The sequence below is a fragment of the Trachurus japonicus genome, chromosome 8 (genome assembly GCF_045865225.1).
Source record: "Trachurus japonicus isolate A0001 chromosome 8, Traja_1.0".
NCBI classification, from domain to species: Eukaryota; Metazoa; Chordata; class Actinopteri; order Carangiformes; family Carangidae; genus Trachurus; species Trachurus japonicus.
This window is the reverse complement of record NC_140914.1, coordinates 28,133,140-28,277,318: the sequence shown is the minus strand read 5'-3', so window position 1 is coordinate 28,277,318 and position 144,179 is coordinate 28,133,140. Positions and strand designations below refer to the sequence as shown.

Sequence of the window (144,179 nt, the reverse complement as noted above, 5' to 3'; positions counted from 1 at the left end):
CCGGTGGACAAGCTGCGACCTGCACATTCACCACGCCATGAGACAACAACGGAACGTTACGAGACAGAGCTGCCTTCAAGGCAAATTCATGCAAAACCGCTGATGTGCTTTCCTGTCGGGAGCAGTTTTTCGGCAAGCGGTCTCTGCATTTACCTCAAAAACAACTCTGTCTCATAACGTTCCGCCACCATTTCACAGCGTGGCGAATGTGCAGGCTACAACCTATCCACCAGAGCGCCCCGGAGCTGCCGGTCCGTGCATCCGATGAGCTCGATGAGCGAAACCAAGAAATCCCATCAGCCTCCACAGCGCAGCTCCGAGCACTCCACGGCCCCGCTCCACCGCTCCAAAAACAGCCTGCACCGACAACCAAAGGCAACGGACCTACTGCTAATGCTACGTTCACATGGAGTCCGGCAGACGGCAAGCCGGATGTCATGTTGTCATGTTAGTGGACGAGAGGACGACGGTAAAACTTGGGGGAGCATGGTAAAAAATACCGTGGACAGCAACGGAAAACGGCAATGCCGTCCCGAGTTCAAATTTTTTTTCTTTTTTTGTCTGCATTGTCTGAGTGGATTACCTCCACAAGGGTGGAAACCATATCCAGAGCTTAATGCATTTTTTGTTTATATATTTTAGTGACTGTCACCTGCCCTCCCTGGAACGTAGCTTCCGATAGTTATACTTCTATAGGTCAGGGAGGGATGTGCTACACTGTAGTGAAATAAAAAGGGGGAGGTGAAGGACTGTGAAAACAAAAAAAAGAAGTGAGGAGTGGGGGAAGATAGATGTTGAACTATACAGTAGATATAGTGCATAAAAAAAGGTGCAGGGAGGGTGTGCCTGTGCTTGTGGACACTGTTGACAGTCCATCAGGGGCCTGGGGCCAGTGTGGTATCCATCAGGGCAGCAGGGGCGCCCCGAACCCCCAGCCAGCGGCCCATGGAAGCAGAAGGGGGCCAGACGGGATCCCATGCCCGGACCGGCAATGCACGGCACCGCCACAGAGCCAGGGCCAACCCCAGGTGCACCGGACAGGGAGGCCTAACCGCCACCCTCCAAACCCCCATCCGCAGTCCCTACTGCTGGGGTTCCAGATTTTGACCTTTCCAGCCTTCTGTGTGGGTTGTGTAGTGCGTTAAAAAAGGTGAACTTGGATAGTGGACGAGAGACTTCCCGGACACCACTGATCCATGCTCAACCTGTAGGTGTGTGTAGTGCTTTAAAATTAAGGGACAGATGGGGAATAGGTGGGGTGTAGGATGGGAGGCCCTGGCACACTACTGCCCCACGGCCTACTCCATCGTGGGTCCCCTTGATCCACAACAATTCTGCCCCTTAGAGAGTGAATGTTTTGTGTAAAATGTAAATGAAAGATGTGTGGAAGTTTTAAGGAAGGTTTAACTTTAAATGGGCTGGTGTGGGTCTGATTCACGGGTTGGAGGTGTGAGACTGTGGTGTCATCCGGACCCCACTGGCAAGAGCGGAGGAGGGAGGGGGAGGGGCGGGGGCAGCCAGCCCACGGCACCAGAGGTCGGCACCGCACACCGGACGAACCAGCAGGCCGGCCACAGGACCAGGGACCAGACAGGGACCTCAACACTTCCGGGGACACCGGCTGAGCGGTCCGGACGAAGCCACAGCCGAGGGTGATCCCACCGACCACAGGATCCCGCTGAGAGGTTGGAAGCCAGCCAGGTTTCACAGGATGGGTTTCATTAAGGGGAGAGAAGTAGAGAAAGAGATAACTTTATTAGAGACATTAATAACAGGTAAGCAGGTAACAAATTGCGTTTTACGCTTACTCATGGCGTTCGCCGACAGGCTGAGTATAATTAAACCATATAACTAAATATTTAGATTAAGTGAGTCGAGGAATGGAGACCATTTTTGTGTGAAATGTGTTAATTGGTTTTTATGACCGTCAGATATTTTTTCTAATGAGATATGTTCTGCTAGAAGGTTCAGCCAGTGGTTGATGCTCAGTGATTGTTTATTTTTCCAATTTACTAAGATTGTTTTCTTGGCCATGGTGAGGGCTACCAGAAGAGATTTGGAATAGCTATTTGGGAGATCTATTGTTGACAGGTCGCCAATTAAACACAGGATTGGGGATAATGGGATCTGGTGATCAAAGATGTCAGACAGCTTTTGTGTGATTATTGACCAGAAGTGTTGGACAGGTGAACATTGCCATAAGGCATGGAAGTAGGTGTCTGTTGTGTTCTGAGTGCACTGAGTGCATAAGTCTGACTGGGTGAAGCCCATTCTACACATCTTTTGTTGGGTAATGTGTGTTCTGTGAAGTATCTTAAATTGGATAAGCTGTATGTTGGTGTTTTTTGTCATTGTAAATGTGTTTTTGGAAATCTGTATCCAAAAGTCGGGATCCGGGGACACTCCCAGATCGTTTCTCCATTTTAAGATTGGAAGGTGTGTAGAGCCCGTCTCTGACAGTAACATGTATATTTTGGAGATGTTCTTCTTGCTTTTGGGGGAGATTTTTGTTATAAGTTGAACAACATCTGGTGGCTGTAGTGTAGTTTGGGGAGTTGGGATTCTGTTCTTAATTGTTTTTGTTAGTTGTAAATACTGGAGGAAGTTTCCCTGTCTTATTTCAAAGGCACGGAAAAGATTTGTGTATGTCAATAGTTCGTTATCTTTGAAGAGGTGGTAGAGGTGGGTTATTCCTTTTTGCTCCCAGGTGTTGAAGTGAAGAGTTTTTTTATTGCTCTCGAAATCTGGATTGTGCCAAATTGGGGATAGTAGACTGGGTTGTAATTGAGATTTTGTAATCTCTAGAGTTTTCCACCAGGCAGACAATGTTGAGGCGACCATTGGGTTTCTGAAGCAGCTATGGTGTCTTAGTGTAGTAGTGATGAATGGAAGATCAGAAAGTTTTATGCTGTTGCAGTCTATCTGTTCTAGTTCGAGCCAGGAGTTGTGGTCTATACTTGGGTGTAACCATTTAAGCAGGTATTGTAATTGATTTGATAAATAGTAATGCATGAAGTTAGGGGCATCTAAACCGCCTTCTACTTTATTTTTTTGAAGAGTGCATAGACTGATTTTAGCGGTTTTGTTTTTTGAGTAGAATTTTATGATTGCAGAGTCTAATGAGTTGAACCATTTTACTTTTGGTTTGAACGGGATCATAGTAAATAAGTAATTTATTTGTGGGAGAATCTTCATCTTAACTGTAGATATTCGTCCCATGAGAGAAATAGGAACGTTGTTCCTGCGTTTCAGGTCGCTACATATCTTATCAAGTAGTGGTGTAAAGTTCAGGTGGACCAAATCTGATCGTTTGGATGAGATATTTATGCCTAGATATCTTATGCTGCCCACCGGGAATGCAAATTTTGAATTTTGGACCGCAGGATTCCATGAGTTTTCCGTTATTGGGAGTATTGTTGATTTAGACCAGTTAATCGAATAGTCGGAGAGTTGGGAAAAGTTTGTTATGAGATCGCAGATTTCTCGTACTGATGATTCTGGTTCTTGTAAATACAGTAAAATGTCGTCAGCATACAAATTTATTTTATGCTCTGATTTTGTAGACCGAATACCTACAATATTGTTGTTCTGTCGGACTGCTGTGGCCAGTGGTTCGATGAATATTGCGAATAGTAACGGTGAGAGTGGGCAGCCTTGTCTTGTTCCTCTCTGCAGGGTGAAGGTTTGTGATGTTATCCCGTTGGTGGTAACTGTGGCCTTGGGAGAATTATACAGAGTTGATACCCAGTGAATAAATGACTCTCCAAAGCCAAATTTACGAAGGGTGGCAAAGAGGAAGGACCTGTTTACTTTGTTGAAAGCTTTCTCAGCATCCAGTGACATAATAACTGCTTTTGTATTACTACGTTGTACTTTGCTTATTAGGTTGAGAGCTCTTCTAACATTGTTGTTTGACTGGCGGCCTTTGATGAATCCTGTTTGATCATTATGTATTATGGATGGGATTATTGTTTCCAGTCTTTCAGCAAGAGCCTTTGAGATGATTTTGATGTCAGTGTTGATAAGTGATAAAGGACGGTAGCTGGAGGGAAGTGTGGGGTCTTTGTCTGGTTTAAGAAGTAGTTTGATTGCAGCTGTATTCATGTGAGAACTTATGTAGCCCCTGTTTTTTATCTCTGATACTGTCCTGAGAAATAGTGGTGCTAGTATTGACCAAAAATGTTTTAAAAATTCAGCGGGAAAACCATCTGGGCCTGGGGCCTTACCTGTTGGTATTTTATCTAATGCGGTCTCTAAGTCTTCAAAAGTGAGGGGGGCGTCTAGGATGTTTTTGTGTTCTGTACGTAGTTTAGGTAGGTTTAGGTTATTTAGAAAGGTCTGGATATCTTGTGAGTCTGGGTTATTATCTGCTGAGTATAAGTTCTGGTAGAATGTATAAAATATCTGGTTAATTTCTCGGGGAGATTGTGTGTGGTTGCCGGTCGGATTTTGGATTGTTGGTATGAGAGTTTTTTCTTTATTGCGTTGGAGTAGGTTTGCTAAGAATTTACCTGATTTATTACTGTGTTCAAAATTAAGTTGTTTAATTTTTTCTACAATGTTCTTTTCTGCTTGTAATTCTTGTTTCTTCTTGAAGGAGGAGTATGATATAATTTTGCCTCTGATTACAGCCTTCCCGGTTTCCCATATCAAGGATGGAGATATATTTGGAGTGTCATTATATTCTAAAAAGTTTGCCCATTCTTGTCTTATCATATTGTCAAAATCTGGATCCTTTAATAGAGAAATGTTAAAGCGCCATATTGAGGGTGGTTTATAGGGAGTTTTTAATTGCAGATTAAGAGATATTGGGGCATGATCGCTGCTAATGATCGGTTGTATCTCTGTGGTAGTTTTCTGTAGGATCGAGTTACTTGAGAGAAAAAAGTCGATTCTTGAGAAAGAGCGATGTACAGGAGAGTAGAAGGTGTATTCCCTTTTAGACGGGTTTTTGAGTCTAAAGTCATTTATATAGCCTTGTATTACCTTAGCTGATTGTGATTGCTTTATGTGCCCTGATGTATTAGATCAATCTATCAATGGATTTAACACTATATTAAAATCACCTCCAATTATGGTTGTTGAACTGTCTGATAAGTTAGATAGTAAGGAAAAGACTGCGTGGAAAAAGGCTGGATCATCATTATTAGGGGCATACAGATTGAAAATAGTGTATACTATATTAAAGATTGTTGCCTGAATAATGATATAACGGCCTTCCGGATCTGTTATCGTGTTAGTTATGGTTAGAGGTAGTCTCTTATGGATCAGGATGGAGACTCCCCTTTGTCTGGTATTATAGGAGGATGAGAAGACTTGATTGAAACTTGGATCTTTGAGAGATTTTTCCTCTGATTTCAGCAAGTGGGTTTCTTGTAAGAGGAAGATGTCTGCCTTCAGCGTATTAGTGACGTAATTTAGAATTTTCAATTTTTTCGCCTGTGAACGAATGCCATGTACATTCCAAGAGACAAAGGTTAACTGTGACATTGGAGTAAGGATTTAAAGCAGATATCAGTGGCACGGCCGTTTCGGCTAATGCTGTGTTCAAGGCAGGCTTTTGAAACCGTAAGTTACAGCTTCAAGTCACAACTACGACTTGGTAGCGTTCCAGGTAACCCGTAGCTCGTGTTTTTACCGTCCTGTTGTCTGTGAAAGTTCCCTATAACGGCCACTCGTAACTTCCGACCCGTGAACTCGTACCAGATCGAACTGGTATGACTTCACAGGAAGGAAAAACACAAAGTACGAGTTTCCTTGAACGCACCATGAGTTAGCAGCCCCCGCCCTTGTCAGGCATCAATTGGTCCTCGTGCTACGTCACCACATTCACGCGCATCCCTTGGCTGCACACACAGCCCTTCATGCCGTTCTCTCCCCTCATTGGATAACACTTGTATCCCACAAGGAAAATTTTCTCCTCGGGTTACAGCAGAGCAGAGTGACGGAGAGACTCGTGTTTAGGCTGAAATACTTCATGTAAGTGATTGCTGACGGAAAATAGGACTATTTAGGACTTATATTAACAAAAACATTCCACTGATATCTGCTTTAATCAATCTATGTATGAGTATAATAAATGTGTGTGTTTGTATGTATGTGCACAGGGCAAACCATATTTCTTGTCCCCTGCAGATTCATCCAGCCAAACGCTGTCTTACTTGTTTCCTTGATAAGCAACCAGAAGCACAAAAGCATTAGTACATTCACAAATCTCACACACAGAGGGGTTACATGGGAGGGGGGGTGCATGAAGTCAGAGGGGGGAGTGAGCGAGAGGGATGAAGGGAGGGAGGGAGGAAGGAAGACATAAAGGAGGGAGAAAAGACAGGGGAATAGAAGGGGGAGAGGTCTAGAGGGAGCACAGTATGGTACATTTAGGCCTAGATCTTGTGAGATTCTCTTTTTCTTTTTTTTCTTCTCTTTTGTTCAGTGTTACATGTATTAATCTTCATATGTATATAAATATATATACACATAAACAATAAAAATGTTTACACTAATTTAGCACATGATTAAATTATGATCAAATGTGTGGTGTAATTTTTGTAGTAGTACTTATCATATTCAGAAGAGCCAGGGGGTGATGTTAGAGTCCCGGAGCAGCTGCCCATCAATATATAACTTATCAGCCACGAGCGAGGTCCGTTTCCCTCTCTGCCTGTGTTCTTTCAGGATAGGGTATAAAACTTTGCGCCTCTCGTTGATTTCTTTGGGAAATTGGTCATTCATCCCGAATGATGTGCCTTTCAGCTCACGTCCTTTACCCTTCACCTGCACTTTCTGTTGGTAGTGTTCGAACTTTACGATGATTGGACGTGGACGTTGACCATAGACTGTAAAAAGAATGGACGTAGCACCCGTGACGTCACACATTGGTTTGGGGGAGTCTGTTTTGTGCCGCTACTACGGGGGTTTGAGCTGCGCCATGTTGGATTCTACTTGCCATATTTGGAGCGGTGCGGCTGTTAGCCGGCCGAGGGCCCGCCCAGTGGCCTCGAAGCAGCGGTCTCCGGACCTGTCACTCAACGTTTCCGCGCCCTGATTGGCCAGAACTTTAAACCTAATAATAGTAAAACGGTAGAGTTTTTAAAAAATTCACCCCCCTCAGAGTGTGTGCGGGGGTAGAAACTATCGGTTGAGACCAAAAAAATAAAATGTACCAGGCTGTAAATATGTTTTTTTAAGCTGTAAAATTGGCTATTTTAACATGGGGCTCAATTGGAGTTGCTCCCTTCTGGAGCCAGCCCCCAGCGACAGCCGAGGGGATTGCAGTTTTTTGAATGCGGAAGTGAGCTTCACTTCTCAGACTGACAACTGCCCCCTTGACGTTGACCAGCCCTGGGTCCGAGCCTGTGGATGCGGTGGAAAGTGATGTTGTTGACCGTCTCTTGCGGGAGCTTGAGGGAAGTAACCATGAATTTCTTTACCAGGTCTTCTGGGTTGTCTGGAGTGTTTTCCGGGATACCGGAAAATATTAAATTGTCCCTCATCCTGGACTGAATGTCGAGGACCGTTTCTTTTAGGTGTTTGTTTTCCTTTTTGAGGAGATCCATTTGCGAGGCGACCGTCGATAAGGTGGAGCGGAGCTCAGCGTTGTCCCTCTGTATGTCGTTGATCTGTTGGTAAGAGAGCTCGAGGCTAGCCTTAAGATCTTTAATCTCCTGGTGGAGCATGCCGAGCACCTCCAGCTTCTTGTTTATGGATTCCAGGATGGTGAAGTCGGAGCACATGAGGTCTTGTGTGTCAGTTTTCTTCCTCTTAGCCAGGTTGTCTGCTGGGTCCGACATGGCGCACTCGAAGAAGTAGTGGTCGATAAATGCCTCGAGGTTCTCCACTCTTGCTGGTGGTACGGGCTAGAGCTGTCCCTTGTCGGATGTTTTTGTTAGTTTTTACTGATCATATGCAGTTATCTAAGAGATTTGTTGTTATCTAGCGGCAGGGAGCCACCATGTTGGATTCCGAAAATCTCGCCGAGTCTCGCGATGTCACAGCATCACGCGTGAATCTCACAGCTTACGCGTGAATCAAAGCTGGACCCTTGACTTAAGTTTTTATTGAGCAGCTGTGTTGTTTCACTGCAATGTCCAAATTGTCTAGAGTTGACTGAGAGTTGAGAATTGCCATTTAGGTTGAGGCTGAGCTGTGTGTTACAGTCATGAGGAGTGAGAAGACAATAGTTCAAGTGAAGAAGAGAATAATGGGGCTCAAAACAAAGCAACAATATGACAGATATACAAAATAAAACAGATTTATCAAAGGTAGTTCATTTGAAAAATCAAGAATTATTTTTTAAAAATGTTTACCTAAACTAGACAGCAAGACACAGCAAGTCATACTATCCAGGCACATGTTTCAACGATTAGCCTACTTATTGGTCGTAACCTCAGATTCACAGGATGCAAACACATGATAATCTTCAAAGACAGAAATAAGATGATTTAGTTCACAGAAACATTAAGTCCAGTGGACCGATAAGAACAAATAATCGTACTTGGAAACACATGGGGCAGTTGATGCTTGGCGATCAACTGCCCCCCCCCCCCCCCCCCCCCCCCCCCATCCCTTATTTTCACTTCAGAGAGTTGGCAACCCTAGCCATAGCCCTCTGGCTCAGCTTTCCAAACCAGCATTCAGTTTAGCTATAGTCATGGTGGCATAATCCTCTATTATCATCAAACTGGCTTCAGCAAGTAGAACTACACTTGAACAAGCAACAGTCCTTATAAAACGGAACTATGTAAGATTTCTTTTAATTTAACATCTGATTGTGATGGTAAAATGACTTGTTACAGGGAGAATGGAGGCTCTCTGCCTTCCACTGAGTGTCTCTTGGCTGAAAACCAACCGTGCAAGACCAGCGCCTTCAACCCAGTGTTCCAGCTCTTGTGTCGGAGGCACCGCAACACAAACATGCCTAATCTCTTGTCAGATTGGCTAGAGGATGTTGGAAAACTGCCCACTGGCCATTACTGTTGTGTTCAGTGCTGACATCATAAGGATGATTCTAAATATGCAGCCAAAGCAGCTAGAGACCTTTCCACAGTGAAGAGGAGGAGTGTGATTGACTGGATCATGAATCATCTGAAACGATTCAGCAAGAGCTGAAGGTGGCTGCAGTGAAGGCAAGTGAAAGGGTATCTCCTGGTGTGTGTTTGTGTGTTTACAGATGCGTTATCTCCCTCCATGTTCAGTGAAACCCTCACAAATTCAGGATCAGCCTTTTTTTTTCTTCCCCTGATTATTATTATTACCATTTCTATTTTACTTTTTTTTTTTCTCCCCCCCCCTCCCTTTCCTTCCCTTCGAATCAACTAATAACTACTCACCATTACCTGAAGATATGACCTGGACTTTGCATTGTTGCAAACTCACACTCCATCTAGCTACATACCCAAACTTCAAACTTCAAACTTTGGCACTTTAACTCCCACTACCCATACATCCACAACTACTCCCAACCACTCTGAAATACACCCACTACAAGAACTATGCACTGGACTGTATTGCTACAGGCCCCCACACCATCCATACACCCCAAACAGCCCCCCCCCCCCTCTCTCATTTACCATCTTAGTGTTATAAACTTGAGGCCTGTTGGCATGTGCAATCTCTCCCACTGTTATTATGATCAGTATTGTTGTTATTATTATTATTACATGTATTACAATTTAAAAACACTAATGTCTGTACGGTTTTATTTTCTTCTAGGTGCTTTCAAATTCTATTTTTTATACTTGTCTGATTTCCTATGCTTTGCACTACACTGTGTATGATGGCAGATTGCTGCCCGCACACCTGTATTTACTTGAATGTACTTTTGTTACTATTGTTTTTGATTTTCTTTTAAGGGACTGTGCCTAATAACACCCAGCAGGGGGACTGGCAATGTAAATCAGCCCAAGGCTGCAACTGGGTACAGCCGCGCCCCCTTGGAGGGAGTGCTGACTATTGTACATTGTCCTCCGTAAACAAATAAATAAATTGAAATTGAAATTGAGGACACATTTTGCTTGCCTACAGAAAAACCTCTGGGTCAGCACAGTCTGCAAACAAATATCGTCTGACATTGCCATCCTTACATACCAGGCAATCGAGACTGTTCTACACTACGGTTCCTCAATGGTGGAACAAATGCTGTCAGAGCAGAGGTGCCACTCAGTATCTTCAAGAACATCTAGAAAACTCCTTTCTCCTCCCTGTAGCTCAATGTAATATATCCAACCCACACACAATGTTTTCTTCCTTACTTCATCACTTTGCAGATTGATTTTTTTCTCTTTAACAGATTTACTACTTCACATTTACTCCAAGGTGTCGTACTGCCAGGGGTGATCGAAGAATATTAGGGGCCTAGGAAAAAGCAACTCATCAAAGACTTGGCATCCTGAATGTGCTGAAGCACATAGCCTCAAGAACAATTGGTGTCCTCATACTTTAATTCTGGGCTGTATGAGACTTGCCAAGATCTTGTAATTGAGTGTGTGAACATGCAGTTGTACTTCTGGCAAAGGGATTACAAGCCTGAGGATCTTCATCTCACAACAGGGCCTTTGTACTAAGGAATGAATTGTTCTGTTGTAACGCTTACAGTATGTGCCAGTATGTGTATTTTCATTGTAGATGATGTATTTAATCAGACATAGGGCCTATCATTAATTATTTGTACTCAAGATTCAGTTCAGTTTGTGGATTTCCAAGTCCAGATTTCCAGGTTCTGCACAGCATTAAAAACTTTGCACTTCGACATATCATCATCCCTCCAGACTACTTGGTCCAGAACGAATCAAAGAATGAAGTTGTCCCCATCAACCCAAATGAACACAACACACAGCAGTGGTGCACCACCCGCGCACCCATCAGAGTACTATCAATGCTAGTCTGGCCTGACGGATGTGCGTTGCTGCGATTAGCCTCTGATTGGTCGGAAGGAGCCACCCGGCGGAAGTCCCGCCTCCGTGTTGCAGCTTTCACAGTCCGCCCGGTAAAGGGAAACATCAACAAACAACAACAGGAACCGAACCATGGATCTATAATACATCCGTGTCATGAACTGAACAGAAGAAGACATATCCGTCAGCGGTTGCCAACCGCCGTTAAACCGAATAAAAGAATAAATATCCGTCAACGGTTGCCGACAGTCGTTACACCGCGGACCCAAATCCAGTTTCCAACCGGCAATATTTTGCGAGCGCACCGTTGCTACCGACCACAACGATTGTGACTGATTCAAAAAATTCCAAACGGCCGGAGCGTTTTTTTTCTCTGATCGCGGAATCATAGGAGGACCAGCCAGACCCTTCTTCTCCGGAGGAGGGTCTGGCTAGCGAGACTATATCAATGCTAACTGAACTCAAGCTACTGAGAATGACAGATCGTTCTCAGTCAAAGAGTCCAAGGGCATCTGGACTTGGTTATATAGCTGATGATGACTTCTCGCCTGAGGGGTATTCCAGAAAGCGGGTTATGTGAAAACTCAGAGTTAAGTGAACCCTGAGATGAGGGAAACTCTGGGGTTTCTGCTCCAGAATGAGAGGTAACTTCTGTGTCAGTCACCATGGTAACTGACTCTGTGAACCTAACCTGCTCGCTGTCAGGTTTACTTGAAGAAACCCTGAGTCTGACGGAGCTGCCTATCAGTCCTTTCTCAGTCCGATCATGTTGAAGCAGAAATAATTTACATAGTTGTACACCAGGAGGAAAATTTTGATTCATTTAGACGAGCTCTCACTCCCTGATGAGGACCAAACTGAATGGTACCACTTCTCATACAGTCCATCATTTATCTGAATATTCTCTGGCCGCACATCGAACATCAGGCTACATGTCACCGCTGACATGCTCTCGGATCTGAACAATTAGTTTTTTTTAATCACTTTGTAGGTTAAAGCAGAAGTAAGTGATATATTTGTGTTAATATAAGTCTTAAATAGTTATATCTTCCGACAGCAATCACTTACATAGAGTGTTTGGACGGAAACACGGGTCTCTCAGTCCCCCTGCTCTGCTCTGAGCCGAAGAGAAAACATTTATCGTATCCTACAGTTTTTATCCAATGAGGAGAGAGAACGGCATGCAGGGCTGTGTGTGCAGCCAAGGAACACCGTGAATGTGGCGACGTAGGGACGAGGGCTGTTATGGTGCGTTCAAGGAAACTCGTATTTTTCCGACCGTAAAGTCGTACCAGTTCGATCTGGTACGAGTTCACCGGTCGGAAGTTACGAGTGGCCGTTATAGTGACTTTCACCTGTAAAACAGGTCAGAAAAACACGAGTGGGTTGCCTGAAACGCTACAAAGTCGTAAGTTGTGACTTGAAGCTGTAATTTACGATTTCAAAAGCCTGCCTGGAACGCAGCATTAGCGAAAATGACCGGACCACTTACTTCTGCTTTAATCAATCCCCTTCCAGCTGTCAGAAAAAGAGAAATAACTCACATTTCATTTGGCTTTCTTTATTTCCTACAGATAGCTACAAAAGTAACAATTAGTAGGCACATTTCTTCCAACAAAGCAATTTCAAGTCCATGTTTCTAATTTGCCGCCACATTGAGGATAACATTTAATTACTTCTAGTTCGATCTGTAGAAAGTAAGTGCGTGTCTGCCTCTAAAGGGATAGTTCAACATTTTGGCAAATTGGCCCATTGCCATAATCCCTATAGTCATAGCAGTAGGTTTGTTACCTTTAATTGTCGGTGCAAGCTATTTTTAGAGCGGCAGAGCAGAGCCGCGAGCTGCTCAGAGCTACGCTACGGAAGCTAATGGGATTTCTCGGTTTCCCTCATCAAACTCATCAAATACACAATCAAACAACTCCAAAACGCTCTGGTGGACAAGTTGCGACCCGCACATTGACCAATCTGTGAGATAATAACTGAATGTTACACATTACAGTAATCAGTAATCAGAAGAGAACACAGCACACGGGCTAGTGGGTGTCAAGAGGTTGATGAAAGGTCACATTCCACGCTGTTGGAAATGTTTGAAAAGCCTTTAGTCATATGCCAAGAATGCATCAATCTTTGTTTTGCCTGAAACACACAAAGAATATTTTTTTTAAATGTATTTTACATCTCTTTCTCATTTCAGGCAAGTACAAGAGGTGCTCTGCTGCCTTCTGTCAATTAAAAACAACACATTTGATCAAACAGAAATGAAGTGCGTGTTCAAACAAATTCCTTATTTGCATCACTTGGACATATAAAGGTTTTTAACAGAGAATTAAACTACTGTCATTAACAGCAGGGCGTTAGTGATGTTTAGTACAATCTAGATACGCTGCTTTTTTCTGATGGTGTTGTGTAAGATGACAGACTACATCTGCCTTTCCACACCCATTTTTCTCCCCCAGGGTGATCTCTACTATGCTTTGACGTAGTCATGTGCGTGGAATGCAGTGTGCTGGTCACTGCCAGTCTCATTCTTAATAGTCTTTTTCTCACTCTCGTCACGCCGGTTGTCATGGATGACAGGGTGATTGAATGAAAGAGAGGTCTTCTGTTTAGACTTGCTCTTTGAAAAGTTAAAGACTTTGCGACTTACGCAAGCACCACTAACCTATGAACATAATTTCTCTTAAGTGGCTCATACAGTACAAGGCCTTTGACTATAAAATCACAGAAGATTCACTGAATATTCCATGGAATAAAAATCATGGAGTTAGAGTTGAGGCATCTCAGCTGTCTTTAATCATTCTCGTTCCCCTACTGACCTGTGTGTCATCATCAGCTCAACATGTTCAACAAAACATTTTAGTTTTGGCACATGCAGACAGTGACTTTCAACAACAAACAGCGAAGTAACAAGAATGGGAGAGTATGGCAGAACGTGAATCGCGTGGTTTAAGTAGACCCATATTGATTGCATAAGGCAGACATGGATGGACGAAACGAAGAACAAAACAAAAGAGTTGATAAACGGTATGTAGCCGGATCATATAACCAAACTCTGATGACTATGAAAAGACATTTCCCCCCAGTGTGTCAGTAAAGTATCTCTTCCTGTGAGGATTCCAGTGAAAGTGGCCCACAGTCCTTTTGGTCCTTTTGGTCCTTTTGGTCCGGCGCCAGAACAGCTGTGCTGACACTAACAAAATGATCTGAGGGAAATATTTTTACAATTCCGTATGTGCTTCATGGAAAATTCCAATAGGAGCATGTTGGGAAATAATCTTTTTTTTTAAATTCAATTTTACCAGATAGATAGATAGATTGATTAGGCTACTTTATTTAATCCCCAAGGAGAAATTTACCAAAAGTGATTCTTAAAATCCATGAGGCCTCATTTACAAAACTGTGTGTACCATAGGATCCTTACTAGAAGTGGAGTATGCCAAAAAGCCTTTTTGCATTTTATAAATATTTGTTGACGCACGCAAACTTTGCCTTTTTGAAAAAGATTTAAAACGCAAGAAGGCTTTTTGGCATGCTACACTTCTAGTAAGAATCCTACAGTACACAGTACACAGTTTACTTTTGTTGGCGCACGCAAACTTTGCCTTTTTGAAAAAGGCAAAATTTGCGTGCCCCAACAAATATTCAGATTTGTAAAAACCTGCATGCACACTAGTAAGCAAACTTCCCTTTATAAATCACAGAGTGCCGACAAGTGTGCGCAGCTGAATCGGCTTTACGTCCCGCCCTACACGCCCTTTTATAACCATAGCTGGTCAATGAAAACCACCTCATGAATGAAGTCTGTATAACAAATGAGCCTGGCGTACTGTTTCAACAATTAGCGGAATCAGTTAGTGGTATCCTCCATCCGGAAATAGATTCTGAAGGATGAACGGACATGACCCCTGTCTTTATGCCGGATTTTGTGATGAACAGCATTAAAGGAGAATTCCGGTCATTTTTGACCCCCTAAATCGTTGTCCTGATGGTCACCGAGTGTAGGGGGGAGCAAAAAACGTGACTAAAATTGATGCAGGCAAACCGGAGTTGCACCATGGCTACCCGGCGCTAGGGATAGCGACAACACTAACCTATGGGGGCAATTTTTTCAACCACAGTATAGTACAAACACACAAAAAACAATCAAATATCTATAGTACATGACTGGAATCCTTACGAGACACCACTGAACTCATATAGTGTACAGTATAAACAGTATAAACTTTGTGTTTTTGCATGTAGTCACTCACCTCAGACAGCCGAACTCTGAAACATCCTGGAAAGACATTACTGGACATTACTGGACCTGGTTGTGGGCGTTCTCGGACTGGTGCAACAACTTGTTGCTTAATACATCAAAGACCAAAGAAATGATTATTGACTTTGGGTGGACATGTCAGTTTATTATGCAAATTGCTTTGTCTCAGATTGATCACGAATTTGGTGAGTAAGACCTGTGATTCATGTCTTCGACTTTTTCACTCAGCTATAGATGTTTTTTTTTTTTTCAATTCTGTATTTATGGTTTCATAATGACTTAGTCACCGTTAATACAAATGAGTTCCAGCTCTAATGCTGCTACTGTCTGTATTATGTTTCTATTTAGATTATTTGTCAGGATATTGTGTTATTATTGTCCCTGTTTGTCCTTATCTCCCTGTCTGTCTCTTTCGTTGTCTCTCCCCCCTCCACCCAACTGGTAGAGGTAGCGCCCACCCCGAGTCTGGTTTTGGGTTCTTTCTGTTAGTCTCGTCCTACACCTCGTCATGACATTAACTTCTGTTGTGATTTGACACTATAATGAAGATTATAAAGATTGATTGATTGTTATAGCTGTCAATTTTAGTCCTTCATAGCTACTTGCTTTATTTGTTAACTGCTATCAAGGAATATGACTCTCCTTTGTAGTATGCTGAAGAGAAGACGCTGCAAGATTTGTGGAATTCTGTGTTGTGTCCGCTGATAATGTAGTGAGCTGGTCTGGACAGAAAATGCCAGGGTTGAATTTTTGTCCCAGTCCCAGGTCCTTTGACATCTGTTATGTACTGTAATGCCGCATATTGTTTGTTCATTGCAAGTGTTACATTCTCCTTATCAAGAAATGTAGCTCTGTGGTGGGAGGGAGATCTTAAAATCAACTCTGAAATTAACTAGAAGCCAGTGCAACTGGTGGTTAAAGAGCACCGATGGGTTCAGATGTAACTTTTTTTAATTCGCAGATTATGGCAGCCCAGGTGGGAAGAGAGGCACGGTTCACATGAAATAGGTGTTCAGAGACAGATGAGGCAATACCAAATGCTCTTGCATAATAAGGTGGTGGTGGTGGGGAAACGGTCAGGGGATTGGAACAGCAACTAAAGTTTCTTCCTGTTTGGGGTGTTTGTCTTCAGTGTCCTTTTCCCCACAAAAAAACTGTGTTTTAAGTGTGGAGCAGAGAGAGAGAGAGAGCAGTGAGGCTTAGCTAACTACTTGCCATGGGGACCCAGTGCTTCCCCAGCAGCCCAAGTTCCCTATGGTGAAGAGGAGTGAGAGATCAGGTGAGTCGCCACCTTGTCCAAGGTGGGAGATAACATCAGAGGGATAAGCAGATAGTTTCAGTTTGGTGACAATGTGTTTGAGACAGCAGAGGGAAACTGGAGCAAACTGGTTAACAGTTGGGTCGGATGAGAGGGTCAAAAATTGGCTCGTATTGTGCCAATGTTATCCACAAAGCTTTTTACAGGTCCCTGGGGGTCTTCATTAAATGTGGATTGGGGAGGATGAAGAACTAAGTTAAAGGGATAGTTCAACATTTTTGGAAAATTGGCCCATTGCCACAATCCCTACCGTTTTAGGAGTAGGTTCATTACCTTTAATTGTCGGTGCAAGCTATTCTTAGAACGGCGGAGCAGAGCCACGAGCTGCTCAGAGCTACGCTACGGAAGCTAATGGGATTTCTTGGTTTCCCTCATCAAACTCATCAATACACAATCCAACAACTTCAAAACGCTCTTGTGGACAAGTTGTGATCTGCACATTCACCACGCTATGAGATAATAACAGAATGTTGCGAGACAGAGTTGTTTTCGAGGAAAATGCAGAGATTGCTTGCTGAAAAACTTCTCCTGACAGGAACGCGCATCAGCGGTTTTGCATGAATTTACCTCTAAAACAACTCTGTCTCATAACATTCTGTTATTATCTCATAGCGTGGTGAATGTGCAGGTCACAACTTGTCCACCAGAGCGTTTTGGAGTTGTTGGATTGTGTATTTGATGAGTTTGATGAGGGAAACCAAGAAATCCCATTAGCTCATATGCACGGCGGATGCGTGTGCAACCTGACTGCAGAAAGAACCGGTTGTCATGGTTACCTCCATTGATCTAGTGTATTCAAAGCGGTGTTAGCTAGCGATGTTGTCAGCGCACTACAACCTTTTATCACCTACTGATAAAAGAGTGTGTTTTATACATAGACTGTAGGTTTTATAACGGCAGAAAAAAAAAACGTCAGGATGGAGGATCAAGTTTGTACCGCGGCAACAGCAACTTGGCCACGGGACAAGCCACGGACACTCACAGTCACAGCAGTAACTGGACATGATCTCAGACAGAAAATTAATTGATCATGTCCTTTAGAAACCCGTCACAACTCAAAGATACACAGTTCAGATGATGAGGTGGAAAGCGATGAGGGCTGCCTGCAGCTGTATTTGTCCTTAAAAAGTAACCACAAGAACAACCCCTGTAATCTTCTATGACTTATTAGAGTCCCTAGGGCGTGACTGTTAATAGTAGGCTACCTTACTTACAAGGGTCATGCTAACATGCTGATGTAAGCATGTTTTGCAGATAGAGCAAAATATTGGTTTGGTGACTGATTGAACTGGGTGTTTGGCATCACCTGAATCTTCTTCAGCATGGGGACAACTTCTTCAGGATTAACTGCACTTTTGCTGTCCATTTGAGAACAAAAACAGAAGCCACCATTACAAAAAGTACTCAGTAATCGGAATCAGAATATCTTTATTGTCACAAGTCTGAGACCACTTTGTCTGTACCACGCTGTCTCTTTGTACCCCCAACATCTGGCTAATATGGGCTGTTAGGAACCTCTGCTAAGCCCTCTTGCTCTAGGACATGCACCATTAGTAACAATCAGTAGTAATAAAAATCACTTCATTAGAAATTACAGTATAGTGCTGTAATTGATACTGATAAGAATGATTAAAAAAACAAACCAAATTTGTATGGTACTTTCCAAAAACACAGTTATAGAGTAAAATAAACAGTTAAGTAAACTATTAAATAAACAAGTAGCTCAGGTGAAATTAGGATATGCTCTTTGGTAGGAGCTTGTTTTAAGAAAAGACTTGATATATGGCTCTGACTCACACAGGTTTATTTCCTCGGGCAGGCATTCATCAAAAAAGAACAGAGTGGTTTAAGGGAGGAGAGGGGGGGGGGGTTGTAAATTACTGCAACTAAAGCTGGAGGAAGACCAAAAGGTTTAGAGAAGAGCACCTGGGAGGAAGAAATATCCACACAATCCAAACTGTTGTACAAAACAATTATTGTCTGGAGGACGTGATTCAGCAAGATGACTGTAAGTGGAATGTAACTGTAGATTCTCTCCAACACATGCAATCAAAATCAGCAGAGTAAAAATACATTTTATTAGTGAGAGATCTCATGGTGAGAAGAGCCAGTGTACCTGCTAGTGATCCTGACGTTACAAATGTCCACTGTGCCCGTGCATGAAGTGGAACCATGGCAGTAGGAAGTGGTGGATAGAGATGTTGAGGAGACATGCAAGCTTTGTTCAAGTGACTGAAAAAGATGCCCACATGACCAGATGAAATCAACCCCTTGCAAGTCCGCTAGCTTTTCCGCTGTTTTCGTTACACTCCTCTCGCCCATGTGCATTTGTTTACAACGAAGCTGACGAAAAATCAATAAATGGAGTGGTGGATAAAGTTATATAACATATACGGCATGTGTGTTTGTGTAGTCTTAACCATCACAAACAAAAGATTACAGGTTCCGGAGCGCGTTTGTGTTGGGGTGTGCAAAGACGAGAGCTGGGACATCGGGGGATGCACTGATGTTGCAAGGTTGGTTTTCAGCCGTGAGACGCCAGGTGAAGGTAGAGAGCCTCCGTTCTCACTGTTACAAGTCACAAGTCATGTCACAAGTCATGTAGTTAACCATCACAATTACTCATGGCAGCCATGGGAAAATCCTGTTTAGTTCCTCTTTAACACCCACTGGCCCGTTTGCAGTGGTCATTGTATCGGTCTGTCGTGGTGAAGAAGGAGCTTGGCCTGAAAGACGAAGCTCTTGATTTACCGGCCACTCCACCATTCTACCCTCACCTCTGGCCATGAACTTTGGGACATGACCGGAAGAACAAGATCCCGGATACAAAGGGCCAAAATGAGTTTCCTCTGCAGGGTGGTGGCCGGGGCGCTCCCTTAGAGATAAGGTGAGGACCTCTGCCGGATTAAAATTGTCAATATAATGAAGACATCAGGGTCACACAGTGTCAGGTAGTGTCTTTTCAGAGAGACAACAGCAAAAAACAATGTAGAGCATTCGTGCAATTGGCAACCTCAGGGGCTGAAGAAAGACACCAGCACAAAAGTGCCAAGAAGTCCCTCTAAAGGGGCCCTTGTTAGAACATAAATAACCATGTCTCCTTAGGCTATTTCCTCCTTCATGAGGTCTGGACCGGGGCTCAGACCTCATGAATCAGAATTTTTATTATTTTGCACAAAGGTCTTGGCTCTAGACATCCCCAACCAGTTTGCCCATTCCAATTAGAAGCAACACAGTGGTGTTGGTAGGGATCAACACAGCCAGGGAAAGCAGCCAACTCTGAGCTTTAGAAATCAGAGGGGGATCACTGATGCTCCGGCCATCTTCATATCAGGTTTCAGATCATTTGGTTGTTTCATTTTAAATTCAGCCAGCAGTTTTCAGCTGGAGGGAAATTCCATGCATCTGAGAAAAAGAAATCAGAGAAAACAGAGGCTCCTGCTCCTCAGGTACTGATCCAGTGGCTGTTGTCATTTCATGCATTGGGCTTGATCAGGAGTTTATAACAGCTAATTCAGATGTCTAGAGATAAAAGAAAGCTATGAAAAGCAGTTACTAAATGACCACTGAACAAGAAATGTCACTACTGTCAACTTTATTTGTTACACAATGCATGCTGTACACACATTTAAAAGTTGCTATGTGACAAATTTTATAATCTGGACTTTCCAGCAGTGACGGAATAACAAAACACACAGTTCAATGAAAGTGCCCTGACGACAGTGAGGTGAACTTGGACGGGAGCAAAACACCAATCTGTCTTACTAGCTACCTAGAATGTATTAATCCTCTCCAAAATCACCACCATCCTAACAGTCTGACAGAAGCCATGATCACATTAAGTATGACAGACAAATATACAGTAGTAAATGTACAATGAAAATATTTCTTCACATTTAAAAAACAAAACAAAAAAAAACACCTAGAAAAAAATATACAAGATAAATACTATAAACACAGGAACCAGCCATAGCTTGTTAATAGTAACCTTTAGTTACTAGTTCACAACATGGTGAGACACAAATCTATTTTATCTACCAACCAACCTACCAACCAACCAACCAACCAACCAACCAACCAACCAATCAATCAATCCATTCAGCCTTTCCCACAGTTTACTTTGGTACAAATTCAAGTGTGTAGGGGCACACTGGAATTTGTATATGACTATGTGATTATTTGTGGTGATCTGACTAATTCACACTGAATTGTTTGTTTGTTTGTTTGTTTGTCTTTGTTGACATCACAGAGATTAATCTCAACCAGTGAGATTATGAGTGCCTCCATGGTCGCCTTTCCTAGGACTTCAGTCTGTACATGATGATTCAGCCATGACAAGAGCACAACCTTTACCTACAGGTGCAAAAACTCACAACTTCGCGCACACACACACGCGCGCACACGCACACACACACACACACACACACACACACACACACACACACACAAAGGCGCACAGACAGTAGCAGATAAAACCACCATAAATATTCTGTTTCACTCACAATATATAAAAGCGAAGTATCACTTTGTTCAGTTGTTCAAAATGAATTCAACCATCATTTCACTCAATGCAAACATTGCACAAAGCCTTTAACAACAGAAGAATGTGTCTGAGAATATATTAATTTTAAGATTCATATTTACGGTAGTCATGATGTGACAACAGGCTAGTAATACTGAAGCTGAACAGGTACAGTAGCTGCATATACAATTAGCGTCCGGTTGCATGTGTTTAAAAGCCCTTTGCAACTTTTCTGGAACATTATGTACACACACACACACACACACACACAAGAGCACTGTTGTTGGATGTACTAACAGCGCTTGTCAGGGGAGAACTTGTCCTATGGTCTGTCGTTGTTCCTATGATGGATGTCTATTCACAGCTTATGAGATATCTGGTTACACTGTGGAAAGTGGTTCCTGTAAGGTGGAGTGTATACGGTAAAAAACTTTAAGAGGATGTGTGCACAGCACCACAACTAACACCAGTGTTTGGAGTTTGCTTTTGTGTTGCATTCACTGATGCACACAAAAAGTACCAGTAACATCTGTGGTAATGACGTAGTGCCCCACCAAAAGCACAACCTCTCTGGTAAGAGATCTGAGATCTGATTATGTTTTTGTTTTGACATTTAACAATTCATTAATTAATTCTGGTGCTGAACACTGGTGCCCTTTCTGTCAACATTTGTATACAGTCGCTTATGTGTCTTTCTGTTTCTGATTCTGTCAGCTTCCTGGTCAGTAAAAGCTACACACATTTCCTTCCCAGGTGACCTCGTGGCTTTGGTGCCCTTCATTTTTCTGACCCGGGGGGAATACACTGATTCATCTCTGTGACACACAGCTACAAAGATGAGGAAGATGGCATGCTGTATTATGTTCACTCTCTTCACACTTGGAAGTTTATGCTCATGTTTAGAGTGTTTCCCCTCTGGAAAAGGCACCACCTGTTGCCAAGCAGTGTGGGAGCTGATCCTCCTGGCAATGCACAGAGCCACAGCTATAAGTGCAGTCCTTAACTGGGCAAACTATTTCCCTCTGTGTATTCATCCCGAGCCGGATCAGCTGCAGATGTGATGTCGGAGGCGGTTTCTGCGATCTTTACAACAGAGAGAGAGAGGTACAAGAGGGGTGAGTGTCGGTCCATCAGACACAGCTAAGCCAGCAGCTCTGTGAAGCTGCTGCATTAAGCTGAAAACACCAGCTCTTATTAACATGCAGAAAGCAATGCCTCCCATTGAATTATTTCAGCTTGCTATCATTTGATAACTCAACTGCTAAATTGCATCTGCATGTTGCTGATGGTGCTGCATCAAAGCTGCACTGTTTAGGAGCCATCAGCGTTTTGCACGGATCATTGTGCTAGCCCATTTAGATGTGGAGATATTTAGCGGGAACAAGTTCAAACAAGTCCACTATCTGCAGCCTCTTATAAATGCCCTGCACTCTGTAGGAAAAGTATTATAATAATTACCTGCATTAACTGCACTGTTTCTGCTCCAGTTCCACTGTGCATGTTCTGGAACTGAAAAAGAGATACAGTGTTGAATTCACAAAACTCTTGTCCAATAAACACATTTCACTAAAGGTTGGCACTGGGTGAAGGCAAGCAGCAGCAGCAGCAGCAGCAGCAGCAGCAGCAGCAGCAGCAGCAGCAGCAGCAGCAGCAGCAGCAGCTTAATGAGCTGAAACAGGAGCAGGGGATGTGGGTTCAGATCCCTGAGGGAAAGACCGGCTTGGTTTATAGTGCACACTCCATTATTGCTCTTACACAAAGTTTTTGACTGAATTCGTTTCTCTGTTTCTATAACCACAATGCACTCACTCATTGTTTTCAGCCCTGTTCACACTCCATTCAGCTTTGAAATGCTTTACTGGGTTGCAGACTTCATTGCAAACTACAGTGGCCCTGAAAGCTCAACACATGCACAGCAAATTCAGCCAAAGTGTGTGGTGCATTCAATTATTTTAGGGCTGCCCCCGACCAAAGCTTGTCTTGGTCGACCAATAGTCATCATCTATGGCGAATAGTCGACTAACTTAAAGGAATAGTTCACCAAAAAATGAAATTCAGTCATTATTGACTCACCATCATGCTGATGTCCGCTGCAATCCAAGTGTCCTGAAGGGATATAGTCCAGAGTTTACTCGAAACAACGTAATTTAGGACATTTTTACAGCCTAAACAGTCCTGCATTGAATTTGCCTGGGGCGCGCTCTCACGTTCATGCGCGCGAACGTCCTAAATGACGTCGTTTCGAGTAAACTCTGGACTATATCCCTTCCCTGGATTGCAGTGGACGAGCAGTGTGGAGGAATATTACAAGGTTTTTTGTGTAGTTTTATGGACGTTTGTGTGTCGGGCCCTACAGTATTACTCTCATATAAAGTTTTCGTAGTAGGAACCAACCTCCGGGGTCTCCAGATGCACTTTGAGGAATAAAAAACTACTCCAGAGTATTCATCAGCACGAGGGTGAGTCACTAATGACTGAATTTCATTTTTTGGTGAACTATTCCTTTAATTGACTTGATTCTGACAAAACAAGGCTGCAAATGTTTGGTTTTTTTTCCTGACAGCTAATGATTTTTTGGTTGACCAGTGCTTGGTCGACTATTTGGGGGCAGCCCTAATTTATTCTAATATGGTTTTTTTTTTGCCTTCATTTGATAGAACAGTAGAGGTACAAAAGGAAATAGGGAGAGAGAGTAGGGGAACAGACATGCAGTAAGATTGTCTCCATTGGGAGTCAAACCAGTGACCTCTTGCACAGGGGCCAGAGTCCATGTGGGACATGCTCTCTAACCACTCTCCCACCTCTCGGCACAGTCTTAATGATCTTTGAAATATGTCTGGAACTTAACCTGAGTCAGCCCACAGCAACCATAATTAATTCCACATAATTTTGAATGGTTAGACTGGTTATGTAAGGTCTCACTATTTCTTTTGGCAGCCTCAATAACTGAAAAACTGAAAAATGGAAGAAGTGAGGGACCAACAGGACTCAAGAACCCAACAGTCATTCTAGCCAGGCCACAGACTCCTCTGCAGACATTAGAAAACCATCTCTGCAGAGCCCCATCAACCATGATTTTACTTGCTCAGCTTCTAGATGTAGATGACTTTGAATGAATCACATGGGAGAGCTAGCTTGGAGTATGCCAAAGAGAATTCACAAGCCTGAGAGCAACTCAATTTGTCTGCACATCGTGACCAAAAGCATGCAGCCAAGACAAAACATGGGTGGCGTTAGGGCCTTCAGGAAATCTCTTGACTCTTCAGAGGCAACAGTATAAACCCCACTGAATCTCTATGGAGGTCTGGGAGGTCTTATCTAATCTGACCGAGCTTGAAAACAAACTGCCAGGAAGAACAGGATCGTGCCCTAATCTATACTCACAATGAAGCGTTCAGATGAGGAAGACTCTGTGGAGGATTAGTAGGTAAGTGCTGTGCTCTTAATGCCAGATACAGGTTTTTAACCATGACTGCAAAATATCTGTAATAGTACCTGCAAGTGTGTCCCTGTGTGATCCTCCTCCCATTGTCCATCCTGAAAAAAAAAAAAAAATGCATTGTCATGATCAACATCACTGCCGGTGCATTTCCATGCACCTCAGAGATGTATTTTGCAATCTGGCTTTTGTGCTGATAACACTCATAGTACAGCCGTGTATGCACATCTGTCCTCATCTGAATGGAGCATTCAATTTAAACAACAAACATATTTTTGCTCACATGTACTACTGGTGTCTGGTTCTTTGCCCTCCGTCGCATAAAAAGGTAAACGAGCAGGGGCCCGACAACGTTGAAGGTCATTGACAACCACAATAAATTCATTAGGTTTGATTCACCTGGTTATGGAGAGATCAGAGACAGAGACAACTAACATTAATGTTAGCAAAAACAGGCTACAACAACAGAAGCATATACCAATTATTTGGGAAAACCCTAAACCTGTATAACACATATACTTTGTTCATTATTATTTATTTAGAAATCATTATTTATTTATGGATTCTATTTCATGATTTACATTCAGATAGTTTAAATATATTAGACAGACAATATTAAAATACAGAGTAAAAGTAAAGTTATTTCCATACATGATTTCATGTATTACTGGTATGTGATGTTACACATTTAGACCACAAGGGGGCATTTTGTTTGTTTACATGTCAATTAAGAGGAGGTCAAAGAAGAAAGTGTTGGCTGGAAACGTTGGTAAATGTAAGAGAGATTGTTTATGTTCTGTTAGTCGTCGTTTTAATGTACTTTGATAGTCTTTTTTATCAGTAAAAAGTTAGCTAACCTTTAAAAAAGGTCATGATTAAGATGTGTTCCAGTTGTACTTGGAAGTCAGATTTTCACACTGCCGAGTTATAATTTTAGTCTTAAAGACCCGCTGAAGTCGGACAAGCCCCGACATAACAATTCAAGATGGCCGCCACTCGTGTCAACAGTAGTGAACACTCTGCAATTTTACTGTTGATTTTATTTCTTTGGTAATTTTTTCACATTAAATTCAGTCATGTACATAGTATTGTGAAGTTCTTATCCGTGGATGCATTAAAAAAATAAAAATTAAAAAATAGAAGGTCTTACCCATTTTATTGGCTGCGACTATGGAAAGAAAAAACAAACAAACCATACATTAGTACAACTTCCTTACTTAAAACGCTACAAACAGAACCCATTGCATGTTTAGTGAATGGTTAGATTTCATTTGCTGCATGCAGCTGCCACTACAAGAGACACAGCAGACATATGCAGCTAGAGAAGATGTTAATGACTAATAGCAACAATGAAAAAATGCTGAATCAGCCTCAAATGCAGCAGCACGCAACATGCACTGACAACATGTTAGAAAGCAAGACCCCATTCTCTGCACAACCACCACAACAATCTACATTGTTTTCTGCAGCCTGTGAATCACACTTCCTTAAAGGGAGTCAGCCCACCAGCCTTTGGCTTTAGGCATTGTCATATGAAAATACAGTGGCCTTGAGGACTCATGTTCATTTTTGTGTCTCCTGGAGACACTTCCTTTGACCTCTGGGCTACACACAATTCACTCCTGTATTTGGTTGTTGGGAATATTTGCAGTTTACAATGATGTTTGAGGATAAGGGTTAGGGGGTTGCGGAATTATATTGAGTTCTCAGGTCCACCAAACTAATATCATTTAGGGTCATATATCATTCAATTTTTTTCGGAATAGGTCAGTTTTCCCACTATCTTAGGTAATGTAGAATTAACCATATTCCTGTTTCGCTCTGCTAAATGCCAAAAAGTTAAAGGGGTGAAGCAGCTGTGCACTGCAAAACACATAGGAAAGCTGTTTAGATTTCCTATGTGTTTTGTTTTCCAGCTTGGGGACAAGCACTTTGATTGACAAGATGCTTAAAGGTGGTTTGTTTGGTTAAAGCCCCCCTCCGATGGGGAGCGGTGCACACAGCAGGGTCTCAACGGAAAGATTCAGGAGCATCACACGGACAGTGGCAGGTGTTATGATGATGATGGTGTTATATTGTGATCATGGGCAACACAACAAGCTCCAGACACCAAGACCGTTTTAGGTTTAGTGATCAGACATACATGTATCCATCTTACCATTGCTCTGTAAGTTTGTTGTTGTTGCTTTTTGCTCTTGTGCTGTTGGTGTCGCTTTCGGTGACAGTGTACGTGGTGCTGTTGGTGTCGCTTTCGGCAGCTGTGTAGATGATGCTGACGGTAGCGTTTGCGGCAGCGGTGTGCGTGGTGCTGTGGTTCTGGTATTTTGCGTCAGTGTACCTGTTGTTTCTGCCAACAGTGTACTTGGCGCTGTGGATGTTCTTTCTGATGCTGTTGATGATGGTGGCCATGTTGTTGTTGTTTGAGCTAAAATGGCAGGCATTCGCAGTCAGAGATAAAATCTTACAATATGGTCTTTGCCAACAAGAAATTTGCCAAAACTAATTTATGTTGTTTTTCCACAGCAAGCTTTCAGAAGGAGAAAGTTCTTCTAGCTAATGCAGCCCCGCTGGTCTATTTCCAAGTTCAAACTGAACTTCAACACAACATTACTGACTGAGTGGCTGTGTGATGTCTCCTGCGATAAACATAGTGTATGGTCTATAAAACTTCCCAAAATAAAGGAAAATCATTTAACTGACTAGAGGCTGTGGTTCAAAGAAATGATTACATAATAGAAATGTAGTGGATACTTGAAAGATACAGTCAGGGCCGTTGCTAGGAATTCTGGGCCCCCTTAAAGAATACTAAAGTGGGCCCCTCCCCCTAACTTTTCCTTTTTTTTTCTTAGACTACGTATGTATTATCGTTTTTTATTTAGCCTTCTTTGTTTTGATGCTAATGCAGCATTACACTGCAAAAACTCAAGTATCTTAGCAAGAATATTTGTCTTATTTCTAGTCAAAATGTAATTTCTAGTCAAAACAAATCTTATTATACTTAAAATAAGACACATCATATTAAAAGTAGCTTGTTTTTAGACACTTTTTTACTTCTTTCAAGCAGATTTTCACTTGGAATAAGTAGAAAAAATCTGATAGTGAAGCAAGTTTTTCTTCCTTATTACAAGCACAAAAAACTTACTTTCACTGGCAGATTTTTCTATTTATTGTGAATTTAAGTGAAAATTATCTAAAAACAAGTTAATTTTTAGGTAATGAGTCTTATTTTAAGTGGAAAGAGATTAGTTTTGACTAGAAATTAGACATTTGGACAAGAAATAAGACAAATAGTCTTGGAAAGATGTTGAGTTTTTACAGTGTACTATGAGTATTAGTCAGGGTCTTGTGCAGAATACATCAGTCATACAAAGATTAGACTACTGGGGTTTTTTATGGGCCCCACTGGGCGCTGGGCCCCTAGAATTATCATCACCTTTCTCCCCTATACAATGGCCCTGGATACAGTGTTCACATAAGTGTGCTTTGTCATGGTTTATCCCTGGTTTTGAAAGAATTAAGATTCTTGTGGGATAAATGGGGTAAAATATTTGATTAGTAGTAGTTGTCTGTACATTTGAAACGTGTAACTGTGTGGGGAGCCGGGGGAACTGCAGCATGCTGGATTGCAATTTCAAATGTACCTCTTAAGCATGTCTTACCTTGAGATGCTATACTCGAATACAGGTTGCATACACCTTCTAGAAAGATTAGAATAACATGGTATCAGTTAAGGTAATAAACTTCATAAACTCACACTGTTAAAAAAAAAAGTTTCATTGCCAGCTGTCACAATTCTGCAACAACAACAACAACACATCATGTGGACTCACCGTAATGGCAGCCTGTGATGCAAGAAAAAGACAAAAAAAAGAAGGAAATTAGGAATTTGACAGTTTAACAGCAGCTTTTGAGTGATGATGATTCCATGATTTCACCGTAGAATTGTTTTATATTTCGTCCCCATCATGATATACAAGCGAGACATTCATATGCTTTAATAACATGAGGTATTTAGTCTCTGCTGATTTCACTTAAGTGACGGAGCATCTCAGGTATTTGTTTCAGGAATATTTAAGTGATGGCTCCTTCACCCGGACGGGTCTATTTTTATTCAAAAACGTTAGCAAGCTCAGTTACCATGCATTGATCCAGTGAGGTGTATGTATGTGATGTCTGTATAGCTAGTAAGACCAGTAGACTCGTCCAGGTCAATCAGCCACCACTGACTGGTTAGTGAGGATCAGTGTGATGCATACCTTCATATATGTCTTTTCTGTCAATGCGAGGAGGTAATATTTGGACCATTAAGCACACGAGATGATACAGAGAGATGTTGAAATCACTCTTATTTTCGCATTCTTCCCTCCATTTCTCACCCTTGTATTTTTCAGGCATTATTTCCTGAGGTGGAAAAGAAATTAACAAGATAATCAGATACAATAACTGCTTAGCTTTCTCTGAAGCGTGGAACGATAGAATCATTCAAGACAGTCATGACCAAGCAAGCAAATTGAACATTACAAAAGCAAACATGACATAATTTGAGTAGTAGCCTTGTGTCATTTACTCACTTCAAGACAGTCGCTTGGCAGATGGCATGTCATGCTATCCTTTTTGTTCTTGCACTCAGACATTAGAGTGCATATTATTCCCTCCTGTATTGGAAAAAGTACAGTACACATGATTAAATGCAGTTACACAGTTACATTGAATTAGATATTGGAAAAGTGTTTGGGTAACTTACATTGGAGTTATTATTATTGGCTTTTACAAAGGGGACCATATCCAACATGGGGTGTTTCTCCTTTAAGTGGATCAGAGAAAGAGACAAACAGAGGATAAGCTTCATTGTTTAGGACACTGCAGAATCCTTCTAAAGCTCATACACAAAAAAACAATTAAATTGCCCTGGTGTAGGAACTGTGCTGTATAAATAAAGCTTCCCAGCCTTACCGTCTTAACATTAACATTCGTCTACGATACCTCAAACTTGGAGGTAAGGCTACCAGTAGGCTACATTCATAACAAGATATAAAAGCTGGCTGCCCGCTAGTTGTGTTTGAAAAAAATGTGAGATGTCCATACTGCATGATTCAGATATTATTTCAAATGTGTACTGTTAGCTTAGCCTGGAAACATGAAAGTGATGAAGCAGTTCTCTGAAGTCGCACTGTATTGAACTCTCAGGGCTTATGTAACCATTTCACTGCTATTTCATTTTAGACATGACTTACAAAAACAACAAAAAACACTTAATAAATCATTTAGCTACAGAGGTAAATAAACACGTACCAAGCTGTCTTTCTTCAGGTAATCCAGACAGGCCTGCTCTGACAGGTCATTGTTGAGGAGCATCTAGCAGACGTATTGAAGAGACATTAAACACACACTTTATGGCGGGTCGACTGAATGATAAATGCTGACCTTTGAACCTATCTATCTATCTATCTATCTATCTATCTATCTATCTATCTATCTATCTATCTATCTATCTATCTATCTATCTATCGTCAGATCATTATTTCTGCTTAGAGACACTTACCAAGAGCAACAGGGAGGTCAAGTCCCATGATGTCATGCTGCCAGACCCAGGCTACAGAGAAAAAGAAGCAGAAAGCCAGAGACAGAAAAAGAAAGTATTTGAGTTTGTTGCTCACCACTTACATCAGATCATGACTAACAGATGGGAAAAATAGGCATTGAATGTGTCAGCATTTTTCTCAGGAAGTATATTTCTGTGGCTTCACAGCCGCTGTTTAAACGCTGATATTGAAATTATCACCAGTCATCATTAACAACCCAAGTAATCCACGCATGCAAGGAAATTAAAACATATACAGTATGTCCATAAATTACATTATGTGTATTAAAGTGAAATGACACAGGGAACAAGTAAGCAAGAAGCCTCTCATGAGTCACCATTTCACTATACACACATGTGTATGAACAGAGACCATTAAAAAAACAAACCCTGCTGCCTGATAAACAGAGTCTCCTGTTGCCCAATGTTTTCAGCTGCCCTCACCCTTCGAACTACTTAGCCAACAACAACAGCACATCCAGATAACACAAAGACAAATTGAAACACACTTTCCTCGGCAGGAAGTGTTCAGTCACGTTCCACTCCCATTACCCTGCGACCAGGCCGGGTTGATCTGAGGCCGCTGGCACTGGGCCAGTGTGGCCTTTACAGGCCTTTGACATGAAGCAGCTCTTTACTCCATCTGTGCTCAGCCGTCAAGTTACAACATGACAGCAGCAGGTCAGGACAAGGCAGACCTCACCGGGCTGAGCCGAGCTGTGGTGCACAGGAGCAACAGTGTGTTTTTTTTTTTATATATAAAATAACGTCAGCAAAGTGTGTGCAAAATGCAACGGCGATATTATCCATTCATTGTTTGGACTACGCGCCGCCAGCAGCAGTCAGTGATCACATGATGATGGCATCAACATCTAGCAATTGAAAGATTATCAGAAGGCAAGGCAAGGCAAGGGGCTTTATTGGGCTTTTTATTTTGCTGTCCATCCAAAAAAGCTCTGTGAAACCAAAGCAAAGTGCAGTATCTGCAAAGAATACTGTACTCCCTACATTCTGGAATTTACTCTATAATTCCGTTGGAGTAAAACCAAGGCAAAGTGCCAAAGTGCATCTGCACCAAAACCAAGGCAAAGTGCCAAAGTGCATCTGCACCAAAACCATTTTATGGTGCAAAACTGGTCAGAAAGACAAACTAAAATACATTTAATTCAGTCCACCTTTATCTAATCAATTATAGACTTGGTAGTTGTTCATAATTTGATGCTTAAACCTGACAATGAAAAACACAAAAAGCTGTTTTTCTCAGTTTGGCATTTTTACAGATACTGCACTTTGCCTTTGTAGGGCAGAACTATTCAATCCATTCATGGTTGTGGCTTTTACCTGTTCCCAGTAGCAGACACAGAGAGAGGGTAGGGGGGATGGGGATGTTGCAGTTGGTAACATCCATGAGTGGCAGGATGAAGGAGGGCCCTGGCGGGGTTAGAACCCCCAGTGACAGGAGTTGTATTGTTTCACCATGCAGTATGATGATAATAAAGGTATCTTCAATCTTGAATCTTGAGGTCCCCGCTGTCCTCTGTTATGTTCACTTTGACTGATGCAATTTACAATAATTTACTATTACTATAAAATTATTGTTACTATTATTATGGTAATTTTGCCACTCGGGGGCAGCAAAAACTGTACAATAGGGAAAAGCCGAGTTAATGAGTAACTGGATAGGCTTCATTTTTCCAAACAATGACAGTGTAAAACTGTCATATGTTGTTACTGTACAAAAGTATCACCCTGCATCTTTAGTTAGCCTATTCATAATTCAACTTCAAAGATGAAATCAATCATGAATGACTCTTCTTGTCAGATTTAATTTACTCTAAATCTATAATCTACTACTCGCCCCCTCCGCGCTCCAGGGTCACGTTGCATTTAAACCGCGGCTGTGAAGACACGCAGTGATTTCCAGCGCTGACAATTTGTCAGTCCCAATGGAGGACTTGCAGGAGACCCGTGCTGTGTGTTTTAATCCTGAGAAGACTTGCACAAGAAGAGAAAAAGTCCATGCAGTGACAGCGTGCAGGCTGGAGCGCAGCAGCACCCACGCCGCCTTTTACTCCTGCGCCGCCGACGAGGCACACACACGAACACACACACACACACACACACACACACACACACACACACACACACACACACACACACACACACACACACACACACACACAGGCTCCACACATGCGGCTCCAGTCCTGAACTCTCTCCCGGGTGCAGGAGCTCCTCGGGCCGGACTTATCTCCTCTCCAAGTCCTGCGTCGCATGCGCAGTAATGAAGGTACCACGTTTGAAGGTTTAAACAGGTCCCAGCTCAGTTAACATATACACACAGACAGACATACAGACACACACAGACTGGACTCACCCAGACGTGCTGTGTTCTCCGCGACGTCTCTGTTCTGATCTGGCGCACTAAGACTCTCTCTTTTTGACAGCTTTACTTTCACTTTCTGTCTTTCCCCCCACCCCCCCCTATCTTGTTCAACGCGCATGAGATCATCTTGGAATTTCCAACCCAGTGTCAGTTCACAGACAGTTATCAATGCTGATCCACCCCGCACAAACGGTGGAAATTTAAAAGTTGGGACCAGACAAAGATCTACTCTAAAAACAATCTCACCTGTAGTAGATCAGTAAGTAAATCAATCGATAAATGAATGTGCATATATAAATTCATTCATTTATTTTCATTTAGCCTACTTGTAGCCTTTTCACGTTTATTTCCTCATTTGATTGATTTCTCTCTCTCTCACTCATGCTTTAACCAAGGCAGCGGCCACAATCCGCCCGGCGGCTCGCCTTTCACTTCAGCAGCAACTTTTTTTTTTTTTCTTGGAACAAGACATGCTGTCATCACTTCTCCTTTCTCTTTCTCTCTCGGACGCACTGGCAGCGCAGGGTAAACAAACGATTTGATAGGCTCAATTGAGTGAAGTGAAAAATTTCTGAAAGTTCCAGTGAGCACCATTGGGGCCATCATCTGGCCATGGCCTCCATGCACGCACACCACGCAGGACTCCATTTCTGAAGAAAAAGCATGTTGAAGCTCGTTTGAAGTTTGCGACACAACATTTGGACAAACCCATAACATTCTGGGAGAACATAGTCTGGTCAGATGAGACCAAAATTTAATTCTTCGGATGTCGTAAGACACAACATGTTTGGAGGAGAAATGGCACCGCACATCACCCCAAAAACACCATAGCAACAGTCAAGTTTGGAGGTGGGAACGTCATGGTGTGGGGCTGTTTTTCAGCATGTGGTACTGGCAGACTTCATATCATTGAAGGAAAAATGAATGGAGAAAAGTATCGAGACATTCTTGATCAGAATCTGCTGCCATCTGCCAGGCAGCTGAAGATGAAAAGAGGGTGGATCTTTCAGCAAAACGACGATCCCAAGCACACAGCCAAGGAAAGCTCAGCTGGTTTAAGAAAATAAAGCTGCTAGAATGGCCCAGTCAATCGCCCGTCTTGAATCCAATTGAAAATCTTTGGAAAGAACTGAAGATCCGAGTTTACAGAAGAGACCCCCGGAACCTTGAAGATTTGAAGGCAGTTTGTGTGGAAGAATGGGCCAAAATCACACCTGAGCAATGTATTCGACTGGTTTCTCCATACAGGAGGCGTCTTGAGGCTGTAATCACCAACAAAGGTTTAAATAAATTTCAGTAAGCGTGTTCAATACTTCTTCCCTGTGTCATTTCACTTTATTACACATAACTTAATTTATGTAGATAAATGTTTGGATTTCTTTGTATGTGTGCATTACTTGGGTTGATGCCAACATCTGGCGAAAATGTCATGTCAATAGCTCTACTAGAAATATATTTTCAGAGAAAAATGTATATATATTATAAAGGAAAAACTGAAGGAAGTTGACGTGAAGCACCTCTGGCAGTGACTCCAGTCCTCTTAGGTATACTGTATTGCACATCTGTATTTGGGAATTTTTTGATGCTGAGGCTGGGTGGAGACAGAAATGTTTGTATCTCTGGCTCATTCTCACAGTCGGACAGCCCCACAGGTTCTTCTTCTTTATCCACCCACTCAGTTTTTACATACAGAAATAACAAATGATGTTACTCTTTTGTTTGGCACTTCCCCATCTGTGCTTGAGACACTTAAAGCACACATCAATCAGTTTTTCAGTTGCATCATTCAACGATCTGCGTCAGGCACAGACGCAGAAGGAACTTCATGTGACAACATCAACCTGATTTGAGCCTGTATCTCAGCCTGGTCAGCCAACTACTCCACTTGCTGAAAATACTATGTCAGAACATTTGCTTCCAGATTGCTTGCTCTTTTGGTAAGCAACCGGATCCAGGGGGAGAGAGACAGGCCTTTCCGTCAAAATAAAAGCACCAAGCTAATACCCCTTTCCCACTGGCCAAAAAACCCGTTTAAACCCGCTAACAAGACTCGGCAAGCGACGCGGGTTAAAATCGCCTTTAATCGGCTCGACTCTGCTCGGCTTGCAGTGGGAACGCCAGACCCGCGTCAACCCGCTAATTTACGTGATGACACTGAACGTTACGTGAGGCTACGTCATCGCGCCGGTCGCGTCTCATATCACGTACCAAAACAAAGCTCTGCTCCGCTCTGCTCTCATCCGAGACTGGGATCAAAAGATCAGAGAACACTGACCAAAAACGATAGAAAAAAAGAAAAGAAAAGAAGCGACAGTCTGTTTAACTGACGTGTTGTGCCGCGGACGTCCGTCATCCGGCCGCAGCAGACTCTCTGTCCTCCGTGGTCCTGGTGCTCCAGGTCAGCCAGCCAGAGAGTCTGCCTCGGCGGACGGACACTCCGCGGCGGGCGGCTGTGGCATGACTGTGTGTGTCTCTTGCACCGCGGATGAGAGCGGGGCGACTGGTTTATGCTCTGTCTGATCCCTCAGCGGGGGTCAGACTCGGCTCATTTTGGTCAATGGGAAAGGGGCCAAATGCCGATTGTTAGCGGGTCGACCCGCGTTTAAAAAACCCGCGTCGACCCGCTAATTTTAGTGGGAAAACGGCTTAAGAGAGGGTGAAGGGGGAGGGGGTGAGTAGGGGGGGGTATGAGAGGGTGAGGGGGCAGCAACTGCAGGAGGAGAAGTAGGAGAGCAGGCATCACTGCAGAGTAGGACTCCTACTTGTTGTATTTTTTTTTTATTGTACAATGAAAAAACATGTGAAATGAAATTTTCAGACGTCTTACATGTTGTTGAAGCCAAAATTAAAATGGATAAATCACTGTTTTTCCTTGGGAGCCTCTCTTTCACAAAAATTCATTTTTCTCAGCTTTCTAGAAAAAAAGTGGTCTTTTTGGTGCAACCAGGCTCTATTCAACTTAAGATAAATCAAGAATGGAACAAGGTACAAACAAATGGTTTTTCCCTAGTTAAATAGAGAGTCTCCTCTTTCCTTTGAGCTATTTGGTGTTTTCAGAGTCATAGTACAAAATATTCTGTGGGTCTTGAAATATTACTCAAAATGCCCCCAAAACGCCGGCACAAGTCACTGACCATTTTATAAAAGGGCTGGCACTCAATGAGTTAATGGACAGGAGAGTTCACAGAGAGACAGGAAATTGGAGGCAGAAAGGGGGGAGGGGGGTAACTCTGTTAATACTCTCTGCTACAATTCATATTTAGTTTGACTTGGATTTAACAGATTAACAAGTGAAGAAAAGAGTCAAAAAACAAAGTTAGCACAGCCATAGGTGATGTCTGTCTTTTAGGCATACAGTCGTAGACAGGAAGCGGGAGCAAGCTAGGGGAGACGAACAGGCACGGAAGAGGGGGAGCACAGAGACTAAATACACTGGGGAGGGGAAGGCGGAGAGACTGGCAGATGAAGACAGGCAGGGCGGGATACATAATCACAACTGCAGGAAGCAGACAAGGTCAGAATGCTGGAGATCTGGAGCAAGAGGACACGTGAGTGAAAGGAAGGAAAAAATCTTAAGAAAAACGTGACTTGCCGACATTTGATTTTGATGCAAACTCAAGTAAAACTCATTAGCACAATGCTGCTTTTTTGATTTAATGTGTTTTACCCTTGAATTTATGAATAAAAATAATGGTTAGTAAATTAAATACCAGGAAGAAAAAAAAGGTTTCTGGGACATGCTCAATAAACTGTGTGAAATGTATAATTTCCTTGTTTAGATCGCCTACAATCCATCAGCCGTGCACAAAGACAATTAAAATTATAACATGCCTAAGAACCATTTTGATATATCCAAAATGGTTCAGTATCATGCTGCGCAAAAGCAGAGTCAGCTTGCTGTTGCATGTGAAGTGATGGTGAAAACAGGTACTTTTACCATGCATGAGTATACCAAAAGTGAGCATTGAAATCTACTGTATGAGGATGAGAATTTCAGATTGAACTATAAAGCACAATGAGTAGTGGTATAAAGTTATTTGTATGCTACTTTATAATGCATGTTTGAGGTAATGTTAGGCTGTTAATGTACAGTATGACGACTGTTAAGGTGCTCTGATGAGCCATGGTCCATGGCTCTAATTGAACTTTATTATCGTTACTCTTACTTTGTTTACAAGTGTTGGGTTCGATTAATGTGCAGTGAGGTGTGTGACACTTTGTTTTCTTCCTCCTACAAACCCTAAAACATTTTATATGATAAAATATAGTTTTTCTGTCAATCTATAAAGAAATATTAAAATGTATCCTCCTGTTTTTTGGGGGGGATTTCCCAGGAGGGCGGCTCTTTTGTCCCAGGAATTGAAAAGAGGCAAATTCAGGAAATTTTTCACACTAATTGTAACTAAAGGGTGGGCTTTACCCAAACAGTGAGGGGCTTTGGTGGCTCTAGTATACTGTGGAGGAATGAGACCGATTGGGGCAGTTGAAAAATCTGACCACACAGAGTCTGGGTATATTGGGGGATTCTTCATTATAGAAGGGGGTTTCTGTTCTCCTCTTTATCTCATTGTTGTGAGCTGTTTGGTCCCTTTGTTCTGTAAAGCGCAATGCAATAGGCTACTGGATGTCTTGATGGCCTATCATCTCACTCATAAATGATGCTGGTTTATTCTTTATAACCTGATGTCCAAGAGTAGGTCAAGAGTGAAAGTAGTCTTAATTTGCATGTTATGTGTCTGACAGCTTCTCTCCATGCTACCCGTTGGTACTGTTCTCTGTACAAAACAGCCACTGGCAATGAAAACAAACTCATGGCACTAACACAACATTCTGTCACAACATCTTCTGGGCTTTTATGAAATTTTGTACTGTTTACAGTGGCCACTATACTGGTAGAGCAGGTTATGATCGAATGTATCTTGGAATGTATCTTGTTTGTCATCAAGCAGTTGTGTGGTTTGCAAATTATCTTACAAGCAGAACCAGGCTGTTCAAATAGAGCAGGGGTATTCAATTAAAGGTCCCATATTATGCTGTTTTTCAACCATTTCACATGGTTCTAAGTTGTCCAACCATATAGTATTCCTAGTGTATTGTCCCCAAATCAATCTGCAGCTCTATATCTCAGTAATCTAAAAGTGGCTCTCCAGAGCTCTCCTGAGAACGAGCCATTTCTGTGTCTGCACCTTGAAATGCAAATAAGATGTGTAAACCACATCCACTCCACATCTGTCACGGGGAGAGGGTGTGTTTTTCACTACAGGTACATGTGCCAGTGTTGACATTGGGACAGGGGTCGGGCATTGATTTCCGAAAAAAAAAAAAAAAAATTCTGAGACTGGCATCTTGTCTGAAAAAATGTAGCCTAAATGTTCCTTCTTTCTTTCTTTTTCTTTTTTTTTACTGTGGCAGAAGGAGAAACATGGAGAGACTCCTACTACCATCAGAAAGTTCTGTGTGAAACTGTCAAATAAAAAAAACCAAGTGAAACTGAGGAGCGCAGCACAAACTGTGCACTGTTGTATGGACTGATGAGAATATTGAGGTGGTTTTGCGCCGGGAGAGGAGACTTCCTCGTTCAGATGTCTCTCATTCCGTGATGAGGACCGCTGCGCTGATGAGAAGCGGTATCATTCCAATATTCTCTGATCCGCGATTTCATTTTTAATGACAGGCGGCTGTTTTTCAGTCAATGATTCAAATCGATCATCTGGTGGCCGCGGTACCGACCGCTCCTCCCGTATCTACCGCATCTTCATGTCAAATGACGGACGGGGGGAGAGAGAGAGAGCGTGTGTGTGGATGGGGGGGGGGTCTCTGTACCGGAAAAGTGTCAGCGGGTGGAGCTCAGGGTTTTCCAGACTGGTCCAGGGGGAGTATAAGGAAGTACCGGGAGGTGGAGTCACTTGAGTTCAGCGCATCCTGACGTCAAGTCTGCCAGCACTTCCAATTCGCCCGTTTGGAGACACGGTCTCAAAAAAGTGTAGAAATCAATTAAGGGAGTGAACAGACTTTTTCACCTCCAGGCGTCATAGAAAGGCCACGGGAACACATAGGACCACTACAAAACCTATAGAAAGTGGATTTTGCATAATATGGGCCCTTTAAAATTCATTGAGGTCCAGTTACTAAACTTTCATCTGGTCCGAACCTTATAAAGCCCAAATGGTGTCTTATAGCCTACCCCTATGTCAATTAAATAAAATCAACAAAGTGCATTTTCATATCTATTGTCAATTTTCAACGCAGGAAACATTTAATATAGTGCACTTGTATAGTAAACAACCAGCTATTTTACCATGAATAAAAGTAGCCCCCAGGCAAATGAATTTAAGGCCTGTATTTCAATTAAAGAGAACAAGACAGAATAAATAAGGGGTTTTCCCTTTCCCTTTCCCGTTTGTTTATTTTTTGTGGCCAAGGTGTCAAAGGCATCTTGATAGCTGCACTGTCAGGCATTGTCCCCCTCTATTAAGGAGGCTAAAAATCACAGGACATATCTATTCTGGTGATACAAGTCAGTAGTCCTGGAATGTGTGTGTCTCTTCTATAACACACATTCTACATCGCAGAGGCGATGTCTTTCCACATACGGCCTTCCTTCTCTTTTCAAACAGGGCAGAGCTCCGTGTGAAAAAGTTAGGAGAGATACAGGCCGAGGGAGAACCGGGGTCTGAAACAACACTGGCGGGAGAAGCAGGAATCAACTATGTCGCACCGAATACGCACCACTACGGCGGCGCTTTCAGTTGTGAGCGCATGTAGCCGATGTCAATCTGGAAACTCTGCGTTGTGTTTCTCGATACGGACTGCCCCAGGTGGGGTTCAAAGCATGGTCTCCTGCACAGCAGGCAATGATGCAAACCGTTGTGCCAAGAGCTCAATGAGCGCTTGGCAGCCGGTTTGCACGTCCTTTATGGGTGAGTGAGTGCACCTCCGTTACACGCACATGAAAGTAATGGGTTTGTGCGCGCAAGAGAGACTACATCTGAACGCCCCCCATGCACAAATTATCTATTGTGTTTAATTTTTTAGAGATTGGTCACGGGGAGTCAGAATATTCAGAACTCAACTTTTCAATTCTGATGACACTGTCATATGCTGTGCAGCACCTACTTCTGCTGAGGCCTTTCAGTATACAACTTGTGTTTGATAGAGTACGAGAACAACTTTGTCATTTGCAACTTGTTTTAAATGCAGATAAAGCATAATGTTTGTTCTTTACCACACAAAAAACATGAAAATCTTATTAGGATTTTAATAGAAACAAGTCTTACTTTTCACGTGAAACAAATTGATGATAACAACCTTTTTGCCTGTTATTGATGATGGAGATGTACTGTATATGAATGCTTCTGCTTATTGTCTGTGGATCCTGGATAGTGTGTACCATGGGGCATTGAGATTCATTACCATCTTTAGTCCCCTTACTCACTGTTGTTAACATTGTTGGATGTCCTCATGTGCAATTTGTGGTTCCCAATGTACTACATGCTTGGAATAAACCACAATCCGAACTTCAGCTTCAAGCCTTGTTACATTAAAGTTCTGGTGAAATCCCAGCAGTCTTCTAATATAATCTTTTCTAATATTTATTGTTTTTAATTATGTTAGTCCTATTGAGATATTTGATCTCAATAGGACTAATCAATCAAATAAGTAAAATGTATACTGATGCAAATCTGTTGGGGCTCTGTCACACCAATAGTATTACACTGTCATAACATATCACTGTCAAGCAGCCACGATCTTGGTGTTAAAGAGAGATTACATTGCTCAAGAGAAGCCACAATACACAACACCACAAGTCTGCTCCTGTCCAGTGTATTTAGTTAGTAAGTCAGTATGTGTAACAAAGAACTCAATCAGGCTATCATTTCTCCTTTCCAAATCTCTCTCTCTCTCTCTCTCTCTCTCACACACACACACACACGTGTCAATATCTTGGCTCAGAAAAACCACGAGATTCAAAGTAAAAGGTTAAAGTGGATGAAAGAACTATGAACTCATCAAGTCAAAAGATTAGATAGTGATTAAGTGATTAAAACATATGAGACAGTATCTCAACTCTAAGCGAGTTTCCCTGGCTAAAATGGGCTTCTAGACAGCTGGGACAAAATAAATAACAGAAACTTAATAAACATGTTTGAGCCTCAAATAAAATATTATGTAACCTAATGAAACCCTCAACTACTGGAGCTGAGTGAAGTCTACAGTGGTAAGGTTTTGAATTGCAATGATGATCAGTAACAGGAGACAAAAACAACAATTTAACAGGCTAGCAGTGTTTAGGCCTAAAGTCCATGGAGGATACAGCTGTGAACACATTCAAACTGTTAGCCTATAGGCCCTACATTATAATATACAGACGAACTTGATGTAGACCAAGGGGCTAATGCACAAAAGTGAAATTAAGATATCTAGGATAACTGAAAAGGCGAATCTTGACTAAGCCTCATCAGTGAATCCTGGTTTAGTCCGTTGCATGCTTGCTAATCCAGGATGACGGAACTTTCTTAAGCCGCGGTATCAATGAATGATTGACTGATGAAGCGGTGAAAAGTCTTTATCTGAACATAGACACTGGAAGGATTTTCTGTTGATAAAAACTCCTCCATGTGCTTCTGATGGATGTTAAATATAGACCTGTGCTTAGTCATCAGTTAATCATCAGTGACGCTACAATATAAGGAAAACCCATAAACTTAAGGTGCAATTCCCAGGCGGCTGGACTTCCGATTTCTGTTTGAATTCCACAGCTGATAAGCACCCGCCCCCTCCGTCCGTTTAGGAATCACCAAAACCACGCCCCCGCTGTTCTGCTTGTGCGTGTCAACCATTAAAATCGCCATAACTCACAGAATATTCAACCGATTTTCAAGCCGTTTGGTTTATTATAAATGTCAGACATATATTTATGATACAACAACACATTTTTTTTAATTATTTTTTTTATGTTTTAAACATACCAGGTCTGGCTGCTTGTCAGACTATATTATGTCTATGGTCAGAAACCCCGGACCAAGATGGCGGCGCTATTGACGTACGCTGAGAAGCAGAAGGCGGCATCTAGTCAGTATATATACTATATCTATGGGCTGGTCCAGCCTGTCTTCAACTCATCAATTCCGACAGGCTGGACCAGCCCATGGCCGGCTGCGGCTTATTCCGCTGATTGCAGTAAGAACCTACAAGGGGCAGTGGTTGTGTCTGAGCCACAAGCCTGATGAAGCCCACATGGGTGAAACGCGTTGCTGCTTGACTTTTTATAATAAATCAGTGTGAAAACAACCCCTTTGTGTGCGGTGGAACTTCTTCCCTTTTTTATGGACTCAATCCCTGACACCACCGGGAGTGTGGGCAGTGTGAGCAGTGGCGGACTGGGACAGAAAATAGGCCCTGGCATTTTTGACAGAGAAAGGCCACATATACGTGTGTGTGTGTGTGTGTGTGTGTGTGTGTATATATATATATATATATATATATATATATATATATATATATATATTGCTTGAAATAACAGCAATATGAATGGAAAGCATAATGAACATCCAGATCTGGACGTTTCTTATGCTTTCCATTCATGGTATTTAAAAACCAGCTGACAGAGGGAGAGCAGCCTCGTTTGGTGATAAGAAGAACAGGTTCTTTAGTGTAGGAACATGAGAAAAAACATGCAGGTTTTCTGTAACATTATAAGACTGCGCCACCCCCCCTCCCCCTCTCATCTCCCTCCCCAGGCTGAATGAACGGGCGATTGGGGAAAAAAACAAACAAAAACAATTGCTAGTCGAAGCGGTAAAAGCGTTAAAAGCATTTCGCGTTAACTTTGACAGAGTGATCATAATGATCAAAACAAAACTGTGACGGCCGCACAGCGGCCGTTCTGGTATTCTCCAGAACGTCCAGGGGCCTCATTTATCAAAGAGCGTGTAAAAGTCCTCTTAAATTTTCAGTACGACGGAAAGGCAAAATGTGCGTACGACCAAAAAATATACACTCTTTTCAGATCTATCAAACTCCGCGTACACACGGCTGCACGGTATTTCCCTTGATAGATCACACCGGACCTGAGAAAAGCGTGGATGAGAACACGCCTCATGCCCAGCCCCCTAAACGGCCCCACGCAACCATATGTGGTCAATGCAAATCAGTTACGTGCATATTAAGTAGCCATGTGCACTCTGGAAACGTGTGGAATGACGTCAGTGGAAGACGGTGAAGACAACAGACAGACGGAGAGCGGAGAAAGAAGCGGAATTTCTCTGAAAGCGAGATACAGGTAACACGGCAATATCAGTCAGAAACACCATCTTGCATTGAAAGGCTTCAATAAAAACAAAAAAACCTCCCAAATCTAAATGAAACAGAACAGAAAGAAGAAGAATCATATTTATTCTGCCCCTTATTTTAGATTATGTCATAATAATTTAAAGCAAGGTTTCCACTGCCAGTCAGTACTACTTTGCACCCCTTTCCACTAACCCCCAACTTCCGTTCACTGGAAGACTTTGATTTTCATTTGTGCATAGCTATATATTTAAAAAAAAAAACAAAAAAAACATTGAAGTCCACCAGTCTGTGACTTTTCCTAAAATGATGTTGGGCAGCACCCATTTTTGTTAAATACAATAAATATTATTCACACAAAAAATATCGATCATGTTTTCTCATTTGCTTTGATTTGCGCCGACATTATTGGGCTTGCTGCTTGCTTGTGTGTGTCCAGTCTGGCTACGTAACACACGCACGTCGCAGAAATTATTTTCCAGACTGGACAGACGGGTTGTGGAAGAGGTGTAGCCTACATGCAAGGGAAAAATATCAATATGATATCAAAAGAAAACGAAATTCGTTTTATAAAGCCAGTATTTAGGAGCAAACTAGTGTAAATGCACAGGGGAAAAATCAGAGTCGCTGTGCTTTTCATGTAAAGTGCCGACGTCAACACGTGTGCGGTGGTGGTGGTGGTGGTGGTGGTGGTAGTGGGGGGGGGGTCATCATCACCACCACTACTTCAAACAGTGTCCGCGCTCCTCTCTCCCTCTCATACTGCAGTTCTCTGACTCTGCAGCGGTGTCGCCAATTCCTCCTGTTCTTCAAAAAGCGTGTAAATGCCGGTACGCCATGGTCGGACTGGTCGTAAATTTTTGCTCTTACTCCCGACAAGTTTTGGTTTGATAGATCCCAAATTAGGCGGAGAAAAGTGCGTACGCACAAAATGGGGGAAAGAGCGTGTAAAAAAACGTGTATCCACAATGATAAATGAGGCCCCAGATGGCCAGTCCGCCCCTGATTGTGAGGTTCCTATCTGTGCTGTGCAAGGCAATCTCCCCCTTCTCAACTAATGAGTATGTAAAGAGACAAAGAGACTGGTATTCTCCAGAACGTCCAGATCAATTACATTGATTACTCAAACAATTAATTGAGAGTGTGTATTCTCAGTTTCAGCTGTGCAGACTGCATCTACAGTTAAAGCAGAAGTAAGCGGAATATTTGTGTTAATATAAGTCTTAAATAGTTATATCTTCCGACAGCAATCACTTATATAGAGTGTTTGGTCTGAAACATGGGTCTGTCAGTCACTCTGCTCTGCTGTAAGCCGAGGAGAAAACTTTCCTTGTATCTTACAACCTTTATCCAATGAGGAGAGAGAACGGCATAAAGGGGCGCGTGAATGTGGTGACGTAGGGACGAGGGCGGGGACTGCTAACTCCATCGGCTGACAGGAAGTTAGCCAAAACGACCTGATCGCTTACTTCTGCTTTAACGGGATGTAGCCAACACAAAGACCAATAGATAAATACTTGAATAAAGGAAATGGCCTCACTGTTCCACTAGTATTGGAGGGGACGGTTTCTGTTGTTTTTCACACTGATAAAGACCAGATGAAGAGGCACTGTAGGGTCAGTAAGTTTTTATTTTACATAACATCACCATCTATAAAAAGGTCTTCTTCACAAAGTCCACAATTTACATTTAAATAGCTTTTTTGCAATGAAAAACAAGTGAAAAACATATCAATATATAACTTTTGGAGTGTAAAGTCAGTAAACATGGGAAATCAAAGAAGTTAACTACAAAACCAAAAAATAGAAATTCATCTACAACACCCAAAACAAGCATCATCCAAGCGTTCAAGCATCACCACTATTAACCAAAAGTAAAAACATTAGTTGTACCAAGCTACACAAATAGAGACAATACAAATGTATCCCAAAAAAGTAAGAAAACAGAGTGCTAATAGTAATGTTAACCTTTAGTCCTTTAAGTAAATTGTAACTCTGCTACAACCTTCACTGTCATTTATGCGAAAAGGCTCATTGTCCAAACTATTGAAAACCAGAGGACGCTGATTACAATGCATGATTATATTTGCGGCACAGAGGAACGACTGAGGCACAGGTCTGGTTTCACTGGCTTTGTTTTCAGCCAGGCTGAGGCATGACGTGAACAATAGATTGAAAATAAAAAGAAAGGATGCAGAGACTATTTAAGTAATTTCACATGTAGGAGCATCATTAGAGAGCCAGATTAAAGAGGCTGAGGGAGTTTCCTATTTTCCTACATTAAGTGTACAAAAATACTCTTGTCAAGTGAATATAAAAGACAGGACATTGGTAATTAATTAATTAATTGTGACCATGTTTGTTTTGGGTTGTTTTCATTACTTAAGAAGTTGAGTCTTCTACGTGGAGAAACCAATATAAACAGTCATGAATGTGGAGAGGTAGAGAGGTTGTTGAGTGAATTGCTGACCGTATTCACAAATGTACAATTCAACTGAGAGAAGTAGTAAGCGTCGTAAAACGTGAATAGCTGCTCTGGCATTCAACAGTTTGGGAAATGAGGCACTAGAGTGAGAAGCAGAGGCCACGGTGGTTATGACAAAAATGCAGCCAACAATCTGTTGAGTAAGACAAGTCATATCATTACAGCGTTAGAAAACATGAGCAGAGATGTAGTGAAAGGTTAACGTACCTTGACTAAAGTGGCAAGACTCTAATTGTCTTAATATATGGATATTCAGGTAAGTGGTGGAATACAGTAACTCTGTTACACATGTTCATACACAATTGGATTCATACCATGTCTAACAGTTAGCTATTAGCTGGCCTGCACTCTCTGTTTCACTGCACATGAGAACATAACAGTCATCCAACCAGCTGTAGTACATTCTTATTAACACACACACACATACACACATTAAGACAGTTCAACAATATAATGTCAGAAGGTTTCCCTTAGGAATTGCATTGATTTAAAAATTGCATTGAAACTGTTTTAGTGGGTGAATACTTGAATTGAGGCACACACGTTTCTTAAAAGGCTATAAAACAGGGATGGATCATCGTACCAGTATTAGACGGTGAGGAGGGGAAACTTTTTAATGAACCCCTCCCCTGGCAAAAAAAAAAAAAAAAAATTACCAGCGGGCTGCATTATTAAACCTGTGTTTAACCTAAATCCTGATGATGACCTCTGATCCTTCAAATCGTGTTCTCACTGCTGCTTCTTTGCCCCAGTAAGTGTGTTTACTTTAGGAGGACAGATGGAATTGGCAGGAAGCTTTCACTCCACCGAACCCACATTGTAACAGCAGCTCGGCAGATTTCACTTCAAGGGACAGTGGGAGTGCTGGGTCTTTTCATGTGGTCAGCGTGAGATTCAGGAAGGACTGTTTGTAAATGATTATCAGAGGAATAAAAACAACCCGACACACTGGGAAAACTTTAACATGTCACTCAAGTTTTATTTTGTTTGCTTTTTTTTTTTACTTTTAACAGCACCTTCCTCTTCACTTTCCTTCCTTCCTTTGCATCGTGTTAAATTAAATGTCATTGCAACATAAAAACCACTGAATGTAAACATCGTTTTTGAGTGACTAAAATTAGACTCAACTTGACACCCCCTCACCCGCCCTCTCCGGTGAAGCATTGCACTGCTGCACAATGGCAGCCTGCCAACTGACTCACTGTACAGTGTGAAGTGGTGACCTGTGAACTTCTGCCATTATCTTCTCACAGGTCACCAATAACTCTCAGAAGGCATTCAAACCCACTCCACTGCCACTCAGTGTCTGACCGATATTTACACGTCAATTTGCAACAGGTTCTGGTGCTTTTACTGATAAGATTGCTTTGTTAGACGCAGAGTCTTTTATCTAGAGTCGAGTGTTTTCGTACTGTGGTGCCGCTGCTGCCTGATCTGGGTAAAGAATCTGTGGGTTTGAGGCATCCCAGCACAGAGTTTTCAGTGTGAATATTGTAAAATCCCAGTGTCTTGAGGTCATCCTAGGGGGTTTCACCTTTGCTTTCAAGAAAAAAAAAAGTTTGGCGACTAGCAGCGTAGCAGTGGCTCCCTCTCATCTTGGTATCATGCAGGTGCAGATGTGCGTGCGCCGGCATGATACGGAGATCAGGCAGGTGATAAGATAAACATTCCTGCAGCTAGGGAAGCCGATAAAAGCTATTATGGGCTTTTGAGGATTTTGGGGAAAGTCAAGGACATTTAAAATGTTTACCCTTAAAATGTCGCCACAGAAACGTACACATATATTGGTGTTTCGCCTTCTGGGTTCATTTTACTGCACACACACTTACTTGTACTTTTTACAGCGACGGCAAAATTCCCCTTAAGGCTTCACTACAAACACATTAGGTCGTTAACTGCCGATAATGGCTGTTGTAAATCTCCAGTTATCAGGTGATGGGTAAGAGTGACAGTGCACATCAACCAGAGTTTTGCAACAGCCATTCCCAGGGATCAGGCTTTTAATTGTCTACCTTGGAAATCTCAAGTCGCATCGCATATATTAAAGTAAATGACGGAAAGAGAAGTTGGTGAGGGTGGGGTTTGGAGGGGAGTGGAGGTCATGAACTCTGTGGGTGGGATGAGCTGCATCACTTTACACTAAAGGAACTTTGGTTTGCTCAGAAAAAAAAACAAAAAAACCCCATTTCCCCTTCACTTTTATTGAGATTTAAGAACTCTTGACTCCTGTTAACAGAGAGATTTGTCTCTTTGGCCTGATGACTTCCTTTTGGAAGCGGTGGCCTTCACTTCCTCTCTCTTAAAAATCGCCAATCATGTTTGAAAGTGAGGATTATTGTTGAGCTTTACTGTTGTCATATGGGTGTCAAAGCAGGATTTGTAACAGACACAGCTCTTAAAATAAATAACATAAATACAAGTCAATGTTTTAGTGCTCAACAGTGGTCAATGGTTGCTTCAATGCATCTTGTTTTTCTCAGTTTGACCGAATTCTGCTGGGACGTCCCTTTAAATAAAATCCACTTTTACCTGTTTATTGAATGGTTCTACGTCCTAAGTTAAGTCATGACAGGGTTTGTGAGAACATTGAGGTTCTACATGATGGGTTCCTCGTGGGTTGGTCATGGTTTCTACCTTCAGAATAGACGTCTTCAGGGAAATATTCAGCCACACAGTCCGCTGCTTTCAGCTGCACTCAGAGGAGCTTCTTGGACTGAGGCTGGGCCGAGCCTTTGGGGGCCGAGGAGGTTTTGGAGTCAGAACTCATGACAGCCATCATGTCTTGCAGAGCTCTGCTTATCTGAGCTCCGAACCTGTGAGAGTCCTGGAATAAAGAAGAGCAAGAAAAAGAATTAGGTGTGATACCATACAAAATACTGGAAAAATTAAGGAAGAATAGGAATTGGAATTAAATTTTATAATTAGAGATACTGTGGAAGAGCTGCGAACAAAATGTCATAAAGGAATTAATGGTCAAATATGGAAGGAATTTGACTGGAATAAAAACCTTTAAAGGGGAATTTCTGTTTTTTAGAATCTGGACCTTATTTCTAGCATAAAATATGATCATTTACTCACCCAGATAACTTTGGTGTCATTACAAGGCGTTCCGACGAAATCAGATCCAGCTGAGAGCCGCGTATATACATATGTGAGTCTACAGGGCAGCGGAATGCAGCCTCTAAATAACACATTATCTGCAGCGAAACTCGTTCATTTCACCAATATTTTGTTATAATACGCTAGTGCTATTCCCCTCTGAGTCCGGGGTTAGCTGTTATCAACATCCGGAGTCTGTAGGTTGACCTACTAACCCTCTGACCTGGATGATGTCATCTGCATTTCGCTGCCCTGTAGACTCACATTATATGGCTATACGAGGCTCTCAGCTGGATCTAATTTCATCAGAATAACTTGTAATGACACCAAGTTATCTGGGTGAGTAAATGATCGTATTGTATGCTAGAAATAAGGTCCAGATTGTAAAAATCAGCAATTCCTCTAATACACATCTTGTCATTTCTTCATATGTGAAAGAACTTTCCGTGGAACTGTGTTGGGAAAAATGTGGGAAAATAGGAGACCATTCACAAATGTTTGAGGATTGGCCAGTAATTCAAGGAATCTGGAAAAGCGTCCAAGAAGAAACTGACAGAATCTTACACGTGAATGTCCCATTAGAACCACTGATATTTCTGCAGCATGTAGGAGCTACAGACCGAAATATTCTTTGTATACTTTCACAGATTGCATTGGTGGAAAGACCAAAAAGACAAAAAAGGAACTGAAGCGTCTATAACATTAGAAAAGACTACTGTTTAAAGGAAAATGCTGTGGGACAGAGAGGCAACAGGATGTGGAGAGAGAAGTGAGCAAAGTTATTGTAGCGTTTTAAAGACCGGGTAAACCAAATTCAGTAATTTTCTTCTTATCATATTAATTTATAGTTCGTCCAAATTTGACGAACCGGGAAGAGGAGCTTCGAGAAGCTTCCACTACAAACAAGCTTGAAATATAGACTTATTTAATTTTTTTCGGGACAATTTCGCATTTCGGGGCTTCAATACAAGACAGACATTGCATATGAGCAGCATGGAGGTATTTGGATGTTTTTTGGTGTGTCTTTTTGTTACGAAGACAGTTGGTATCCATTTGCAACCGTTATATGGACATGCACTGCTACGCCGAGACCCCCTGTAACTCAGAGAAGCCACGGATAACTCTGAAACTTCTCCCAGCCCTTAGTCGGCATGAGGGTGAGTAGATAATGAGTGAAATTTCAATTTTGGGTGAACTATCCCTTTAACACTAATACTCACACTCTGCTTGGACAGTCATCACCATGCTTTTTCTCCCACTCGCACATAGACCAGATTATATAAGTTATATAACAAGTATTGGAAGCCAATACTGGTATTTCAGAGTTTTGTGTTTTATCTTCATATCACATTTGGGATTTCTATTCCACAGTGTCTTGTTGTTTACTGCTTGGCATGCACATCAATAAGCTAATGCTGGATGATTTATCACTCTCACTTCCTAGAGTCCATTCATGAAAGCAGGGATAATGTGAAAATGACAAAAGGAAGTGAAAACTGACAGTGTGCAGTTTGTGCTGCTCTGTCATGTGTTCTGTGGTTGGACAATGCGTGGAAGTTGACACAACTCTGCCTGATGCGTGGAAAGCCAGACTGCTCCGAACTGGAACAAATATCCAAATGACTAATAATTCAGAGAAATTTGTGAATAATCAAGTGATTGATTAAACGGCATGAATCAGCAACAGCGTACAGTACATTTTTTTCTGCAAACAGATTGAGGTTGTCTGCCCTGCATCATTTATGTTGCCACTGTGTCATAAGCAACATGCTGTGTGCAAGTGGTTGCTGCATGTATACTGCACAATCAGAATGTGTTGAGAGACTTTGGGCCAGTCTGATTTCTCCACACTTGGCTCAGTGCGCTTGGTTACGCACACACTTTGGTGACGTTTTGCTGGCGGAACGTACAGCATGTATTAAGTGGCCAAGCGCGTGGGGAGGTATTTAAAAGCAATCGAGACACACTTGACAAGTATAGCCTGTTCCTGTGCACACTAGCACAACTATGACACACACACACAGCACAGCAACAGTTTAAATAAACAGTGCTGCTGGATCACACATCATCTACTCCAAAAGTGTCTCTATAAGCAAGGTTCAAATCATAAACGTGTAAGCCCAACTCCGTAAGTAAATAAAATAAACAAGAAAAATAAAAAAAAATAATAAAATAAAAACATGAACAGAGCATGATGAATATAAAATATGACATTAAAAAGTTATAATTATGAGATAGAAAGTTCATTTCATTTTATTGAAATTAATTCAATCGCATTTCCTAAACATGGCTTATGGCTCCCGGTGACGGCGGACTTCACCGTGGTGCATTGTGGGATTTATACTTGGCCAAATACTGCTCGGATGTGGCCTTACCTTAAGTGTGGGTAAAGTGCAAATCAAGCGCGCTGCACTTTCGGTCGTTGGAGAAATGGGACACACTTGCGCACTGACACTAAGCCCATGAACGCGCACGCCAAGTGCCCAAGTGTCTAAGTGCGATCGAGTGTGCATATTGGGACAGGCCCTTTGTCTTGGTGAACTTCAGTGGAAACAAGACAGGAAGGTACATTAAGCAAGTAGTGGTGACGGTGGAGGAAAGAGATCTAAACAGTTTTTCTCGGAATAAATAAAGTTGAAACAATTGAGTTTATTGTAAAAAGCAGAAGTGAAAACCGATGTGTTTGCCACATCTAAATTGCAGCACCGCAACACTTTATCTGTTTATGTTCTCGGCCTTTTCTCCAGAAGATTGAATCAAGGATCTACTATTTAACAAACACCATATCCCTGTGTATTTCAAACCCAGCAACACACTGGTACATCCCAAGGACAAAACACCACACACCCACAAAAGCAATCTGGTGTATGCTGTCCAATGCAACGAGGAATGCAAAGACCTCTACATTGGAGAAACAAAACAACCCCTGCATAAACGCATGGCCCAACACAGGAGAGCTAACTCCTCAGGCCTGGAGTCTGCTGTCCATTTACATCTCAATGAGAAAGCCCACTCCTTTGAGGACAGCAATGTCCAAATCCTAGACAGAGAGGACAGATGGTTTGAAAGAGGAGTCAAAGAAGCCATCTATGTAAAAGTAGAGAAACCATCCCTCAACAGGGGAGGTGGTCTCAGACACCACCTATCTCCAATTTACAATGCTGCCCTTTCATCCCTTCCCAGGAGATTCAACAATCTAGCCTCAAAGAACAACAACTGTTCACAAGTGGCGAGTGCCTCCAACGACTGTCGTTATAACAACATAAGGCACTAACGAAGTCGAAACCAACTTTCCATCAAAGACAGTCATTTAAACGACTGTCGTTGGCACTTGGAGCACAAAAGAGAACCAGTGACATCATCACCCTTGTGAACGCCCACACAAGAGGTTAAATAGTGAGTCTCCACACCAGATAGTTGGACCAGTCCCAGCCTGGTCAGATGCGTACATGAACTGATGAAGCCTCTTGGATGAGAGGTGAAACGTCTTCCTAGACAAATAACTAAGTCCAGTTGCTTTCGATTTAACCTCCTTTGAAAAAAAAATGGAAGTTGTTGTATCCATGACAATGGACTGTTGCAGTCCGTAGCAAAAGACAGTCTGTGTTTTTACAACGTTAAAAAATGGACTAAAGTAGTTGAATTCACATGTTTAAGGTTAAACGGTTAGGGTTAACAATGGTAGAGGGGATTGAGCAGTGACTTTCACCTGAAAAAAAAAGGCGAGGAAAAGACAAGATGCCGAGCTAACTTGGAGCTAATGTCCGGAGAGGTGGGACTATTTTTTTCACAGTGAGGCTATTTTATTGGATAATATGTATTTCTAGTTGAATAAAACTACATGGAATTGATTGCGTATTCCTCTTTCATATTGTCGTTATTGGTAACCGTTTTATATCACTCCAGTCCGTGGTATATGCTCATTATACCACTCTAAGGGGGTTGTTGCTTAATATAGTATATTATATATTGTATAGGAAATAAGGAATAAGGAAAAGAGAAGTGGAACATCAAAATATTTGTAAAAACTTGTTTACAATGATTACAGAAATGATAATCTATTAAAAGAGCAGGATCTCAGTTATCTACTATTCCATTTATAGTAACACTCTGTTATCTCAGTACTGTCATTCCAGTATTTTTCAATTGATGATAAAAGAGAAAGGTTTTACTCACAGTCTCGCCGCAGGAGTATTTGGATGACACGTGGAAGTTGATCATATCTTCACCCACGATGATATATGATACCCCGTAACCATCATCGGCAACCTGACATGACCAAAGAGATGATGGGAGATTAGCGCTGGAGCCTCACACACACACACACACAATACTAATATGCCGTGTGTGTCTGTGTTTGAGGAAACAATCATTGATGGCTTGGCCTCATTCGCAATGATGCCGGCTGACAGTTGAAAATGGATATCCATTGATACCCAGGAACAAGTACTTTAATTAATACTATATAATGCCACAAAGCAACGGAATGATCAACTGTGTCAAACTGCTTGGAGAGAACCATTAAGATGGCAGCACTGTGTTTTTATTTCTAGTCCTAACCAGAGGATTCGGGTCAGTCTCAACCAAAGCCATGTCAGAAACTCTAGACTCTATATTTTCAGTTCAACCAGACACTTTGGCGTATAATAATCTGGTTCTCTCTTTCTCCTCCCTTGTGTAAAGGGCTGACCTGGGAGCAGCACTTGTAAGAATAGAAAGGGTAAAATGGGTAAAATGTGTTATTTGCTCAGCAAGTGGAGTAGGGAGGTCACCAGTAGATTCTTCTTAATCTATTGCTTTTGGAGCTTTCCAATTTACGCTTAAAGCGACAGGTGTAAACTGACTAACTGACGGACGTGATTTGAAGTAACTACATAAAAAGAGTAAGAAGTAGGTGACCAGTTATTCTCATCCTCAAATAGGTGACAAAGGTGTCAATTAAAAACAGAGAAGATCTCTCTATCATACACTAAGCAATCATCAAACTTGACATGAGCAGATAAGGGAGCTCTTATTAGATTTGACCAGCCTCTAGACCAGGCAATATGACAATGTACGTTTAGTAACTGGACCTCATTGAATTTTAATTGAATATTCCTGCTCTAGAATTTCTTATTTCATAAATTAGTGCAGGTCTTAAAAGGTTCTTAAGATCAGGACTGGCAGGCAGGTTGAGGGTAGAGGACACCGTCCTAAAATCATCATCATCAAGCATTAGTTAGTTAGTGGTTGGTTGGTAGCTAGGTAGGGTTAGGATGACCTACCTGGCTAGGTGGCTAGGTAATAAATACTTTATAAAGTCATGAAGGACATTCACTTTTCAGCTACTCCATACCACACATAGAATCCCAAGAAAAACACTAAAAATGCTTATGAAATGCAAGATCAAATAAAGAATCAGACAAGTATAGACATAGAACAGATAAAACGTATTGCAGAAATAAATATATAATGAAAAGTGTTAGAAGCGACTTAGTCTATTGGGATATCGGGATAAAATGTTAGGGCAGGTGTTTTTCCACAGTCTGACTGCTCTGAGGGCAGGGGGATTTCTAAGTCCATTAAAGTCCAGTAAAGCACGAAGTACCATCTGCTTTGCCCTTTCCTGTAGAGGTGCTCTTTGTCAACAGACATTAGGAGTTATTAGTCATCACATCTATCTTTGATTCTTCTTTTGGAAAGTTAGTGGTAGTTTTCAATAATGTGACTGTAAAGCTGGACATGTGAACGGATTGGTTTTCATGTTTGATGTGAGGAGATTTAATGTACCGACAACCTCTGTAGGGCTTTTAGTGACGTGTTAAGTTAAGCACAACTTGTGCTCATCAAGGCACTTTTTTTTTTAAGCTATGTTTATTTTTGTTTGGTCAGTAGTACTGGAGCATTCAGTTGTATCGTCATTTTGAAGGTTTATGTAATCATAGTTCCCAAAATGGCAAGTTTGACCATAGTCAGCAGGGACAAAATTAACTGTGATGCTAACTTTATGACGTTATTACACCGTTGTAATGGGTGGAGGAGGTTGTTATTATTAGGTTGGTTGGTTGGTTTACTTTATTAATCCCTCTGAAGGGAAATTGATTGTCACTCTGTACGTACAACATCCAACACACAATACTACAACATGACAAGCATTGACAACTCAGGCAGTACAATAAGTGCAATGCAATGCATTACTTAGCATAGCACACAACAGAAAACAACAATAATCAACAACAATGTTCATTAAAAAACTTCACTGCACCAGGTACAAAAGACCTCCTGAATCTTTCTAAGGAACATCTTGGCATCACCAGTCTGTTGCTAAAAGAACTCTTCAGTTCATGGAAGAAAACATAGAGTGGGTGGTCCTTATTGTGCAGAATGCACCAGAGTTTCCTCCCCAGTCTAGTTTAGAAGTCACCCAGGGATGGGCATGTTACTCACTGGTCCAAACCCTCCGCCCAGTGATATATAGTCAGGGTGATTCTTCAGGTCAAACAGTTCCATCTGCTGAACTGGAGTCTGACTGGTGGAGAGACGCCAAGGCTCCGACAAAACCTAGAGTGTGAACGAGAAAGAGAAAAAAGAGGTGACGCAGAGCATTCAGTCGACTCAAAGAACCTGGAATCTGTCAGGCCAATGTGCGTAACGATCATGAATGAGTTGATTTACAGTGTGCGCCCCTGAATTTTCTGCTTGAGCCCCTACAATTTTAAGTTAGGGGCTACTGTGCTCCTAGTAGGGCATTGATGAATACTGAATTTTGGAGCGACAGCACGATTCAGGTGGAAGGGGAGGGTATAGATGCCATTCCACCGCTTTATTACAGCACCGGTCTTTTGAAAAAAGAAAAACAAGGAAAAGACGAATATAGGGGTGTAACGGTACACAAAAGTCACGGTTCGGTACGTACCTCGGTTTGGGGGTCACGGTTCGGTACGGTTTCGGTACAACAGACACTAATTGAATGTAAAACTAAAATCTGTCTTGTATTATAAAAGTAAAAAAAAAAAAAAAGAATATAAAATAAAACAAGTGCATTAGGAGTGTTATAATGCCATTCATTAATTCTAGAGGGAAAAAAACTTGCACCTGACAACTAGGCAACTATTATTCGAATTATTAAATTATTATTATTAAAAAATGCCAGTTACTTTGGTGATGTTTCTGGTCCTGTCTGTGTTCATAAAACAGAGGAAGCTACACGCACATCCCAAAAAAACTGAAGACAGGTGCTGGATCACCAAGAAAGACACAGGTAAGGAAAAAAGGAGACCGCACACTAGTTAAAAGCTCCAGTGACAGTTTAATGTCACTCACACGTTTCAGGCGTCAGCCCTTCATCAGACAATGTGTACATAGTGTGCGGTCTCCCTTTTTCCTTGCACCAGTGATTGACATATCGGGGTGAACATGCGCTAACGTGTTTGATGCGTTCCTAGCGACGCAGCGCGCATCCGTGAAATAGCGCCGACGGACTTTGTCCGGTGGACCAGTCGCGAGCTGCTTTACACAGTCTATGGTCACGAGCCGCCGCCGTTGTGTTTCATTGCCACACGGAGACATAAATGAAGCAGCAGCTCCTCTAACTTCACACTCTCATCACTTCTCTTCTTCGTCTGTTATGACGGTTGCTGGCAGCTTCGAGGCTCATTACCGCCACCTGGGTTGGAGTGAGGACTCGACTTTTTTTTTTTTTTTTAAATATTCATTCAGACGTATTCGTCGTGTGACTGTGTGCACCGAACCGTGACCCCCGTACCGTGACGGCACGAGACGAATACATATACCGTTACACCCCTAGACGAATACTCGACTGTGATGCACAGCGTCGATTAGTGGTTTTGATATTTGAACATTCGAATAGTTGGCTATTTGGTGAAACCCCTAGTTCCTAGTAAAAACAGTTATTCCGGAGCCCCGCTGTGGTACTGTTAATACACACACAAGTTGTGTTTTGACACTTGCTATTGTCTCCATACAGTATTTACATGCATTCTTTGTGCAGTGTATTTTTTTAAAAATCAGAGAAGAGCAGAAGCCAACCTCTTTCAGGAATGGTGATTCCACCCCCAGGTACTTGGACACCACGTACAGACAGAAGAGGTGTCTGTCGATTCCAGCTCCAGTCATTGCCATTCGATAAAGGTTCTGGTGCCTCTCGGACGCCAGGCGGAAGAGACGCTTGCACTGCTCCTCTGCCTGTCAAACCAAATCACAGGTTACTAAATCCCGATAAGATAAAATCATCTAGAAATCATCCACACAAACACGGGACAGAATAAACAGGTAGCGATAAGGTCTGAGGCAATATGAGATCAGCAGGAGTTTAAATTTGTGTCTGAGCTTTCACTCTTTGAACTTTAAAAGAGCAGAATCAAGAACTTGGCCGGCACCTCTCCACTCTCAAGGGCTTTGACAAAGGCGCAGCTTTCGTTGGAACAGGATCGCACAGTCTCCGTTCTGCCCTCTCTGAACAGACGGGTCATCGATGCCTCGTAGGTCAGACAGAAACCGCCTCGGTCCTAGGGAGAGGAGAAAACATGCCAGCAAATGAAAGTCATGCAACTTGGTCAAAACATCTGAAGCTCAGAGATACCAGCCTAATATGGAGGGACAGACAGAGATAAACAGACTCGTTCAGGAAGGGAGGTCTAAAAAGATTGCTCTAAAAGTAAACCATGAGCAGCACAAAAAGCCCAGTGAAGTTACTGGCACGTGTCAGAGAGCCAGGACAGTAAATGAGATATTTATACATATATACAGTATATTCAGTGGTGACCAAAATGATTAGAACACTCGCCATATTTAAGAGCTTTCAGTTGTTTTTGTTGAATTGGCCATTAATCTTCATTTTGCTCTATAAACCATACAATAGAGCCATTATGAGAAGATTTTGGTAATTATTCTTACGTCAGTGTCACACAGTCATGACTCATGTTTCTTCACAGAAGAAACACACTTATTTACAAAATATGGAATGCTACCCCAGCAAGCAAATTTGGGGAAGGTGGATAATAAGCAGCAGATGCTTTCTGCTGCTTATTATCCACCCCGCCTCACCCCACAAATCTTTCCTGCCACATGCCATCACACTGTATAATAACAGCTGAAAAACTCTGGTCATAATTTACAGTCACTGCACACTTTATTTTCTACACACAATTACACACATCGCACATTTTTTTTTACTTTGCACTAAAATCAACACTGCCAATTCTGTTGTATATACTTTTGTACATTACATTTTATTAGGGCCCGAGCGGCGACTGCAAGTCGCCCAGCGAAAGCCCTATTGTAATTGCTCTGTTTATTATTATTAGGGCCCGAGCGGCGACTGCAAGTCGCCCAGCGAAAGCCCTATTGTAATTGCTCAGTTTATGTCGCCCAGCGAAAGCCCTATTGTAATTGCTATGTTTATTATTATTATTATATTCTCCCTAAAATCGCATTTTTGGGGGCCTTAACATGCCCCAAAACGCGTGAATTTTGGCATGCACATCAGGCCTCGCGAAAAATTTGATATTTTAAAGTCGTTGGAAATGGGCGTGGCCAAATACAAAAGCATTGCAGCCCTCAGGCCCCGCGGTGGCATGGGCGAGCGAGGGCCCGTCATCGCCGCTTGCGGCTTTAATTATTATTCTTTCTTTCTTTCTTTCTTTCATTCTTTTTCTCTCAAAAGGATCGCATTTTTGGAGGCTTCAACATGCCCCAAAACACGTGAAATTTGGCATGCACATCAGGACTGGCGAAAAATTTGATATTTTAAAGTATTTGGGAATGGGCGTGGTCAAATGGCTGAATAGCGCCCCCTAGAAAATTTCAAAACATCAGCCCCGCCTTTGTGTTTCACCGAGACGCATGAAATTTGGTGGGCTTACAGAACATGGCAAGACGCACAAAAAAGCCTCTTAATGTCATGGTGAAATCACAACAGGAAGTCGGCCATTTTGATTTGAACTTTTGACCTGTTTGATCTAACTCCTCATAGGGATTTCGTCCGATTGACTTCAAATTGGCTAGAGACCATTGAAATGCCACTCTGATCAAAAGTTGTGCTCCGCAGGTCTCTAGGTCAAAGGGCGTGGCTTCTGGGGCCTTGAGGATTTTGGCGACTTTTCGTTTCCTCGCCATTTCACCTTCGAACAGGTCTAACACCCACATACTTTATCCGATCAGCTTCAAACTTGCTGGACATGATGATGGCTCCGCCCTGAACGTCCCCATATATTAATTTCCTACGTTACTCATAGCGCCCCCCGGTGGTAACAGGAAGTGGCCAGGTTTTACATTAACGTGTACTGATGGCACATAGTTGATCCCATCAACTTCATTCCACTTCTAAAACATGCAGACTAAGGTGGTGAAGCTACATCATGAACGCTGTGAAGCTACGAGTAATGGCGACCGTGTGGCGATGCGGCGACCATTCCTCGCCATGAAAATACGTTTGGCTTTTTCATGGCTTTATTGATCTCGTATCATCATGAAAATTGATACACAGGTCCAGGGTCACGACCTCAACGTCTCCATATGCTCGTAGACGATCTCACTCATGTCGCCCCCTAGTGGAAACAGGAAGTGCCATATTTTACATCAACATTGTCCGATTTCCACGAAACTTCACATGTGTGATGAGGGGCTGACCCTGAACACATCTGTACGCATCCCATTACTGCCCCCTGGTGGATGAACCATTAACTGCTCATAACTCCCTCATGCTTCGTCCGATTCACTCCAAACTTCACATGAGTGATGAGGGGCCGCCCCTGAACGCACCACACCACATGCAGTGACTGCCCCCTGGTGGATGGATGGAAAATTGCATTTTTTGCCTCCTTTCAGGTTTTTTCTCCCTTTCACCTTCACGCCACAGCCCCGGCGTGCCTCAGGCCCCGCGGTGGCATGGGTGAGCGAGGGCCCGATCATCGCCGCTTGCGGCTTTAGTGTGAATGCTGGAAGCATTCACACTATTGTTATTCGGTTCGGCCATTTTCTGCCTTTCTTCGTCATGTAACTAGTCCTTCATACTTTGTGCTATTTCAACAATTCAAACATCAAAATCAGGGTATATACACAAATCTTTGAGTCAATTTACTACCATTTAATACCTTTTTTCACTACCTTCAGATTTTTTTTAATACCACCACGACATCGAGTTGCACCAACAGACCTGCAAACTCCAGAGAGTAAAAAAGGTGACAAGGTCCGAAAAACCAAACCAACCCCCCCCCCCCCCGGGAGAACATTTTTGTGATTTTAATATGCAAGTTATGCTTTTTGGAGCGTTCCCAGTTAAACAGAGAGCAAATCTCTCATTAAAAAGACAGCTTTGAGAGAATAAGTACACCTCAATCAGGTGGGGTCAGCTGCAGAAAATGTTCACATTATTTGACTAAAAATGATGCATCAGTTTGGATGACCACATGACCTGTGGCTTTCAGCTTTCTATGATTATATTTAGCCTACTGTTTACAGCTGAGAATATCAGGTATTGTATTGTCCCCCCTCCATTAAATACAGTGCTGTGAAAAAGTATTTGCCCCCTTCCTGATTTCTTACTTTTTTGCAGATTTGTCACACAATGTTTTTATTTATTTGTATAATATTTTGATGGGGCAGCCATCTTGGGAAGGTTTTCACCACTGTTCCAAGCTTTCTCCATTAGTGGATAAAGGCTCTCACCATGGATCACTGGAGCCTGGATGTGAAGAGTGAAATTGAACCAGCTTTCCAAAAAAAATAAAAAGGTTCATCAAAGTTAGTTCATGATTTAACAAGAGGGGGCAATTACTTTTTCACATAGGATCAGGTAGGTTTGCATAGCTTTTTTCCCCTTAATAAATGAAATCATAATTTAAAAAGTGCATTTTATATTTACCGTACTTCGGTCATCTTTGTCTAGGCTATTAAAAGTTGTTTGATGACTAATAACAAGTTTGAGTAAGAAATCAGGAAGGGGAAAATACTTTTTCACAGCATTGTATGTAGCCTGGGGGTTGAAAATCACAGCACATAAAATGAGTGTGTATCACGTCTTTCCACATACGTTCTTCCTTCGCCTTTCAAACGGAGCAGAACCGGTCTGACAGAACACCAGCGGTAGAAGCAGGTCCATGGAGCTGTGTGCCGCGAACGTGCATGAAAAAACAAGCACGGCGAATGTGCGGCGCGGCGCGCCGCGTGCATAACTCGCGCCCACATTGAAAGTATGTGAGCAAAAGACGCTACAGCTGAATGGCCCCGATGCACACACACACGCTTATCCAAGGCGCCTGTCATCATAGTTTTCTGCGTTCCACCGATACATCAGATAACTTCCCGCGTGTCGTTTCAAAATAAAAGCTGTCCGATATGTTTATCAAGACTCTATCACCATCAACATCAGTGTGAAAAGTTTCAACAATGTCCGCACATCTGCACCGTCGGTCTGTGTCTCACGTGCGTTCCATCTGACCTCAGCTCTCAGTAGAAGCTGCAGCTGCTGCAGGTGTCTGTATCTGTAGCGCTTCGGGGCTTCCAAACGGAGCAGACCCGGACCCGGTCCGACTAAACACCGGGCTGGCGGTAGAAGGTTCATGGAGCTGTGAGCCGCGAGTGCATGAAAAAAGAGCACATCGGATGTGCGGCGCGTGACGTGCATCTACATTGACACACACATAGGCTACATCAAGGCGCCTGTCATCTCAATTTAAGTCTTCTGCAAACTTGCATTTTCCCATATTCGAAACGTTTTGCCACACGTTAAAATCCGAAGAGATTCACTAGCACTTCTGTCCGCCTGACAACTATGCGCGCGAAGATGATTTTAGATTTCTAGCGGCCAATGAATACAATGAATTGATATGACGTAAATATCATTCCTTTTTTTTTTGAAGTAGTGGCGCAAGCAAGTAATGCTTTATTTATTTTATTACGCCTATTTCATCAAAATAAAACCAGTCATTGTCCAAAAGAAAAAAAAATAATACCTATTCTTTAAAATTAATACCTTTGGACCAAATTTATCACTTTTTAAGGCCATTAAATTTTGCTTTTTTGATTTATCACTTTTTAATACTTTTTAAAACCCCGCGGACACCCTGAAAATGTTCAGCCTTTTCGGGACAGGTGTGCTATGTCTTTTCTCTTTTCAACTATTCATACTTTTTGCAATATTCAACTATTTCTGATTTTTTTTTCCCCATAGAGAATGCATTGGAACAGTCTTGAAACTCTTCAAATCTTCTTACTTCTTTCAGCCTTTAAAGCGTCCACATACTTTCAGCTAGAGACTTCATTCAAATTCTGAGCTGTAGACAAACTTCTAATGTATTCATCCTGTATGTACAACTTTTTCATAGCTTGTACCGTTTTTGAGATAAATCCTTTAAAAGCACATGAGAATTTCTGACAAATTTCACACTTTTCAATGAGTGTGTATGGGGTTGGGTCAGAGTGAGTGACATCATCGTTAGAGTGAGAGGGATCGAAAAAACATTCAGGATTTTTTCTGGATAAATTGCCAGCACGGCCACAAATTAAACTCTAGACCAGAGGTCTTCAACAGGGGGTCCGCGACCCCTAGGGGGTCCGCGGAGGTACTGCAGGGGGGTCGCGAAAGTTTTGGTTGATGGAAAAAAAAATATGAAAAAACATATGGAAGTTATGAAAAAAAGATCCATTGTGAATATAGGGGTGTTCCCTGCTGCTGAACATCGGATTTTTACATAGAAATCCTCTGTTTTCCTATAATATAGGTGTCAGGCGAGACTTTGTATTGTATCTGTTGAAGACCTCTGGTCTAGAGTTTAATTTGTGGCCGTGCTGGCAATTTATCCAGAAAAAATCCTGAATGTTTTTTCGATCCCTCTCACTCTAACGATGATGTCACTCACTCTGACCCAACCGTATGGTTAGTGTGTTAGGTTACCACTCATGAAGTTGTGGGTTCAATTCCTTCCATGGACATGTTTCTTGTATGCCATTCCGCATGTCTTTGTCAATTTATTCTGCTAATTCAGCATGGTTCAGCATTGGGTTTCAGCATTCACACGCATGTTCCGTTAGGAAATGCTGTTTCTAGTTTTATTTGCTATTGCTATTTTATTATGTATAGTTTGTTCTTTATATTCTTATACTATATGTTGTTATCGTCACTGTGAATCTGTGCAATGCTGCTGCTGAACTGTAATTTCCCAGCTTGGGAATCTAAATTTGCTCGCTCGGGGAAATGTTGTTGTTGGAAATGTTGGGGAGTTCTCAGGGAATACATTCCCTATTACTATTCATCTCCAGACAAATGTGCTGCTGTAGTTGCTGCAAAATGTGGACAATACCAGATATTAAAGTTAGCGGTGGATGGACACAGTAGGACTCACGTCATCTGATTGTGCTCAGAGGAACCATCTACATATTTCATTGACATTATGAAATAGAATCATGTTTTTGAGGGAAAAAGGGTCAGGTGTTTTCAGATCTGTCAGCTGTTCTAATAATTTTGGCCACCACTGTATATATGCCCATCGAGAATATCTCATGTTACCCAGACTGGTATTGCACAAAAGTAGAATAAAGAAATCCAGGATAACTGAGCAAGCGCGAGCTTGACCTAGTCTGATCGGCGCATCCTGGCTTAATTGGTTGCACCAACGCCGAGCCAGGCTGAGGAGCAGAGGCTAAGCCAGGTGTAACTAATTCTCTCGTCAGTAGACCACAGAGATTGACCACAGATTCACCGATGAGAGGACAGGTGTGGCTACTTTCCTCCAATCAACAGGAACTTAGTGCTGACGTCAGGTGACTCCTCTTGAAAAAAAAAAAAAAGCACCACTGTCTTAAAGCTCAGAGAGAGCGCAGCAGACAACTGCGGACTGATTGAATAATCCAAAACTATAATCACAACTCAAGTTCCTTTCACAAACCAACAGTTGTGCACTTTGCCTAATAAATGATGAGCAGTGGAAGTTGATTCATTGCCCAAATTCCTTATAATCTTAAGTACATAACAAGTAATACAAGTTCATACAGCAAAAGTGGCCAAAAGTTCAACAGGTGAAAATGAATTACCGGTAAATATAAAAACATTATGCAGTCTGCTGCTTCAATAAATTGCTGATAACAATGTTCACATGAGGTGTATAAATTATTTGGAAGGTGGTTGCTCACAGTCACTCAATTTTATTCTCATTTTCTTACCTCAACCAATATTTAGGCCAATATATTAATCTATATGCCATTAATCTATATGCCATTTTTGCTACATTGCTTTTTATGAGAAGCCAGTGATATATAGCTACTAGTGGTCATAAAATATCATAGATGGACACAGATTTGTAAATGTATTTAGTTTGTTTAGAAATCAGGCCAATATGTACATAAGAACATGGAATAACTCCATGAAACACATTGATTTCTGATCAGAGTGCCTGCTGACTTCACAGATAAAGACAACAGAATCAACTAACGCCAGGAATACACTGGGAACGGCCGCGAAGCGATACGTAAGCGGGGCGGAGCGGAGTTTTTTAACTGCTACACCAGGCACGGACGCGACGCGTCACGGCTTCACTGTTTGTTGTTGCAGCTGTCAGCTTCACCTTGTCAATCCTGCAGTAAATGAGTGCACTTTATGCATCTCAACACATTTTCACATCTCTCCTATTAAAATGGATTGACAGTACCTTTTTCACAGGTAATTTGCTGACTATGTAGGGTTTGCAAGTGCAGACTATATTAAATGGTATCAATTAACTGTTTAACTACACGATCATGGATCCACAATGTAAAAAAACAAACCCCATAATGTTGCACTGCTACTGGCTTTGCCTCTGGTACATGAGACATTTATTTTAATCACTTTTAAACGTAATATATTCGTTTTATACACAGTTCTCTGTAGTTTTCTACCTGTTGGAGGGCCGCGTAGCCACGCGACGAGGAAATAAAATAGACTCGGCGCGAAAAAGAATTGAAACGCCGCGCGACGGCCGCTGCAGTGCGCGTCGCTCACATGGCCGGTGGAGGAGCTTCCATTGACTGAATGGGCGCGAGCTGCTGCGGCTGTCGCGCGACGTACGTTTCGCGTCGCGGCCGTTCCCAGTGTATTTCAGCCGTAGGCCTGGCTGTTAGCCTGGTCTGGAGCAGGCTAGCTGCAGAGAATAAATCACCATAGTAACTTGACCAGGATAGTGTAGTGTATTATATACCTTAACTTTCTTGCTTAAATATCTTGTATTGTCTTATGTTCTTCTTTGTGTGTGTGCTTTCTCTGAACTGAAGGAATGTGTGAACTGATGCTCTGCTTCATGGGTTCCATATCCTGCCTAGAAGCAATTTGGTTTGTTGGAAAGTTGATGATTGTTTTGTTTAGCCTAAAGGCTGAAACCTAAGGTCAAGGGCATCTTCTTCCGTTGACCTATGGTAGCCCAAAGGTTATCGATTTGGTCAAGAGGTTAAATGCCAGAAAGTAAATGATCCAGATCAAGGTAGTCTTTGTTGATTAGTTGCATTCCTTTGTTTGGAGTTAGAAACATATATAAGGTCAGAGCTTTGGGCCAGTAGAGAGAGATCTCATTTTGGACCAGAGATGCTCCAGGATTCGGCATTTTTGTACACTGATCTTCTTCTTGTTAATAAACTTCTTTTTTGAATACAAGCGAAGACGTGTCAGCGGTGATCCCTTCTTTTCATCAACACATCAATACCACAATAGATTTAGCCTGCTTTTGAACAACCGACTTGAGGCTAAATTCAGCCAGGATAACCAACATATCCCGGCTTAATCCCTTATCTAGGTTTTGTGCAATACCCCTCTGGGGGCAAAGTAAAAAAAACAGACATGGAATGTTATAAAAGGTTTTGCACCGGAAATGATATCTAGGACCTTCAAGGACAATAGCCAATAGGCACTCTTTTTGGGACATGCTCCTGGCAAAATTATGTAAATGCAAATATTTAGGTACTACATTGGCATAAACAGTCATGCAACTATGAACTTTGGCAGAGAGTATCCTGACACATAGGGGGAAGCAGGAAAAAAAGATTCTGGGGCTTGTTGCAACTCTATTTTAAGATATCACCCTCAACATCCCCAAAAAGACAAAAAAAAAAAAAAAGATGAAGGATGTCTTAGGGCGTATTCACACCAGGCTCGTTTGGTCCGCTTAAAACGGACTTTTCCTCTGGTGCGGACTTTTTAGGGAGGTGTGAATACAAACCAGCGGACTCTGTGCAGATCAAACAAGTGGACCGAGACCACCTCTGCAGCTGGGACTCGGTCCACTTGTCTGGTCCGCACCAGAGTCCCAAACGAACCCTGGTGCGGTTCGCGTACGGTGTGAATGCAAACCGAACCTTCCCCGAACCAAATGCAAAATCCAAGCGCCTTTTTGGATTCAACAGGCTTCCGTTGTTGTCAGAAAATGTGGAAATTATCAACAATGAGCCGTGGGTCAACATGGAGCACAGATAGACACGCTGCCTCCTTGATATTTGGTCAGTGGAAAACATCAGATGCTGGAGAGGACGCACCCACAGCCGTTAAGGATGCACATTCTCATTAGGGGGGGAGTCGGTTTTGTAAAGAAGTCGACCTGCAATGGACCGGCCACCTCCTACGGGCCTGGTGGCGGCCCAAAGCAAGCAACAGCTAGAGGCAGAGGGAGAGAGGAGAGGGAAACATAAAGAAATAAAATGGATAAATAAATAAATAAATAAAATTAAAGGGAAAAAAAAAAAGAGGAAACAAGGAATCATACCAAATGAAACTACTGAATTTATTTCAATTGAATTATATCGCAAAAAATAACAGGAAAACCACAGAAAACAAATTTACGATTACATTAAACTCTGTTCTCCCTCTGCTGTCCTGACTAGTCTCGCCCTAGGCCCACCCCGGGAAGTCCCGGTCCGCGGGGGCCGGCAGGAGGCGCCTCCCCAAAGCCCTCTTCTTGTGTTTTTTTTTTTTTTTTCCTCTCTTCTCTCTCTCACTATTATTATTTACTACCTATTTAATTATTTATTTACTATTGTTCTGCTATCTCTCCCCCCTTTCTTTTTGCCATATCTACATCAGAAGTCCAACATACTATGCTCATCACACACACGCACGCGCACACACACACACACACACACACACACACACACACACACACACTTACACACACAACGCGTATCCTAAACAAAAACATTGTCTTTGTTATTTCAATTGTGTTATTTTATTTTTTATTTTTCATTTATTGTTTTGTTTTTTGTTTTTTTGTTATTTCATTTGATTGGTTATAATAGTTATCACTGTCTATTGTCTTGTCCTGTGTTGCTATATATGTTTGTTTTTCACCCGTCTTACACACTTTTACACTTGTATTGTTTATCACCTGCATTGCACTATAAATAATAATTAAAAAAAAAAAAAAAAGGATGCGCATTCTTAATATATATTTTTTTAACTGATAGCCTAACAGAAAGTCATTATCCGATTAATAACCGTTAATATAAATAAATGTGACTAGGCTTAAATGACGATCGGCAACGCGGCATCCTGAGAGAATGATTATGTTTTTTTTGTTTGTTTGTTTTTTGCTGTGCCGTCCTTTTTTTCTTTTCTTTTTTAGCTCACCATCCTTCAGACTAGGGGTGTCAACATCTACACGTGTAAACGGGTAGGAATCATAACCGTTTAGAAAAATCAATAGCACGTCTTTTTTCCCCCTCCTCCTCGTTCATTTCTCACCAATATATAGGCTAGCCTATAGTACTTTTAGGGGTGATAATGTTGCCTGAAAGCTTCAGATAATAAACTGCCTGTCAATCCCCCCTCACTTTATCTCCGTGTAGCCTGCCCGTCTCTCTCCAGCTGTCCTTTCAAAATAAAGGCCGGGGGGGAAAAAAACACCGACTCCTCCGTCCTGTACTGCGAAGGAGGCTCAACATCGCCAGGCTTTGTGTTCATGTTCCAGCTTAACAAAACCTCAAGCCCCGGTCCGAGTTAACACGGTACTACGAGCTGGTTATCAACTTGCTCCTGACACGAGCAGCGTATTCCCTCAGCTGAACATCTACAGGCGGAGACGCTCAGAGAAAAAGTAAACAGCAGCGGATCAGCTGATCTCTCCGTACAAACGCAGACAGGCGGCCGCCTCAAAATTTATAATGCAGAAAAAACCCTGGTCTGAGTACGCTGATCATTTTTATCCAATGATTGAGCGACTGTGGGACACACGTGCTTTTGTTTACAAAGTTGATCCGCTTGTGAAAAAATGCAATGTGAATACAAACCGCACCAAGTAAAAAAAAATTTTGTCCGCACCAAAGCAAGTGAACTATCGGACTTTCCTGGTGTGAATACGCCCTTAGTCTTTATTTCTCCATAACAAAAGACTAACTCTACATTATCCCGCTTATTACACGGCTTATGAGTGAAACTATTAATTTCAGATGTAATGTTGATCAAAATACGCCTTTATCGATTTATAAATTGCATAATTTAGCATATCTGCAAGTCCAGTCATCCAGCGCGTGTATTGTGTGACGTCATATAATTGCGACAGCGACAACAACAACAACAACAACAACAACAACAATGGAGCCCTCCATGTGCCATCTCCACACAGATGAATGAGGCATTTCGTTTCGTCCTCTGTCCACTCCAGTCATAAACAAGAGATTGCGGTTTATGGTTTATTGTACTGCAAAGTAAAACGCATAAAACGTGGTTTATGCGTTTGTGTCGCGGACTCTCGGCCCCACAGAGACGACAGGAGAGCTGTGTTTTCAGCCTCAACGTGGAAGGAGCCTCCACTCTCCCTGTAACAAGTTACAAGTCATTTATCTAACATCACAATTAGCCCCAAGCTGTTGAATGAAGGTAAACATTAAACATAAGGTAGATATCCTGCATAGTTTCTCTTTTTTGTGCTCCGCTGATCACAGTGGCGTCCCCAGCAACAGTCTGAGTGAATGATAAGAGTGTGCTTAATCGGATTTATTCTTACCTGGATGAACCTGGGCGATATGTGAGACTGCTGTTTCTAGACTTTTCCAGTGCCTTTGACACAATTCAACCTAGTATTCTGAGAGGAAAGCTGGAGAAGATGGGTGTAGATCCAACCATCATCTTGTGGGTCTATAACTATCTTACAGAGCGGCCACAGTATGTGAGGCTGGGGAATTGCATGTCAGACACAGTGGTGAGCAGTGTAGGAGTACCACAAGGTACTGTGCTCTCACCTTACCTCTTCACACTTTTCACTGCAGATTTCACATCTACATCTGAATCTTGCCATGTTCAGAAGTACTCTGACGACACGGCCATAGTGGCATGTGTGAAGAAGGGACAGGAAGATGAATACAGGGACCTGGTGGGGGCGTTCACAGACTGGTGCAACAAGAACAACTTGTTGCTTAATACATCAAAGACCAAAGTAATGATTATTGACTTTGGCAGGTCCAAAAGATCCTTACGGCCTGTGACTGTGGATGGGGTGGACATCGAGAGGGTTCAGTCATACAAGTACCTTGGAGTACACCTTGATGACAGGCTGGACTGGTCCGTACACACAAATGATGTGTACAAAAAGACACAAAGCAGGCTCTTCTTTTTAAGAAGACTCAGGTCTTTTGATGTCTGTAATGTAATGCTGCGTATGTTTTATCAGTCTGTCATTGCAAGTGTTACATTCTTTGCTATTGTCTGCTGGGGTAACAACATCAAGGTCAGGGACAGGAACAGACTAGACAGGCTCATCAAAAAATGTAGCTCTGTGATGGGGGAGGGAGCGGAGCTAGTAGAGGCTGTGGTTAAGTGGAGGATGGGGTGTAAGTTGAAGACCATCCTGGGTGACCCCCAACACCCTCTACACAAAACCCTCTCAGGTCAGAGGAGCAGCCGCAGTAAAAGGCTCATCTCCCTGACCTGCAGAACTGAAAGATTTAAGAGATCATTTGTTCCTGCTGCAATCGTTTTATATAACACTTGTTAAAATGTTTTTTGTGTTCAGCTTTTTTGTGTCATTGTTGTGTGAGCTACTGGACTAACTTGAATTTCCCTTTCCCTTTCGCCTGTAAGTCAATCCGCTGGGACACGGAGACACGCTCAAAGTGTTTGTATGTGCCTGTGAGCCCCTGCACTGGGATAAAGAAACGCCGCGGTACCCAAAGCACCATGCATGAAAGTTTAGGGAGCTGGCTGGACTGCAGGGTCTTCCCTGCCTGTCTGCAGAGGCGAGCTGCCTGGGTGAGTTTGGCCGCCGCCTTGGTTAAACCGGGTGTGCATGTTCAGATGTAGCGTCTTTTGCGCACTCAAACCCATTCAGTGTAGATGCGTGTCATGCGCGCTCACAACCCAAAAACGATGCCGTAGCGGCGCGTGTTTAATGCCACGCGGTTGTTTTTTTGTGCATGTCCGTGGCGCACAGCTGCACGGACCTGCTTCTCCCTCCGGTGTTGTGTCCCGGTTCCCCCTCGGCCTGTGTCTCTCCTACTGTTTCCCACTGAGCTCTGCCCGTGTGTGTAGAATAGAATATAAACAAATAAATTATTAGGCAAAAAGGTGAATTTAATTTCAATCTCGGCCTATTTGAATGTCCGGCCCCCAAGGTGTCTGGTGAGAAAGATTCTGGCCCTTGAACAAATATAGTTGATGACCCCTGGTGTAGTGGAATGGTAGCTGCTTTTCCTGGCCGCCATGTTGCATGTAAGCAAAAGCTGCTCCTCTGTTGTCATCGTGAATAAGCCTAGCCTGCTTTGTGATTGGTTCCCCGGTTTTCGGGGAAGTGGAAGTCGGCCTCAGAGGATTGCAAAACAAAATGAAATTGTGCCACAATCTTTCGTGTGTGAGAGTATTACCCTGTAGTACGCCAGCTGTAAGCCGATCTGTATGAACGCGTCCGGGCTGATGCGGAGCTTCTTGATTCGCCCTTTTCCAAATTCGCTGAAGGGGAACACATGGCAGTCCACATCATCAGCCAGTGCTTGGGCCACAGTCAGGGAAGTTTGTGCTTGAGCTTGAACCTGACGGAAAGAGAAAAACAAGATTTCAAGGCTGGAACAGGGATGGAAATCTGGACATCTGTCTAATGCTACACAAAAAGCTTTATCGGCAGAAGAAAAAAGAAAAGAAAAGAAAACAACTGCTGGTTAATTTTGTTTCAAGATCCATTCTGCTCAATTACAACCAGAGACCATGTTTTGATTAAACAACAAATCTAATTTTAACAAGAGTCAGGCGCCGAGTGTGTGTGCCAAGATGATAACAACAGAGCAGCCCACTCCTCTCTGTCTTTACTCTGTCAGTACGTTTACATGCAGAGCTTAATCGAGCTATGCTCAAAATTCGATTTTGGCGTCAAGACGGACTTCTGTCCTTGTCTCAATATACACGCAACTGAGAAAATCGAATAACTGACGGGGCCCGCCCCCTCATGCGCCGTCACCTGTTGTTTCAGCGGGTTAATACGCCCCCTGTCCTGTTGACTTTTCTGTCACCTCGTAAAAAACTGAATATAAACAACTTAGTAAGCTTATTAATAAATTTTCAACTGCAGTTCCCGACCAGACGCACCAGTCTGGGCCGGATTCGCGCTGAGAATAGGATACGGGCTTCCTTTTTTCCTCTCTCTCTCTCTCTCTCTCTCTCTCTCTAATAAAACAATCTGGCTGGTTGCGCTGTGTATGTGTGAAATGCAGTGAATCTGCGCTGACGTTGGTTTTTTTTTCTTTACTTTGCGGGGTTCGGGCGGCTTCTCTGCTCCACTTGGTGCCGTCTCTACGGTTGTGGAGCATGCGCACATGCGTTGTCCAGTTATACTCCGACTAAGGTGTATACATGACGGAGAAAATCGAATTCCAATCGCATTATCTGGGTGTCTTAATCGGAGTTCTCAACTCCGATTTCAGTCGGACTAAGGTGTTTTCATGCACTTCAGTTATCCAGTTATAGTCGGATTAAGGCAATAATTCGTTTTTTTCAAGTGTCATGTAAACGTACTGAGTGTTAATGACAATTGAGACAATGACAATTGACAATGACAATATCAATTCATGTAAGAATCGCCATTCTCATTCTTTATGATAATCTTCAAAAATCGATTTTTTATTCACATTTCCTCCGTCTCTCTATTTTTTTTTTTTTGCTGTGATAAAACACATCCGCTACAGCTGAACAGCCACACCCACTGTGCTCCAGATGTGGGTGTGTACTGTGATTAACGGCAGACAAATTACATTTTGAAAATGAACAGGCAGGGCAGACTTTGTCAGAAACAAAAGAAATCTTAATCGGTTATTGTTTTCCAATGTATGTGACGACACATAAGCATGATCTTGGCGAGATGCCGACACATTTTAATTACAAAACTGGCCAGTAAAGTCATACACAGGATAGGACTTTGTATCTTCCTTACCATACTGTGTGTTTAGGATGGAGCCTCCAGTTTTCATGACATGCTTTGATAAGACTGAGTCAGGAAATAGTGAATTAAACAGGAAATGCAGCCTGTTCTCTAGAGAGGACCACATTAAACACACTGGAAATGAGCCAGAAAATATGAGCCGAAAAATAGAAGATGATCTGATTTCTGGAAATGTAATTATGGGAGTTGTTTTTTTTGTTTTTTTTAAAGGTTTTAAAAGCAGGACTTGACCTAGTCTTGTTTGTTCTAACATTACCTATGTCTAAAAGGTGGACACAATACAGGAGCAAGGACAGCATATTTAATGACTCATTACATCCATCAACAAAAGCTCTGAGGTAAAACAATATAATCAGTCCAAGCCAAGTTCACGCCTTCCATTCTATCAGTGAACATTGGCCGCATTCAGACTGCAGGCGAATCTGAATCAAATCAGATTTCTTCTCAAATCAGATTTTTAGGCCTGACTGTCCACACTTTTTTTTAGCAAGTGTCCAAATCGGATTTGGCTCTGTTCAGACACATTATTGACCGATCTGACAGGTTGCTGTAGCAATGACATCGGAGCGGAGGCGTCATCCAGCTTGGTACCGTGTAACGTCATATAATTGCGACAGTGACAGGAACAACAACAACGGAGCCATCCATGAGCCATGTCCCCACAGATTAACGAGGCATTTCGCCGGTGCATATTCTCATTTTTCCAGGTCATAGTATTTCAAAGGAGGTTGAATCGAAAGCAACTGGACTTAGTTATTTGTCTAGGGTCATTCATTAGTTTAGATCAGTGGTTCTCAATCATTTTTCAGTGAAGTACCCCCTGTGAAGTATTTTTTCAGCCAAGTACCCCCTAACCCAGCGCAAAGCATTTTTGGACCAAAAGACATAAAACACATGCAAACCGGATTGAAACCACCTTTGGGAGGTTGTTTCCAATTGCATTTGGACAGATCCTTGGACAGAGGATGAAACGAAATGCCTCATTTCAAAGGAGGTTGAATCGAAAGCAACTGGACTTAGTTATTTGTCTAGGAAGATGTTTCACCTCTCATCCAAGAGGCTTCATCAGTTCATGTACGCAACTGACCAGGCTGGGACTGGTCCAACTATCTGGTGTGGAGACACCTGAGAGGCGCCCTCACAACTTGTGGTTACCCTAGCTCAGCGGTACTTTCTGGCCCGCCGAACCTTCCAATCAGGCCCGCGACTGAGTTCTACTAGTTTACATAGTATTACTGTATATGCTACTGTATTTCTCGGGCTCCGTGCGCCTGTAAGTCAAAGCGCTGGGACATGGAAACATGTGTGCAGCGTTTGTGTGTGCCTGTGAGGCCCTGCACTGGGATACAGAAACACTGACGAACCCAAATCACCATGCGCAAGTGTTTGGGGGCGGGCTGGACTGCAGAGTTTTCCCTGCCTGTCTGCAGAGACCGTGGGTGATTTTCACCGCCGTCTTGGTTCAACTGTGTGTGCATCATGCATGGGGGGCCGTTCAGATGAAGCGTCTTTTGCGCGCGCTCAAACCCATTCAATGTAGCCGCTCGTCATGCATGCTCACAACTCAAAAGCCGTACCCGCACGCATTTGATGAGACGCGATTGTTTTTCCGTGCACATCTGCGGCGCAAAGCTGCACGACCTGCTTCTCCCCCGGTGTTGTGTCCGGTGCCCTCGGCCTGTGTCTCCTACTGTTTCCCACTGAGCTCTGCCTCGTTTGAAAGGTGAAGGAAGCCCTGTGTTGTGGCTGTCTTTCAATAAACTTCAGCCGCTGAGGAACTTAAAGCTCTTTTGTGACGCGTCCAAAAACTCCATGGGTCCACGATCAGTTTAAAGTGTTTATTGTGACAAAAATCAAAAAGAGCCAACAAGCAGTTATATCAAAAAGGGAAATTAATACGTGCCCTTTCAATAAATAATAATAATGATACTGGTGAGATGATAAGGTGAAAATGATGGTAAATTGACGGTCAACAAAAAATATATGAGCTTAGTTCTCTCTCTCTCTTTGTGTTCAAAACTCCCGCCACCACACACACACTAAGTAAAGAAAATAACCACACCCCCTCAATGTGTGAATGCAAATGACATCATCAACGCAATGACGTCAAACCTACAGCAAAATGGCAGGCAAAAATATATTTTAGCTTCTACAATACTGGCCCCTAATTATTATAACTCAAACAATAATAATTACCCAATAAATGATAATCACACACACAAGTACGTTTCAATAGAGAGTCCATTATGAAGATCTTCTTTCTTCATGAGAATGCTATAAGTGCATACAGTATTGGAAAGAGTGATCTACTGTCACTCTGGATCAGTCCATAGTCCATAGTGTATGTACTGTTATGTGTAAGGGGCAAAGGTCAAAGTCCAAAACAAAAAAGAAAGTCAGTCTGAGCTTTCACAGTTCTTCTGACTCCAATAGAAGGCAGATTTTGTTGATTGGTCTGTTCAGAAATCCAGTCTTGGTCTTGATCCGGACATGACGAACGAGTCCTCTCTTATCCAGAATAGTCTCTGCGATTTTTCCAGTCAGCCAGGTGTTTCGAGGTGCTGAATCATCCATGATGATCACGACGTCTCCTGGTGTGAAGTTGCGTCTGATTTTAGACCATTTCTGTCTCTCCTGAAGTTGTGGAAGATATTCTTTAACCCACCTTTTCCAGAACAGATCTGACATATACTGGATTTGTCTCCACCTGCGTCGAGCATATATGTCGTCCTGTGTAAACTGTCCTGGTGGCAATAAAGGCATGGTTTTAAGGAGAAGAAGGTGGTTTCCTAGCAAGACAGCGTTTAGCACGCCACAATGAAGCGGAGTTATCCCTCGGGGAACAAAGGGGGAAGAAACAGCTGACAATGACCTGCGGGAACAGCAGTCAGGTAACTCTCCTCTCCGGGTGGGAGAGTGGGAGGGACTAGTCCGTGTTTGACCTGCATTAACAGAGCGCTGAGCCCTGGGTGAACCCCGGTCTCTGTGTGCGTCTTGCTGGCTTCTATGATTTTAGTGTAATTACAACTGCACTTATACAAAATGGAAAGTAATGGATAAATATTGACTAAGATTGAATTTGGTTGCTTGGATACAGGCAAATATAGATGCAGATATCTAAGTGAATTAAATCAAACTTGTGAAATATTGTGACAATGGTGCTAAAAAAATATATAATAAATAATAATATACATATACATTTGAAGTATATGAAAGTGTCAAGTGCAGCCAATTTGATGGAGCTGAATTAATAGTAGCCTTATCTATGTTTTAGTTCTATTTAATGGTGAGTTATTTCAAACATTAACATGCATGCCCAACATGTAAGACTGTATGATTGTTTGTTTACACATTTAGTTTGATTTGTTCTGAATTTATTCTTAGTTAGACCAACAGTGCAATATGTTTAAAGGGGGGATGAGTGGAAACACTGGGTGTCAGGTGTGAAAGTTTTTGGGGTTCAGTTAGGAGGGCCCCTTAGCAGAATTTTGCCTAGGGCCCCATGGAGGTCTGAACCGGCTCTGATTGAGAGGCTGATGAATGTGAGCTGAAAACCTGTGTGTGTGTCTGGGTGTGTGAGTCTGACGGTCTCTCTGTCTGCGTGTACATGTGCAGAAAGTAAAACTGTTGATAAGCGCCACAGAACTCCTCCCTCCCTAATGATCTGATTGATTACACCTGCGTGGCAGCATGCCCTCAGAAGTTACCATGGTGACTACCATGCTTACATTTTACTGTGTGGAACAGTGTCGTGTTTGTGTGTTTATCTGTTTGTGTATGTGTGCATGTGTGACTGTGTGTGAGTGTCTGTGTGTGTCTGTCTGTGTGAGTGTGATGCCTGTGTTTGTGCGTGGACATCCTCTGTCAGTCTGGTTTATCATGTGTGTGTGTGGGGCTGTGTTTAAAAACATCTTAACGAGCGGCCAGGCTGCTGTTCTATTTATAGACTTTGATAACGAGCTGGCCCCAACAGCTGGCCAACTGCACACAGAGCAGAGCAGAGCAGAGAGATTTGAGCTCTGTGCAGCTTCCGAAAACAGCCCAGAAAAAGAGAACCGTACCTCTTATCAGAATGTGGCCATGACTACTGGGGCAAGGAGACCTTCCTGAGCACATTGATGTGCATTAAATGTTTGTAGGGCAAAAACTTTTCTCAGGGTCGCAAGGTAGAAAAGGGGGGCATTTCTGCTTTTCTAAAAAAATCAGCTCCTACTTTTATATTGAAGTGGATGAGCCACTGGAGCGGGTCTAGCTGCACAATTAGGCTCATTGAGACAATTCTGTAAGTCTGTCTGCTGTTTTGAGCACATCAAATGAGACACGACAAGTGTGGCTACAAACCAGTGAGGAAATCATGTGTCTAGAGTTTAATTTGTGGCCGTGCTGGCAATATATCCAGAAAAAATCCTGAATGTTTTTTCGATCCCTCTCACTCTAACGATGATGTCACAAGCCCTGCTCGTTAAACGCAATACACAACCATTATAAAGTTGGATTTTGTCGAAAATTTTAATGATTTTAAAACAGCCAAATACCTAAAAACTGTTGAAGATATCAATAAGCCGAGTAATATGTGAATAGATTAAAAGTTTGTCTACAGTTTAAAAGTGAAATGGAGTCTGTGGGAGAAAGTATGCTGAAGTTTTAGAGGTTCAAAGTAGTAAGAAGATTTTAAAAGTTTGAAGATGTTTTCAATGCATTCCAGGGCTTGACGCTAAGCTTTTTTCCAAGTAGCACTGTGCTACCATGCTGAAAAATTTAGTAGCACACAACATTTTTTAGTAGCACAATAAAAATTTTGTAGTTTTGGTGAAAATATCATTTTCAAACAAATAAAGTAGATTTAGCCTATAATCCTAACCCTGTAGACTAATTTTTAATGTTTTAACTGGCTCTTTGCCTTAACAAAAATCAGGAAAGACAAACAAGGCAAATATGTGTGAGAAAATAGAATATTTACAACCAATATTAGTTTTTAGTTTTATGCTGTATGTGTGTGCATGTGGCCCAGGGGTGGGGGTATTGATGAGCAGTGAACCTATATTTCCCTCAGTATAAAAAGCTGAACATTACATACAGGGCTCTACACTAAGATTTTTTAGGAGCACAATGAAAAATGGTTGTAGCAGGCTGTTTAAGCCTTAAATAATGCTGAGGGTCCAACATGGCCCATTTTTACATTTGAGAACAGTAAAAACACCAAACATGTTTCCTCAACAACCTGTCACACAAGCAGCTCCATGTTGCCCCTGTGTGATGTTCAGGGACAGGTCAGACAGGGAGCTTTGAGGTTGAAGTTTATATGAATGTTGCACTGTGAGACTGTGACCACATGTCAGCTGTTCTCACCGCGACAAGCGTTTTTTTTTTTTTTGATAGCTCCGCGGTAGCCTCGGAGGCCACGTACCACCTAAGGGCTTCCTTCACCTGGGGCAGAGCTCCGTGTGAAACAGTAGGAGAGACACAGCCCGAGACCGTGTACCGGAGGAAGAAGCAGGTCGAACGTGCACGGAAAAAAAGCGCATCGCACCGAATGTGCGCTGCTACGGTGTCGCCTTGGCGTGCATGACGCGCGTCTACCTTGAAAGTAATGTGCGGAAAAGACGTTACATCTGAACGGCCCCGATGTACACAAGCTTTAATCAATGCGGCGGCCAAAATCACCAAACAGGCAGGGGGGGCGGGGCGGGGGAGATACTGCTCACGTTAAACAGCATGCAAAGCGGTGCATGCAGTTTCTGTCCGAGTCGCACTGATGCGACTGAATGCAATTTTTTATTCGCACGGGCTATTATCAACTCGCAAATGCGAGCAAAACTGTCGCACTGTCGAGCCCTGCATTCCTATGGGAAAAAAATTGCAGAAAAAGTTAAATATTTTAAAAAGTATAAATAGTTAAAAAGAGAAAAGTAATGCCGATAAAGTTGAAAAAAAGCTGCACGTTTTGATATATGAATTGTTGAAGTCGCACAAAATATGAAGGACTAGTTAAAGACCGTAAAAATTTCCCCATGGAAATGCGTGTGACTGCTGAAAGCAGCTGAACGCTGTTGCAGAATTAGCAAATAGTGCAAGCAGTGATCACCATACAAATGGTTGACCAAGGTAGGTATCGAACCCACAACCACATGGTCAGCAGACTTTCACTCTTGTGCCTCTAGGCCACAGTGTACACACAGTTACAGAGACTGTTGTCTGTTGATGAACTGCACTCTGTCTCACTCTGAAGTTAACGAGCCCAAAGCTGTAGTTCCAGTGCAAATCAATCTTAGTGCAGTGGTATAAACAAGAAACATGTTAACACAAACCAAGATTGAAAGAGGTAAAGAGAATAGGTGGGGGCGCATATGCATTATCAAGTTTGATTATGTGACCAGACCAAGTGGTATTGGTTAAAGTTCAAAGTGGCTGACACACTAACAAGACTGCTCAGGCAGGATTTGAACCTGTGACCTTGTGGTTGGATGGCAGGAACCTTATCCACTAGGCCATTCCAACACTTACGATGAAGTAGAGGTTGAGACTTTGATGAATGTGAGATTTTTCAATGATGCTTAAAATCCCGCTCCCGCGACCCTTTTCGGCCATTTTAAAACCAGCTCATTAGCCATGAACATTAGCAATTCACCTCTGGGGGGTGGGCGGAGACTGCGCTGTTTTGCACCCGCCCAGCCACCTCCTCGCACCCCACCCCCCGGTTTCTGACAGCTGGACATTGTACAATTGACCCTTCGCGTAAGCCCCGCCCCCTCGGTTACTGTTGCTACGGCGGGCAAGCTTTCACTCCCAGCCATGCTCCTGGCAGTATGTGGTATCGATTTCAAAGGAAATATCAGCAAATTTCTGGATAAACTGTTCTGAGATAATAGAGAGAAGAAGTCACAAAGATCATTCATAGTTTTCAGTGAAGTGACTCGCGCAGGAGGATAAAACATCTGTTCAACGACACGACTGGACAATGTACAGAGCAGCAGTAAGGACTGGTAATTTTACCGTCTATCAACCCACGAAGACTTACGTCATCTCACTGGTCATGAAACGTTGTCAAACGGCAAGTTTTTGGGCGATTGTGAACCACATACAGCTTTGGCTGCTGTTTTGTTTTCTCCCACCGCTGTATCAGTCAGTGAAAGCAGTCCCTGCCTGGACGATCCCTCGCCTAAAAGCCCAGGTAAACGCGGTAAAAGTACAGCTGTCATTTCGGAGGTGAACATATGGTTATCCCCATATTTACACTTGCTCAAGTCGAAAAAAAAGTCCGCTCGTATCTGAACATCTCTATATTGCTGCTGCCGCCGCCGCTGCCGCCGTAGTAGCAGCAGCAACAACAACATCCTTCTCTACAAACAAAAGTTTTTCGTCCTAGTCTCAAAATGTGTCCACAAAAGCAAAAGTAATGACTCGCTGCGGAAAGCTTGCCAGGCCTATAGTTACGGTTGCTAACGTAGGATTGGACAATAGCCGTTTGTGGGAGGAGTTGGCGAAGGGTCAATTACAGATTCAGCGCATTTAGTGTAAAACTCCACACTGGGATTCGATCCCAGACCGGAAAATAGGCCTTAATTACAGTGCAAGCTGCTCTACCAGGTGAGCTATACCTGTTATACCTTGACAGCTACACCGAGCTGCCAAGGCTTTCACCTCTGAGCCAGATGAAGAACGGGGTGGGAGCTTGTAGCATTAGTGCCCTCCCCTGGAGCTGTGACACGTCAGCTCCAGTCTCCCTGAAACTGCCAGTTTGCGTCTGCCATTGGTTCACAGCAATTTGAAGGCAGAAAAACTCAGAAATGCAATTTTGCACTTCCTTTTCTGCTGATATGTGCTCTAACACAAGAAAAATGCCACAGGAACTTGTGAAAAGCACGAAAAACATGATTTTCATGGGAGCGGGTCTTTAAAGTTCAAAGTTGCTGACACACTAACAAGACTGCTGAGGTGGGATTTGAACCAGTGACCTTGTGGTTGGATGGCAAGAACCTTATCCACTGGGCTATTCCAACACTAATAGTGAAGTAGAGGTTTGATGAATATGAGATTTTTCAATGATGCTTTAAAAAAAAAAAGAAATGAGCCACAACAAGTAAGTAGAGGACTTTTTTGTGAAAATAGTGCAAGCAGTGATCACCATACAAATGGTTGACCAAGGTAGGAATCGAACCTACAATCTCATGGTCACTAGACTTTGACTTTGCCTCTAGGCCACAGTGTACACACAGTTGTAAAGACTGTTGTCTTACTCTGCCACTTCGCCACAGAGAGCACAGACATAAGCATGTTGCCATTGTAATGTGATGATGTGCTGCAAACGGTGGCAGAAGCAATTAATGCGTATCTTAACGAACACCTGTAACTAGGGGTGTAACGGTACACAAAAGTCACGGTTCGGTACGTACCTCGGTTCAGGGGTCACGGTTCGGTACGGTTTCGGTACAACAGACACTACTGAATGTAAAACTAAAATCTGTCTTGTGTTATAAAAGTTAAAAAAAATAAATAAATAGAATATAAAATTAAACAAGTGCATTAGGATCATGCCATTCATTAATTCTAGAGGAAAAAAAACTTGCACTTGACAACTGACAATTATTATTAAAAAAAAAAAAAAAACAATAAACTAACATCAATGTTGGTTTACACAGTTCATTTAGACTAGATGTCAGTTGCTTTGGTGATGTTTCTGTTCCTGTCTGTGTTCATCTCAAGAGGCTTAGAAGCAGCGGGATAAATTGTTACACACAAGTCTTTCCTTGCACCAGTGATTGACATGTGGGAGGGGAGGCGGGTGAACATGCGCTACGTGTTTGATGCGTTTCTAGCGACGCAGCGCGCATCCGTGAAACATCGCCGACGGACTTTGTCCGGTGGACCGGTCGCGAGCCGCCGCCGATGCCGTTGTGTTTCGTTGAGAAGCCACGGTGACATAAATGAAGCAGACAGCTCTCCTCCTCTAACTTCACTCTCTCATCACTTCTCTTCTTTGTCTGTTATGACGGTTGTGGCAGCTTCGAGGCTCATTACCGCCACCTAGATTGGAGTGAGGACTCGACTTTTTTTTTTTTTTTTTAATATTCATTCAGACGTATTCGTCGTGTGACTGTGTGCACCGAACCGTGACCCCCGTACCGTGACGGCACGGGACGAATACATATACCGTTACACCCCTACCTGTAACCAATTGAGGGTGGGGGAGGGGAGCAGAATTCAACATCACATAAGAAGATTGCTCAGCCTGGATTCGAACTAGTGACCTTGGGGTTGGCAAGCGGCCACCTTACCAACTGGACTACAGACAGAGTTGTGGCAAAGAGAGGTTGAGACTTTGATGAATGTGAGATTTTTCAATGATGCTTAAAATAAAAAGAAATGAGTATAAATTAGCCACAACAAGTAAGTAGAGGACTTTTTTGTGACCTGTGACTATTTTTTGGTGAATTAAAATGAATTAAAAAGCACTTAACAGCAAGTTACAAAGTTGAGCTCCTTCTCCTGCTGCTGTGGAAAAAAATGCATTGGGCTGAATGAGAGCAGAGAGCTCCCTGGACCTCCCTTGAGGGGCAAAGAAAACCTTTGATAAGAGGATCACTGGCTTCTGCTTAAAAAAAAAGTAAGGAAAGTGCAGAAATTAGCCACAACAAGTAAGTAGAGGACTCTTTTGTGAAAATAGTGCAAGCAGTGATGACCATACAAATGGTTGACCAAGGTAGGAAACGAACCCACAATCTCATGGTCAGAAGACTTTGACTTTGCCTCTAGGCCACGGTGTACACACTGTTGCAAAGACTGTTGTCTGTTGATGAGCTGCACTCTGTCTCACTCTGAAGTTAACGAGCCCAAAGCTGCACCTGTTGGAAACACACTGTGTCAACACCAAGAAAGCTTGAGAGTCAAGCTTGAATGACTTAGAATGAAAATTTCAGTGAATTTCAGGCTGAGAGCAGCAGTTTCAACATGAAGCAAGTTATCAGAAGTCAACAGAGGACGACTGGGAAAATAATTCACTATAATTGTTGTTGAGGCAAGATTTGAACCAGAAACCTTCAGGTCTTCAGACCAGCAAGCTAACCACTAGGCTACAGACAGAGACAGTATGTGAGGGGCAAAGAAAACCTTTGATAATAGGATCACTGGCTCCTGCTTAAAAAAAAGGTAAGGAAAGTGCAGAAATTAGCCACACCAAGAAAGAAGAGGACTTTTTTGTGACCTGTGACTATTTTTTGGTGAATTAAAATGATTTAAAAAGCACTTAACAGCAGGTTACAAAGTTGAGCTCCTTCTCCTGCTGCTGTGGAAAAAAATGCATTGGGCTGAATGAGAGCAGAGAGCTCCCTGGCTGCATTTAAAAAATATTTTAAATTATTATCTAAGTCTCTTTGCATTTTTGACCAGAATTTTAGCCAGAAGACAAGTGTGGCTACAAAATTGGAGAAAATAATTTGTCTAGAGTTTAATTTGTGGCCATGCTGACAGTTTAGCCAGAAAAACTCTAGAATGTTTTTTTGCCTCTCTCCACTCTAGCACCACTCGTTAGACGCAACACACACACATTATAAAGCTGAAAAAAATCAGAAAAAGTTAAATATTTGAAAAAGTATAAATAGTTAAAAATAGAAAAGTAATGCCGATAAAGTTCAAAAAAAGCTGCACGTTTTGATATATGAATTGTTGAAATAGCACAAAGTATGAAGGACTAGAAGAAGACCGTAAAAAGGCGGAAGAAAATGGCCGAACAGAAGAACAATAGTGCTTCCAGCATTCACACTAATAATAAAAAAAGAGAATAAAAATTGAGTGAATAACAATAGTGTGAATGCCTTCAGCATTCACACTAATGATTGAGAACCACTGATCTAAACTAATGAATGACCCTACTGTTTCGAGTTGGATCCAGATGTGCTTTTACACAAACACTCTTGTCCAATATATTACCTACTTGCTTCTTTTTGTCCATGAGAACTCAAGCAACATTTATTTTCACTGTAACTCTCTCCAGAGTTCAATGTCAAACGAATGCAGAGAAGGCTCAAGTTTACATATTGTGATGCCAGTGACGACAATGAGATGTTGAAAGTACACAGCACTGCATGGAGTGGCCTGGCCATCCAGCTGTATGCATCAGAGTCGAAACAAAGATGAGAAGGAGAACAAAGAGCATTTATTTTCCATTCCCTCTATTTATGCTTCCTAGTTCTGCACTGACCATTGTGATCCATGGAGTGATTAAATTAGCTGTGGTTTTAGCAAGAAAGTGAAACTGTTAGCGAACTTGGATGGATGGATGGATGAAACCTGACCTTATTTAACTATTTTGTGCTTAAATGACTTGCTATACCACTTCTATACACTGCAACATGATCGGGGTGTCATTGTTCTATTTAGAGGTCATGTTTGCCCCTCCCCAATCGGACATTCCCCCCTGACCCCCTGCCAAAGTCTCCTTGCAAACCTGTGGGAAGCACTGCAGGCTCATTTCCCTTTTCTGTTTGGTTTCAAATTCGAAATTCCTTCTGTTGAAAAACAATGTGCTTATGCAAACTGTGATCTCAGTGAAAGGGGAAAGGGAAAATACCTGCCTTTCCCCTTAGCGGAGAGCTGGTTTAACTTGCTCTTGTGCTTTATCGGGGAGCTGTGGGACTTTCTCTTTAGGAAACTACCTTACAGTATAGTTCACATATTATCAGGAGTGCTGTCTCTGCCCCTGATTAATGTTCAAACCAACCAACACACACTCTCTCTTAAACACACAGCCGCCCATGGAGTGGCGTGCCAAGAAATTAACCCACAAGGTAATCAGAATAAGATGAGGGAGGAAGTGGTGCGGTTTCAGGTTTATTATTAACCGAACTGCATTCCACACCAACACATAATCCCCACTGCCACTCTGACTCCCCTTGTCATCCAGCCCTGTCCCTGAACTCTCAGTATATTAACCCGTTTTACACATTGTGATTTGCCTTCCCTTCTGATGTAATCTTTCCCTTTCCTCTTTTGGCTGAGAGAGTGTTGACTTTCTGTTTACATTGTGATGGGGTGCAACAGGAGGAATTTATGGGTTATATACATTGTGTGCAGCGTTAGTCTGCTGGATGAAGGCTGTAGGAATTCCTTGATGCCAAAACTAGATGCAGTGGCATGTAAAGCATTCAGAGTCAAGTGAGGCTGCAGTCCTATCGGGCCAGTCTGTGTCATGTGGCTTTAAAAGACCTCTTTCCATAAATGTAATGGTGGACTTATTCTATAACATGTCATATCATTCAAAGGTTGCTTCAAAATGATGAGCATGTCCAACACGTAGGGATGTATATCGTTAGGATTTTATCGATACCCATACCCATACCGATACTCCTTATCGGTACTGATACTTATCGATACTCTTATCGATACTACAACATGTAATTTAGTGTAAAAAATAATGATGTTAAAAGATTCAACCTTTTTTTTTTTTTTTATTAGGGGGGCAGCAACCAGCATAAAAAATTGACAGCAGAGAGGAACACCTCCTTTAAACCCTGAGCAAGTCAACAGTTAACCTGCAGAAGCTGCAGTTAATCTATCATCATGATAAAATAGGATCTCCTTCTATGGATCTTAATGAATATTTAGCTTTTTTACTCTTAAAGTTGTATTGCTCTGACTCACAGCTCATGTCAGCTCAGGTGATCTGCAGGTTGTTTTCACTTCATTGCTACGACGCTGCGCCCCGTGTGTGCGTGTGTGTCTGTGTACAGCGCTGACACACACACATACACGCTGCATCCACAGCAGCCGGTCCATGTTCTTCACGCCGTAGACCAGTCAATGTATGAGACGTGTTACCGCATTATAAACGACACAAGCAGCTCAGTGTTTCCACAGTCGGAGTTTTCTCCTCCTTTCTTAGCGGAGTGACATCAGGTGGCTCTGACACTCTGCTCCTCAGCAGCAGACATGAAGCTGCTGGAGCCTCCTCTGTCTCCTCACTGACCTGCTGCTGTAGCTACTGGACACTCAACCCTCCGCCTCCGACATGAATTAAAGTACTTTGCTGGGTCTCGGTGCGAGGCTTCAAACACATGCCGACCCGACACAGGCGAACGGACCGGGCCGGACTCGTCTCGCTCCACGCGCACCGTCAGGCCGCGTGTCGGATTTGATAGCGCGGCGCGGAGAGACGCCGCTGAGACTCGCCGCGGCTCACCCGGTCCAAGTGCTGATTAGAGCTGCAGGGATCAGCTGCGGTGACCGCCTGTAGCGGTTCCGTGGCGCTGACGGACCCGGTGGAAATTGGGGGGTGACAAGCTGCTGTGGCGGCAGTGTTATTATTACGTGACGCTTAGGGAGACGTTCAAAAAGTACCGATAAGAGTACCGTTAGTCCAGAATCTTAACGGTACTCTGGTACCGATGCAATTATGGACCGGTACCAAAAAGTACCGGTCCACGGTATACATCCCTACCAACACGTTACCCCTGTTTCAAGTCCCTGCATTGGCTCCCTTCCAGCTTCTCTATTCATTTTAAAATTCTTCTACTGTTTTTTTTAATTTTTTTTTTTTTTAAGCACTTCATGGTCTTGTGTCTGGTATATGTGTCACACTTTTCAGTCTATGAGCCTGTGTGGCTCCTTTAGGTCTACAGGCACAATATTAATTGTTCTGAAGTGCAGCACTATGACCTTTCTTCAGGCAGCTTTTAAGTGGCTCCCGACAGACCAGACAGGAGCCATTAGTGTAGCAATTAGTAAATGTGAACTCAAACCGAACCTCTTCAGCCTGGCTTTGAATTAAAGATGGTTTACTTGATGAATGGACTGTCAAAAACCCAATCATGACCAGGTATCAGGGGTTCTAATATGGGCCTTGTGCTCCTCCTCTTCCTCTGTGACTGAGATGACTTTGACCTAACCCGAACCACTTACATCACCATTTGTTATCTCTTTATCTGAATGTCAAGGGCCCTATATTCATGGCAGCATAGCAACCAGACCAAGAAGCCGTCTGACTGTGGTGTGGTTTGTTTCCTGGTGTATGCTGCTAAGATTGGTGTTCAAACATAAGAGAGGTTTGTGCAAATAAGGCCGGACAAAGTGAGACAAAATAATTCAATTAAATTGAGAAGTGCTATATCAGGGGAAAGTTGTTTTACTCAAGGCTGTCTACTACCTTGATTGAATTATGGCCAAATGCAACCAGGCACACAAAACTGCACACGCCAAACCGGTCCATTATGACTCTGATTCTGTTTGGAATATGTAATCTGAGCTGCTGCTGTGAGCAATTATAAATGTGATAATATCTTCTATATTATCACATTACAGTAAATAAATACGGGCCTCATCTGCCACTGGCTTCAGACCTGGGGTGTGGTGTGTTCACGCTGTGCACTCTGGACCATCCACACCAGAGCTGGGTACTGTCATGGACAGTGTTGGGGAGACTTAAACTACATGTAGTTGAACTACATAGCTTAAATACAATTTGCTGTAACTTGCTGTTAGTTAAACTACATTCATATTTTGTGCTGCGTCAAGTATTTCAACTACTTTTTGTAGTTTAACTACTCAATTTACAAACTACTATTTTGGCCAATTACTGTACATGAAAAAAAAAGCCCTACCCAGTATAATATATATTTTATTTTACCATCATTGTGTTCCAGAAGTCTCTTTGAGTGAGACTGCTCATGTGTCATGTTAACAAGCAATTCTGCCCTGGCATCTAGTGCTAGTAATGTGTTAGTGCCTATGAAGTTCCTGTCATGGTTTTAAACATTGTTGTTCATGACACACTGATCTAGAATATAGTGTTGTCACGATACCAACATTTTGGTACCGGTATCGGTACCAACATGTTTTTCGATACTTTTCGATACTTTTCGGTACTTTTCCAAATAAAAAGAGAACACAAAAAATGTCATTATTGACTTTATTTTAATAGAAAATCTTAGAACTATAACATATGCATCAGTACTGAACTCTTCCTAAATTAAATCATTAGTGGTCTGTTTAAAAATTTTTATCAACTGCGTTATTTGAGGTCTGAAAACACTGCATCATTTTTTGTTATTTTGACCAGTTGTAATTTTCGGGAGAAATTGTTCTCAGTAGTTTATAGAATGAAACACAAACGTTCATTTTACACAAACACACACCTATTGTTTCCCATATGCAGCGCCACAGAATCAAGACCAAGCCCCCCCCCCCCCCCACCCCCCCCCCATCAACGCAATATCGCTCCGTTAATTCATCTCCGCGTAGCGCTGTTCACTCACTCACTCACAGAGAGAGGGAGAGAGAGAGAGAGAGAGAGAGAGAGAGAGAGAGACAGAGACAGAGAGCATGCCAGTGGTGATCCGCAGTAAAAACGAACTTATCAACCAGCTGTTTGCATTAATTAACGAGTCTGTGGCGGCCCGTCTCTCTCGCGCGCGGCGCGCACACACACACACAGACACACACAAACACAGGCACATGGACAGGTGGCGCTGTAACGGTAATAAAAAAAAAAGCACCTTGCTTCGTTTGTGACTCGCTCACTCACTCACCTCGGCTCAAATTACAATGCGGCGACTTCACGCGGCGACGTCACCGCTGCCGGCGGCGCAAAATGAAAGTACCGGTCCCATCTAAGCGCAGTATGGTACCGTTTTAAATGCGTCAGTACCCCGGTACCACTCTAGTACCGGTATACCGAACAACCCTACTAGAATATGTTGACCTCTTTGTATTTTTTATTACATTTTTTGTTGACTGATTTGCATTATATTTTGTTTCATATACACCACATGTTGATTTATTTAATGCTGAGTTAAATGAGTATAATGAGTATAAGTAGTTACTAAAGCTACTTTTTTTTAGCTGTAGCTTTACAAACTACTGCCAGGCTGAATGCTACGCTTGCAAAGTAGCTTCTCCAACACTGGTCATGGATTTGTTGAATTGATTAAGTTTCATGTCACAGGGTCTAGATTCAATTTTAAAGATATTTAACTCACAATAACTATTTGCTAAGAACTGAATGAGAATGACAAATTATTGCATTTTCTATTCTACGTGACCAACAGTTCAGCTCAAGAAGCAACAGATGCAACAGCAGTGCACATACAACCTGCACAGATCTGCGTTAATTCAGTATCACACGTTGTTTCAATTCACTTTAAAGTTTAATTCAAAACTAGAAAAAGCATTTCCAAGAATGGAAATGGTGTGACTGCTGATAGCAACTGAACGCTGTTGCAGAATTAGCAAATAGTGCAAGCAGTGATCACCATACAAATGTTTGACCAAGGTCGGAATCGAACCCACAACCTCATGGTCATTAGACTTCCACTCTGCCTCTAGGCCACAGTGCACACACAGTTGCAGAGACTCTTGTCTGTTAATGATCTGCACACTGTCAACATCAAGAAAGCTTGAGAGTCAAGCTTGAATGACTTGGAATGAAAATTTCTGTGAATTTCAGGTTGAGAGCAGCAGTTTCAACATGAAGCAAGTTATCAGAAGTCAACAGAGGACAACTGGGAAAATAATTCACTATAATTGTTATTGAGGCAAGATTTGAACCAGCAATCTTCAGGTCTCCAGACCAGCAAGCTAACCACTAGGCTACAGACAGAGACAGTATGTGAGGGGTAAAGAAAACCTTTGATAAGAGGATCACTGGCTTCTGCTTAAAAAAAAAAGTAAGGAATCGAACCCATGACCTCATGATCAATAAACCTTTACTCTGCCACTTCGCCACAGAGAGCACAGACATAAGCATGTTGCCATTGTAATGTGATGATGTGCTGCAAACGGTGGCAGAAGCAATTAATGCGTCTCTTAACGAACACCTGTAACCAATTGAGGGTGGGGGAGGGGAGCAGAATTCAACATCACATAACAAGATTGCTCAGCCTGGATTCGAACTAGTGACCTTGGGGTTGGCAAGCGGCCCACCTTACCAACTGGACTACAGACAGAGTTGTGGAGAACTCTCAGCATTGGGCTGAATGAGAAAGAATTTTGTTCTTAATTTGCTTGCCTGGTTAAATAAAGGTTAAATAAAATAAAAAATAATGAGAGCAGAGAGCTCCCTGGCTGCATTTAAAAAATATTTTAAATTATTATCTAAGTCTCTTTGCATTTTTGACCAGAATTTTAGCCAGAAGACAAAGTGTGGCTACAAAACTGGAGAAAATAATTTGTCTAGAGTTTAATTTGCAGAAAAAGTTAAATATTTTAAAAAGTATAAATAGTTAAAAAGAGAAAAGTAATGCCGATAAAGTTCAAAAAAAGCTGCACGTTTTGATATATGAATTGTTGAAATAGCACAACACCTAACACACTAACCATATGGCCACAGAGAACCTGAGTTACAATGAGCTTTATACTATGAGGAATCAAAGACTGTCCAATGACAGCTGAATAATTGGAATCAAAAGTCAAGCAATGATGTGAAATGACTGAGGCAGGAATCGAACCCATGACCATATGATCACTAAGCCTTTACTCTGCCACTCGGCTACAGAGAGCACACTGCTTACAAGACTGTTGTCATTCATTGTAATGTGATGATGTGCTGCAAACTGGTATGAGTAATCAAGGAGATAACAAACACCTGTAACCAATTGAAGGCGGGGGAGGAGAGCAGAATTCAACATAACATAACAAGAGTTCTTCCCTTGGATTCGAACCAGTGACCTTGGGGTTGGTAAGCAGCCACCCTAACCCCTACACTACAGTGGAGTTGAGGAGGAGAGAGGTTGAGACTTTGATGAATGTGAGATTTTTCAATGATGCTTAAAATAAAGAGAAATTTGTATAAATTAGCCACACCAAGTAAGAAGAGGACTTTTTTGTGACCTGTGACTATTTTTTGGTGAATTAAAATTAATTAAAAAGCACTTAACGGCAAGTTACAAAGTTGAGCTCCTTCTCCTGCTGTTGTGAAAAAAATGCATTGGGCTGAATGAGAGCAGAGAGCTCCCTGGCTGCATTTAAAAAATATTTTAAATTATTATCTAAGTCTCTTTGCATTTTTGACCAGAATTTTAGCCAGAAGACAAGTGTGGCTACAAAACTGGAGAAAATAATTTGTCTAGAGTTTAATTTGTGGCCATGCTGACAGTTTAGCCAGAAAAACTCTAGAATGTTTTTTTGCCTCTATCCACTCTGACACCACTCTAGCTCTGCTCGTTAGACGCAATACACACACATTATAAAGCTGAAAAAAATCAGAAAAAGTTAAATATTTGAAAAAGTATAAATAGTTAAAAAGAGAAAAGTAATGCCGATAAAGTTCAAAAAAAGCTGCACGTTTTGATATATGAATTGTTGAAATAGCACAAAGTATGAAGGACTAGAAGAAGACCGTAAAAAGGCGGAAGAAAATGGCCAAACAGAAGAACAATAGTGTGACTGCTTCCAGCAGTCACACTAATTAAGACACCAGCCTTAAGACTGGTGGTGTGTGGTGTTTGTTGACGAATGGGAACGCTTCTATGATGCACACCCACGGTTAAGTTGTAGTTTGTTACAAAACGGATGCAGCACGGCCGACTAATTGTGTCAGATAAGGAGACTGAAGGATTGATGAATGGAGTTTTTTCTGTCGTTTTCCTAATTAACAATCTCAATCACTTTGCAACAGGCAGTTGTCAGACACTATTAACTCATTGAGTGCCGCGCTCCTTTCCAAAGTTTTAGTCAAGTGTACCGGCAAATTAGACCATATTTGACTTTTTATTTTAGAGCCATAGTGTATTCTATATTATTGCCACCAACACATACTGTAGCTCATTTGAAAGGTTTAACTTTATGCTTCAAATGGCCACAAACCGTTTGTTTCTACGTGCCTCCGTTCCTGAGAAAAGTCAAGCCAAACATGGCTGGGTTTCACCAAAATCCCTCCTTTTTTTCTAGAAAAGGAGATAGAGCGTCTTTTATGAAAGGTGCGCTGTTTGTGTCTGTCGCTCTTCAGACACTCGCATTTCTGGATCAAAGGGCTCGTATAAGATAAATATACACAACAATTGTTGTTCTATTCACAAAACCACCATCGGGGGCGGGGGGGGCGCCACTAAACAACAATAACACAGACGCACCGTGCCGTGTCACAGCCTCTCGCCGCGGAACGTGAGGCTCTGCCGGCCACAGCGGCTCGCGAACACCGGTCCCGCCGGTGGTCGGGGTCCTTCTGGGGTACGGGTCGGTGGTGCCGGTCTGCTTTGACCCAGAGACCATCAGATTTTACCGCGGGAGGACTTTGGGGAGGACACAGTGTTGCTCCAGATGAAGACCAGGCGGGACAGTGGGCTGAGAGCTTCCTGGTTCAGCTCCCAGCTGCTGCAGCCTCGCGGGTGAGAGCAGAGCAGCAGCGGAGCAGCTGCGCTGCATCTGCATGCAGAACTCCGTTTGCAGAAGCTGAGTTATGATAAAAACTTCCAGATCATGAGCTGTCATGTGACTTTGATCGTCATCTATTTCAGTTCTCCTCGTCGTAGAGTCCCCAAATTTACATATAATGTGTATTAAAGTGTCTATTTTCATAATTTAAAAAAAAAGCAAAAAACGAGAAATTTCGTTTTTGGCACTCAACGCATGGGAACGAAAAACGAGAAATTACGTGGTTGGCACTCAATGAGTTAACTGGGATTACATGAAAAGACAGAAGACAAGTCTGAGACAGCCCAAATCCACAGAAGAACTATGGCAGGTTCTCCAAGATGCTTCAACAACCTGCCACCGGAGGAGGACTGGTGCTGTTTTAAAGACAAAACGTGGTCACACCAAATTATGATCCAATTTAGGTTTCGTCTGTTGACTGAACTTTGTATGAAGTTAATCAAAAGACTATTCATGGGATGGATATATGAAGAGAAATCTGACAAGTGTTATGGAAACATCTCAAAGGTCTGGGGGGCTCTGTGGCGTGCGACCCACTACAGCTGCACCGTTGTAGAGCAGAAAGTAACAGAATTGCCCTATTGGATAAATAAAGTAATCTCAACTCAGGCTCCAAGTGCGGGAAAGTAAAAATTCCTCAAAGAACGTCTGGACAACTGATCCCCAAGGACTACTCTAAACTTAATGTTTTGTGAGATTTCAAAGGAGGTTAAATCGAAAGCAACTGGACTTAGTTATTTGTCTAGGAAGACGTTTCACCTCTCATCCAAGAGGCTTCATCAGTTCATGTACGCAACTGACCAGGCTGGGACTGGTCCAACTATCTGGTGTGGAGACTCACTATTTAACCTCTTGTGTGGGCGTTCACAAGGGTGATGATGTCACTGGTTCCCTTTTGTGCTCCAAGTGCCAACGACAGTCGTTTAAATGACTGTCTTTGATGGAAAGTTGGTTTCGACCTCGTTAGTGCCCTATGTTGTTATAACGACAGTCGTTGGAGGCACTTGCCACTTGTGAACAGTAGTTGTTCTTTGAGGCTAGATTTCTCCTGGGAAGGGATGAAAGGGCAGCATTGTAAATTGGAGATAGGTGGTGTCTGAGACCACCTCCCCTGTTGAGGGATGGTTTTCTCTACTTTTACATAGATGGCTTCTTTAACTCCTCTTTCAAACCATCTGTCCTCTCTGTCTAGGATTTGGACATTGCTGTCCTCAAAGGAGTGGGCTTTCTCCTTGAGATGTAAATGGACAGCAGAGTCCAGGCCTGAGGAGTTAGCTCTCCTGTGTTGGGCCATGCGTTTATGCAGTGGTTGTTTTGTTTCTCCAATGTAGAGGTCTTTGCATTCCTCGTTGCACCGGCGTTTTGTGAGATGTTTTACTCGACTTATCCAAACATCTGAAGCTCAATTTCAACACACAAACAGAATGTATAAGCTCCCTCAAAGTTAAGTCTCCCTGAGCAGATTTACATCCAGACATTTTTATCTCTGGTGAGAGGCTACAAATTGGAGTATACATTGACTCAAATCTCAGCTTCAAAACACACATAAAGAAAGTCAGCAGTGTTTTCCCACACATTCATATTATTAAAGAATTACGTCCGCCACAAATGAAAAAAACTAAATAAAAAAACCGCAGTGCCACAATCAATCAGAGAATCTCTATCACATCACTCATTCCAAGCAAATGTTAAGAACTGGCTTGTAGACACCCAAAGATGTGAGCACTGATGTTATCGTTGTACAAATGTGTATTAACGTGGACACGCATCACGTTATCGTCGTCCAAATGTGTATTTATTATGTATGTATTTATGTACAGCTACTGTGTGTATAGGATGTGTTCTACCCCATGTGATAGTGTATTTTATTCCATTGTTGCTCTTTTTAAGGTTGCCTTGTACAATCTGGCAGAGGGACAAACGATCAAAACTAGCTTTGTAAGCTAACTCAGGTGCATTTACATGTGTTTATTTTTTTATTTTTTACAAATGTTTATTAATGTGCATTGTCCCTTTTCATATAAACAAAACTAAACTAATATCTGTTTTTGTTAGTTTATTATTTTTTCTTGCTGCATGAGACATTAACTCTCTGACAACCTCTGCTCTAGCACTAAACAAAATACATGGATTAAAGCAAAAAAAAAATGTTTTGACAGAAAAAAACTTTTCAGGCTAAATCATATCCCCTTGTTCATCTTTACGCTATGCCGCCCTTATGCCACACAGTTGCTCCCCAAATATTTTCATATAAAAAGGACTATAGTGTGTATGCCTTAGCCCAGGAACAAACTCAGAAGTGGTGTAAAAGGTGAGTCACCAAACCCCTGTAGTGGGGTCTGGGGGCATTCACCCCAGAAAAAAATTGTGATTTTAACACATAAATGAAGCATTCTGGTGTACTCTGAGAAGAACATGAAGGGAACATTTGTTTCAGATAAAAAAGCACATTGGAGTAGCTACTGACTGAGGTTCCTATCATGGTAAGGCAACAAGGCAAGAATGGCTGGAGTGTAAAAAAAAAAAAACTTAAACTGAACTCAGACTGGTCTACTAGGGAGCAAAAACAAGTCTCATATTTTAAATCTAGGGGTCTGGACCTGCCATTCAAGGGTCCGTTTCCTCTGCTATGGGGAGGCATGTCCATGCAGCGGTGCACCTGCACGGGAAGGAAAAAAAAACGAAACCGAATGCGCGCTGCCACGTCCGTGGACCGCGGCCACTCGGACCAACAGGTCCGCTCAAGCCGACGTCAACAGCAGCAGGAGGCCCGACGCTACTTGGCGTATCACTGCCTCCAGCAAGTGACTGAGTCACGTCACCGTGCTCATACGAACCGATCGATGACAAACAGGCAGGCCAGGGTTGCCAGATTACAATCTTACTTTTTTTCCTTCAGTGATTAGCAGGAGAAATTACTGACCGGGAGCTGACCTGCACCCTCCCGTCCCGGGTGAGAACCACTGGGCTAATACAATGGTCCTGGCTAGTTTTATGAGAGCAACATTAGTAAACCACAACAAAAAACATTTTTCCCATTGACGGAAATCCGTCATGGCGACGGAGAACTTTAATCCATGAAAATATCACTGAGATCTCTCTCCCTCTCTCTCATCATGGCCTACATAACAATAGTCTTTGTCCGTCATTTGCCCATTTATCTCCTGTGTCACACCTCAGTGTCTCATACTAACTCATACTAGCTCTGACACAATGAAAACATGCGCTGCCATGTATCGTGATGCACGCAACCAAAACCCCATACAATCCATTGTGTATTGTTGAGGTTTGGCTGACACCAACAGTGATTGACGGTCACTGACTTTCACTTTGAGTGTACAATTCTGCACCACTGCCAATCAGGAAACCTGTAGCCAATTTACTGTTAGAAAGGTCTCGTCAAGTCAACAAGGAAGTGAAAAGGAAGCAGACAGCTGTGGAAGAGAGATAAAAGGTTTTGAAGTAGTTCATATACAAGTTGAGAAATGTCTCCAGTTGATGCTGGAGTGACTCTGCAGTGCAGAGTTGATGCATGGTTAGTTTACTGTGTTATTGAATCTGGTACATGCACATTTCCTTGTATTTGTTTGATTTGCATCTTTTTGTTATATTATGATTTGGACAGCACTTTGCTCAGATAGCAAATGTGTACAAATGTGTTCTTGAAACAGAGCTGGCTTGACATTTTGAGCCACAGTGGTCATTCAATAAAGAAATCAGATACTAATGTCAGAAAACATTTGTCAGGTCTCCTTCACAATGTGATCCTTTTTATCCCAATTCAACCCAACAAAGAGGAAACAAAATCCTTTCATTTAAATCATCATGAAGATAAACATCTGAAATGTTTTTTTAATATCTGCCGACCCTGTTGTTTTGATCAAACTTAGCCATAATTTTGTCATCACGCAGTGTTTTGGTATGAGGTGAACTTCTGGTGTGGCGCCACAGTAGGAAGGTGGCATGAAGCCCAGCACACACACACACACAACATAAAACAATTAGACAGACACGGAAAAAAATCACACGGTGGGGGGGGGTGGGGGGGGTACCTCCAAGGGAATGTCCCAGAGAAGCCTCTGAGGGTGGGGTAATGAGCGGTCCACCTCGCCTTTGCAGTGTCCATCCTCGGTGTAGCCGAGCTGGAAGGCGTCTGTGGCCAGGGTGAACTGGAGAAAAGGGAGAGACAGGTTAACATCAGAGTACATACACAGGACACACACTATATGTTCAAACTAAAAATGCTCCTGCAACTCATTTTAAATATTTTATTTCTTTACACATAGAACCAGAATCTTTTTTTTTTAAATAATAAACTAATATTTTGAGCTAATTCACAATATGGTTCGCATTCGCTCAGACAATAGAATGGCTACGTGATGAAATATATTTTCTTATTTAGTGTTGTGTTAACTGATCCTTTGCTGTGCTTGGCAGCTCCATGTTAAGGAAGGAGCTCAGGGTTGAACCTTTGCTCAGGAAGTTTCTTTGATGACTTCCGTGGCTTCCCACAGGTCTGAAATATACTTGTGGTGGTTAAATGTGTTGTAAAGTTGTGACCTGCACATTCATCACGCTATGAGATAATAATGGAACGTTATGAGAGTTGTTTTTGAGGCAAATGCAGAGACTGCTTGCCGAAAAACTGCCCCCGATGGGAACGCACATCAGCGGTTTTGCATGAATTTACCTCGAAAACAACTCTGTCTCATAATACTTCATTATTATCTCATAGCGTGGTGAATGTGCAGGTCACAACTTGTCCACCAGAGCGTTTTGGAGTTGTTGGATTGTGTATTTGATGAGTTTGATGAGGAAACCAAGAAATCCCATGAGCCTCTGTAGCGTAGCTCTGAGCAGCTCGCGGCTCTGCTCCACCGTTCTAAAAATAGCTTGCACCAATAATTAAAGGTAACAAACCTACTGCTATGACTATAGCGATTATGGCAATGGGACAATTTGCCAAAATGTTTAACCATCCCTTCTATCAGTGATGATACAGTCCTTGAAACTCAAGATCAACATAAGCAAGTTCAAACTTGAATCAGAGTCATAATGGACCAGTTTGGCATGTGTAGGTTTGTGTGCCTGGTTGCATCTGGCCATAATTCAATCAAGGTGGACAGCCTTTTTACTACTCAGAACTAAAGGGTGCATTTGGAAAGACAAAAGCCCCTACACTGTGTGTCTGATAGTCTCTGAATGAATCAACACAGTGGGCTTACTGTAGGATGGGCTCAGTAAAAGTTTCCAGAGCAGTTCTTTTATGATAACCCACTGAAAGCAAAATAAATGACTAAGATATTAAGTAGTCATTGCTTGTCTCATTACCTTGTGGAAAAGTCTGCGTCCACCTAAAAAGAAACTCCCACACCCAAGTTGGTGTAATAATCATAAAGGCATCACCTATCAGCAGGTTCATTCAGCACAGCCTCATCATGTTTGTTTTAGCAGGACGAGAATGAGTCATTGGGCCTCAAGCCTTCATTCTACTGCTCAGTCGACACATATTAACTCATGCACCCACAACACACACTGAGATATTTTTCATGTTGAGTGATGTTGTTTCATAGTTTATCAAGTGGTCCTAAAATAATCAAAGCAATCAGTTCAGTACTTGCATCCGTGATCCCTTATTTGATCATATGTAAATGTGCAGTAGCTGCATGAGGCTTGATGTTGAGGCACAGCTGTGGCATCATCGTTGCGTGAGCTACTTTTTCCTTCCTTTTTCTCACAGTCGCAGTACTTGAACTCTGAATGACTGATCTGAGTGATGGCTGCGACAGACAGACACACACACAAACATACCTCCCAAAGGTGTGCCACAGTGGGTGCATCAGCCCAGGAGTGCTCTGCATTCAGCCCGCTCTTCCCATTCTTGTAGATCACGATGGAGAATGACTTGTCAAACCACCTGTGGAACGAAGGAGAAAGATGCGGCAAAAGCACAGGTTAGATGAGAAAGAATGCATTATTAAATGCATTACTAAATGCATATTTATATGCATGTTGACACTGTTTCGTTTCACTTTTTTGCACTCTGTAGTAGTACTTTGATTATAGTTTTACACATATGGTTTGCATAAAAAAAAAATAGAGAAAGAAATATTTTATTTTATTTTATTTATTGCCACTTTAATATTTCATATATTTTTAGTTTCAGTTTCAATTTGTGGAAAGAAATTCAACAGTTAAAAGCTCATGCTTAGGTCATGCATGCAAATCTATAAAACATTTCAAAATGCACCTGCATTGTTTGTCCTGTCATATATTTTGACATTGTAGTAGAAGAAGTAGAAATAATGTCAAAATATCGTCTCGTTCCGTGAACCCAATATCGTCTATCGTCTCGTGAGCTGAGTGTATCATCAAATCCCTAGTCCATATTAACTCATTGAGTGCCGCGCTCCTTTCCAAAGTTTTAGTCAAGTGTACCGGCAAATTAGACCATATTTGACTTTTTATTTTAGAGCCATAGTGTATTCTATATTATTGCCACCAACACATACTGTAGCTCATTTGAAAGGTTTAATTTTATCCTTCAAATGGCCACAAACCGTTTGTTTCTACGTGCCTCCGTTCCTGAGAAAAGTCAAGCTAAACATGGCTGGGTTTCACCAAAATCCCTCCTTTTTTTCTAGAAAAGGAGATAGAGCGTCTTTTATGAAAGGTGCGCTGTTTGTGCCTGTCGCTCTTCAGACACTCGCATTTCTGGATCAAAGGGCTCGTATAAGATAAATATACACAACAATTGTTGTTCTATTCACAAAACCACCATCGGGGGCGGGGGGGGCGCCACTAAACAACAATAACACAGACGCACCGCGCCGTGTCACAGCCTCTCGCCGCGGAACGTGAGGCTCTGCCGGCCACAGCGGCTCGCGAACACCGGTCCCGCCGGTGGTCGCGGTCCGTCTGTGGTACGGGTCGGTGGTGCCGGTCTGCTTTGACCCAGAGACCATCAGATTTTACCGCGGGAGGACTTTGGGGAGGACACGGTGTTGCTCCAGATGAAGACCGGGCGGGACAATGGGCTGAGAGCTTCCTGGTTCAGCTCCCAGCTGCTGCAGCCTCGCGGGTGAGAGCGGAGCAGCAGCGGAGCAGCTGCGCTGCATCTGCATGCAGAACTCCGTTTGCAGAAGCTGAGTTATGATAAAAACTTCCAGATCATGAGCTGTCATGTGACTTTGATCGTCATCTATTTCAGTTCTCCTCGTCGTGGAGTCCCCATATTTACATATAATGTGTATTAAAGTGTCTATTTTCATAATTTAAAAAAAAAGCAAAAAACGAAAAATTTCGTTTTTGGCACTCAACGCATGGGAACGAAAAACGAGAAATTACGTGGTTGGCACTCAATGAGTTAATGCAAACTTTTTTTTCCAGCTGTTCTGAGGTGTTTGGGAGCAGACAGATGTGGCCTTTACAGTTACCGCATTCAGAGAAAGTAACAATTCACACCAGGAAGGAGGAAAATGAAAGGTCACTGTTTTACGACCTTTGATGAAACAGTTTATATAACAGTCTAATACTGTTACATCAACTAAATATTTTATTCCCCTTGTGTCTTTTTGCCCTGCAACTGAACCAGCAGAGTCACTTAACACTTAATTTTGGGAAAGAGTAAAAAGATAGAACTTCAGTGGTGTTGAAACAGCAGTCCACATCAGGCTCACTAGCTGGGTGCGGTCTCCTGTTCATGTGACTCAGTGACCCTACTGTAGCACACTAGGTTTGGAACAAAGGGCAACCAGCTTTTGCCAGAACAACTCCACAGGATATTTGTGTTTGACATCAAGATACATTTATTTTTGGTAACCCAATTCAAACAATAAATAAGTAAATTCGTGAGAATGTATCATTGGCAGTTTATTTTGAGATCAGATGCACTAAACTGGAAAATGTCTGTCTTCATGAATGCCTTGATAGTAGTCTTTTTTTTAAAAATTTTTTACACCCTCTCGTCATTTTTTGTACATTAACAAAGTGACTGCAGATAGCTCTTGGAGTTAATTTGGAGTTTGCACGCTCACGCAGGCTGTTTGTTCTTACTGTCAAGCTCTTAAGAGATTCACTCAAGTTTGTGAGAGAAGTACAAGGATGACAGACTGAGAGTGTGTGAGGGAGTTCAGGTCAAACCGAGAAAGATAATGTGTAAAAACACTGTTTCGAAAGAGCAAACCGTTCATTCTAACAAATATGCAGGAGTCTGAGCAGCAGTCATATCAAACTGCTGACTGTGGGAATGGAAAAATAAAATGTGTCTACTAGTAGTGCGATAACGCTGCTCTGTTTAGGCCGGTGAATGTGGATTTTTTTTAGTGCGACTGTGATGAGGAACCCGTTGAAGAGGAAATAAGCTGGTGAACCTTTTTAAAAGATGGGAGATTTATTAGTTCATGTTATAATTCAATAATGATTATAAACCAAGGTGAGTCTGGTGCTCAGAGTTTATATCCTACGCATCACTGTTTAAAAATTGAACATCTAGTCTCTCTTTACAAAATAAAATTAGGCTGTGTGGAGCCGACCTGTTGTGGGATGTGCAGTGACAGTGACAGTTTTGCCACCGTCCAATCCTCTGTTGCTTACGTGAGGACGGGACAAAGCCTCTTGGACACATGTATGTACATGTTTGTTTTTCCTCTCTTGATTTCTAATCGGCTCCTTTCAGTTTTTGCCGGTAGGAAAACATGAAATCTGGTGTTTCTCTTGCGCGCTCTCTCTTTTCACACTCCCTTGCTTGCCTCCGGTCCGCATATAAATGAATGTTAGGCTATATGAAAACAAGCAAACCAAAAAAACAGACGTGCAGACACCACGAAAATGAAACACTGTAATAATTCCTGTGAGTTATTGATACTGTCAGTTACTGACACACATTGCCAGGAAGGATCCGATCTGTCTGTTTAGACTGCAGACGTATTAGCAGATATCCAATTTGTATCTGATTTATTTCAACGATTGTAAGAGTATACGCACATCCCTTGCTTGGTGTGCTGGGCTAAGGGGGGAAGCTTCAAAAGAAAAAAGAAACAGCCCACACAACCTTGTTATGCTCCAAATATTTTTACTTTATTTTTACTTTTATATTTTATTTTTCAGTAAAAAATATTTGGAGCATAACGAGGTTGTGCGGGCTGTTTCTTTTTTCTGTCTGATTTATTTCCACATTTAACAGGGGCCTGAATCTGATCGGACAATATCCGATTCCATGTGTATTTGTCCCGTTTACACGTTCATGTTACAGATCCGATCTGTGCCACTTGAGAGGAAAAGAATCGGAATTGGGCCACTTGAACCATGCAGTGTAAAGACAGACTAATAGTCACAATATCTGCCTTCCAGCACCTGAGTGTGGGTCAAACAATTCAGACCAAACACATTCATTTGTGAGCTATTACACATGTGCGGAGGAAGCTTTTGCCATGTCTGTGCAGAGCCAGGTCGTCTCGCCGATTTTGCTCAAATAGAGCAGCTATGATTGCATCAGGATGAGAGTCAGAGAGACACATGACCATGACACACACACACACACACAGACTGGTTCCAGTGAAATGATGAAATTAAATGAATCCAGCAGACAGGAGGAATCCTGCCACTGGAGGTGTGAGAGTGAGTCACTCTATTTCATAGGGAACATTCAGAAATTTTGTGTGTACTTTCTTTTTTTTTTTTTTGGATGGGATGTTGATAATAAACATTTTTTTCAAACATAGAATGGCACGGACGACAGCTTTGCTCCACTTACGCAACATTCTGTACAAACTTCCAACATCCAACTCAAAAGGAAGCTGAAAAACAAGTCCAGCCAATTCCAATTCTCATCTTACCCCTCAATCTTAAAGCAGATAACAGCGGCACGGCCGTTTCGGCTAATGCTGTGTTCAAGGCAGGCTTTTGAAACCGTAAGTTACAGCTTCAAGTCACAACTACGACTTGGTAGCGTTCCAGGTAACCCGTAGCTCGTGTTTTTACCGTCCTGTTGTCTGTGAAAGTTCCCTATAACGGCCACTCGTAACTTCCGACCCGTGAACTCGTACCAGATCGAACTGGTATGACTTCACAGGAAGGAAAAACACAAAGTACGAGTTTCCTTGAACGCACCATGAGTTAGCAGCCCCCGCCCTTGTCAGGCATCAATTGGTCCTCGTGCTACGTCACCACATTCACGCGCATCCCTTGGCTGCACACACAGCCCTTCATGCCGTTCTCTCCCCTCATTGGATAACACTTGTATCCCACAAGGAAAATTTTCTCCGATTACAGCAGAGCAGACTGACGGAGAGACTCGTGTTTAGGCTGAAATACTTCATGTAAGTGATTGCTGACGGAAAATAGGACTATTTAGGACTTATATTAACAAAAACATTCCACTGATATCTGCTTTAACTGTCAAGCTCAACCCTTAATTTTAGTAGCCCTCAAAACCGTGTTAAGGGCTATTTTGTGACTTAGAAATGGGACACCCCTTAAATGCAGATACGTCTGAATCAGGGCCCACGTTGTCTCTGTTGTCCCTGAAATAAAACATTTTTTTTTTTTTTTTATAGCCTATTTGCACTGTTAACCCGTCCACTTTTAAAAGGAGTAATGTCATTTAAAACAGGATGGCGGTGTGAGCCGAGCTGACACTCTGTAGTCTGTGCTGGTGAGACTGGGCTGGAGCACCAGCCGCTCTGCTTCATCCCCGGGGGTTTTTGCAGCTTGGAGCCGATGAGGACGGGACCGACAGACTGGCCCAGTCTGCCACGGTCTAATGTCTCGAGAAATACGGTGTCAAGCCACAGCCGCCTGTCGCTACAAAATGGGGCTTCTCCACAGCGGAGGTCCGTTATAAGACGCCAAGGCAGACTGGCATCTCGTCTCGGTGCTCTCCGTGGTCCGGATGCGGCACAGGTGAGACCGACATGCCCTGTCTGCATCGGCCGACGGGCCATCACACTCCGCCGCGGACGGCTGTGGCACGACACGGTGTTTCTCGAGACAGGACGGCCGACTGACCGACCGACCAATCCCTTCCTGACCGGCTCCAAGCGGCAAAAACCCCACGGGTGAAAGCAGATGTAACGTAGCAACATGGCTTGTCCGCACCGGCCGGTGTCAAAAGATCGTAAAATAAAAAAATAAATGTTATGCAACAATGACATAAATAATCCATAAAATGGGCCTAAACTAAGATAATACAATGGTTTTCGTAATATTTATATCTCTATTAACAAAGAAAATACTTAAATTTGTAGCTCGCTTTCTTTGCAGCTTTTGGTTTGGTTAAACTATGCAATGCATTCTGGGTAGCCCTTGCTCTCAAGGGTGGTGTCGGAAAGTCTCAATATTGAAGGCGATACAGCCCTTAAACTTGCCCCTCAACTTAAAGCAGATATCAGTGGAATGTTTTTGTTAATATAAGTCCTAAATAGTCCTATTTTCCGTCAGCAATCACTTACATGAAGTATTTCAGCCTAAACACGAGTCTCTCCGTCACTCTGCTCTGCTGTAACCCGAGGAGAAAATTTTCCTTGTGGGATACAAGTGTTATCCAATGAGGGGAGAGAACGGCATGAAGGGCTGTGTGTGCAGCCAAGGGATGCGCGTGAATGTGGTGACGTAGCACGAGGACCAATTGATGCCTGACAAGGGCGGGGGCTGCTAACTCATGGTGCGTTCAAGGAAACTCGTACTTTGTGTTTTTCCTTCCTGTGAAGTCATACCAGTTCGATCTGGTACGAGTTCACGGGTCGGAAGTTACGAGTGGCCGTTATAGGGAACTTTCACAGACAACAGGACGGTAAAAACACGAGCTACGGGTTACCTGGAACGCTACCAAGTCGTAGTTGTGACTTGAAGCTGTAACTTACGGTTTCAAAAGCCTGCCTTGAACACAGCATTAGCCGAAACGGCCGTGCCACTGATATCTGCTTTAATTTTTCTGAGATTTGCGACAGCACTTGTACTAGCGGGAGCACGCATTTTTGAGATTGACGTTTTTGTTGGCCAAGTCTAGAGTTAACCCTCAGGATTTGTTATGTACTCACTTTGAGTAACAATACCTACATAAACAATACATTACAGATTTACCTGATGATAGAGTTCATTTATTAGTTTTTGTCTTATTAAACCTGTTATTTTTATGTATTTTTTAAATGCTGAGGCAGTTGAGCCCACCCACCCTGAGTTCAGTGCTGCTGGATGTTTCTTGCTGTTAAAAGAGAGACCCCACCCTTCTGTATTCCCTCTCATTGTTTTATATTTAAGAAATCACAAGAAGCCATAAACAACCCGTCATAATGTAGGTGTGGTGTTTTCTCAGACCTGTCATAACATTTTCCATGGAGCAGGGACTTGGCGTAGCGGTCCAGGTTTCCTGCTGGGTCGTCTCCCCTCATGCCTTGCTCTTCATCATCCAACGTGACAAAGAAGGCGGCCCTCTCGATGGCATCCAGAGATCGCTTGTTGACGCCAGAGCTGAAGTACTGCTTCCTCATTTGAGACCAAGGAATCCTAGGAACAGGAGTGAAATATGGTGAGATACTTCAGACTCATGGCCGTCCGTCATCCATATAGTCACTCATCCATATAAATTACCAAGATACACAATTGCAGATTTGTGGGGGAAAAAAGAGTAAGTTCTGACAAAAGAGCTTGAAGGGTGCCAAGAACATAGAGTTCATGAGGGAGGAAAAAGCTGAGTCCAACTAACGTCCATTAAAATGACACATTCATGTCATTTTAAGAACATCAGATTTACTTTGCATGAGTTATTCTCTCTCCGTCATATTTTCGTAAGATATCTTTCCTCCACTTTGGCTAAATTTTCAACATGAACATGAATTATATTCTTAAATTAAGTTTTCCCATCATCAGGGAAACAGAGTAGCTTCAGTGCTCATAATGAGAAAGTCATTAACAGTGTGATTATAGCCACTTCTCATTTTGACTCCTAATGGAAAATTGATGTTCACTCATTAAGGTTTTCAAATTATATTGCATTAATAAATAATTCAAATAAACAACTGCTTGGAGGGTTGTCTTGAAAGTTTCATACTTTCACTTTGATACAAAGTTTGACATTTATCACTTACATGTCAAAACATGTCTCTAAAAACCACAACATGTCTACAACGATTGATTGAACTGCTGTGAAACTGCTCCACACAACCTTGTTAAAATCTCCAGCAATCATTTAACTTCTCATCTTCCATTGTTATAGATACAAATTTATGATTTGTCAGATGCTTTTTTTACAAATTGAAAATGTTATACCTGCTTGTATGGCTTTAGAGTATTGTTGCTACAGGTGCAAAACAAATATCTATACTGTAGATGGGCTGAAGAGACATATGATAAACTTGCTCAGTTTTGAATTTGGTAGAGCATGAGAGAAAATGAGTGAATCATACGAGCCACGACTTTAATGGAAATGGTTATTTTTACATTTACATAAATATAGTAATTATGTGACTTTTGATATTGCACCTGGCCACATGACTATTTGACTATTTGGTTAATAAGTCACCCTATTTCCTCTGTCTATAGTCACAAATATACTCTAACAGCTCCAGTTACACAAACAATGCGTGTAACATGCACATAAACCTTCTCTTGGTCACTGATCTCCCTGTGAGGTTTCAACAGCTCGCTGCCAAAACGTCTCACTCCTCGGAGACTTCATGGTTTCACTCAGCACACTCCCCTTCCTCATCAGTGTCTCTCTTGTGAGGCCTGCTTTGCCCCGCACGGGTTCTTCTCAGTGTTATTCCACAGTGTAATCGACATGATAGGGTAACTCCCAACTTGCACACAGATAATTCATCACTCAATGGATGATAAAGCTAAAGTTTCCTCCTTTTTAAAGAGATGTCAAGAGCTGTGCTCTTAAAAACAAAAGCTGTCATCCGGTCACAGGCTCCTGAAGTTTTATTCATAATTAAAGGGGAATTGCCGTTTTTTACAATCTGGACCTTATGTCTAGTATAAAATGTGATAATTTACTCACCCAGATAACTTTGGTGTCATTACAAGTCATTCCGACGAAATTAGATCCAGTCGAGAGCCGCGTATATCCATATAATGTGAGTCTACAGGGCAGCGGAATGCAGCCTCTAAATAACACATTATCTGCACAAACTCGTTCATTTCACCAATATTTTGTTATGATACACTAGTGCTATTCCCCTCTGAGTCCGGGGTTAGCTGTTATCAACATCGGGGGTCTGTAGGTTGACCTACTAACCTTCTCTATAAGTGAAAGTGTAAGTTACTTAAATGGTATCTAACTGTGGAGCCTCAACAATACAGATAATGAATAAAATCCAATATTTAATGGCAAACACTTTTTTTTTTTTTAAGTTATTTTTACTACTAGCTTATCATTTCCATGTATCCTTTGTGTGAAAGGGAGCAACTGTTTAAAAAACAAAAAATAAATAACATTGGTCAGGAAAAGGCCTAGAAAAAAACCTCAGATTCCAGATGCTCGTGTAAGCTAATTTTATACATTTTGGGGGAATAAATGACACATACGTGTGTGAAAGTAAAATCCTTTTTTCCTCAGGCAATAACTGTAGGCCTACCACCAAGCTCTATCAGTGTTTCCCCCAGAAAATTTGTTAGTTAAGGTGGTGTCTGACCTGTCGACGGGGGGGGGGGGGGGGGGTAGCGCGGAGATCTGTTGACGGGGGGGGGGGTAGCGGAGATCTGTTGACGGGGGGGGGGGGCGCGGATCGATCGACGGGGAGGGACGCGCCGTGCCGTATTAAAGTTTCGCTTTCAACACGCGCTGCTGTTATGCGTGCGCGCTTCTCTGTGGTGTGTATGTGTGTATGTGTGTGAGAGGATGCGGCCATCGTCCGACGGGGGGGGGGGGCGGCGGCGACGAATATCGCTACATTTTTTTTTTTTTTAGATGTTAGTTTAGGCGGCAGCTCTTTGTTGTTAAGGCGGCCGCCTTAACAGGAAAGCGCTGCGGGAAACCCTGTCTATTGTATCCCTAATGTATCTGTTCATATGTCATGCATCAACATATTTTTGTCAGGTGACAGACAGTAGAGAGGCTGGAGGAGATGGAGAAGGAGAGACCAGAGGAGGGGAGAGGCTAGAACAGATGAAGGAGGAGAGGCAGGAAGAGGTAGAGAAGGAGAAGCTGGATGAGGTAGAGAAGAAGGAGATGGAGGAGAGGCTGGAAATTCACAGGTGAGGTTAAATAACGATGGATGTGTTAGTCATGATGATGCACAGTTGACTTCAGCCAGAGCAACTGAGAACTCTTCTAAGTTGCCTTCTTGTCTTTCGTTAGTTGCTCATTAGTTACCTATAGAGGTCGACCGATTAATCGTTTTGGCCGATTAATCGGCGCCGATAGGACGTTTTACAAACTATCGGAATCAGCGGAACTTGGCTCCGATAGTGGCCGATGGCTGCAGTTTTTTCCACAGCGCCATAAACTGCTTCTTCCCTGCCGCTCTCTGTCTCTCTGATCACTGAGGGGCGGGGCTGCTCTTCACACACACACAGAGCAGGGGAGAGAGAGAGAGACGGGGCATGTGCAGCGGCAGCAGCAGAGAAGAGACCCAGGTGAGGGAAGGTGCGGTGCGGTGCGACCGCACTAATAGAGAGGCGGCAGGTGGAGGGGCTGACTGGAACCAAACTCTCTTGTTATTTAATGAGAAACACTGTAGTATTTTCTTAATCATATAAGGGTTCCTGCATAGATAATGTGGTGGCGGCTGCCACGCTAAATATCTCACCGCCACCAGCTCACGAGTCAGTGTTTTTTTTTTTTCCCCCTCCGGCTTTTTGTGCTTTTATTTTGAAAGGACAGCTAGAGAAAGACGGGAAGGAGGAAGAGAGAGCGCCGCAGAGTTGGGGCAGATGCACAATAATGGCTCTTTACACTACAAAGTTGGGCTCTATGGGCTCTACTCGACTTGGTTTAGGTCCTGTTCCATAACAGCAGAGTTCCTCCTCAGCGGGGACGGGGTCGTCATATCACGGCCACTACGCGCGTCTCGCTTTCTTTTTTCTCTCCTCCCATCAGCTCCAAACACACTCGTCCAACTCGATCACGATCATTACAGCGTGGTTTTTCTTTTTACAGGCTATGGGTTTTCCACACAGTAGGCTAATTGTAGTGAAACAGTCACCTGTTAATGTACGGCGTAACCACACCACGAGCTAACGTCCTGTTTAGTTACAGTCTCCTCTCCTGCAGCGTCATGTCACTACAGCTGTTCTGATGTAAACAAACTCACGTGTGGAGTTCGGCTGTTCGTCACTCACAGGGTCCAGGGATGATTCAGTGTCCCACATCCTTTAGTTTTACAGTAGCTAATAGCTATATATTATTATTAAAAAAAAAAAAAATCGGCCGATTAATCGGCTATCGGCTTTTTCCTGCTCCAAACTATCGTTATTATATCGGAATTTAAAAATCCACTATCGGTCGACCTCTAGTTACCTAACATAAAACTATGATTGCAAATGCAAAAAACATCAACTTTCAGGAGCGATGCCTCAGAACACTTTTGTGTCCCCACCAATGTTGCCCTTGGCAAAGAGAATGATTTGTGTGTTTTATTTAAGATGAAATATGAACAAGGATGCATTGTCAACTTCAGATTTTAAGTAACTATAAACTATGAATAACTGAAACACCATGTTTGCCTCATGATAAATACATTCATCCAGGCTGCTTGTGTGACCAGTAGTAACTACAAACTGCTCCTAATCAAGTCATGATCATTTTATAATAGTGAGCAAGTAGAAATGATGGATTTTTTTGGGTAAACTAAATAGAGTAGTCTTACATGTCAATGTTTCTAAAACAGGGCTTTTTTTCTGGACTACTTAAAAAAAAGGTGAAAATTTAGAGTATGCCCACTTCTCCAGGGACCACTACACCACTGGGTCCAGATTGTAAAAAACGGCAATTCCCCTTTAAGCAACACAAGGATTAATGTTGATGCTAAATGCTTAATAATTTAAAGCCTAAGTTAAATATGATAACATCTTTGGTACTGACTACTTCTGACTACTGTGACCAGCGGTTGACTCTTGCCCCACTGAGAAACTCTGAAACCTGAAAGTCTGGTTCTGGAGACTACAACAATCCTCGATTCGATTTGATTTTTGATTGTAGGGTCACGATTCGATTCGATTCTCGATTTTTTTTTCTTTTTCTTATAGCGCAGACGCCTATGCTATTTTCAGACTAGTCTAGTCTACGATCATTGGTTTTATTCATCAAATGTTGTACAGTAAATCTTATTTCAAAAGATGGGATACATATAAGTGATGCAATTTCCATAATGTATCACATTAGGCACTAATGGTCACATTTAAATAATTTCTTTACAATATAAAGGTAACATGCCCCCAAAAATCATGATCCAGGGGCCAAAATTGCCCCCAAGGTTTTGAAACAAATATATTTATATCTTTACATTATCATAATTTAATTTTCATTAATTTACCGTCGTGTCTCATTATTCTCATGATGTCAGCTTAATGTAAACGAGATTGCGCTGATACGGAGAGTCATGTGACAGACAGCGGGGCAGAGCTGCAGCTGCTGTGCTGCCATGGACCTGATGATCAGGTCCTGATCAGACTGGCGGTGGCCCACAGTCAATCAGTCCCGGATCCTCCTCCGTCACAGATCCCCCAAAAGCCCCCACAAATAATACATCGACAAAAAGTGGCAAGTTGCACCTTTTCGTCGGCTTATTATTTGCGGGGGGGTTTTTTTTGTTTGTTTTTTTATCTTATAACATCTCTGCAACATGCGGCTCTCAGTGCTTGTCGGTGCTGTGTAGTTAGAGCTGTGTCTCCTTCCTGTTTCCCAGGTAGGAGGGGGACAATAGCCCACCAGGGCTGGGGTGATAAAACGCTATAAATTGTGAAATAACTTTTCTTCGATAGAAATATGAGACGTGGTCGATAGTTTTCATTCATCCATGTTTTGGCAAATAGCCAATTATATTGAGAGTCGCGCTGCGCCGAACCAATCATGTGGCTGGAATAGAGCCAGTCAACATGTGCATTTGTTTGGGTTGCTGCAGACTGCACATCAGCTGACACCGCCGGTAAAAAAAAAAAAAAAAAAAGAGAGAGCGAGGGAGAGAGGGAGAGAGAGAATGAGTGAGTGTTGTCTCGAAATAAAAAGTAAAGGAGAACTCGGACCAGTGACTGACAAGAGGCTTGGTGCGCAATGGGGACAACGGGCAGTTGTAGCTTTGCGGGCGGGCGGGGGAGGGGGATCGTCAATCCTCTCTTTGACTTCGATGCTCGAGATCGTGACGTAATTTCGATCGATTTCGATAAAAAATCGAAATCGTGACACCCCTACTAAACACTGTTTTTTTTTTACTGAGCGCCAGTATCCTTTTCAATTGCTGCTTATGAGGAGAGAGGGACTCATCTTGTTGTCAGTGCACCACATTTTTGGGGCAACCTATGTGAGTTTAAAGTCTTTGAACTTAACATCCAAACCAGGATGCTTTGGATTTGGAAAAGTAAACTCCGGAAGAGGGATGTTGAATTAAGATAATTTGTTATCCAAACAATTCCAGTTCATCCGACAGGATTTTTCCTGCCAAAGACACAACTCTGCAGTACATCTATCAATAAACATTCTTGCAGTGTTTCCTCTAAAAGATTTTTAAGTAGTGGCGGTAACCCCCTCGTCAACGTTGTTTATTGATAAGCTCAGCGGATCAAGACACTTTAGGGGGTTATTAATTATGGCTCTTTTTCACTAGCACTCGAGCGCAACATCCAACGTGAGAATCAAAGGAAAAAGAATCTGTACTGAGACAGTTGTTCTTTCACCTGAGTTCACTGCTATGTGGAAAACCACACTGTGGCCCGTTAACGAGGTGCAGACGAGTGAGTTTGGAAAAAAGAGAGTGAGACGACGCGGCCGTAGCCGTCCATGATATGACGACCCCGTCCCCGCTGAGGAGGAACTATGAAGAACTCAGCTGTGATTGAAAAGCACCTAAACTGAGTTGAGTAGAGTTGTAACTGTGTAGTGGAAAGGGGTGCAATGTAATGGTAACTGGTAGTGGAAACCCTGCTTTACATTGTTTTAACATTAAAAAAAAATTAAACAAATCATCATTCTGAAGATGTAGCGGCTTTTATTTTGCCGTGGTGGTGCGCCACGATCAGTTACATGTAGCGGAAACCCTGTCGTAAAAAAAAAAAAAACTCGCTGCCGCCACCCCCCCTCCACCCCTTACACGTGCTTGTGTTTACATTGGAAGCTGCTGAAGGTAGAGAGCGGTGTTTGCTAAGCCCTGCTAACACGGAGCTAATACTAACACGGAGCTAGTGTTGTCACGATACCAACATTTTGGTACCGGTATCGGTACCAACATGTTTTTCGATACTTTTCGATACTTTTCGGTACTTTTCCAAATAAAAAGAGAACACAACAAATGTCATTATTAGCTTTATTTTAATAGAAAATCTTAGAACTAACATATGCATCAGTAAATAATCAGTAAATCAGTAAACAGTTACTGCTGCTGCAGGATTAAATGTCCATCTATATTAATCTGAACTCTTCCTAAATTAAAACATTAGTGGTCTGTTTAAAAATGAATATCAACTTGTTTTCTTTGCGTTATTTGAGGTCTGAAAACACTGCATCTCTTTTTGTTATTTTGACCAGTTATTATTTTTGGGAGAAATTGTTATCAGTAGTTTATAGAATGAAACACAAACGTTCATGTTACTCAAACACACACACCTATTGTTTCCCATACGTTGATTCTGCGCGCGGCGCACACACACATAAACACAGGCACATGGGCAGGTGGCGCTGTAACGGTAATAAAAACAGCATCTTGCTTCGTTTGTGACTCTGCTCACTCACTCGCCTCGGCTCAAATTACAATGCGGCGACTTCACGCGGCGACGTCACCGCTGCCGGCGGCGCTAAATGAAAGTACCGGTCCCATCTAAGCGCAGTATGGTACCTTTTTAAATGCGTCAGTACCCCGGTACCACTCTAGTACCGGTATACCGAACAACCCTACACGGAGCTAACACTAACACGGCCACACACAGACACAAAGACACAGACATACACACACAGGAATAAAGGTTCCAAAACGCGAAGGCGTGCGTGTGTGTGTGTCATGATGTATTACATTATCTTATAAAAGATCCATGGTGTGTGTGTGTGTGTGTCTGTGTTAGCATTAGCTCCGTGTAGCCACAAGTCGAACTTCATCAGTACAAACATTTCATGTTTCCATGGTTTCCTCCGACTTTCCCAACTCAAACCAATCACGATTCGTGACATGCATGACGTCATCTGCGTTCTTATCTCGTACTGCCGTAAGGCAGTTTCTCGCGATAGTTCTAGCCATTGACGAGATTTGTAACACCGAGACGGACGATTGATCTTGCAAGTGCGGTTTTCAGCCAGTGGGGGGGTGAGTGCATTGGCCTAGACCCCATTCACCTCATAACAGGTCACTCAACCATCACAGTGTCTCTGAGCCACAATAATTACAGCCGTAATCCTGCATAGTTCTGCTTTAAAGCAGAAGTAAGCGGAATGTTTGTGTTAATATAAGTCTTAAATAGTTCTATCTTCCGACAGCAATCACTTATATAGAGTGTTTGGTCTGAAACACGGGTCTGTCAGTCACTGTGCTCTGCTGTAAGCCGAGGAGAAAACTTTCCTTGTATCCTACAACCTTTATCCAATGAGGAGAGAACGGCATAAAGGGGCGGTCCTCTCTGTGTGTGCAGCCAAGGGATGTGGTGACGAAGGGACGAGGGTGGGGACTGCTAACTCCATCAGCTGACAGGAAGTTAGCCAAAATGACCAGATCGCTTACTTATTCTTTAATACAAATTTAAAGTGCCTGTATAATGTCATAAAACAATAGTGGTCCTCATAATCTGTTATTTTTGAAAGTTTTTGAAAAATTCCAAAACATATTGTTAAGTCAGTGTACAACACACACAGAGAGATAGCAGTGATTAAGGTGTGCAGTAACATGTAAGTGATGTGACACATATTTGATTTCACCCTAATCACAGGCTGTGACCACCAAGTCCTCTTCCTACATCCATTAGGAGTTCTGGGAAACGAGGGGTTTTCAGTCAGCCCCGTCAGTACCAACACAAAGTGTTACTCCACAAAAAACTGAGACTTGCATTCGCAGTGTAACCGATACGATAAGGCTCCATTAGTATAATGCCCTTACTGTAAGTGAGTAACGATGTGATCTTATCTACACTGGTGGTGGTCAGCTGGGCCTAATGGTTTCTTGAGGTGTTTAAAGCTTCCCGCACAAACTAATAAGCCCAAACATCAAAGATCCATGGCAAACTCGATCCTGTCTAGCTTCTAGAGTTCTGCCTCAAGCGTTTCTGAAGCCCTTCCTATGATTATCGGTACGCCGCCAACACACACTTAACTACATGAATTGTTACTGACCTAGTTTTTGTGTTTGTTTATGCCATTGTCCCTGTGCTCTGGCGCCGCCCAAAGATCAGACAGCTACCGTACATACTTCAGCATCAGTACTAGAGCTCCTGAACAGTATATTACTCTACACATCATATTTATTACACTATTTTATGTATCCTTCACCACATGCAACATTTCCTGTGCCTGAAAGTATTCCTTTTTTACAGACTGTCCTTTCATGATGTAATTGATAAGATCGATTATTTGTTACTGTCATAGTCCAGATTAGAAGCCTAGGTCACGTGTCCTTTGGCAACGTACATCAAATTAATTGATTAAAAGGTAGTTTTTAAATTTAGCTGATTTGCTGAACAGTAGGTCTCTTTGGTGTTCACTTGCTTTGGTGCTGACCAGTTTTTTTTTTTCAGTTGGCGCAGTTCCTTTTCACACTGCATTTGTTTTACAATCGGACCAACTTTGTAAACAAAAGCACGCGTGTCCCACAATCATTGGATTGGATCACTGGGTAGAAATAATCGGCAGGTGGCGGGTGGGAGGCGAGGCTACAGTCTTCACTGCAGTCGGCCCCAGTTTGAATCCTGCATCGGGCAACCCTTTACCCCTCTCTGCCTCCCCAGTTCCTCTCTCTCTCTCTCTCTCAACTATCCTGTACACAATTGAGGTAATGTATGCATTTCTCACTGTGTGTTTACGTCCCTTGCACAACCTCCTGATTGTACATTGTCATGATGGAGGACAGTCTCTCTCGCTCTCTCTCTCTTTCCATGTATTTGTGGTTTTAAGAGCCAAAAACTTTATAGTCTAGTTTTACAGCCGATTGGCTGAGCTTTTGGCCTCTGAGTGATCTTTAAAAAAAAAAAACATATGCACATAAACCCAAACCCTGGGCTTGGCCAAGTCTAATGCTGCATTCACATGGAGTCCGGTAAACGGCAGGCGGCATGCCGGACTGCTGTGGAACGTCCACTGAGTGGCAAAAAGACGAGTGGCAAAAAGACGAGTGGCAGAGCCGCCAAAGTTTAAAAACGATCAAGTAACGAAGCGATTTTCTCCGAGCCAATACAAGTCTGACATGTCTAGCTTTGCCAGCATGTAAAGCATGCATGACCTAACAGAGCTGCTAAAAATCTTGAGGATACGTCTCACTTTGACCGAGTTACATTCAAGAACCTGTTCTCAATGACGGAAAGTAAATTCACTGGAGCGGTATTTTTCGATCGATCAGCTGTGTTTACAGTTTCAGGTGTCATAGTTCTGAGATAAATTAGTCCTCTAACACATCCTACAGTTTGACTTGTTAGAGTTTTTCAGAATAAAAGCAGCTCGTGTTTTAGTGTCGGGAGTCACTGTCAGGACGACAGTAACAGCTGTAATCTCGTCCCTCTGCACAGTAACACTGAGCCCGTCAGTCACTCTGCAGGTACCGCGGTCACTCTGTGTGTTACAGGAAGTGTCAGTGGAGCAGACGGTTTTGGGGAGCTGGTTGTCGATTCCTTTTGACATCAATTTGTTTTGATCATATTATATCCAGTTTATGAGCCCTATCCGCCAGCATGTTGTCGGGAGGTTTGTTTTGCCACTCAGTCCGAACGGAAGGGGCGTTGCCGAGGGCAATGTGACGTAAACGCATACCCTCTAATAGTGAGGGCTTTGCTGTGACATCACAAAGCTCCAGTCGTCCTGATGACTCATTTTAAGAATCTAAAAACAGACTGAGTGCATTTCTCAGTGGACTGTGGGACATCAAAGGGATATTTAAATATTTGAAAACAAAGTGATTCATACCGTTTCCTTCCTGTTCTCTGTTGTTCTGAAAGCCTGGTGCCCTGATGATAGTCTGATAAGATTTGGGGGCTTTACTGTTTACGGGGGTGTTATGAGATTACGTCATGTGTTTGAAGAGGTGGCTAAATGATAGTTTCCTGTTCTTACTTGGACATGATCGAATCCTTGACATCTGGCTTGACATCTTGTATGTCTAGTGGTGGGATGATTGCCTCACTTTTAGCCAATAACAACTGAATAAAAAAATTCAACACAATGAGAGACCATGCTTCGCCATTAGCAAATAATGTATACCACACTGGAGCACATGTCCTCCCCGCTGCTCCTACCTGTCTCCAGCAGTGAGAGCCCCCAGTTTCTCCTCTCCAGGCTGAGGGGGGGAGGAGTCATCCAAAATCCTCTGCACCTGGTACTCGATCTCCCTGGGACACAGCAGCCGGCCAGCGCGGTACACCCACAGGCGGAAAAAACGCCCCTTGTGGTACACGGCCACAAACTCACTGTCCTGCCAGTGCTGCAGCACATCTGTGGAGGAAAGGAAGATTATTCCATTGGATCACTTCAATATTACATGTTTTTCATGCTTGCCAATTACAGAGCAGCCTACCAATGTGCTACTTGATAGTTACATGTTTTTATACACAGAGAAAAAAGGAACGAGTCCTAAAACCTGAAAATTAGTTGCATGTAGTTTGCATGTTTTCGGGATTTGGTTAGATTAGGGTTTCTCAACGGGGGCGGTACCGCCCCCCAGGGGGCGTTCTGAACTTTGTGGGGGACGCTGGGAGCGTGAAGGCTGAGAGGGGGGCGCTCAGGCAAAAATGAGGGGCGCCACAACTTGGCTTGTACAAAGTTCATTTCATTTCAGTTTTGGCAGAGTTCAGTTGAAGAAGGTTGTCATTTAGCCATTTTTTGATGGCAGTCAACCAGGCAGTTTAGTTGTCTAATTTCTGTAGCTCGGTCTGCTTGAAAGAGAAGTAGAGCTGTAATGGATACTTGTTTATTTATTTCTACTGTTTTGTGTTCTCTGTCTGATACAATAGAGAGATACATCTTGTGTATGTTCTCAGGTAACATCGCCTGATTCCTGTTTTTGACGTCTGTTGCTGACCTTGGTACATTGTAATCTGTTTAAGCAAGATAAAGTTCACTTGTAGGGGGGTGTGACACATGTAATTTTCAGGCCCGTTGAGAACTCTACTCAGTGGAGTGTTTTTTTTTCCTGAAACCTGATTGGAAGTTGTCAAAGACAGATAGCTGCTTGTTTAAAGAAAACTGGGACAACACCAGTTTGGAGAGATTGATTTATAATCTCTACATTGCAGGGACCAGTAGAGCCAAAAGTTTTAAGGAACAGTGATGTCGGGAGTATGTCCAGAGGGCTAGAGGACGGAGTCACGGTGGCAAGGATCGCACTGATGTCTGACAGTGTGACCAAAGAAAACAAGGACCAGTTGCAGCGGGGAGGCTGAATAGTGCAAGGGTTTGGAACAGTTAGAGGAAAATTGGCCCTAATGTCATTGATCTTGTTTACCTGCCAAAAGCATTACGTGAGCCGCCATTCTGACATCCCACCAGTCCGACATAGGCCTCTATGACGAATGAATGGCGGTTTTTTTTCTCTTCTTTTTTTTTTAAACATCCTGCCTTTCCAACAATTCCTTTAATATCGTATATACACAGTAGTGTTTTCGAGTTCATTCTTGTAAAATGTGTTTTTCTCTGCTTTTTTTGGTTCAACCACGCTGGATGCTACATGAATCCTGTGACTCCTTGTCAAGGGAGACAGTAACTAACATCTGGGCTGGCTGACAAGAACCAGTGTGAGTACAGCTGTCTGTCTAATCCATGAGTTATAAACTTCACATGGCAGACACCTGCAGTGTGTGTGTGTGTGAGTGAATTACCAGTCTCAGCTCCCGGGGTGCGTGTTGTGTTGAACATCCTTTCACACTGCGCAGCACAAAGAGGGATGACCGTACCTGGCACACGGCTCTGACACACAGAGACACACACATTCACTGTTTAATATTACACAAATTATAACACAAGTCTCACTTTGTGCTGTATGTTTTCTAAATTAGGACGGGAGACAGTTATACACATCCATACAGAATGAATACAGAAAGAATAACCTTCTTTCATAACATTTGCAGTTTCTACAATTCTACACATCCTCCTTTGTGCAATCTAAACACTCCTTTTTATTTACTTTTTTACTTTTTATTTTCTCCTGTTTTGTTTGTATTCTGTGTTTGTTTTTGTTTTTTCTTTCCCCCCAGGCAGGACTGATTTTTACACAGAGTACATCTGCATCACTGTGTTTTAATCAGGTTCGTTTCTTTTTGGGAGGGGACCTTGAACTGTTGAACCTTTAAGTAAAAAGTAAAAAGCCAAAACTTCATCAACACAGATGTGACGCCTGTATAAAATAAATACTGAATCTTCCCCATCTGTCCACAGTTATGAGCAGCTTCCGTAAATACTGCCAGGGACAGGGAGAATGATCCCCCAAACCAGATGTGGGAAGTATGTCCCATCAAAATTAGAACAGGTCAGGGGCATAAACACTATAAGCTGTCTGAATTCTTGTGCTGCTATTTTCAGTTTTTCGTTTTTGTAATAGACTTGCAATTCAAATAAATTTAACAAAATCTGTGACATTAAAACTAGGGCTGCTCCCAAATACCAAAAAATCATTAATCGACCAAAAATCTCATTGGTCGATTTGGTCGCAGGAAAAAAAAAAAAAAAGCATTTGGAGCCCTGTCTTGTCAAAATTAAGTCAAAATCAATATGACGTTGATTAGTCGTCTAATCGATGTCATATTGAGTCACCATAAAATGACGACTATTGGTCGACCACAAAAATCTTTGGTCGGGGGCAGCCATAATTAAAATTATAGCTGCTGCACAGCGATGGGTTGGGTCCAGGCTATCTTTTGGCAAATTTAGGCAAATTCTGAGCAACAAACAGGAGAATAGGAAGACAGGACAGTTGACCATATATGTTCAATTTGCACCAGTTGAAATGCAGGGAGTTCTCCCTCTTCCAATCCTTTGACATCATTCCTAAAGTCGAGATCATATCATTTCCAAATTTAAACTGGAAACTCCTTACACATGTGTAAGAGATGGGAAATTCCGGAAAAAAAATCCCATCTGGGCACTTCACTTGTTTATCACTACAATTTCCCCCTTACATCAACTTCAGTTTATCTGATACTCAACCACCACACACACAGTTTGACACATGGATCTATGGGCAGTGAAGAAATGTTTGCAGTCTCACCGGCTTGAGCTCCTCCCGGTTAACCTTGCGGCGGTAGAGCATCAGGGCGGTGATAGTGTTGCCTGCTCTGGCAGCCTGCACAGGGGTTGGGGTCACGTACAGAAAGTCCTGCACAGGCAATTCAAAAATGTAATCTCAGGATAAATGATTATGTTATTTCTTATGTCTTTATTGGATCTCCATTAGCACCAGCACATTAGAATGGCTATTCTTCCTGGAGTCCAAACATTCAGTCAAAGTTGACCACTATTCCTCCAGGTACATCAAGGATAAAGTAGAACAAAACAACTAACATAATCACAACACACGGATACAATCACAGAGACACGCAGACATACGTTTAATACAAGACACGATACACCACCTGTACAATACAATCAAAAATCAATAAATATACACATACAAGGGGAAGGCAACACAGCAAAACATACAAAAACCAAAATAGTAATCTCATAGGGCAGGGAAGAGAACTGAGGCACCTCATCATATAGCATATACCAACTACTGCAGAAGAAACTGTTTGAGCAAGAATTTATACCTCTCTTTAGAATCTGTTAACACAATATAAAGTGGCAACGAATTCCACTCTAGGATGGCTCTGAATAAAAACAGATTTCTTCATCACATTAGTGTTCGCTTTAGGCAAAGTAAACCTCCCTTCAGCAGCATGTCTTGTCGGATAATTATGTTGACTCCACTGATGTGAAAACAAACAATACAGACTTATTTACAATAATATTCCTAAGGAAGTTCAACAAAATGTAGGAGCTTCTTTGAGTGTCTCTTTTTATACTGTTGCTATTTGCTGCTGCACAAATGTAAGTTTCCCCACCGTGGTACAAATAAAGGAATCTTAATCTTAAATCTTAAAGAAGACATGAATACGAATGAGTGATGTCACACAAGCAAGTGTGACAGTTCCTTGGTTTCCTGTGTGACCTCAAATATGCCCAGCCTCCACACCTCTCTCTCGCTCTCTCTGATGTTGTTATTGCATTAAAGGACAATTCCAGGCGAATTCAACTCAGGGGTGTATTTTCATATCATTTTAGGTCTAAAAGAATGAATCTGAAGATTTTCAGTTTAATCGCTCCTGTTTTGCGGTAGTTGCGTATGTCCGCGCATCGCCACGGCAGCAATGAATGGGAGTGGATGTAAGTTCCGCTGTTTAGGCTGTTTACAGCCCTCAAAGCCGCATTTTTTTTCCACAGACAGCATCAGATGGCTACTCAAACATGCACCGAGAAGTTTATTTACTTCAAGCAAGCCGACATGTTTGTAAAACTAGATCTAATTCAAAGTCTCCCGGAGTCTCGCGCGAGACCCAGTTGCCGTGCTCGGTGTGTTCAGGAGCAGTGGGAAAAGCTACCGTTTGTGTCATAAACACAGGAATATCAACTCTTTACTTGCTTCAAGTAAAAAAAACTTCTCGGCGCATCTTTGAGTAGCCATCTGACACTGTATGTGGAAAAAAATGTACACTTCAAGCAAGTAAAGAGTTGATATTCCTGTGTTTATGACACAAGCGGTAGCTCCGACTGCGCCTGAATACACCAGCACTGCAACTTCGGGCTCGCGCGAGACTCCGGGAGACTTTGAATTAGATCGACTTTTACAAACATGTCGGCTTGCTTGAAGTAAATAAACTTCTCGGTGCATGTTTGAGTAGCCATCTGACGCTGTCTGTGGAAAAAAAATGCGGCTTTGAGGGCTGGAAACAGCCTAAACAGCGGAACTTACATCCACTCCCATTCATTGCTGCCGTGGCGATGCGCGGACATACGCAACTACCGCAAAACAGGAGCGATTAAACTGAAAATCTTCAGATTCATTCTTTTAGACCTAAAATGATATGAAAATACACCCCTGAGTTGAATTCGCCTGGAATTGTCCTTTAAATCAGTGTCCTCCTCATCTTTTTTGCACAACCTGGCTCAGGGCCGTCACAAAAAGACGATGTGGACATAATTATTATCTAATGAAAACTGGTGTAAAAACAGAAAACAAAATGATCATAGATTAATCTAATGAAACCAAGGAACTGTTGCATACGGAGCCCGTGATATATCATGGAATAAAAAAAATATTATTTGTGGCCACGAAATAGCAAGTCGTTCCCACGAAATAGTAAGTCGTTCCCGCGAAATAGCAAGTCGTTCCCACGAAATAGTAAGTCGTTCCCACGAAATAGTAAGTCGTTCCCACAAAATAGTAATTCGTTCCCACGAAATAGTAATTTGTGGCCACGAAATATTAAGTCGTTCCCACGAAATACCTAATTCGTGGGAACAAATTACTATTTTGTGGGAACGACTTATTATTTCGTGGGAGAGAATAAGATATAACGTGAGCACGAAATACTAATGTACTCCTGGACACATATGCGCCTGGTCCCGACCAGGTTATGTTCAGAGTTTAATCATAAAATATATATAAGTGCTGCTGTCTCATTATTTTAACCTATTTACAGCTGCGTCACCTTTACTTTGAAAGTCCAGTGGAGCTGAGCGTCAGGAGCTTATTATATATTAGGCTATAGCCTATATATGTCATTTTATATACAGTAAGTCACCGCTGAAAGAAGTTGTGCGCTATAGGCAATAGGCTACTTGATCAAAGGGCAACTTAGGTCCGCCCACCAAGAATAGGCTTCCTTCGCATTACAGACCACGGTGATCCCCTTATTGCAGCGACCTGGCTCTCAATAGTCTATAGTCTACAGGACACCCCCCACCCCCCCTCCCCCTCGCTCTGAAAATATTGTAAAGACCCCGCAGTAATGTATGGTTGGATGAGAAACTGAGGGGCTGGGGTGATTGTGAGGAACAGAGTCCTGTGTGTCTGTGTGTGTCTGTGTGTGTCTGTGTGTGTGTCTGTGTGTGTGTAGGTGAGTGAGGAGGAGCAGAGGAAGAAGTGAGAGCTGTCAGATAAGTTTGTGTTATGTTGTTGTAGTTACGTCGGGTCTGACGCTACAATATCAATAACAACATGTGCTTAACATAGACGTTGGACGCGAAATAGCCGCGGAGCGGAGCCAGTTTCCTTTCGGTCCTGTTAACCGATTGTGCCAGATGCGCCAGAGCGCGCACCTCTGTGCCAGGCTCGCGCTCTGCGGCGATTTGTGTTTATTCGTCTTAACAGAGATGCTGAACAGAGGGATTAACACTAGAACCGCCAAGACGGTCTCACAGACCGTTTGTGTTTTTCTTATGTAAATTACTCTGTTTACATTAAACCTACAGGTCTTCCAGTCCGTGACTTTTCCTAAATATGTGTGTTTAATGGTTTCTGAAGCTTACAACTTATTAAAATGAAACACACTCGATTTCTGAGCAATTATACCTCGCACCGGCTGTTCCTATGTGGCTATATTTATTTTTATATGAGGAGAGAGAGCGAGAGCGAGAGCGAGAGCGAGAGAGAGAGAGAGAGAGAGAGAGAGAGAGTGTATACGGGCAATACCTGAAACAGCGGTTAGAAAAGAAAAAGGATACAGGATATGTCCAGGAGACTCATCGGGACGTGAGGGAGGGGGGATCGGTTGGTGGCTCAGGTAGTGATGAGGAAATTGTAAGCTGCATCTGTCAGATATACGCATCTGTCAGCTGTCAGCTGACGTGTGCTCCGTGCAGATGTAACGGAGGTGCGCGGACTGTCTGTGTAACGGAGGTGCGCGGAGCTCCGTTACACAGACACTTCACAAACTTTATTTTGTGGGCTCAGGACAGACTAGATCATGATTAGTCTGTGTTAGATATAAAGCGCCATACAGTATGTATAGCCTACTCACTCTCGGTCATAATGATTATTGAATTATAACGTAATAATAGCCTAATTATCTCGGCTGCTGTCCAGTCCGGTAATAACAGGTTTCTGTGGGCGTGGAGCCTAAACTACGTAGCATCCAGGTAGAACAACTGTAAAACACTGGAGTTGATAACAAACTGACCTAGAAAAAATAAAAATCCAGTGAACAGCGACATCGACTCTTGACATGAGAGCAGCACATGTGTCCAGATGCGTCATTTTGAGCTGTAGGCAGAAGTGTCTGCTGTAGGTGCAACAAGCGGTGCTGTAACATCACTCAGTCTAACCCCCCAACCACATCCAATCAAGACCCCAACACAACATAATATGAAGAAGGACGAACACTACTAAAAATTAAATATTATTTTTTCCACTTACAGAACTGTTTGCGACTGGAAACAATGTAATTACACATGACGAGACCGCTGTGGCGTTTTAAGGGGGATTAGGATGTTGGCGGTTCTAGTACACACATTGACACAGGCTACGCACACACGAGCTACCCACAGACACACAGCTGAGGGGCCGAGGCGGCACGGAGAAATGCACATCTGGTGGCGTGCCCCCTCAGTGGGTGCTCAACCTGGTCAGTGGGTGGCCGGAATCGGCGCATATGTGTCCAGGAGTAGGATTAGTATTTCGTGCGCACGTTATATCTATTTCGTGGGAACGAAATAGTAATTCGTTCCCACGATTTAGGTATTTCGTGGGAACGACTTAATATTTCGTGGCCACAAATTACTATTTCGTGGGAACGAATTACTATTTCGTGGGAACGACTTACTATTTCGTGGGAACGACTTGCTATTTCGTGGGACCGACTTGCTATTTCGTGGCCACAAATTATATTTTTTTTATTCCATGATATATCAAGGGCTCCGTAGTTGCACAAGAAAAGAGCTAATGAATAAAAAAGAATAGAAAAAGTTTTCAAAGTGATGAAGCAGCTGGTTACCATGCCATAGTAGTTACTGTTGACCATGAGGGGACCTCGGCTTCTCAGGTAGATGTATTCCTCCCACCAGTCACTCACCTGGAATCAAACCAGGACAAGAAATCTGGTCTTCTGTTCATTCATTAAAAAAGGACAAAACAACACACAAACAGCTACAGTACTAGATGCTGCACGTTCAAAATCAGATAAACTGTCTTGTATGTAGAGGCAGCGCATTTTATCCTTTTCGAGTAGTTTCATCTGAAGTGTTATCTGCTGTATGTTGTGGTTTGGCCACGGTGTTTTCCCCTGTGGGAAATGTTAACAGAGTTGCTGGTGTGGATCTTGGCTGGAGTAACTATCTGTCTGTGGTCTTTGTTGTCTTGTGGTTTTCCTGGCGCGTGGCTGTTGGTCCTTAGAGAATTATCCTGTGTCCATTCATAAAAATCATTGTTAATTTTCAAACCTGGACGTTGACACAGACTGGAGAGCTGCGTGTCTCTGTAGCGACCGCCGCCTGCATCACTAAACCAGCCTGCCAGTGTTCCTGCATCGGTTCCTCTTGACTGCACTATTACATATTTCATGATGTAAACTGTTTTCTTGTCTGTACTAACAACATATGAAGAGCTCTTTTCCAAAACGTGATAAACCAAAAAAAAAAAAAAAGAGTTTGTCACGCCATTTTGCTGTGTACTGAACCTTTTCACTGCTCCATCAATGCATCACATCAAATCGCTACATTTCCCTGTCACCGCAAGATGCAGTTCCCCTCCAAACCGCGATAAGCGCCAAACCTATTTTTAGACAAAATGCGACATGTCCTCTCTCGACCAATCAGAATTCTATGAGCGCTCCATGCAGTCCAACATGGCGGTGCTCTGAACCGAGGTTTGTTTTCAGTCATTCATTCAGTAGTTTCTGGTTTCTGTGTTAATAATTATCTGTTTATGTGGTGGACACTGAGCCGTTAAGTAGCTATACCCCCACAGCCCCCGCATACCGTAGGGGCCCCGCCCCCGCCGGGAACACCGGGTTCCTCCGTCTCCTCTGAATCAACAATGGATTTTTTTTTTTTTTTTTTTTACAGCAAAGACGTATTTTTGTTTACAGCAACATGGGTTCACGTCATGATAACGTCTGTATTTTGACTATTAAAACTTCCATAGTCCATAGTTCTCTTTGTTTAATATGTCAAGAGACTTTTGGTTAAGTAACCGTGGACAGACTACATCATTACCGTCGACCCCCCCCCCCCCCCCAACTCACACACACAGACACACACACACAGACACACGCAACTCAGTGATGATCTCATTCTTTCTTTCTATTTTTTTTGTTGGTTGCTTTTTCAAGACAGAAACCATCAGTTTTTGTTTTTTTAAATGTGGATTTATAGCGTTTTTAAAAAAAAATCTCATTTCAACAGGATAAACTGAATATTAACAAAATGGGTGGGTCTAGTTAAAAATTTTCTTGAAAACTATTAAAATGGATTTATAGTGTTTTGGAAAACAGCTCTTCATACAGTATGTTGCACATCTGGGTGAGGCATCTGGGTGAGGCATTGCTCCTCTGAGTTCATGTCAGTTACTTTTTTTCCTTACTCATGCTTTCTCATCCTCAGTTGAAGTGAGGGTCTAAGGGTAGATGATGTTGAAATGACATTTGAGATAAAACTGTAATATAGAGGCTATACAAATAAAATAAACTTGTTTCATCTTGATCCATAAGACAATGGAACATAAACAAAAAGTTTCACAACTCCTCTCCCATGCCTCTTTCTGCTCCTCTAACATCCAGGTTCGGGGAAGACTGTTTATAAAATTAAACATTCCATGCACACAGTGAACACATTATAGTCTGAAACCACTTTCAGTGCTTGTGTTCCAACCATAGGGGTCTGGGCGGCTGACTTTGAACTACGTTATTAATGGTTTGAGTTCGGTTCAAAAAACGTGTGGATAGACAAAAATGTGTGTACACTTACATAGTTGGTCGCCCACAGAGCTTTGAGTTTCAGGTAGCGCTGGAGACGGTTTCCCAGGCTGGACTCAAACTGACCGGCCAGTTCCGTCATCCGTTTATACCCGGGGTCGGTCAACAAGGGGCGGACTGACTGCAGGTACTGAGAGAGGATCAAGTTTCAGTAAGCTTTGTGGGTTTAGCGTAAAGGGTTGTTCCATTTTTCATTCATTTAGATGACGATTCATACATAGAGTGTTCATTCATATACAGCCGTGGAAAAAATTAAGAGACCAAATGTTTCTTAAAAAGCATCACTACATGACGGCACTCAGTCCATTCAAGTTTGTTATTTTAAATACCAACATAAACACATTGTTCTTAATGAGACAATGATGAGGTCATCACCTGAACCGCATCTGATTTTATAGGAAGATTATAAAAACCACTGCTGGCATTGACATTATCCTAACTAAATTTGATTTATAAACTCTTCCCAAGTGAAAATATTCATTAACCCTTCAATTAACAGGCCGTTAATTACGTGATAATGCCAAGAAATAACAATTAATGGCATAGTAATGTCAAGAAATAGCCTAGAAATAAGGGTCAGTTTCATAGTAATGTCATGTTTTTCATAAAGGCAAAAGATTTTTTGGGAAAGGCCAGAATTTTTCTCCAACAAATCTGTTATTTATTGCCAATATTTCTTGACATTACTATGAAATTGATCGTTATTTCTAGGCTATTTCTAGACTTTATGACGCAATTACTTGTTATTTCTTTTATTCCAATTTTGTGAGAAATGTTTTCAGTAGTTTAGAATAAAACAAAACTATTCATTTCACACCCATAAATAGTAAAAGCAGAGAAACTCATAATTTGTGGTCTCTTCATTTTTTCTGCGGTTGCAAGTGTGTTCACGTGTGAGTACTCACCCTGCTCAGTGTGTCTTTGATGGGGGGAACAGGCAGGTGAGGGAGAGACGTCTGGTAGCTGTAGAGCAGAGGCTTCCTGCTGGATAACAACCTCAACAGAGTCTGTGTGGAGCCAAGAGACACAGACACATGACTGTTTCGTTGAATAAAATATAGCAGACACCACATGTGGATGTATGTTTTTGCTTTACTCTGGTTAAACAACATCTAAGATGTTTGTGAAGCTTTCTGTGCACCAAACCATGTAGTTCAAATTTAGGTCACTACCAGTGAAAATAAACAGCTATAACAATGGTGTTTTTGAGTCTGTGACCTAGAGTGAACTCTCCCCAGAGTGGCCTCTGGAGGGAGCCGTGAGATCGGGTAGAGAAGCCCGTCTTACCACCCAGACTTTAGTGGTGTTGGAAATCCGTCCGTGCTGTTCAAACATCCAGTTGTGATAAGACAGCAGCAGCTTGAGGCAGAACCTGAGCGCCAGGATGAGGGAGAGCCACAGCAGAGTGCTGAAGACCAGCGCCGACAGCATGGTCTGACCCTGGGCACTGAGGGAGACATGGAGACTGGACAGAAGGAGGGAGGAAAGGAGCATTAGACAGATTACAGTCGTCTCACTCACTGGAGCATCAGTGCACTAAGTTTATGAAGCATTACACCCAGCAGAGTGCAGATAATGTACACCATACGGACTGACGAGGCCGAGGCCGCAGCCAGATGCAGAGAATAATTTGATAATGATCGGAAATTCCCATTGAGCACAGAGAATAATAGATTCTTCTTTTAGCAAAATAAAAAATGAAAAAGCGCCCACAGTCTCTAGATCTATCCCACATGTTTCATGTCACATCTCAGTGTGAGGACGTGCAAGTAAACCCGACAAAAAGTGCAACAGCAGCATCTGCTGGGTCAGTGAGGAAATGACTATGTGATTCTGATTGGCTCTGAGTTGTATGGTTGATGAAGTTGTAGCTTCACAGTCCCACTGGATTCAGTGGTGCAATGAACTTTCAAAGGTTAGACAGGATGGAAATAATCTTTTTAAAAAAAAGGAGTGATGAGTGAACAGTCGAGCTGCATCCTGTGGAAAAGGGTTTAAAGGGATAGTTCAACATTTTGGCAAATTGGCCCATTGCCATAATCGCTATAGTCATAGCAGTAGGTTCATTACCTTTAATTGTAGGTGTAAGCTATTTTCAGTACGGCGGAGCGCAGCAGCTGGCTGCTCAGAGCTACGCTATGGAGGCTAACGGAATTTCTTGGTTTCCCTCATTAAACTCATCAAATACAAAATCCCAAAACTCCACAGCGCTTTTGTAGACAAGTTGTGAGCTGCACAACCACCACGCTATGAGATAATGACGGAACGATACGAAACGGAGCCGTTTTCGAGGTAAATACATACAAAACCGCTGATGCGCGTTGCGTTCAGGGACAGTTTTTCAGCAAGCAGTCTCCGTATTTACCCTGTATTTACCTCGAAAACGGCTCCGTTTCGTATCGTTCCGTCATTATCTCATAGCGTGGTGGTTGTGCAGGTCACAACTTGTCTACAAAAGCGCTGTGGAGTTTTGGGATGTTGAATTTGATGAGTTTAATGAGGGAAACCAAGAAATTCCGTTAGCCTCCATAGCGTAGCTCTGAGCAGCCAGCTGCTGCGCTCCGCCATACTGAAAATAGCTTACACCTACAATTAAAGGTAATGAACCTACTGCTATGACTATAGCGATTATGGCAATGGGCCAATTTGCCAAAATGTTGAACTATCCCTTTAAGATTTCTCTTTTCATGTGCTTATAGCTGAGCTATTTCTAATAACTTTAAACTTCATCTATTTTCTTTTATTTTACTTTTTTATTCTTTGCTCCTGCTTTTAAATCTGTGTTTTTATGCTGTTCTTTTAAAAAAAAAAAAGTTTTGTCTTTATGTAAAGCACATTGAGTTGCCTTGGTATGAAATGTGCTATATAAATAAAGATGCCTTGCCTTAAGAGCTGTCATATACACTGTGAGGTGTAAGTTCTAGGAAGTTCTTCTTTTCATAGGCAGACACCACATTGTTAGTTACAGTATCTGAATGTTGATATATTCAGGTATGGAAAATGCACATCAAGCCAAGAAAAGGCAAGTTTATACAAAACCAACAACAGTTTTGTAAAACACCTTCCAGACACAAGGTAATTCAGTGGCAACTTTCACAGACTTTAAAGCAGAAGTAAGCGGAATGTTTGTGTTAATATTTAAGTCTTAAATAGTTATATCTTCCGACAGCAATCACTTACATAGAGTGTTTGGTCCGAAACACGGGTCTGTCAGTCACTCTGCTCTGCTGTAAGCCGAGGAGAAAACTTTCCTTGTATCCTACAACCTTTATCCAATGAGGAGAGAGAACGGCATAAAGGGGCGGTCCTCTCTGTGTGTGCAGCCAAGGGATGCGCATGAATGTGGTGACGTAGGGACGAGGGCGGGGACTGCTAACTCCATCGGCTGACAGGAAGTTAGCCAAAACGACCGGATCGCTTACTTCTGCTTTAAATATAAAATTTAAAGTGCATTAAATGAGGAAACCAAAGTTTCTCTTTAAGATGAAAACCTTTCTTTTTGCCTGATTGACTACACTCTTATTAAACAGCCCCTCGGCTCTGGGGCAAACAACAGAGGCTCAGTTCCCGACACAAATGCACTACAGGTTTTGGTTCCACCAGGGCCAGCCTCTTTGTGCTGCCCCGGGACAATTCTCCGACGAGTGCACTTTCACTGCTGGTTTTATCACAACCCAGAGTTGCCACAGAAATAACAACCCTATTTTTATTTAATATTTTCTCTCCCTCTGGAACAAACAGGTGGTCCAGAAAGCTAAAGAAATCAGGACAGCACCTCTTGCCACCCCAAGGAAAAAATGCTTATTTAAATTCAACCAAATTCCTATACATGTTCCTTCAACTATCAGACTTTTAATGCTGTTGACAGCAATTAATGGTTAAATGGGATAGTACGGAAAACCTGTGAAACAGTAATGTGTTCATTCCGTCATTCATTTTCTTAAATGTTTATTTCTATGCTTTGACTTCTATTGTTCCGTGCTGCATTTTACGACCTGGGGAAACTCACCACTGACATCACCAAGAAGTGCTGCAGTGATGATGTTGTTGAGGTTCTACTGTCTAAGTGCTGCTCATATGGAGCTGACGTTTCCAGCTGTTTGACACAAACGTGATAGGACACGATTCCACTGATCAGCAAATAACCATGAGATGGGACATTTTTGACAGTTTCTAAGGAAATAAAGTTTGGCTCTTGGTGTAAAATATGTTTGTCGTGTCGAGGTCAGTGACTGAGAATTGTTTGTTCTTGGTGGAGGTATGCACTCCCCTCTTGTTTCAGTTTCTCATGTTATCTGGGTGGAATGTAGCAGGTGTGTGTGTTTGAGGTTAAGACAGTGACTCAACAATGTTAAAAGTATCAATACCAACAGTTAGTGTATAGAATGGGACAGAAGTAGGGGAAAGGTGAAGAGCAGGTACCACACCCACACCACTCATAATGACTCTGATTAATTTATAAACATCTGTTTGTTGAATCAAGCTCCAAACCCTCCTGACTGTTGTTGGTTCTTATTGTAGACTTCATCTAATAGTGGAGCTGGGACTTACAGCTGCAAATATAATAGGAAATATACAGGTAATTATGTTTTGTGTTGATGATATGCTGGTGTATCCCATACAATTCAATTTGAGAGAGAGAGAGAGAGAGAGAGAGAACGATGACCTGGATGAATGAGAATATTCATAGACATACTGAGTGGTATATAGAGCACTAAATGTATTATGTAGAAGTCAGTCATTATAGAGTTTCAGTGATAACCATTTTGCATTGTTACTTTAGAAAACCAGCCATGGTTTTAATGTCTGAGTTTATATTGTGTGTTTATCATCTTCAAGTCATACAAACAAAACAACTACAGATCATTGCTGATATGACAGGGCTTATATGGAGTTGAGATGGAACTACACACAGGATTACACTGTTTGAATCCAGCCAGTTGTGAATAGTAGTTAGAACAATCAATCACCAACTCTATACAAACATCTCATACAGAAATGTGTGGTCCCTAGAAAAGTGTGTGTGTGTGTGTGTGTGTGTGTGTGTGTGTGTGTGTACCTTAGCGGCAGATGTTGCTGTATCTTAGCGATGAGCCCCATGCTGGGATCTGAGCGCATGTACATGGTGGCCAGGATTGCTATGACAACGAAGAGCCAGGAGGAAGGGCTGGCTGGGTATACTCCCTTTATCACCCTGTTCTGTTACCACAGAAGAAGAGAGGACAGGCACTGTGATTAGAGTCAAAACTGCAGAAAACAAGGGTTCATTTAAATAGTTCTCTGTCGATAGAGAACATTTGATGAACTGACGCCGGCCTCACATTTCTCTTTAAAGGCAGAGTCTGGAGTTTTGTTCGTTGCAGTTTGTAAACAAAACATTGAAACTGGGCCCCTCCTCTCGGGCTGTAGCCTCCTGCCCCTGACATCAGCAGTTGTCAGGACCGCAAAGGAAAGGAAATACAGTCCGAGTGAAGCGCTGGAGCTGTGGGCCGATAGCCGACCATCACCAACACCGGGAGCCTCCAGTGTTATGTTGTTATGCCGTTGTGGTGAGCTGGGAAGACTAGCCGATGTTAGCATTGAGCTAGCTCACTACAACGGCCCTCATACTTGTTACCAGCCAAGGCTTTAGATGTCAATGACGGTCGGGAATCGGTCTGCGGCTCCAGCGCTTCACTCAGACTGTATTTCTTTTTCTTTGCGGTCCTGCCTGCTGCTGCTGCTGCTGCACAATAACTTATTTAGTAGTATTTTGTGTATATATATCTTTATTCTATTCTATTTTTATATAGTATATGCATATTTTTTTCTGCATATAGTATATGCGTATCTTTTGCACTAGAATATTTTAATTCATTCTATTTTTTTTTTTTTTTTTTTTAATTCTTAATTCAATTTTTATCCCTCCCTTTAAACTATTTTGGTACCTTTATGTTTGCACCTGACACCAAGACAAGTTCCTCGTGCTGTAAACTGACCTTTACTGCTCTTGGCAATAAAAACAGCTCTGATTCTGATTCTGAGAGACGTGCTAGCACTCAGCAGCATCCGGGACAGCTAGTGCGGCTAGCAGCCCTGAGCCTCCTACTCTGCTGCACGTTAGCCTCGCATCACCAGGCTCTTCAGACAAGCGAAGAGCCTGGTGTCAGTTACCTCCCAATTAGTCTGCATTCTGGTTCCTGTCTGTAGCGGATACCGAAATCACCAAATTCACCAAAATAAAAGTATTCACCAACATAAAACTTATAAAATAAACATTAACTTGTAATACAATAAAAGCAAAATGTTAACTTAATGGCTTGGGGACTTTCTTGTAAATTATATTCCTTAAATTAAAGAGTTTTACCGCATTTTATTAGCTTGGTGCTTTTATTTTGAAGGAAAGGTCTGTCTCTCACGCCCTGGATCCGTTTCCTACCAAAACAGCGAGTCAACGGCCCCAGACTAGCTGCACGTAGCTTCACCCACGTAGCTGCTCTGTCATTGGCTGGAGAGAAGGCACCGACTCTCTCGCTCTCCACCCAGAAACGTCCACGTGCATAACAAAACAAAGCAAAAGACCAGACTAGAAGCCCATAGGTGATGATTAAGACAGATTTCATTTGTATAAGTCTAGTGCTTATTTTGGGCAAAAAACTCGAGACTCTACCTTTAAGGGTTGGGTTACACTTTGTCTTTATAATCTTGCTTAGAAAAAAAAACTACATTTCAGTGGGTTTGTTCGCACAACATTCACTTGCACAGAGAGAGATTTGAAAGTTTGTTTTCAAGCACAACAACACACATTTGCACATGCATGCACACATAACTGTGCCCTTGTCAGCCCAGCAGGAGGAAAACATGCATGTCACTACATGTTACTCCTCATTCCTCACCTGTACAGATGGGAATTCACACCCTGTAATAAGGCAGGGTGTATTCATCCCTACACCTGCATACCTCCTCCTAACTACCAACATGGCAACGACACTTAAAGATGGCAGAACACAAGTGTAAAATCTGAGGAGCAGCCCTGGACGTGGATGTGCTAGTTCCCGTCATCCTCACCCTTATGCGGCTGACTCGTTTCTTCCATGATCGGACTCCGGACAGGTAGATCTGGTTCAAGGCCTGGTAAGAGAGCTGCAGGTCGATGCCCTCTGGCGTTATGGTGAACTGGAACGCCACAGCCTGGTGGGCCTCCGCCATCACTATGGAAACACAGGAGAACAAAATATTATATAATGTAAATAAATATGTACCGGTGACTGGTTTTAAATTAGGTTTAATAACATTTTACTGTCCATAACAGCTCGTTTCATAAGCCAGCGAGCAGCTCAGTGTGTCTGCTGTCTCTTGGCTCTGTGTGAAAATACTTGAGTAATTTAATGTGTCAGTGGAATGTTGTTGTCTCACTGGATCCAGCCACCGAGGAAAAACACACTTTTTCTGTTTTATCCAGTCCTCTAAGAGTAGGTTCAGTTATGTACAGCTTGAAGTTGAAAGTGGCTTTTTTTTTTCAATGAAATCATTGCATTACACTCTCATCATTTTAAAAACACAATGAGAAAGACGGCATGTTATGTCAAGTATGTGATGTCACGTCATCACCCTTTCCCTCCCTTCCTTCTCCATCCACAGCCATTCAACTCTCCACTCTCCAAATTATCCTTAAATATCATAAACATGAATTCCATGGCACAATTCCAGAAAATTATTTTTATTTACCCATTGAATCTCAGTGATAATTTTTCGGTTTTGAGGACCTACAGTATGTACTGGAAACGGAAGGGTGGGACTTCGCCATTCTATTGTTGATGGGCAGTTGGTTCATGAGCAGGGTTTCCCCCAGTGTATTATAAGCCTGGCGGGCCGCCCGGCCTTACTTGACCCCCCGCCAGGCTAAGCATCGTTTATTAATTTTTTAAAATCAGTTTTTATACTCAATAAACACGTGATCAGGTGTCTTTTTCATCACCTGACCACGTCACAACTTCGTCGCGCATAACGGGACACGTCACGGACATCATGCTCATCAGACCGCTGCTTCACCAGCTGACCGAGGAACCCACCGAGTCCACGTTAACGTGAGCCGAGCCGCAGCTCCAGAGGCAGTCAGCTGCTGCAGCTGTTAGCTGTTAGCTGTTAGCTGTTTGCTGGTAGCTGTTACGGTAGTTGTTAGCACGTCGTCCCCTGCAGCGTCAGAGCTCCGGACTCCTGTGAGCCGCGGGGCTTTCACCTGATGTGAAAATGATCCATTGTTTCATTTTTCAGCTCGTAAAGTTCGCGATCACACACGTTTGTTTTCTCTGGTCCAAACAGTAAATCCGCGAGTGTCACGTTTCCATGACGACTGACTGGAAAAAGAGCGTGGTACGTCATTACGTGACTCCAAATCTTTTACAGTCTATGCTTCTCCAAATCTCGGAGAATAAAAAAAATAAAATCTGAGAAATAAAGCTAAAGGAGACACCAGGCAGTTGTTCTTTTTAGTTTTTAACGCAAACAGTTGATGCTATTTATTTAAATATTATTTTATAATTATAATAATTATTTATTTATTTTTGTTGTTATTGAACAGCATTTCAAGAGTGCCTTTCTGTAAGACTCTGCTATAGCTGGTGTTTAATATGTTACATAAATGTCTTATAATAACAGATGTTTATGATAATATTTTCAAATTTCCAGTCAATTTTTAACATTGATCATAAGGCCTTATGGAATCACACCTTAAATGCTACTGCTCCATTAAAGGGATAGTTCAACATTTTGGCAAATTGGCCCATTGCCATAATCGCTATAGTCATACTGTAGCAGTAGGTTCATTACCTTTAATTGTAGGTGTAAGCTATTTTCAGTACGGCGGAGCGCAGCAGCTGGCTGCTCAGAGCTACGCTATGGAGGCTAACGGAATTTCTTGGTTTCCCTCATTAAACTCATCAAATTCAACATCCCAAAACTCCACAGCGCTTTTGTAGACAAGTTGTGACCTGCACAACCACCACGCTATGAGATAATGACGGAACGATACGAAACGGAGCCGTTTTCGAGGTAAATTCATACAAAACCGCTGATGCGCGTTGCGTTCAGGGACAGTTTTTCAGCAAGCAGTCTCCGTATTTACCCTGTATTTACCTCGAAAACGGCTCCGTTTCGTATCGTTCCGTCATTATCTCATAGCGTGGTGGTTGTGCAGGTCACAACTTGTCTACAAAAGCGCTGTGGAGTTTTGGGATGTTGAATTTGATGAGTTTAATGAGGGAAACCAAGAAATTCCGTTAGCCTCCATAGCGTAGCTCTGAGCAGCCAGCTGCTGCGCTCCGCCGTACTGAAAATAGCTTACACCTACAATTAAAGGTAATGAACCTACTGCTATGACTATAGCGATTATGGCAATGGGCCAATTTGCCAAAATGTTGAACTATCCCTTTAATGAATCTGTTACCTACAGGGCCCTGCCATCAGTCAATGGTCAGGGTCAGGCCCCTGTCACAAAAAAACATGCTTGGGCACCGGTGGCCCGGCGATGGGCCGCGGATGGGCCGCCGGTGCCACCCTACCACCGGGCTTAACCAGTTTTCTGGGGGAAACCCTGCATGAGTGTTGCCGCGGTAACTTCATGCACTGTGAAAGTAGATGGGTTTACATGGACAGTTTTAAACGGTTTCAAATACCGGTAGGTTGGGGAAAAACTGAAATACTTCATGTAAACACCTCAAACCGTCTCAATTACCCCAAACCGGTTGAAATTCCAATCGGTTTGAAGGTAGTTTGTAAACCTTGAAACGGGTTGATTTCTGGCTGCGTTCGTTCTGCATGCACAGGACTTGACGTACTCAGGCACGCACATCACGCACGAGCCGTGTCTGGCTGGCTGCCACTCAAGCGAAAATGTCCAGCAAGAAATACATACTAAAAGATCAAAATATTACGCCGGCAGCAACATATTACATACGCACTCCCAACTCCAATAGGCTCTCTCTTCTTCTCCTGCTGCTGTTTAATAAAGAGAAATATTATAACAGCAAAGACTGCTCTCAACAAACAATGTATGTTTCCGTTTTGTTTTTGGCACAGCTGTAGCACTTCCGTAATCAATATTGTTGTAACCATAGTAACGCAATCGCTCACTGAAGCGCATGCGTTCGAAATATTTGTTTCGTCAGCACATGTAAACACCCAACCAGTTTACTTTGTAACCCATCATGTATACGCTCAAGCTGAAATCTTCAAACAGACTGATTTAAACCAAACACATTTAAAACTGATGTAAACCCACCTAGTGACTGATGCTTTTATCAGCGGAGTGAACGCACTGTGCAGAGGTTAATGGTCAAACTGACAGGAAGTCATTCTTCTATGTGTGATTCAGTTTTTGAAGGGAAAATTGCTAAGTGTTTAGCTGGAAGCAGAGTGTTGCTTGTGGTTGATGCACTGCAGAGTATCCTGGTGCCGTGCCCGGGCAACTGCCCAACCACTGTTGGACATTAATTATTTAATACTTCTGCATCATACTGACAGATAAACAGCTGTAGGAGGATGAAAGTCAGTGATTGGTGAACAGATGCAGCAAGCTAACACAAGGCAGGATGTTTCAAACATGTGCATCCAACTTGAATGGCATAATCATTCCCTTTCCCTAACCCTCCCTTCATCCCTTTCCTGCATGTACCCCCCCAGCTTCCCCATTTCCAGTCTCTCTTTCTCGACTGTACTTTCCATTAAAAAGGTGAAAAAGCCCAATAAAATACACTTAAATATACTAACTACTAAAAAAACAAACAGGTCACACCTGTTGTGCAGGTGTGCGAATAAAAAGTATGAAAAAAAAAATTAAGAAAAAAACAATTATCCAGTTTATACTGTATATTTTGTTTTCATTGGTTTCTTAACTGACAAACTAAAAAAAAAAAAAACAACAACACCAAAGCCACTCCAAACTCTTCCTAAAGAGTCTGAATTCCTTTTCGCTGCTTCACTTTCAGCGTCCTGGTGTTGACAGTGAGTGCTGGCTCATCGTCACACTGTCACAGCCTGCTGGCGCACTTGTATAGGACATACTGTTTCATTTTAAAGATGAAGCGCACATATTCTAAAAAAAAAATAACGTATCACATTGAAGCCTTCTTGCCAAACGCGTTCGACACAGTGTTGATGAAGCCTAACAGCAGTTACACTTTTAAATGTCCTGTGTGGTACCTGTCCCATGCTGTACATCAGTATCACTGTCAACACACCTGGTGATAGAGATTTGACAAGTTGGTAAATTTACAAGAGAACTATTAAGTTGAAATAACGAAGTCTGTTGCCCTGATACGGCCTGGTACTATGTGACCTATAACTAAGTCAAACTTGGAAGAGACTTGCTAAGAGTGGTGGAGCAGGTCTGTGCCGAAATTCACTTAGTAGGTCACATAACCTACACACCCACACTCAGGTACAGCACAGTAGATGTCTCCACTCCTGTCATCTGATCAAGTCAGTTGGCAGCGAGTGGAGGACGCGATGGCTGCCTGTCATTTAACCTATAATTGTAAAATGATATACAGCAACAATTCCTACTGGTGCATTTCCTACTTCATGCTGCAGCAGTGCATTCTGAACACATCACCTTTTTGCTAGTGGGGATCTTCCAGTGTAACGTAAACAATGTATCATTATGACATACAGTATAGCACAAATCTGTACCTATTAACTGAGATACTAATTTGTCAAAAATGTGAATGAATTGTTGTCCTGTTGAAGATATCAATAAGCTGAACATGTGTTTAATAGCTGAAGGTTTTGTGAACTGTTTAACAGTTGAATGAAGTCTGAGGCTGCAGTATGCTGAAGTAGCTGAAGTTCAAAGAGGAAGATGTTTTAAAGAGTTTGAAGAACATCTCCATTCATTTGAATGGGGGAAAAATGCAAAAAGAACATGTTTTCCTTTAACAGGATTATATTTTTGCATTTTCTGCAATGCTTTTTCTCAAGATCTTAAAAAAGGGATACTCCACCCAAAATCAATAATTCACCAATTTTCTACTCACCATCATGCCAAGGAGGGGTTTGGAGAACTTTCCGAGTAATCAAAACGTAGAAAATTGGTGAATTATCGATTTTGGGTGAAGTATCCCTTTAAATAGCATTCAAGTAGAAGGTAGTAAATAGTAATGTATCAAATTGTATTCTACCAGTACAAGTCGGCCATCTTAAAAAAAAGTGGGATGAAAACAAAGGAATCCTAAACTACTAAGCGAGTCATGCTAACAGGTTAGTGTGCGAGTGAAAGGGAGCACATGCTTGAAAATGCATTCTTGTCCCCAGTAAACCTATGTGTTGATGGACACTGGATGTTAGCGAGAGGCTGCCATATTCTCTTGGAGTAAAGAGCAAACAACTATATAGATCAACGGCTGTACTGTAGGGTTCATCAGGTTAAATTCAAGACTTTTAAAACCTTTAAGACCACACAGACTTAACTGTGATGACTGAAATGGCACAAAATGAAACGGCTGGTGGAAGGAAATTATTTTAGACTTTTGTAATTTGTAATTTCAAGACTTTTTAGATACTCCCATAATCCAGCGGGGCTACATGTCAGAGAAATATGGACTTACAGACTTGGTATTTAAGGCATTTAATGGAGGAAACTGAATCCAAGATTTGTTGTGTGTACATAATATACTATTGCACATGGCTGTTTTGTCATGGCGCTTAACACCCAGAATGACTGGCTTTTTATTTCTAGATCCAGCCTTTCATACTAGAGTGACGGAGGTTTTTTATATTTGTATTTCCAACAGCTTTGAGATATCATTATCAAGCATACAGATGATATCACACGCACTGTTATTTTCAGCAGCGCTGCAGTTTTGCATCTCTATGTCTCTATGTCTCTTATCTGGGTGTAGTAGCTGACCTGTGACAACAATCTAACATAAAGTGCTCGTGTGCATGCTTGCTTTTGTTTCTCTTTAAAAATGTGTACTTCTTCTTTAGAGTGTGGACACATGGACGACAAGTAAAAAAAGACTTTGAGTCATTGCTGTGTTGCTCAGTTAGCTCAGACAGGAAGATAGCACAGCTGTTGCCTGTGAATGAGGCGTGTGACACAGTATGGTGACATGACGTGACATGACATGACAGTCACACAACCTGAGGAAAGTATATATATATATAATCTTCATGAAGTCGATGGCCAGAATCTGCATATGTGTGTGTGTTTGTGTGACTGTGAGCAGACCTCTGTCATCTCTTTTCCTTCTCTCTGTCCAGCCAAGTGATTGATTGCTGCATATTTCTCACTTCCCACAGCCATTTCACTGTTTGTGTGTGAGTGCATGAATGAGAGGGAGAGAATGGACGTGGGAGGAAAAAGTGTGGGTCTGTTTAGTAGCCCACAGTCGCTGTGCACAAATTATTCTCCAGTTCTTCTAAATGAGAAGCATCGCATAAACGTATCTTAGTTCTGATATCTCAACTCTAACCAGGACTGACACATGCTCATGACGTAATGACTCACCAAAACAACATTATTACAGAGCCCAATCTAGTGTTACCTTCTAACCCCTTGGTCGCACTGCACGCGGAAGCTGGGCGCGCGCACTGCGCGCGGCTTCTCGGGCGCTTGGGTGGTCGCACTAGGAGCGTACTTCTCCTCCTCTCTCCGCGCCGGTCAGACATCGACTGCAGTTGTTCATACTCGTATTCACTCGGTTTTCCACACACACGTCATTTTAAACATGTGTGTGTGTGTGTGTGTGTCTCATGTGCAGACGCAACGGTCAAATATGTATAGATGGACAAGCAACAACTTAGTTAATCATCATTTAATTATTTTATTTTGAAAATTGACCGGATTCTCTCGCCTTTTCTGTGCCCGACTTGTCTGGTAAGATCTGGTCTATCCAGCTTGACAGACGGCGCCCTCGGCGCACGCGGCTCGCGTGAAAAATAGAAATGAACCGTTCTGAAGCGCTGCAGGCGCGCGCACTGCGCTCCACAGCGCGAGATGTGCGACCAGGCAGACCGGTTAACATGTGCGCCGATCTGAAACTGCCTCCGCTCCAGGGCGCTGCGCTTCGGTTCCGCGTCCAGTGCGACCAAGCTGTAACTGAATAGCACATCTCTGGTGAATACAACACTAATCTAAATAAAATCAAAATATCAAAGCCTGTTCAGTTTCTACATATCCTCTTTTCCCCCAGGCTGCTTCTTCTTCCATCACTTCAGCACTCAGCATTACGACACTTGTCTTGCAGTATTTCAACTGTTTCTTCTACCTTTTTAACATTTTCTTCAGCTCATTCAGCATTTCTTCAGCAATTGCGTTCAGCTGCTTTCAGCATTCACACGCATTTCCCTCTCCCCAACTACCATTACACTGGGGTCAAAGACTAGAGCATCTGTAACTTACCAAAATAGATAAATGATATATGAAGATATTTTTTTTTAATCCAGTGGGGTTGTTTATCAACATTTACCACTGTTTTGAACAACATACTTGTGTGTTTAAAAATATTCCTAATCTGTATCCATTTTTTTTTTTTTTTAGAAATGGAAAATTATATTTTTACAATTACCCAATATATTTACAAATCCATTTACAAATACCCATCAATTTGTAGCAACCAACATACAAGTTACAAATAGGAAATGTGTATTTGTGGATAGCAAAACACCTGTGCAAACTGCAAACCAAGGAATATTTGTACATCACCCTCTATGAGACAAATTTAACCTCATAACATCGGGTCATGTAACAATAATTCATGGATTTTGACCAACACATATTGTTAGGTTGTGTGGTTTAAGTAAAGCTACAAATTAGTCTTTTGACGTTATTTGTCGGGCAGAACTGTTCAACAGGTTTGACCTGCCTGAGCAGAAAGACGACTACAGCTCATTCAAGTCTGAGCGCGCGCGCACATGGACGGCGGGAACAGATGCGCGTGCACGAGTTGCAACACCCACAACAACTGATGTAAATGCGTAATGTAAATTAAAATAAAACAAACCCGCAGGCTCCTGTTTACCAAGTACACTAGGTTAAACCGTTGTCGGTTAAACTCGCTGTCTCTGTAAAGAGTTTGTGTTTGTTTTCACTGGCGAACGTTAAGTTAGCTAACAACAAACAAAACAAATATGTGGCTAACGTTATATTGGTACTAATGTGTGTGCTGTGCCGTTGTTAGCTCATTTGTCATAGCCCAGAAATGTTCGTATTTGAATGTGACACAGGCTAACACAACATGTGCACTGGAAAAGCTGCTGTTCAGTTTTTACTTCGGGCAACGCTGGCGAAGAGCAAACATACACATACATACACATAAGCTACATACATACAACAAATACACTCAGTTCTCTCTAGGACTCATTTGAATGCGACTTATTTGAATGCGACTGAACCCAGAGCAGTTTCTGTGCATCCCAACCACGCTGCTCTCCATCACTACACCGGCCCTGCCTGTGTGTGTGGGGGTGGGTGTACATTGACAGCCCCTCTACCAACCAAGCCCAAAGCAGATATTCAACACATTTACTTAACATTACTTCTGTTTTTTTTAAAGTACGTAGTGTTAGCACGCACACACATCGTTGAGTAGCCCATTGTAATGCCACTGCTGTTGACCACACAGTGGTCCATTCATGCTCAGCAGCGTCTGCTCCCACCCAGCTGGATGAACGGAAGTCAGGAAAACCTGGAGCTTCGGCTCGATAAGAGCTAAATGAAAGCAATTTAAAAATGTTTTTACCTGTTGAGTCTTCGGAGGAGTTTTCTCGGTGAAAAGGGCTGAAAGATAAACGTCTGTTTGGACCCCTCCCTTCTTCCTGGGCCTGGAGCAGAGGTGTACACTGAGAGAAAGCGAGTGTCCTCTCTACCCACCGCCCGGGCAACCTGCCACTACCAACGAGCGAAGATTGTCTGTGTGCGAGAAGATGACTCACTCGCACGCTCACTGAACAGCCGGGGAGGCTGAACCTACTGTATAGCCTAAATGTAGGCGTTACCTCTGACGTATGCGATATCCTGTGGGCAATAAGATGTGATGAGATAAGACCAAATGTTAAGAAAAGTATACAAAATATATATAATTTGTGTTCTTTATTTGCTGTATTAATTTGAATAATCCCTCTGGCTGTTGTTCATTTGTTTGTATGTACATTCATAATTGCCTTTGTACTGAAAATATTGTTGTCAGTAAAGATTTATTGAGAAAAAAAATGTGATGAGATAAGACCATCATAAAAAAAAATGCCTTGTTTGCTAAGTAAATGTAGTAAAGCAGTTAGGCCTACTATAAAGTTATTTCCCTCTTGTATTTACTGCTGTATTTATTAGTAAGTTGAACTGCGGTTGTATTGCATGTAGCCTGCCTTGTTTGTAAAACAAGAAGTGTCATTGAGCTTTGCTTTAGCTGCAGCACAAACTGTAAAAAAAAAAAAAAAAAGAAAAAAGAAAGAAAAGAAAAGAAAGAAAGAAAAAGAAAAAGGAGATTATTGACACTTTGTTATAAAAAGTCAAAGTGAGAGCTCTTCCCTTTAACTTCCTCCATGCGGGAAGCTGTAAATGGCGTCACATGCGGTAACGGCTCCATGCAGGAGGATGTTTAAAGTTTTATTGGAAAAAATAAACAGACACATGGCGAGAGTCTGGTGTGACTTTTACCAACTTTGAATAGGCCTGATAAGAATTATTCAAAATAAATAGTAATAATTACTCACAGAAACTGCCTTCTGTCTGTTTTCAATCTTACATCACTGCAAGGCTCTCTGTTTCCCACTCAGAGCTCACTGGCCTAAATTTAACACAGAGGCAAAAGGCTGATTATCCTTTGAAATTTTGAAAAGTCATATGATGACACTGCATATTTTCTTCTTTCAATAAAGCTCTTTCTTTTCAACATGAATGCTTCTTAGTACCTCATAAAAAATTATGTGTAGGCCTATTAGCCTAGGCTACTACTTTGTTTCATATCAAACTATAAAACATATTCTCTAAATTGCAAAAAGCTTAAAGCTAAAACAATCCACTTATCTTTATTCTTGAGAAGCAGCAGAAACTATTCTCATGTCAGGCAGAAGAAATGTTGAAACAAGTGTCCCAGCTCTTACAGACCTCTAACCCTGGTGCATGGCACTTCCTGTAGTTTCTGTTAGGCTATCCTCTGTCAGGGTAACTCCTCAACATGTTGTTTTTACACCTTGGTTGTTGCACAGATTAAACAGTAGGCTACTTGAAGTACCAATCAGAGGAGGGACTGTAGATTTAGCTTCAGACAGCATCAAGTGAGCTGTTTTTAGTCTTTGCCCTATAAGGTGAGCTAAATACTTTGTGGTAGTTTAATATTTATTGAAGTCTACACACAAGCAACCAACCTCCTTCAAAAAGTGAATCCAAGTATTTCCCAAAATGGTGAGCTGCCCAAAAGCTATGCTGTCATTCCTGGTGTCAACATTTCAAAAATCCAGGGGGAAGTTGGTATCATCACACTGCACTCTGGCTGTTCCTATGAAGGATGGTGTGTCCTTCCCAACAACTGCAGACTGTGAAGGCCAAACTGAGGTAAACTAGTTCGGCCCATGGGAGATTTCTGCTTCATGTCACCAGCTTTGCATGTCCTTCCTGTTGCTTCACAAAACGCTGCTCCTCTCACCTAGCAACCTATTTTAACAAAAGCTTCTTTATTTTCTCTCTGTCAGTTTTCCCACTAGCTATTATAATATTATCTGGCCACAGATGACGGAGCCATGGAAACGGGATGGCCTAGTTGTGCCACTGATGTAATCAGGCATTCTTTGATGTTTTTGGACCCTGAATTGAGATAGACCTTATGTATCGTTGTGGGAGGCGATTAAAGGGATAGTTCAACAGTTGGGCAAATGGGCCCATTGCCATATAATCCCTATAGTTTTAGGAGTAGGTTCGTTACCTTTAATTGTTGGTGCAAGCTATTTTTAGAACGGCGGAGCAGAGCTGCGAGCTGCTCAGAGCTACGCTACGGAGGCTAATGGGATTTCTTGGTTTCCCTCATCAAACTCATCAAATACACAATCCAACAACTCCAAAACGCATTCGTGGACAAGTTGTGATCTGCACATTCACCACGCTATGAGATAATAACGGAACGTTACGAGACGGAGTTGTTTTCGAGGTAAATTCATGCAAAACCACTGATGCGCGTTCCCATCGGGAGCAGTTTTTCGGCAAGCAGTCTCTGCATTTGCCTCGAAAACAACTCTGTCTGGTAACGTTCCGTTATTATCTCATAGCGTGGTGAATGTGCAGGTCACAACTTGTCCACCAGAGCATTTTGGAGTTGTTGGATTGTGTATTTGATGAGGGAAACCAAGAAATCCCATGTAGCTCGGAGCAGCTCGCGGCTCTGCTCCGCCATTCTAAAAATAGCTTGCACCGACAATTAAAGGTAATGAACCTACTCCTAAAACTATAGGGATTATGGCAATGGGCCAATTTGCCAAAATGTTGAAGTATCCCCTTTACTGTAAGTCATACCATTAATACTGTATATACTATATACATTTTGCTTTAGCTAAGTACATACAAATGCTCTATAGAACACAAACACCAGTATATATTTCCATTGTTGTTTATTGGTCAGTATTTCTCACAGGCAATAATAATCATTGTCATAATAGTGCACTTTTCCTTTTTTGTAATTATACTACAGACATTTCTCTTCGTCGTTGTCGTCATTTATTTTGTCAGCGGTTTTCTCGACCCACCCTCCCCCACACACCTGGTCCTCCCTCCAATTTTTTTTTTCTGACATCATGAATTTCTCCAGAGTGGAAAAAAAAACTTTCTCTACCGTGTGAAGTGGAGGGTCACAAGATGAGGGTGTGGTCGTGGGTGGGGTGTGATGGGAGAGGGGGTGGCTCCGGGCGGAGGGGGAAAACGGGCGGGAGACAAGAGATTATAGTCGTGTAATTCTATCTGCAGAAGAAGAATGAGCAATAATGATGAGAAGAAGAGTGGTACGGTGGCTACAATGTTGATAAAAGATAGTGAATGCTACATAGATATGAATGGCATACAATGGAGACAGAGACAGGCATACAGTGTACACAAATGTACACAGCGTCTGCGTTGAAGTATACAGTGTATAAAATGTAGGGGGGAGGGCATGTTGATTATATAAGGGGGTGAGATATGTGCAGTTGGGGCAAGGATGGGCGTGGAGCAGGATTCAAGAGGTACAAAGAGGAGTAATGGGGGGGGGGGTAGCAAATGTAAAGTGAATGGGTGAAGGGGGATGAGGGAGGGAGTGGTGAGATCTCTTTCAATGGGATGGGAGAGTTTCGAGAGCGGGGGGAGCCTCTGAGCCACATGTGCTGAGGGTCCCGTTGTGTCTTTGAATGGATTTGAATCAGCAGCCCATTTCTATCCTTTAAACTAGATCCTTCCTTTCTTAAAGTGGATGTAGGTGAAGTTGACTCTGACCTTGTGTCAAAAAAAGGCCATGACGTAACAATTTGTCGTGTATTTGTGTGTGTTTAACTTTAAAGCTCCCTGACCCCCTTGACCTTTGCCATGTGTGCACCTCCCTGCTAGATTCTCCTGTGGGGCCTTCTACGAGCGCCTGGATGGGAACTTTAATTAAAGCCTTCAATTACACAGAGGGGAAAAGACACTTTTACATCGAATGTTGAAATCCATCGCTAGGCAAACAACTGAGGGCGCTGTGCCACTGAAAAGCACAAAACTGCCAAGAGGAACAGGCAAGTTTACCAAAGCTCTCAAAAAAAAAAAAACTATTGCATAACAAAAACCTCACCTGAGGGCATGATGCTTATTTGAAGAGTTCAGTTTGTATTTGGATGTTAAACCCCCTGCGTAAACTCAGTCTAGGATGTTGAAGGACAATTTCTAACAACATTTTCCAGCTTTCCAGGAATGTGTGCAATACTAAAAGAA

At 42.4% G+C, this 144,179-nt stretch overlaps 3 protein-coding genes across 3 annotated transcripts; all 3 read right to left on the bottom strand.

Moving 5' to 3' along the window:
• Positions 1-20,049: 20,049 nt before the first annotated feature.
• LOC146983491 (uncharacterized) lies at positions 20,050-28,576 on the bottom strand. Its single transcript, XM_085785617.1, has 8 exons — positions 28,570-28,576; positions 28,092-28,130; positions 26,591-26,857; positions 25,583-25,600; positions 24,716-24,831; positions 24,489-24,530; positions 22,452-22,502; positions 20,050-22,076 (listed from the first exon to the last, which is right to left on the bottom strand). Exons 1-8 carry the CDS (start codon positions 28,574-28,576, stop codon positions 21,993-21,995), a joined length of 624 nt encoding a protein of 207 aa, XP_085641743.1. The 3' UTR covers positions 20,050-21,992.
• LOC146983490 (uncharacterized) lies at positions 28,482-32,461 on the bottom strand. The gene is made up of 6 exons (XM_085785458.1): positions 32,391-32,461; positions 29,975-30,025; positions 29,725-29,787; positions 29,177-29,236; positions 29,004-29,087; positions 28,482-28,833 (listed from the first exon to the last, which is right to left on the bottom strand). The coding sequence occupies exons 2-6, from the start codon at positions 30,008-30,010 to the stop codon at positions 28,663-28,665; spliced, it is 414 nt and encodes a 137-aa protein (XP_085641584.1). The 5' UTR covers positions 30,011-30,025; positions 32,391-32,461; the 3' UTR covers positions 28,482-28,662.
• Positions 32,462-47,274: 14,813 nt separating this feature from the next.
• On the bottom strand, positions 47,275-140,166 carry cpt1a2b (carnitine palmitoyltransferase 1A2b). The gene is made up of 19 exons (XM_085785071.1): positions 139,996-140,166; positions 131,324-131,466; positions 129,336-129,475; positions 125,564-125,741; positions 125,182-125,283; positions 124,269-124,406; positions 122,300-122,377; positions 117,538-117,645; positions 116,153-116,240; positions 114,575-114,770; positions 103,319-103,507; positions 96,815-96,920; positions 95,056-95,172; positions 70,080-70,244; positions 56,651-56,779; positions 56,301-56,456; positions 54,699-54,812; positions 52,449-52,541; positions 47,275-47,997 (listed from the first exon to the last, which is right to left on the bottom strand). Exons 2-19 carry the CDS (start codon positions 131,462-131,464, stop codon positions 47,869-47,871), a joined length of 2,367 nt encoding a protein of 788 aa, XP_085641197.1. The 5' UTR covers positions 131,465-131,466; positions 139,996-140,166; the 3' UTR covers positions 47,275-47,868.
• Between the last annotated feature and the right edge of the window lie 4,013 nt (positions 140,167-144,179).

Coding starts and splice junctions, on each gene's coding strand:
- LOC146983490 (XM_085785458.1), bottom strand. CDS start 30,010: ATGACATCATGGGACTTGACCTCCCTGTTGCTCTTG. Junction 29,237..29,724: donor ACCTGAAGAAAGACAGCTTG/GTACGTGTTTAT, acceptor ATCCACTTAAAG/GAGAAACACCCCATGTTGGA. Junction 29,088..29,176: donor CCAATAATAATAACTCCAAT/GTAAGTTACCCA, acceptor TTTCCAATACAG/GAGGGAATAATATGCACTCT.
- cpt1a2b (XM_085785071.1), bottom strand. CDS start 131,464: ATGGCGGAGGCCCACCAGGCTGTGGCGTTCCAGTTCACCATAACGCCA. Junction 117,646..122,299: donor ACAGTAACTACTATGGCATG/GTAACCAGCTGC, acceptor TTGCCTGTGCAG/GACTTTCTGTACGTGACCCC. Junction 54,813..56,300: donor AATCACCATTCCTGAAAGAG/GTTGGCTTCTGC, acceptor TTCACACTCTAG/GTTTTGTCGGAGCCTTGGCG.
- LOC146983491 (XM_085785617.1), bottom strand. Junction 22,503..24,488: donor ACACAGGGACACACTTGCAG/GTACTATTACAG, acceptor TCTCTTTTTCAG/TTCCAGAACATGCACAGTGG. Junction 22,077..22,451: donor AAACAGTGCAGTTAATGCAG/GTAATTATTATA, acceptor TCTGTTGTAAAG/ATCGCAGAAACCGCCTCCGA.